At 35.8% G+C, this 121,896-nt stretch overlaps 1 protein-coding gene across 1 annotated transcript; it reads right to left on the bottom strand.

Annotated features, from left to right (window-relative positions):
- Positions 1-1,941: 1,941 nt before the first annotated feature.
- LOC129001754 (T-box transcription factor TBX20-like) lies at positions 1,942-67,099 on the bottom strand. Its single transcript, XM_054429188.1, has 6 exons — positions 66,797-67,099; positions 57,373-57,697; positions 20,407-20,680; positions 15,731-15,889; positions 13,590-13,666; positions 1,942-3,132 (listed from the first exon to the last, which is right to left on the bottom strand). The coding sequence occupies exons 1-6, from the start codon at positions 66,918-66,920 to the stop codon at positions 2,670-2,672; spliced, it is 1,422 nt and encodes a 473-aa protein (XP_054285163.1). The 5' UTR covers positions 66,921-67,099; the 3' UTR covers positions 1,942-2,669.
- Positions 67,100-121,896: the final 54,797 nt, after the last annotated feature.

Raw genomic sequence — 121,896 nt, 5'->3', positions numbered from 1 at the left:
ATCCTGAGAAAAGTCAGCAGCTTTTTGATGGTTCGAAACTGGAACCCAGCTGTTCCTGATCATTGGGCTTTAAATAAATGATCATGACTGATGAAACAGCTGATCTTAGTCAGTGACAAAGCTACACAGATCATCTCACAACATCGCACACTCATCCTTCACTCATATTTGGGTTAAAATACGCACCTAGGTGGCGTCCCCATCTCAAATAATTGATAATTGATATGATAGTTAATGTATGTAGAAGACGCTACAATGTACAGTTTTTGATAGAGATTGTCGTTTCAGGATGGTTCGGGTAAAATCTTTCTTACTCAACAAAAAGCAGCAAATAACGTCAGCACACTCTGTCGTTACCGGTTATTCATTTTAAAACTCTCGACAGTTTAAACATGACTATATGATGTATTATTCCATAATAATCAATGGTGAAACTACAGTAAAAATGGCCGACCAAAAATGATAGCTTTTGACACGTAAATACAGCTTATGACACATGACACACAACAGACGACTAGTGCCACTTTACACGTTGACCTGACAGTTAATTGTGCAATTATCGAAGTTGGTACGACTGAAACAGCTGTTGGTAACACCGACTACCGGAAACATAAACTAGGTTTATGGACTTCAAACTGCATGGACGTTACTTCCGGTGACACCTCGTCATAATGGGATCATAACCAACAACTATGACACAGGCAAAACTGTTGTCTCGCAAAATAGGAAAGCGTCTAATTCAGCCCCTTGACTAAAAACAATTAACTAAAATGACAGATTTTGAAAAAAAGTACTTATTTCACGTCTGTAAATTAATGGAAAGAACCAAAATGATAGTTACTAACTGATTAATAAGGCACAAATCTATATTTTACATTATATTATTATTTTCTTTTTCAGACACACTTGTGGATAGTCCATAATTCCATAGTTCATTAAGGATTCCTTAAGTTATTTTCTTAGTCCAATAATCACCTGTTATGTATTTGTAATCATTGTATGCTTAACCAATCCACTTTATTCTCTATTAAAATACAAAATATGTAGAGAAAAATATCTATTATGTCTATAAAGTTAGCTAGTTTAAACAAAACTGAAACGATTTCAGTTTACACATATGTAAGCTGCTTGTTGATTTGAGACTGACATATATTCTGTAGTATAAACTATATAACTCAATTACACCACAATTCTGAATAATGTATTGGTTTTAAAATATTTTAAATTTATATGAATTATAGACTTAAACTTTAGGGTGTGAAGTTTTAAGTTATTCATTTTTATATTAATATTTTAAATGTCATTATAAAAATGTCTGTTAACAAAAACTGTGTTTTTGTAATTTTTTTAAAGAATAATGGAAATTCTTAAACTTGGTTCATCATAATATTAATACCAACTTCCACAAATAAACCTTTTAATTACCAGGGTAAAAAATAACACCAGATACGTCTTACACAATTCGAATATATTTAATAAATACACCACGTACATCGTATTTACATTACAACATATATATACAGTATACAAATAACAAAAAGGTAAAAATGGTTAGCACTGTAGTGCTGCATTTAAAAGACTTCAACAAGAAACGCTTAGTTTTTATATTTTGGAGAAACAATTAAGTTTATAAAAATATTTTTGGTTGTCATAATTTGTTAAAAAAGTATCACAAATAACGTTTTACTAACCAAAAGACTAGTCTGGATAGAGTACGTCACAATGTGAAATAGAATTGTTTTATAAGGGCATTTTGGAAAAATCTTAACCTATAACTTATAGTGATTGATACAATTATAAACTTTTTGAACCAATGGAAATTTTTACTTCAATTCAACCTGATGTGTCCAAAAAAAGATATTTTAAACTAATAATTTCACACATTGTTCGTAGAATTATGACATATTTTCAATTTAAGAGATCGATACAATTTTTTATTGACAATTTCTAAATGTAATACAGATAGTCACTATAGTCAATAAATCTAACGAAGGAAACAACAAAAACAATATAGATACACTATGTACATACGAGTCTTTGGTTTGCTAGGGGTTACACAAGTTCACATATAGGACATTAACTATATACATGCACATTTAATACACATACAAAAATCCTAAATATTTACACCAGTTTACACAATCAGGAAGTACAAGGCCGTTTATAAATTATTATAAATTAAATTAAAATTATTTTACCTTGTTTAAAGCTTTTTTTTGCGAGAAACGTAGATTACATTCTTTTAAGTTTGGAATAAAAATTGAAACTCTTAATTTAAAATTAAGTTTGAAAGGAAATATCATTTTAGTTGATAATTTACTTGTAATTTATTTTAAATCATTTTCCAACACGTTAGGTTGAGTTTGAATTTAAATTTTATTCTGTTGAATGTTACTTTGTTCATATTTTTAATTTGATCTTTATTTTGCACGTTTGTATCAACAATTTCATGTGCAATTTACCCATTATCACTTAAACTCATAATATCACACATTGATTTACCAAATAATCAGGATGAAACTAAACATAAATTCCAATTTTGACAAAAGATCAATTTAAATGTTTCGAAATGAACATTCAATGAGAATATGATCACTCTATTACAAAGCTATTCATATTATTTCCTAAACAAAATTCCATTCAAAATCCTCTAAGGACGCAATAACGGATTAGTTCCTGGTAGGTACAGACTCCCGTCCCTTGGCCACCAGTTGGTAGGGGCTGAACCGATGTTGGGGAGTGGGAAACACGGCGGCCGGTCTGGGCAGCTTGTCCGAGGGGGACGGCTGGGGCGAGCCCGAGGAACTTGATGGAGTGGAGGCGGCGGACGTGGAGGGCGGAGGTGGTGTGATCTGCTGGGGAGGCGGCACAGGAGGCGGCAGTAGGAGTCCCGGGTACTGACTGCCCCAGAGTCCCGGCCCCATGGGCACCCTGGCTCCGGGGTAGGGCAGCATCACCTCGCCCCCTGGATAGCCGGGGCCTCGCCCCCACAGCTGCAGCTGGGCCCGGGCCTTCTCCATCATCGCCGCGGAGAAGAGTGTGTTGGAGTTGTTGTCGGAGTCCATGTCGGAGTAGAGCCTGAGGGGTGACCGTAGGAAGTGCTGCTCCATGAACATGACGTCCATCGGGTCTCTGGAACAAGAGGGAGTGGTTATTGCAACAGTTGCAAGACGGTGGACAGGAGTGATTATTGCAAGACAAAATACATGTATATACGAGCATAATGTCAGAGACAAGTTAATTTTTCCATAGTATTTTATTTTTCACTTGCAAACTGTTGCAAGAAAATTACTAAGGTCTCTTCGTTCATGGAATTTGTTGGACTAATAAAATAAAGCGTCATAACCCAGCGAAAAATAAGATAGAAAGTGTTTTTATAATTAGAAAATCTGTAGAACGAATCATTCCTGAGTATAACTGTCCAGGATAATTTACTATACAAGAGAGAAAGTGCAATAGTATTTTGGACAATGAAGGGATGAACAATACCTTTTCCAAACAAAAAATACTGTAGAATTATTACGCACAATTTTTCCTAAAAACCTAGTTATACTTTCTTTCATAAAAATATCATTGACATTATCTAAACAACAGCATCGTCACCAACAGCATGTTTAAAGAAAAACTAGTGCTTTCCTTTCAATGATTACCTAATTTCTTAAAACTCAAAACCTCCAAAATCACCTTACATAATCTGTTATTAATTATTGTACTATTACACATCAAGCGTGTAAATAAATGTCTAAAAATCTGCATGTACTTATATTGATACCAAAAGTCTAATTGTGATCAAGACTGGACTCTGGCCCGGAGTTGAATAGATAATCCCCCGGATAGGTTAAACTGGCCGAGAGATCCTAACCAATTAAGACAGAGCCCTGATACGGCTGGTTGTGTTGATTATCATTCTGCATATGGAACCGGAGCAGACGACGCCATCAAACCAATTAAAACTTGCTCTGCACCACTTGCATTGTTTTATCATAGATATTACAACTGTTCTTGATTAATTAGTTTTTTAGTAATAAATATCCTTGGGTTTTGTGTTAGTTTTAAACTGTGTATTTATCACACTTAAATATAACTTATGAGATACCAGTTAAAGGTTGTTTCTCTGATAATGCTATCAGTAAATTTAATTATGTGTAAAGTAGAAAGTAGTCACAGTCCAGTAACTTCTAAAGATTTACAGGCATGAAATTAAAATTGCTTTGTGATTATTAGAAATTACAGTTTTAAGTCATAAAATGGTTGTTAAAATAAAGTGAATGAGATTAAAGACTTAAAAACGATAGTCGAAAAACTAAAATTCTAGTCATGCTAATTTTCTTGTGTTTTAAGACAACATTTTGTAGATGCATGTGGTTTGGAAAATTCTCTATTCTTTATTCAATTGTTCCAATTTGCAAAATTTGTATTTAATAATTTTAGGATACCAACCTATTTACAAATATTAAAAAAAGTTTGATAATATTTTCACTCAAAATTGTTTATTAGAACTTAAGTCAAAGCACATAAGGTTACTGAATGTTCCTTTGAGAAATTCATTTATAGTTTTTTTTATGGTTTGATAATGACAAATATCTTTGAACTCGAGTTTTCCCACTTTTCAACTCATTCTTGGAGAAGCAAGTTTTATTTAAGTATCTGATGCTGTGTGACGAACTATTGATTTCTTGTGAACATTATTTAATTTTTAAATGAACCAAGGTTATTTGCTGTAGTAATAATAAAGATCGATGGGTTATTTTATTTAATTGTGTTTATAGCATGATAAGTTACGTTTTTGTAGTTTTGTATTATGCATTTACCAAAATGAAGTTTTTTTTATTTTCATAAATGTTGAATGTTAGTGAGATATTTAATTCTACCTAACTTAACCTATTTATTAAAGCATTTTACTCCCATAATTGCCAAAACTAAAAATGTATATAGGGTGAATTAGTCAAGACCCCTATCTAATATTTTTCAAAGTGGATATACATTTCCACTTTTGGGGGTCGTTCAATCTTAGCAGGAAGTTTCATTTTATGATTTTGAAAATTTTGAGTGTCCCCCCAAAATTGGGGAATTTTTGGGGCAACTCAACATTTTTTAAATGTAAACCCCCTTAAAGTGACCTCTCATTTTGAAGAGTTTACAAAAACTTAAAGAATGGTGAAACCTAGAGTTCACTATCCAAAATGGTAGCCTGTCAAATGTATTGAGTCTACACATTAAAAATATAAGAAAATCAATGTAATGGTAATATTGGCTATCATTTTGGATAGAGAAGATATAGCGAACTCTGGTTTTAACCATTCTTTAAGTTTATGTAAACAGTTCAAAATAAGGTGTCATTTGAAGCGGGCTTACATTTAAACATTTTAAGTTGTCCCCCAAATTCCACATTTTTGGGGGATACTCAAAATTTCCAAAATAAAAAAAGACTTCCAGCTAAGATTGAACTACCAAAAGGATATCTGTGTATTATCCACTTAGAAAAATATTAGATGGGGACGAGGATCTTGACTTTTGATTTACCCTGTATAAATCTCAAACAAATTAACAAAATTTGCTAAACCAATCGCAATCAATGGGACATTTGCAGTCCGTAGAGACGAGCTGTCGTCAACGCGTTCCGTAGAGACTAGAGACAACAGAGCAGAGACTGAGACAGAACGGTAATCTCTGAGTCAGAGAACTGCTAATTTGCAATCCGTCGCCAATCCCCGGACCTAATCCTTCAATTTGGCTGCAGGATTACAAGTCCTGACAGGTACGCCAACTCGCAAATTGTGCAACTTCACATCCACACTGTCACTTTATGGGGCTTAACTCTGTGTCCTGCTAATTTACCTTTATACACATTTGCAACTTCCTTTGCCTCGATTGTTTGTGCATTTGTGCTGTTACTGTTGATGTGCGGTTGGGGGAAATTGTAATGTTTATTTTTGTATTATATTATGTATGATTGTTGAACCTGTTGACTGTTAAGACATTGATGTAAAGAAGTCTTGTATTTTTTTGTCAACGATGTACAGTATAAGAGTAATAATCTAGTTAAATTAAGGATTTATTTATAATGTGTGCTGCTGTTGAGAGTTAATTGAGAATTAATTCTTTCTTTTACAACTTTATTAGACGCTCTACAAAAGACTCGTTCAACGTTCACTTATAAAAACTGGATTTAATTGGTTCATCTAGATGATATAGTCAATTCAGAATCAAAAGTCAATAGTGACATAATTGTTTAAAAAACAAATTGAATTGGGGGACCCCAAAATATATTTGAAATATGCATACAGATATTAGTTAAAATAATTGATTAAGACTGTCCCAAGACCATCTAGACTACGTCTTATTTATTATTTTCACTTAATATTTGTATGCCTATTTAAAATATATATGTCGAATCCCCCAATTCAATTTGTTTTTAAACACTCATTTCACTATTGACTTTGGATCCTGAATTATATATCCCAACTAAATCCAGTTTTTACAAGTGAACGTTGAACGAGTCTTCCGTAGAGTGCTCATGAAGTTTTAAAAGAAAGAATTCATTCTCCATCAACTTTCAACAGCCGAACACACTATAAGGCTATGCAAGTTATGTTTATTTATTGGAGTTATACACAAATGAAACACTGCAAAACCTGTTGCAAAACAAGGCAACTAGGTCTGTCCTATTACATTATGGCGAAAAATCTGTTTCACACGACTCATTAATCAGTCACCTAATTTTAACTGGAAGCATGAATAACATAGATAATAAATGAAACAACATTGAATTTACGGATTACAGAGCAATAATTTTGCCTTACTTAGTTCTTCCTTTGCCGCAAAACTTATCAACACATTTTAAACGTAGCCTACATAGTCAAGTAAGCTGCCAGCTACCAGCCGCAAATTAAAAAAATTCCTGTGTAGACGCTCAAATAGGTACGTCAGTTCCAAGTTCGGTTATTAGTTATTACCCTAGTTATACCAGCATAAGCGGTGTCAGTGAAGCGAAAGTAAGATGGCAATCTCTCACTACGCTCTGCTTCGCGTTTTGTTTGCGGAAAATAGCAATTAATTAAGTAAATTATTTTTACTCTCAATCCATGACCTAATTTAGATAACAAATATAGTGTTAAACTAATAACAAATATGCTAAAATATGTTTTCAAATATGGTTTCAATTATAATTTTTTTTCTTTTTAAGAATTGTTGTCTACGAATAATGCCGTTGTAATTTAATAGTTTAAACTATTATTATTGACCACGCCAAAATCCATGATTGAAAAAAAATTAAATATGTAATAAACAGTATTATTGTATTTTACAATATTTGTTTTAGGTGATTTACGGTTGAAACGTTTGAACGAACAAAATCATTTATTTCACTATTCCATACGGTAAATATTTTGTTAAACAACACATTCACATTGGTTGTTGCACGTTGCTTTCTTGATAATTAATCAAAACGTAAATGATATTTTTTGATAGATTGACCCTTTATTTTCTAATTTTCATATTTGTTTTTCAAAATGAAAAGTAACAATAAAACTAGTAATAGGTCAAAAGCTAGTTTTCAAATTTCTCTCAGCTATTCACTTACTTTACAATAATTTACGCAAAGAAAATCTGAAACACGCTCATTGAAGTGACAAGTTTTAGTTTGGGAGAAACAGATTTCCCAATAAAGATGTAAGGCAGGACTGTCGGCAAGGTGGGTTTATTGCAACAAATTTACACCTTAGAACTCCCGCCAATTCACCTGCGCAACTCCCGCCAACGAACACGTCTTCACTTATTCTCAGGTTGTTTTACTGTGCTTGTTTTTATGCCAAGACATTCTGTCCTTCAGCAATGCAAGGGTTTGGCCAACTGAAAAATTAATATTTCCAAGATGGTGGCAATTTAATACTTCAGAGACACAGCCATAATTACGAAGAAGTACTAACTTCATTCACGTTCATTTTACTGTGGAAAATTTTTAGTGTCGTGAAGAAATATAGAAAGAGAATTATGTATTAGAAAATTACAGTCCCGGTTGTGTAATTCAACTTAACTCCTATACGCATGTAATTAAATAAAATCATAACAATGTGTAGCAATCACTTGATTATATTCACCGTAATTAAGTTTATTTCTTGATTAAATTTAGCTTGGTGAAAAAAAAAACTATGAGAAAACATAGGCTAAAAACTAGTTTCTAAAATGTTTCACATGCAATATTTTTGCCATTATATTAATTCAACATGAAAATGTTCTCACTGAACTTTTTCAATGGTTTTGATAATTGACACTGTATTTCCACTATGACAATACAGTAATAACGTATTATTAGTGACAATTGACATCACTAGCAACTATCGCAACTGATCAGATGTTTCGATTTCAGCGATACAACACAACCTATGTTCAACATAATAATTTCAGTCCACAATTCCCATTCCCACACTTTTGAGTTCCATTTCCGATGTTCCGCCGGCGTTTACCGCGTGGAGCGCTGCCATCGCCGCGAACGGTTCATTACCGTTTTACCGCTCACTTTTAGTAGCCGAACAGTAAATAAATGTCAATAGGAATTAGTTTTGCTTAACAATTAGTCTGCGGGCGGATTTTTTGTGGCAAATAAAATGTTTCGGCGCCGTGGCCTTTCATTATCTCCGCGCCGCTCTCTTCTCCGTACTTTAGTCGCCATTATCCTGTGTTAATCATTTCTTGAAAGGGGGGGAGAGAGAATGAGGGGGGAGTGATGGATGCAGTCGGGTTTGGTAGATTTATGATAATCTTCCGCGGCTTTTACACTAGCTTTTGTGTTAAGTCTGTATGTTTTAGGTATTTTGCGAAATGCGAAACGAAAGAACGGCACGGTTAATATTTGATTGGTTATCGCATTGTGATTGTAAATGATACATTCTTAGTGAGTAGGTTGTAATTCATACGACCCTGAAATTCCACTCATTATTTACTGGCTTTTAATAGCTTTCTAGGGGAACCGTGCCGATTTCGCACGTAAATGCATGGAGATAAATATGAATCGATATAGTATACAACTCTCATTTTGTTAAATAGTGTACGTTAAAGCCATATTTGTGTACATTTCGGTGCTTGATTTTGCGTTAGTACACAATTTCTCCTCATAACAAAAGTCTATTGATCATTTGGTTTACAAACATTGATAATGAGTTGAGTTGGATTTTGAAATTATTTTTATTTGTTGTATTGTGTAAAGACCGATATTCTTTCGTTACGTAATAATGAACCACAATGCACAAGATAGGCTAAACCAAACAAAAAATCCTTTCGTAATTTTTATTTTAAAAATTACTTCAATTATGAAAATTTTTACCCACATGTTGATGTTCGAAGAGAGAATAATTAACAGACCCTAGTGTGTATCGATACAGGCGGTATTGGCGGCAATATGAATTCAATATCCCGCGGTCCAGTGTGGCCCCCTGCCCCCCCCCCTGGCCCCCTCACATGAGCCAGGTGCCAGCGCTACTAGCGGCGTGCCCTGTAATCATCGCACCGCCACACATCCAGCTACGTCATTACCGATCCAAATTGCAGCTAACACGGGATCATAACATTATGAAAAGCGGCCCACAATAACCTGGCTGGATTTGTCAGCCTCTGTCTTACTCTTCTTCTTCTCTCTTACTCGCCCATTCTTCTTCTTCTTTACCGTCTATTTCTGTTTCACCTTCTATTTCTGCTTTACCTTCTATTTATGCTTTACCTTCTATTTCTGCTTCCTCTTCTATTTCTCCCTTTCCTTCTATTTTTACTGCTTTACCTTCTATTTCTCCTTTACCTTCTATTTCTGCTTTACTTTCTATTTCTCTTTTACCTTCTATTTCTCCTTTACCTTCTATTTATCCTTTACCTTCTATTTCTCCTTTACCTCCTTTCTCCTTTTTAGGTTTCTGCTAAACCTTCTATTTCTGCTTTACCTTTTTTACGCAGCATTCGAATGTTTCGAGATTTTGGGAGGGAACGGTCCAAATCCAGTCTTTTTTGCAACAACATTATGTAACTTGTCAAAGTGGACAACAATTTGATAAATAACTTCTTGATCAGCATTGTACGTGTTATTAAATTTACGGAAAGACAATAAAAGAAACGTCTTATAACACTTAAAACATATATTTACGCTTATACTGTTACTCACAAGATGGTAAATATAAAAAAAAGATGGTAAGTGGTGATCGATTTCGATCACCAACAATTTGATGTAACTGAATATTGGCGTTTGGAGTCATCCTTTCTGTATATTGCATTCATTTCCAGCGTTTATCAACCAAAGTATGTCATATGAACCTGATGTTTCCCACTCTTTAGTTTTACAATGTATAATCCCTACTTGTTAACTTTGAATATAAAACCTACATACAAATAAATTTAAAAGATTCACAGTTGACTATGAATTATGTATTTGCATGCAACATACATTTTTATGCGTCGACTCTATGTATATGACTTTACATGTTTCTACACATTGCTCATGTAAAACTTTTGTTATATCGACGGAAATAAATTAATTGAAGTGTGAGAAAATAAATAGAGAATATTTCAGAGGAAATATTGAGTCGATACCTTAATTATTCCTTAAATTGTATGAATACTAATTATTAAAATAGGTGTTACAGAATTTAATTGACAATTTAGTTACAACAACGCATTATTTGGAATTACAACGATCACATAAAACACCCTCCCCCTCATAGACTATTGCCATACTACAGTGCATTTAGGGATCCGATCCCTCAAGAATTATGTTTATTGACGTCTACCCCTTCGACTCAACATTTGCAGCACGTGGCACTCTAATTTGCTGCGATCGCTGCGATACACTCGTAGTGAACGATTAACTCAGTTGACTGTTAAAAAATCCATTGGATCGATCACAGTTGGAAAGCGACCGTGTAGGAGGGTCGTCCCCTTCTAATTGAATACAGATATCGATACCGTGCCTAGCTCGGTCAGCTGCAAGGCTGCCGAAAAATGAAAGTGCGCGCGTAAATTCGTGTTATTAAACCAGATTGGGCGTCCGATAGGGAATTGAGTCGAGCGTGAAGAAATTTCGGGGCACCTCGGTGATCGTGGAAACTGTAGAGTAATGTTTTTTGGGTTGAAAATGTATATATTTTTGTCAAAAATGGATTTGGGTGTACCGTGTAGAACTTCTATTTTCCTTTGAAGTTTACACATTATAACGAATGAATAATGAAAAAGTAAAATTATTAGAATCAACCATAAGTTTGTATTATGTTACACTTTTGCACTGGCTACTACCAAAACGTAAAATAATTTAGAGTTGTAATTTGCAATCAGAAATTATTTTTATCATAGTCCTCCTATAAACAGCTGAAAATAAACATGTCCATAATTAAAGGACATTTTAGAAGGTAACCTATAAAGAACTTTTAATTTAAATTACGAAAGAAACTCGAAAGAGAAAATGATTATACAATAAAAAAAGTATATGTGTTGAGGCTATTGCCATTACGGCACAAATGTAGTTACATAAAATATACATTTTTTTATCTAAAAAGTTCATGATTTTATGACATTAGTGTTTTGTACATTATAATGAATAATATCAACCCCTCCAATTAAATGTAGAATGTTACAGGGTGTGTGGTTTGAGGTTGAGGCAGTAAGACAATGCATAATAAATATGATCTATTCTATATGAGTATGTAATCTAAAGATACAAACACATGAATGTATTACTTATTTATGTATTTCACCAAATTTTCATGACGTTTAGCTTATATTTCTACCAAACCCTGGTGCTCACCGCATTCTAACCCCTAAACAAACATGAAACATGTCCAAAATCGTGTTTTTCCTAACCATATGGCGCTGTAATGACATTTTCACTTCTAAGCTATAATCTCGGCCTAAACGTACCGCCACCTACCGATAATTTACCAAATTGAAGCGAGCCAAATTTATTCCGTCCCGAAAAAGAATTTCGGTAATTACCTAGACTATCATTAGACCGGCTATTATTATTTATTAGGAGTGAACACGATTTCCATAATAAAGCCGAGACAATATTAAACATAATTAAACGCTGTACACGCGACCCGACTACAGGGTGTCCCGCAATTTGGTCGCATTAGTCGGCGCCTTTAGCCAGACCGTTTTTTCGGCCCATTAAAAGAACGTTATTCTAAGTTATGTCGGGTTTCGACACCTCTATAAATATCAAAATGGACGTTTTCAACGGCTATTAGTGGCTGGAATCTGTTATTTAACCAAGTGGACCAGACGTTTCGCTTCAAAGTAGTCCGCACTTCGTACAGCATTTCGGGGAGTTAAAATCAAACGTGTTGTGAGAAAGCAAATAGTTGAATTGTTATATTTGTATCAATATAAACATTAATTGGTAAAACAAAAATATTAAATGGACAGAATAAGCCTAAGGAATGTTCTTTGTTATTTTTTTACTTAGTTGGGATAAACGGCTATACATATATTAAATCTTGGGGTAACGAAATTACTTTATGATCTTAATAACCGCGAAGAAAAATTGATGGTATCACAGTTTGATAAGGAAAACACTAATAAAATATACTGAGTGCTTAGTAAATTGTGGAAGGATTATAATAAGTTTGTCCAAAAATTGGGTTCTTTCCGTTAATTCATTACCGCAACGTTTTAAATCTACCCGATTTAAATTCTCACCAAGACACATGATCACATGACTCATAACAATCAATCAAAACCTAAAAATCAATTCGAACAATTGAATACCATCACAGACAATCGCACATCCAAACAAACGTTGATAAAATTAGTGAACAATGAAGGCATATTGTCGAAGGAACATTAGGGCCACATGGAGATAAATTCAGCCCGACGAGGACACTCGCCCACTAACATACAATGGCTACTACTGAATTGGCCCATCAATAAAAAGATAACAGCCGGAGATGTCAATAGAGGTAATGTATGCTGGATCTCCACACGACTCCATTTTGAGCGCCACACACGCTGCGTGTGGGCGTATACATGGTACAAGGTACACGCAGTCAGATATACGCTAACTCGGCATTTAAATTTACTGTATACTAAAGCATTGTTGCAGTCAACTATTTTTTCTATTATATTATGCCACAATTTAGCGAAAATGGAATAAGGTTGTATTCTTAAATTTGGGGATTAATTTAAACTTCTATGTATTTTTTTAAACAAGAATATGATCCTAGTCGTAGTTTCCATAAATTTGTATTAAAAGTATAAGATGTCCGTAAAAATGTAGGTATTTTATTTAAAAAAAATTGCACATTAAAAAGTTGCATTATAAAATAGTATAGTAACTTTATTGTTTAGGAATGAACTAATGTTGCTTAAATTTGTTAACGTTTACGTATAATTAATTAATTACTATTTTATTTTATCGTGAATGTGTATTCGTTTAAATAAAAACTAACAAAAACATTTGTTTCACTAGAATGATTATTTAAGCTAATTCAACGGCGAGAGTTAATATTTAATGTAAATAATCCAGTTCTGTCAGCGTATTTAAACCATTAGCATCTAAATTCGTAAAAAGTAAATCTATAAATGTAGAGTAAGTAAGAAGTAAAAGAAAATCTCACCTGTCAAAGTCCGTGAGTCTGGAGGAATCTCGGAAGCCCTTGGCGAAAGGATTACTGTCGATTTTCAGCTTCGTAATCTGAAATAAAAAGATTATATGAACTATTTTACTTGGTGATTGAATAAAAAAATATCTGCGACGTTGTAACATCTGTTTTCTTTCTGGTAAGACCTTTTTCGTTCAATCTACGAATATTTGTCATACATCTCATAATTTACCTAGCCAATAAAAAAAATAATATCGTTGAGATTAAGCAAACAAGAAAACATGAACAAGTTATAAATTATCAATAGATAAAACCATTGATTAATAAACATTGAAGTTTGAACGGGTAGACTACAGATTCTGCACTATATTTGCGAATTTACTAGACCTTTTTTAGTTATAGTTTTTTCACCACACTACGATGTTTTTGTCCGTTTTACAAACTTATTGGAGGATGAAAATTACGTATTGCTGTCTATACCAGCTGTCATCGTCATTTGGGGACCAGGTTTTTACATCCCTAGGGCCGCAAATCAGCTGTGCGCTTACATGATACAGTAATGCATATTAAATAAACAATCGGTATCCATAGCATTGCAATAGAATAATTTTATTCCCACCGCTGCCTAGCAACTATTTATTATTATTTTTGCTGTTTCTTCAATTTACTTCTTCACATAACCTTAAAGATGTTATGTTGTCTGTTAGTGTGCGTTATTATTGTGGTGAATAGGGTATAGTGTGGTGAAAAATAGCGTTCGTACCACGGAAATGGTTTGCCAGCTCTCGATCGTTTCAAGTTCTCGAGTTCGTCTCGAACTTATCTGGAGCCTGCAAAACCACATTTTCGGCTCTAGGTACGAAATGACGAAATAGAAATAGAAAAAGATGTTTTTAATTTAAACTACATCAGCCAGAGTTAGAAATTAAAGAAGAATATTTAAGACAAAAGCTAAACCAACAGTTTAAACTCTTCCCCTGGAGGCAGGTAGGCGAAAGTATGCTGAAGATTAAAGTAATTTTTCACCGCTCGCCCTCCACTGCACGTTTGCTCAGATCTTTAGCGCTGTTAAAACCATATTTCACCACTATCTGAACAGAAGGCAAGGTTTTAGAATAAACCGCATAACTCACTGGTAAACATGGGCCTGGACCTTTCGTTATCTTACCAGGCTTAATTTGGAGACATTATTACGGACCCTGTAGAAGCTTTTTTGCCATTTCAGATTAGATGTTTACACTAATTTGAAACTGTGTATACACTTTAATAAGTTTTGTCATTGAGTATACAGTAAATTTACAGCATATGCTTTCCTATAAGTTGTTATTCTTAAAAAAAAAAAAAAAAAAAAAAAAAAAAAAAAAAACATCTGTTGCCACTATTGTCATCCAATTATATTTAATTCTCCATTCCTTTTGCCTGTTATACTCTACTATAGTTGTATTTATTTCCTATTTATATGGTCGTTTTATATTTATTTATATGTTGTTACATTCCTTGTTATATTTTTATATTAATGTATATTTGCATTTCTAGTTGGCTTATATGCATAATGTTTTCTTAAGCTGTTCTTTTTCTAAGCTGATGTAACGTTTTTTTCATATATGTATGTATTGGTTGTTTGATTGTTGGGATAAAAAAATAAATATTAAATTTTATTCATATTCCAGATTATAGTTAACCATATTATGTCAAACAGGGTTTTACATTACCTTAATATGCAACACCCCAATAACATAACAATAATTTTCACCCTTGCTATTTTCCTAATAACTAACTTATTTAACTGTCCCACAACTGTGGTGTCTACTATTGTACGTTTTTTGTGTGTGATGGAAGTTTAGTCTTAAGATACGATAACAATACCACCAAACAGATTGGTTTTGTTTGAATTTTAGTAACCATAAAATTTAACACATCTTCAATTTTGAGCTAGGCAGTGATTTTTTAAAGATTAAAATTTTCAAAGAACCACTACAATTGTTTTAAATCTATAAGAATATACAATTGCATCAATCACTCATCTCCATTCATACTTGGCTTAAAATACCTACTTTGTATGGTCGCCATTTCAAATAAAAGTATAAAAGTAAAAGTAAAGTATAAAGTATAATCAATTTTACGTTATTAGTTCAGAACACGAATGAAATACCAACCAGCTGATTCTGGTAGGCGGTGACAGCTGTGAAGACAGACTCAGGGAACACGTACGTCCTGAACTGCTCCTGGTCCAGGTCTAGGATTGGTCCACCGTGCTCTCTCCACTTCACCAGATGTATTCGTGGTTGGTAGCGGTGCATCGAGTTGAGGACGATCTACAACAAAAGGTGGTGGTAAGTACTGAAGTTAAGTTAAACACTATCATGGCAAAGGTCGTGAATAATTACGCCAAGGTCCCAAAAATGTTCCAGTTGCGCCAAGCCCAAGGTAGGAGTGAGTTGCCGGCAGAAGGAAAGTCCTTGTTTACGTGTCAACCTAACCAATCCGCACCTAACCTAACCTACTCAATTATACAGTCAAAGACGCCCTTGTCGCAGTTGACGTATCGAATGGCTCCCTGGAGTAGTTGGCGCAATTCAGGAATACCCTATGGGCATTAATGTTAATGTTAATGTTAATGTTATGGGTATTAATGTGGGTATTAATGCATGTGGGTAATTAATAATGTGATGGGTATTACATTCAGGACTCAGGTCAGTTGGCGCAATTGCCCGCACATTGCAAACTCTGGCAGTAATGCTGTCTTGGAAAACTGAAACGGCCATGAAAGTTCTGGAAGGTAAAGTTTTTTGCCTTGAAAATACCCATTACACACCCAAATTCCAAAACTCAATCCATTCCCATTCCCGGAGCGTAGACGGATGTGCTGTAAACAAACCCTCGCGTACATCATCAGCCTTGCTTGTCGTTAGCCAGGTGTCGCCGAACCAACCACCTGCCTCTCAACAAATTGTTCTAAATTATTACACATTATTCAATTTTACAAACCTGTTGGGTCGCTCGGTGGCAGCGCAGAATTGGAAGTGTTTGTCGCATTGTGGGGCATTAGCATATGTGGGCGCTGCTACCTACAGCAGGCTATACCGTACGTCGGGTCTGTAGTTGTAGCAACACTGTGAGGTATTCAGGGGTGCTACCTACAGCACTGCTGCCATACCCTAATGTCGAATATGTGTTCGTACATAGTAAAAAAAAAAAAAACTGTATCAGCAATCTGACACATACATTCTCCTATTAGCTTGTCAACAACCTTTATCATAAGCGGTGGGAGTAACTATGATATTTTATAGAAAAAATTACAAAAATTGCAATAACTTTTTAGATGTAATTTTTACAGCAATGAAGGATTTCACTATTTTGATTAGAACTATAAGGGAAAAAGTTTTGACGAAAACTATACTTTCTCCATATACTATGTACAGGGGGAGAAAATAAATAATGAGGGAGAAGTCTGCACTTGCGTCTGAGGAATAAGATTTTCCTCCACTTTGAAGCAAACCCGGTAAACATTCACTTCATACTTTACCTACGTTGAAGCACCAACCCAGCCCGTTACGTAGTGAGTTTCAAAAATAGTCTAGGCTCTAGGTTAATACAGAAAACCGATTAAATAGTCGATATTTCATCTTAAATCACCGCTCGCGACACTCCAGACCTCACCGCGTGTCGAATGATATTTACCGCGGTATTTTCTAGCGCCCACCATTCAACAGCCATAAAGCACCTTGTAATAATTGTTTTACGGTATAATGGTAGGTCGGACAAAGAACCGCCGCCGAGAATTAAAACACGGCTGACATAAAGTCGGCTATTTATCATGTGACGCCTCCCAGCGTTTTGCACACAACGCTGTTGAGCTAAAACGTCATGAGTCACTCTGGGAGAGGATGACGGCGGCTGACTTTGGCGGCGATGTGTGTAAATATGCAACTGGTGTCTATTTGACGCTAGAAAGGTAAGTAAAGTGGTGCAAAAGGTCACATTCTCCCAGAACCGTTGTTTTAGCCATAAAGGTATTTTGAATTATTTTGGTTGGAGTTGGAAACGTTGAAGGTAATTTACTGTTCATAGTGAATCTAGTCCTTGGTAATGCTAATAATGTTAAAGCGTTATTTAATTACACCCGTTTAATTATCAATTTTTTGAGGTTACTTAGCGTTAAAATATTTATTGACAGCCACCATTTTGCTAATTTAAAATAAATTTAGAGGTTACTGGTGAATAAATTAACGTGAATCCATAACAATAAGTTTAAGTAAATATAAATGTACCTTCTAATGAGAATCATTACCATATACTAGTTTCATTGCTAAAACGGTTTCCCCAAGGCAAAATTAAGGTAAAATCTTTATTTTAAGTTAATGATGTGAATTGAAAGTTTTTAATACAAAGAAATTAAGTTGCCTTTGTAACAAGTTAAATTTTCTTGCAAAAACTGTTTGGATCTCATTTCCATCTATGTTGCGCTCACATTTCCCCTAAACCAATGATGTTACAATATTTTCCAAAGTAGTAATACCAACTTACATCTCACAAAATGATTCTACTCTCGAAATGTTTATTGAAAGTGACAAATCCGAATTCGTCGAGTGGGCGAGGTGTCGCCGTGTCGTGGTGGTAGCCCATTGTGCCGAGCTCCAACACATAAAGTACTGTTTCTAGTGTTGATACCGGGCGTGCAGGTGACAGTAAATATCAGCATGTCAGCCACCAGCTGAGAGACCCCGGGGGGTCGTCCCCCCCTCAGAAACGGCCCCCCATCACCTAACATTTCATTCGAATTCCAAGAGCATTCTCACCCCACGGCCGTAAATTAGAGATTTAAATATTTAATAAAACCCGTTAAAGGAACACGTAAGTGTTTCGATGAAGTGTGTGATCTATCGAGTTTGAATCGGTTGAAGTTAATGTGAGGTTAAAGTTCAACGATGGTAGTAAGTCAAGACAAGGAGTAAAATTGTGGAGAATTTTATCTAAATCTTACAGAGTTAAATTAGGTGTGTAAGTCATACGTAAACGTTGATATATTGAATGTTTTTGACCATTCCAGTAGTATTTGAGGTCATGGAATCACAAACGCTCGGGAAATTGTCCAAACCCATCAAATTTTTATTTACTGTACAGTGTACATCAACTCCACTAGAATATTCATTGAACATTCGAAAATCAGTACCAGATAGGTCTCAAATAGTAGTGTTCAATATTGTCAGATAAAAGTCCTAACCCCCTAAAAACAAAATTTCCCCAATTTTAGATATTTTTGATAAGAGTGACAATAAATAAAAGTTAATGGCGAAACAATGTGTGGAATCAAACCCCCTCTACAATGACTACACCGCAATGCACTCTGCAGTGAAGAAGTTGCAGCCTATAATCACGTGTTTCCCGCGGTGGTGTGAGACTCCGAGCAGAAGAAAGACGTTGATAGAAGTGTGAATTTGGTCCCAGAGGCGAGGTAATTGGAAGGGCAATCAGCAAAGATGGTATCAGCAGAGCAGCAGGTGCATCTGGTAATTAATTACAAGTGGAGGTGTCAGGGCGGGGCGCGAGGGATGTTTACCTTAGGTTGCCATGGCAACGTCGTCACGCCCAGACAGTTAGGGTACGTCTTCAGTCGATACACGGCTGATTGCCCTGCTGGAGGGTAGTTTACCCTGTTGCCGGGCAACGCCATCTCATCTCATCCCCTACAGTAATGTAATGTAGTCACCGACGCTCTGTTCTCTCCACATTGCCGTCCCTTGCATGCGGATTACAATCTAAAGTGGACTGGTGTAGTTTTATAAATATTCAAGCGTTGGGAGATAATTGAAAACAGTGTAGGCCTAGAATAGTTTAACATATTACTTCGTGTAGTGAAACTAAGTATTAAATTAGCAGATTTCAATAAGGATTCTTATAAGATAGGTTCCCATGCAGACTCTCAAAATACCCGACCATTCTAGGAGAATATGTTGAAACTGAATTCAATCTATTATTGCCAGTTTGAAAAACGGAAAGTCTGGATTATTGTAAGTATTATGACAATTTTAATTTTGCACACTCAAGGCAAATGCGTATCAGCTGCAAAGGTAGATTTTTAGAGACATTACAGGAAACCCTAGTGTTTTAACGCTGCAAACGACTCATTATGTCCTATATTCAACGTTTTACACCATCAATCCTCAACTAATACCAGTCAACAATACAAGTCCCTGTGGACAGTAGTGACAAGACTTCTCAACAAGACAAGAATAATCCGGTTGTCAACGTGTGAAAATGTGAGTCATTAAGTGAACCAGCTGTAGGACATGTGATCCTTGGTGAGTGACGATTACATATTTAGCGCCGTGAGGACGACGACAGATCCACGGAGAAGTGGTGCCAGTTGGAGTGACTCCTGGCGGAGGAGTGCCAGAAGCTCAGGTGGCAATGCCAGCGGATGTGTCAATGGCGATGGAATCATTCACCGTCAACTGATACCGGAGAGACCAGAATTGTCTTCCAACATTCTTCGTCAAGTCATCGCTCTGTTGTTGTTCTTCACAGATAATTTACTCGAAAGAATTTGCAGATTTGGCAAGGAGAATGGAAGTGTCTTCGTAGCGAGGTCAAAATGTATGTACGATTATTTAAGTTCATCCAGGATTTCTACCCAAGCCCCAAGTTGTATTTAAATTGATTGAAATGAGTTTCACTAAAGTAGTTTGTAGAGATAACTGAGAAATCTTCACGCAAATACAAGCTGGAAAGACTGATTGTAATTACATGCTGTCATTTATAATTTGGAATTTGCAGGTTTGATTTGAACTTTCAAGCTTTTTCAAAAGATGGTTTATCAATACAAACTGACCTGGCCGTTCTTGTCCATCTCGTTGTTGGTGAGTTTGACCTTCTCGAAGGACACGACCTGCTTCCTCAGCTGTTCCCCGGTGAAGGGAGAGTCAGGATGCATGTAAAGGCGGGAAGGCGCCGGAGGATCAGCTTTGCCTGCTACCAACCACGAGGACCGATGGTAGGCGTAGCGGTACCTCTTGTTGTCCACGGGGACGATGTCCATCAGCACGGCGTACCTTTGGTCCGGCCTCAGACCTGTGAAGGATACTCTCAGCGTGGGGAACATCCGTCTGCAAAAGAAAATCGAGAGTGAGTTAATGTTATTTGAGCAAGAAGAAATTCAGAATAACTTTTGTCTGTAGGTCAAGAGCATAGAGAATAAGTCCTCCCTTCGCTGTAAAATATCTGCATTACAACATATTTCATATTTTGCTAGCATTCGTAAATAAAATACGTTCTAAAAGATCACTTTAGTTCTTCAAGTACACATTGTTACCCCGAAAGAGACAATTTGAAACTATGAAGCTTCATGATCGTTATGTAGACCCGCCCCTACTACCCCAGATAGAGACATGAGGGGTGAGTGATGCCACCCTATCACGAAGGGACGTATCAACATGGTGGTCGGCCACATTGTCACTGTGAGAAATGCGCGTTTTCCGTGCACGAGATAACAGTCATTTACACGACTCGTGGTGAAAGACCGTACTACATTACACCCCCTCCCCTCTCCGTGGCAATAACTGTATTGAAATACTCCCCTCCGCCCGTGTTCGCTGATAATGTTTTGTCGGTAAACAGTTTTCACCCTGCGCTTGTGTTAAATAGCATGGAGCAACGCAAACTGGAAGAAATGCTACACTCGAGGTTTAACTTTTTTTATCATACAGCATACATTTGTATGAAAAGATTTGGTTTGTATTATAGATTCATGAATAGATATTATATCACGGATAAAAATGTAAAAGGCTAGGTTAGGAAGAGCCTAGTGCTATAAATGTTGAAAGACTAGGAAACAACACCTGAAATAGCCAAGAATAGAGAAAAATGAAGGGACATTGTATCAGACCAAAAACCTCTCTAGTGGCTGAAGTAAGAATCACAATATCCTGTCTCCATCCATCCACTTGGCAGAATTATGACAAATAAAATTAATGAAAATACCTCATCCTGGACTACCTAATAAAAACTCCAAATTACTCCACAGCTTTCGGACACGCTACGCATCATACTCGGGATTCTCAAGGAGATAAATTCCCCGCAATCAGCTAGTTGACACAGGGCCGCCCAATCCATTCGGGAGTTTACTGTCGGCTCTCGTCGTCTCGTAATTAAATTACAATCTACGAGCGAAACTGTGGTGGCACGAGGCAGCGTGTTTACACGTGTCCGGTCCTGCCAGGACTTTACGACGGGCCTACACCTGTCTGTCCATGCGGGCTGCTAACTCATATCTGCTTAACGTTCTTAGGAAATGACATGACAATTAATAAATTACGAGTGAGAACTATTCCTCATAGGTTATTAGCGAGGTCGAATGATGATTATTAATATGAGATAATCATCGTTTCCTCGGCCACCACCTGCCTACAGGTGTAATGGGTAATCGGCAGACTGCTTGTAATTGATTTGTTCTTACTTGGTGCCTCAAGGGTAGCGGTAGCACTAATGTTTGGCTTAGATAATGTAACTGTTAAATTAAATAATATATATAGATAGATTTCTATTTGTAGGTTAATCTATTTCATTCTATTCCTTGCTGTCTTAGCTCTTGATATTCATATAGTGCAATAGTTTACAGCTATACGACTTGAAGCTGTGAGAAACCTATATCCGACGAAGTCGAATATTTGGCAGAAACCATCCAAAAATTCAACATCGCATTTCTTAATCCACAAAACCCTCAACTGAGCCTCAGCCTTTCTTGGCCTTTGTGTTTTGTTTGAAAATCGGATTTTGAAATCAAACTGTGGAACTCCAATGTATATGCGATATACAATGGATCGAATATGACAAGGTATGAAACAACTACCTCTGTCGTAAAACTAATTTCTGCTCACTCTATGCACGCAATTACGTCACGATAATCTTGCAGGAAATCTTGACCAATCACATTGATCTGTAACCTTTTCATTTCCCAAGCCTCATCACCTATGTACAGCTGATACATTGTAAACCGTATCTAAGCTTCTTCAATCCCCGCCCCACTGCCTGGGTGAGATCTTCGTCGGATAACCTTTAAATCTCACCTCGCACCCTACGTCGACGCTCAATTCCCCAGGATTTACATTTATGTGCGAGGTCCAGGTTTAACGCGCACAGCGGGGTTCCGGCTACCAACACGACTGGTTTGGCTCCACAAAACCAAAACTTTACTCTTCTCATTGTCAAGGCGATGTGATGGCCGCGTTAAATTTACTCAGTTTTCGACAATTGTTCCCGGCTTCTTTACGAGCCCCGTAATAGGTGGTGAATCCGAGGGTTTTGTTGCTGGAGGCAGTGACAACACTCCGCGGGGGTCGGGTCCGGTGTGGAACGTTTTTGAATTTCAAGCAAAAAACTTTTATATTCGTTAATGCAAGCCTTGATCTTGTCACCCTTAGTAAATTTTTAGTATCTTATAACGTGTTTGGACTAAAACAGACAGTGAATATCCCAAAGCTGTCGACAATCACTACAGAATATGGATGCATTGCACGACGTCCAAGTACCACAACGTCCAATTTAATAAGTAGCCTTGCACCACCTCCAAAGCCGCTGTCATTTGCACGACTACCAATCCACGAATCCCAAAGCTTGTAGAAAGACGATGTTTCTTGCAGTTACTTTACTTTTTGACATGATGAGATTTGGACGTCATGCAACAGTCAAATGTTTTATATTGGATGTCATGAGACAACTCAAAAATTATATTTTGGACGTGGTGACATTTGGACGTCGTGCATCACTCCCCAGAATATTAACCATTCAAATTTGCTTTGTGCGACTTTATGTTTTGAAAATGACCTACTCCTACTATGTCCCTCTTTTTTCCGACACTATAACAAACCACTATGGTATTCGTTCAAAATAAAAGAAGAAACATATTCTAACATTTATGCATAGACTATACCCACGTTTATTTCTTTCAACAACTGTATTTGACGAAAGTTCTATACGCATAGTTCAGCACTGACCGAAGCTTTCATATCAAATTATGCTCATTCAATGAGATATAAGTGGAGGCCAGCTGGTAAAGCCCAGATCACAATAAATTAGCAGCATGATGACAAATGATAATGAAGTGTTAACAGTGGCAGCGCGTCATACGGTTGTTTCTACGCGACTTGCATACTGAAAACGTCACAAAATACACTGCATTAACATTAACATTCGCCTGTTTACATTAGAGTGGGTATTCGTTGATTTAGTTGTTGTTGCGATTTGCTTATGATTGATGGGCTATCTTGTTTTACTGCAGTAAATAATATTGTAGATGTTATCTGTGCACAAGAAATCAATGATTATGAATTATTATATACAAGGTAACTTACGTAGGCCCTACTATACCGGACACACCGACAAATCGCCTTCCAAATAAGATTTTAATTAGTTTAAATAACAAAATCTTCCTAACCTAACCTAACCTAACCTAGCCTAACCTAATCTAACCACCCTTAGGTTAGGTAATAATAATTATGTGTTGTCGGTATAATCCGTAAGTACCATGACTCCTATTCAACGTTGGATATTGCATTATTAATATGATATTTGTAGATTTTAAAATGCTGTTATCTAATTTGTTTTGCAATATGGTAACCCACTAAACTGTAGAAATAAATATGCTTTACTAAAATGTCTTTATCCTTGGTCTACGCTATAAATACAATTCAATTTATGATTACCTTTATATTCCTCTGTCTATGGTTTTATTTAAATTGGACAAAGGGTTTTAGCCAAACATTAGTGTTATTTTAATTATTGCATTTCAATACGAACACCAGATTTGTCAAAACTGTTGATACTATAACCAAACCTTCTGAATCCTTCCTAATTACCATCTTAATTAGCATCCAGCAATTTTCAATTCAATTTCGACATTATAAAACACTTAAAACCCGCTTCGTTTGTAAATATCGCATGATAGGAAATTGTAACCGTAAATTATCACAGTGATAGTCGACAAGATGATGTTTATCTGGGAACAAAGAAACATTAATAGTTGGGTCAGAACACGGTTTTGGCGGCGAGATGCAGATGACTAATGGCCTGTCTTGGCAGTTGGCACACCTGTTGTGACGTGGCATCAGCTGAAACCTACAGTAGTCAGGGCTACCAACTGTCATGTTGAAAAACTAAATAAACCAGGTGAAAATGTACTATATGACTTGTCGTGGAGATTGATCAACAGTATATAAAAGGTTCTCCCAAACAGGAAATTCCATAGTTATTCCACCTTGAATGGTGGAAATTCAGTTTAAGTGGAACCTACACCACCAGATGAGGATAATTTCTTGAGAACGAAAAACAGGTGATTGGCCAGATTTAAACCCGGGTGTCTAAATGGATACTCTTACAAATTATTGGTGTAATGCTCTATTTGGGGATGAGACTGCTTGAGGTGTTATGTTTTAGCTAAGATGGATTATAAATAACCATACGGCAATGTAAACTGTAAGAACAGTATAAAACTTAGTTACGATGCAGAACCTCAGGATAAAGATTATCTTCATTCTGTGGTGTAGAATAAAGCAAATAAATCATTCGGAAATATTTGTTTGGGGAAGATGTATTTGAGCGAAAAGTCTGTTGAGAATGATACTCATATAATAGTACAGTATAGTACACGTGTCATGGAGGAAGCTAAACACACTCAAAATACGAGTAGAAATCAATCACACTACCACTAGCAATATTAAGCAAGCAATAGCACTGCTTAATAATATTACCACTAAAACGTTACTATTTTTACAAAGACCGGCAACACTGTTTAATATTACTGACATAGCGGTTATTCGATAATTCGATGACCCGATAAGTCGATAGTAAACAACCGATTGCGCCAATTACAAAGACCGCTGTGTGACGAGTGTGCGCATTCATTAGCAATAGCGGATGCTAATAAAAACAATTACTGTTATTATTTATGCGGCGGGAGGAAGCCATACATAACCCTTGGCATGTCCAACGACTCTAGCCTTCATGTTCGATGTTCGATATGGGTCCGATAATCGGATCGACAGTACTTTGAAGTATTCGGTGTGTTTAAACGATTCTACTTTACTTATTAATACAGGTTTAAGTTTGCAAAGTAGTTACTGGAAAAAGATGAAAATCAAATCCGTATTGGAAGTTCATTGTAAAACTATGTCATTTTTATGGTTTCCACACAACAAATGTTAAGGAAATTTTTTTTCTATATACACAAAGTGCAATGAGTACTTTCTTTCGAAAATGTTTTAAGAGTTTTCACATGAGTGCGTTAATTATTTATTGTGTTAATCAACGACATTGTGATTTTTTTCATGTTTGCAAGGAAAACTGTGTAAACCCTTGTTAAATTATAACCTTTTATTAGATAGTATTTTTTATTGATAGCAAAATGACGAATTCAATCTAGGTCCAAAAACGACTATGCATGGAATTGAACTAGCAGCCCTCAGATTTGAAGGCAACTTTAACGACATTGCTGAAGAAACAGACTGTAGTACTGTACTTCCCATTTTTAAAGAAAAAAATCTTAAACAGGTAATTAATATTTATGTATAACCTATTCTAACCTAACCTAACTTAACCTAACCTAACCTTAACCTACTCAATTATACAGTCAACGAGAGCCACCACTTGCAACGTACCGGGTGGCTCCCTGGAGTGGTTGGCGCAATTCAGGAATAGCCGACTCAGGTCAGTTGGCGGAATTAACGCCCTAAAATACCTTTACAAATTTGGAGATGAAATATCAAAAATATTAAAATACACTAACCCATTTATATCCCAACCATCCCTTGGACAACAGATAAGCGTGTCCCACACATCACCCCACATACAAAACACCCCACAACAATCCAATACCAACACCGTCACGCTGGTATTCCCCGAAATGGACCAAAGCGTTTTTACTTTCCCTACTCGAGTATTTTGATTAATGTCGTCTTTTGTGCAGTAGACACGGGCCGGGTCCACCATTACGGTTTATTTGATTGCCTTTTGTCCGGTTGTTTACATTTTTTATCCCCACACCTGGAGATGTGACGAATGGGACGATTCTCCGATAAACTGACCCACGGGATAACAAAGTATGTGATTGGAATAAATCTATCTCACAATGATTGGTCTATAGTTGGATCTATGAATTTGTTTGGATTGGGACATTCTGGATGGGAATAGAATGAATATTAGTTGAGTATGAATAACTTAAGCTTAATTAATTTTATGTGTGAATGAATGTGAAAATAATATAGAACATTGTGGATTTCAATTGTTTAAACGTTAGGCATCAATAAATTAAACATTTCCATATAATCCATAGTAGTTTTAACAATTTTATTAATCTCACAAAGTCTTAAAGCAAGTTAGTTTTATATCATATTCAATAGTAAAATCAACTGAATAAAATTAGTTAACATATGGAAAACACCTGGAAATATTTTTATTCAACAATTTCTTTCTGATTCCTTCCTCAATGTTTTTCTCTGTTGTTTCCCATTTTTAAAATGCAATATAGCCTGAACTATATTAAAATTTACCCATTAGTAATTCGAGTTGTGCTAACTTATAGTAGTGCAAGAAAATCAATGCTATCTCCAATTTTTAGTTTGATTTTCTTGATTTACAAATTTATTTACTACACTGGTCGACCTACGAGTGTCCTACTGTATCCTTCAGTTTTTGTTGGCGCTCAAAGCCCATGTGCCAGTTCTTATCCTATACGTTTTACCTTCTTATCTACCGACAATTAGCACAATTAGCAGATAATCACTTGTAAATTAGCGCCAGCAAGTTGGCAATTCACTTCCGCCTGTTGGCGTCAACTTCCGCTGGACATTGTGACAAGACTACTTGCAATGCTAAGTTGATCTTCAGGTTTTTATATTATGCATCGAGTTGAATTAAATTGTAAAAACCCTGCGTTCTTTATAATGTCAGCAATTTGTAAGTAAAATATATAAGCCAAGATATAAATTGTAGGTCTTTGACTTTGAATTTAAATACTGTGTTTTTGAATATAGTGTTTAAAAGATACTTTTTTACGTCCCGCTAGGTTCTATCCCGGAACTATACATTACTTGAGACTAGTCCTAGAGGGTTCCGGCGTTATCACATGGATCAAATCCATTGGTGATTGGCGGAATTTGAACCCGGAACCTATGGCTCTGAAGCCCCGCGCTTTACCACTCAGGCTAGTATTCAAACGTATATAAAATTACACTTGGAACAACGGGAGCCAAGTATTACACTCGAATGGAACTATTAATGTTTAAGAAGAAAAATACTAAATGATGAAATTGAATAGTATTTATGTTAAAAACGTTGTTGACAATAATTGAACCAGGTTCATCAAGTTGATCGGTGTCATTAATATTTTTGTCGATGTTGCTTCAACTAAACCTGTAACACGATCAAAAACTCCCTTTCATGTACAACAAGATACTATAATTATATCACATTCGTAGTTCAAAATTACCATAACCATTATTCCCAATTACACTAATATAGTTCAATATATTCCATATCACTATAGTTCCAAAGCCCAAAATCATTAACCGATGTATGATTACGACTATCGCATTATCACCGCTAATGTTAAACACGGGTGTAGTGTTGAGCGTAGCGGGGGAGGGGGTTACAACCCCCCCCTACCCCCTACAATAGAGCGACGATAGCTGCTAGATTATAACGGAGAAGTTAATGTTAAGGGTTACAATGTCACCAATTTACGAGGGCGAATGTGTCAACAATGGAGCATGTGGTCGATAGTGTGCCACCCCCCGCGCAAGCGCCACCGCTCCCGCCATTTCCACCGCCCCCGCCGGAACCCCGATAAGGAGGTGTTGATAATACATAATTATCGGGTACCTGTCCGCTACCCTGTCTACTTGCTGGCAAAACAGCCGAGTTTGGTGAATTGCGATATTGGAAACAATGATGGGAATTATTGGAGACTTTCTTCTTCACTTTATAGGTTAGGTTTTACAATAATTTTTGGATCTTGTTCAGAAACATTTTTTTACTACTATGGTAAATTAAATATTGTAATTCACTAAACTGTCCTCATCTTAGTTCGTATATTAGTAAACACGTCACGATATAAAAGGACAAATATTTTAGTATTTATATTTTATCGAGTGTGTTGTTTGTTAGGATGATAAGTGACTATGTAAGGTTTAATGTCATTTTCCCCGAGTTAATAGTATTACTGAAAGTGAGTATATACTAAAACGTATAATATAGATAATTTTATACTGTGTACCAATTACAAATAATCAATAATCAATGTGCAACTAATTAATCTAACCAATGTAAATTATTCCCCTGGGCATTAATTGTGCCAACTGATCTGAGTCACATAGTCGAGTATTTCTGAACTGCGCCAACTACTCCAGTGAGTTACCCGATACGTTCCTTAACTGCGCAAGTGGTGGCCCTCTTTGACTTTATAATTCAGCAGGTTATGTTAGGTTAGGTTAGGCTAGGTAGGATAGGATAGGTTAGGTAGGATGACACGTGAACAAGAACATTCCTTCTGCTGGCAACTCACCTCTAACTGGCTAGGGCTTGACGCAACTAAGGAACATTTTTTGGGACCCTCTGAGGGCTTGGCGCAATTAAGGATATATTTGGCGCAATTAACGTACGACCTATTTTAATTAGAAACAATACGCCGCAAAACTGAAATAGACCCGTGTCACAGCTCACCCCCATCAACTTACCTAACCGTTCGTTCTATCAATTACACTCTGGTCGGGAGCGCCGGTTTGAATCTGGCGGGAAATCGGCGAAAGAAACAATTTGGGGCAGGTTGTCGGCGTATCAAAGCGTGCATTACCATATACATGGCGGTGTTCAGAGTGTTCAGCGTTCAGTGTTCACACCCAGAGCTATTATAGGTAATGATGGCCTATTATCGCCCACCGCTACCGATACCAGCGCTCGCCTGTAATTTAGAGCCCAACATCCTCAATTACGAGGCATTAATATTGTTTAAGCCGCACTCGCCTTAATTCATTTTACTCGACAAAAAGTGTTCTTGAAAATAGGCGTATTGGGCCTCCCACCCACGAGTGGGGTTTCGGGTATGGTGGAGTTGCGGAGTATGAGTTTTGGTTTCAATATTAAACCTAGGAGAGCGAGCTGGTCTAGTGGTTAGAGTCCGGAACTCCGGTTCCTGAGGTCCTAGGTTCAAATCCCGCCAAACAACCAATGGATTTTATCACAGCAACCTCTAATACAAGGTGGCTGTGATAAGATGTCCTGTATTAGAGGTGGCTGTGATTTTATCCAAGTGATAGTGCCGAAACCCCTAGGTCTAGCCTGAAGTAATGTGAAAAACAATTCTGGGCTCGTGCCTAGCGTCATAGGAAAAATATGCATATTAAGCCTAGATATAGGGCAATTTGTAATTCTATTTAAACTATTTCTACAGTACTAATAATAATAACCACGAGAAGACTAAAGTATACATTTTGGGTACCTTTGGCTTTGGATTTAATAGACATTACATTCCGTGCTCTACGTATCAAGTTTGAAGTTGGTACCTCAAGTGGTTTTGAAGTTATGGGAAGTTATGTAAAAAATGCATACACACTGACAGACGGAAAACGGAGCGATGTTTGTACGGCATGAGATTTATTTTGTTTGTATTGACCTAAGGAACATGACCACGGAGTTTTGGGTGAGAGTTGCAAAACACCCTTTATTTAGAATTTAAACATAAATTTAAAAAAATTATAAAGCTTTAAAATTCAAGGTTACTTTACATATTCTCTAAAGCAATGGACAAACCTATGTATACAACCAGTCTGTATAAAATGCAATATCTCCTTTAAATAGACATAATATGCTAAAATTTGATAGGAAAAAATTAATTTAATAAAATTTACTTAGTAAAAGGTTAGTGATGAACAATGACTGTGCCATTTTAGGAAAATTAAAAACCTATTTATTTGTTAAGTTTTAAAACTACAATTGTTTATTAGACTTTGTGTGATAAAACAATATGTAATAGTGTATAATTATTTTAAATCATATAGTTTTTCACTACATTATCTACTATGATAAGAAAAAATAACACACTATTACCATTTTACATCAAAATGTCAAGCAATAGTCTCTTGAACCTCAATCTTCAAATTCACATCCCTAATGAACATTCAAGGATGGTTTTGAGTCGGAGTTGAACCATCAAGCCCAAAGTGATAAGAACCCAAGTGTAGGAAGATCAATACTTTAACACCACTGTCTGCAGGGGACACAAGGTATATTTCTACGTGAAAGGTTGAACGCTAAACGACTCTGGGGTGGTTCCGTCGACAGGGGGGACGTAACAATCGATCCTCACACCTTGACAGACAAGATGGAGGAGAGGCTGTGTGTGCGTGTAGTGTGCGTGTAGTGTGCGTGCGTGCGCGATCGATCCCGGCGTCCCGACGCTCCGCGGCGCACAATGGCGGTTCGCACCCTTACAGTTTATTTATTCTCGACTATTGGTCGCCACGCCATCAGCCTCGGGATGCCTCTAGGGTTGGAATAATTCCACATTTTTTTGGTAGGATTCCGATAAATTACTTATATTTTTTTAACTTCTTTAAATATTTGGTAGGTTTTCTAAAATAGCTGCTTGTTTTATTGGACTCTTTAAGGTTTTTCTAAAAGAGTTTACTAACATTGTTGAACCCTACTTGTGGATATTCTTGCAAAACTCATCGTAAACTATTTCATTAATTTCACAAATGCAGTATTGGTGTTAAAACATAACTGAACCACAAAAAAGTAGACCACACAGTTGTTCAGAAGTATAGTTTAACGCACTAAATAAGTATAACCAAAATATCTTAGCCTCAAAAACTAGTCCTGAAAAGTGGTTTAAAGTTAACCGAACCACTAAAAAGTTATTATCAAATTAATATAAAATCTGTGTTCAGAGAAATTTATTTACAAAAAAATAAATATGACGCCAATGGTATTACTAGTATTCGTATTACTAGTACGAAAAATGATTAAGTTTTATCTCTTGAACTATATACACTGTCCAGAATATGTGTGGTAATTTTCTTTACAATAAAACTCTTCTAATTCGCCATCACATCGGCTACACCTGCGGGTATCCCAAATGCGTTGAATTATTGTTTGCCCACAACCTCCCCCCTTGTTTGTTGTTGGGGTGACGGGCGGGGGGGGGGGTTACAATACGAGGTAACGAGCAGACACGAGTCTAATATGTTATTTGAGATTAGGATTAGAAACACGCTGTTGACAGCACGGCCACGGCCACCAAGGCGGTTAAGGCGATTTGATAAATTAACGTCCCAAACATATTTTGACGATAACAAGCGGTTTATATTGTAATGCTGCTAATCAGAAATTTACGTGGGAAACTTGGTAGAAATATTCACAGATACGCCCTGTGAATTTGTAAAGGGAATTTGAAATTTACTCCACGGAATAACTAGGTACCAGATAGCTCTTAGGTTAGCAAATGTGACGTACTTTGTGTATTTTAGCTGAACAAAAAGGGGAAGTATAGAAAGGAATTAGATGACCTGTGTAGATTTGTTAATTTATAAGACTGCCATTTTGTTTGCTCGGCTCTTTTATTATAGTCTAAGCCCAACAATCAAGAATCATTCGAGGATCAGAAATATGTTTTTTGGTTCCAACAATCACAATTACTTAAACATTCTGTAATTTGAGTAGCATGATTAAACTAGGTGTACTATATAGTTAAAATTCACCTAAAGACTAGTAATATAAAAAAAAAATAGTAAATAGTAAATAGTAGACAAAATAGTAAATTATAAATAAATTTAAGGGGAGAATACCTTTATAATTCTCCACAAACGCCAAAAATGATGTTTTGAATGGTTTAAAACCGTAAATAGAAATATAATCAGATTTAAGTACACTTTTCACTTGAGAAAATGCCATATTGCTTATTACATTGCTTTCCTGCGTGTGTCGCTTTTGTTCCGTGGTATCTTGCATCACTTTTTTCCGGGGGTCAGCAGGTACATTTCGGGGCCGGCCGAGACATCACTTTTGTTCTGCGGATATCTCTCTTGTTCCGTCAGAGAGGGGGCTGCACTCCCTCCCCCAAATCCTCTCTTTCGCTCTTCTCCTAATTCTTTCTTTCACAGGTTAGTTTAGGTTAGGTTTGATTAAATTAAATTATTTATATTTTTGTTAAGGAGAAAATGATCATTTAACGAGTTTTAAAGCATGCATTAAGGAAAGAATTCGGAGGAGGAGGAAAGAGAGGATTTGGGGGAGAGAGAGTACAGCCCAACTCTCGCGGAACAAGAGAGATGTCCACGGAACAAAAGTGATGTTTCGGCCGGTCTCGAAATCTACCTGCTGACCCAGGAACAAAAGTGATGTGAAGAAATTAGCCTTCCGTGGAACAAAAGGGATACAGCTGATTTCTTCGTTTCAAAACAAGATAGCGAATCCCATCCGATGGAGATTGAACGGATCGACAACGGCGATAAAAAGTTAAGAAGGAAGTAAAATCAGGAGCCTCATTCCCTTCATATGTATTTCTGCTTGGAATCCTTTCAGGGTCTCTCAGGTTGATATCATGTTGACAAGACGTCTGTTTTATCTGATCTTCCCTCAACGTCCGTCTGTCTGTCAGTCTGTCAGAGGCTTAGCGGATATGTTATGTAATTGTTGGATCGTTGGAGCCAAGCTACTGCTATCTTCTAGTTTGGAAATCCTCTACTGAGGTGTCCAATAAAAATTTTTAAACTACTGCAAATTTCTTTCTTGAAAAAATTTGTCATGTTTTGGACAATTACTTAGTTTGATATAAGGAAAATTACTTCAGACTCTAATGTACTGGCATAGTACTGTAGTAAGAAAACACTAAGGATATATTTTATTTCGGTGCAGTACTCTCATTTTTGTAAAATTGACTTTATTTTTTTATATTATAAAACAATTTAAATTGGTCCATCAAGGTGTTTGGTTATAAATATTGTCATGGATGGTTTCCATTGAAAAAATTACCGTTACTAACATCAAAGGAAATAAGTGAACGTCGTAGCCTCTAAGACAATAGTTACAAAAACGTTGACTTGATGAAAACTTAGAAAAAGTCTAAAATTAGCGAAGATTACTGAAAGGCTGCAAGAACTGGGCTGGTAGACCATAACAGTTAAGAGTTGAAAATCACCCGGTCTGAAAACCCCCTTATCCCTAATCCCGGGACAAAGTGTTCCGTTATGTTGGTACACCTGCGATGTCCTGCTAACTTTACAGGATCCACCTGCCAGTAAATGGGATTATCCTGTGTAGTTTACTGGGGTAAAACAGTCCTTCCGATTCCCTCTACAATGTTCATCCACCTTGTAGTTAGCCCAACGAGCAAATGTTAAGTACACAGTATACACAACAATGCAATATTACATACAATAATTTTATACAAGAGTAATGAGAATATTGAATCAAAAATCAAAATTGTATCAACTAACCTGGTTCGGTACCTAAAAAGCAAAATGCCTAGACTTTTCTGGTAAACTATCCACAAATCGGTTCCGTTTAAAATGTCACGGCGCTATAGTAGGCAATCGAGGTACAGGGAGTTTGTATGTAGATTGCCTAATTGCGCCTTACTGTCTCGCGGGCTATAGGCTACATTTTATGTAAAAACATTGATAAAATACTTTTAAATAACGTAGCCTTAACCTGCAAAAAAATACAGAACTTACTTTGATAACAGAAGACACACGGTCTATACAATTGGTGTTTTGAACCATAAACACTAACGTTAAAATGTTTGTCTTCAACAACTGTTCAGAAGGTTTTTTCTATTCTGCACTAGTGAAATTTACGTTTCCAATTATTCTTGTAAAATGTTCACATACAAACAAAAAATTTAAATCTATCTTGATCAGTGCAATTCTTAATTTGAATGGTTCAATTGTTTTTCATAAATTTCATAACTTTCATAAAATGTCTCGATCTTTACGTCTTATTCTAATGAAACTCTAAAGGAAACAAAAATCCTGGATTAAATTGAACTGTCTAATAGCGTCCGACGTACATTGGTCGATATAAGTGACTCCTTAGGCTGTGAACGTAATCAAACCATCAAAACTGGTCGATGCAGTTAAGGTTGTTGCGAAGGAGGCAATGTCCCCACAAATTGCACCTCGTAGATTTTCTCTTACTCAAATTATAAAAGTAAATTGATCATGACACAATCATCCTAACGAGACACGACACTTTCACAATCGGCGACGAATCTAGTAATTAAACCTACATCAAGGCCGCAGCTAATGTAGGGAGTCACCTCAAATGAATATCTCGCCGTCTTGTCAAATTACACCCAACTAGGAGTCGGTGTCGTCGCGATACCATTATGTCCTAGGGAGAGATGACACCCGATACGACGATTTGCTACCCCATAACTCGGCGGCCCCGAATTAACTCATTTGAATGGGATTATGAACACCAGTAGCTTATCGCAGGCGGCGCCGCGGCCTGTAATCGGCCGCGGGTATTTATGGTATAATTGGCTTCAAATTGTGCTAATTCGACCAATTACGACCGAGGTTGACTTATGTAGACGGTATCGCCTTGAAGGGAGATATATGTGACAAAGAAACGTACAAGTATGTCTCTACCGAGGAGTATAGCAGCTGTTGTATAGAAAATATGCAAAGTCAGACATGCATTTTGGAAGTTTGGCAATTTTGGTTATGTTGGCAACCTTAACTAACCACGGTAAAAGTTTCAACCCATTTCGTAAAAGATGTTCAACCAGAAAATGTAAGAAATTAAAAATATGTTGTTATTAATGTGGTCCCATTATGTTACGTTTTATTGAAAAAAAAGAAACTTTGAGAATCTACTTTGCTATAGGATTTTTACAAAAAAATCGTACTCTACTAAAACATAACCGGAACAAAAAACAAAGCATAAAAAGCAAATCTGGAACTGCGAAATACAATAATTCTTATAACTTGATGAAACTTGATGAAATTTTTACAATAAAATGCATATATTTGGTTCGAAAATCCTTAAATGTAATGTGGGGGGAAACACCAAAAACATACAATAATTATTCTTCCATCTACTAACATTTTCACTTTCCCTAATAGTGAACTGGGCTTAGTGAATATTTCAAATTGATTAAAACGTTCCGCCCGCACCATGTGGCGAGTCAATCAAAAAGCCACTAGGTCTCAGGCAATTAGGCTCGGTAGCCATCAAAGCTAAGTTTTCAATCTTGAGTGTCGTACACGTTACATCGGCAGCGGCAGATAAATTGTGCCGATAGTGGAGAGAATCAGTTAGACGTTCGCGTGTCGGGAACGTAGGCTATCATTACACTGACCACACGTTTGGGGCCTCTAATACGCTCTAACATCACGCTTATTGTGGTCGTGATAATAGCGGGCCTCCTTCATCCGTCTCTACTGTGTGAGGACCACGAGGATGGCTACGTTGAGGCCTCTAATATGCTCTATCACGCTTATTGTGTACGTGATAATAGCGGGCCTCCTTCATATGTCTCTACTGTGTGAGGACCACGAGGAGGGCTACGTTGAGGCCTCTAATACGCTGTAACATCACGCTTATTGTGGTCGTAATAATAGCGGGCCTCCTTCATCTGGCTCTACTGTGCGAGGACCACATGGATGGCTACGTTGAGGCCTCTAATACGCTCTAACATCACGCTTATTGTGGTCGTGATAATAGCGGGCCTCCTTCATCTGTCTCTACTGTGTGAGGACCACGAGGAGGGCTACGTTGAGGCCTCTAATACGCTGTAACATCACGCTTATTGTGGTCGTAATAATAGCGGGCCTCCTTCATCTGGCTCTACTGTGTGAGGACCACATGGATGGCTACGTTGAGGCCTCTAATACGCTCTAACATCACGCTTATTGTGGTCGTGATAATAGCGGGCCTCCTTCATATGTCTCTACTGTGTGAGGACCACGAGGAGGGCTACGTTGAGGCCTCTAATACGCTGTAACATCACGCTTATTGTGGTCGTGATAATAGCAGGCCTCCTTCATCCGTCTCTACTGTGTGAGGACCACGAGGATGGCTACGTTGAGGCCTCTAATACGCTCTTACATCACGCTTATTGTGGTCGTGATAATAGCGGGCCTCCTTCATCTGTCTCTACTGTGTGAGGACCACGAGGATGGCTACGTTGAGGCCTCTAATACGCTCTTACATCACGCTTATTGTGGTCGTGATAATAGCGGGCCTCCTTTATCTGTCTCTACTGTGTGAGGACCACGAGGATGGCTACGTTGAGGCCTCTAATACGCTCTTACATCACGCTTATTGTGGTCGTGATAATAGCGGGCCTCCTTTATCTGTCTCTACTGTGTGAGGACCACGAGGATGGCTACGTTGAGGCCTCTAATACGCTCTTACATCACGCTTATTGTGGTCGTGATAATAGCGGGCCTCCTTTATCTGTCTCTACTGTGTGAGGACCACGAGGATGGCTACGTTGAGTCCTCTAATACACTATATCACGCTAATTGTGGTCGTGATAATAGCGGGCCTCCTTCATCTGTCTCTACTGTGTGAGGACCACGAGGATGGCTACGTTGAGGTTATAATAAGACTTTTTATAGCTACGTATATTTTGTCAATAAGTTGAGGTGTGATGAACCTGCCATTCCTTGTTAAATTGTACAACAAGATAATTATTCATTCTTTAAAATGAAGCAATAAACTCTTAGTAAATTGAAATGTTTTCAGATTTTAAAATTGAATGTGTGACCTTACATTTGTCAGAGGTAAAAGATAACAGATGCATTACAAAGAAGCCAATTTCAAGGAGGTTTCTTGAGAACGAGTCTCAATCACGCAAGGCTGGTTCACAGGCGGACAAAGCAACATTATGGTTATAGTTAGTGTAGGAGTAATCACCAGCTCTGCATGTTACTGGCCTTCTGCACAGATTACTTGCAACATTGCCATGCACATCGTACAGGACTTTTCCTGGCGTTTACACAATTTACCTTAGAAGACATTCATGTAAAAAAACTGTCTAGTTGTAATACTCCTATTGCACCTTCTACGTAATTTCTGTGAGCTTAGAAGCAAGTTTCTTCAAGTTTATTTCCTACACTCATGATAATGTACTTTGGCCTAACCAAGTATTTTATTTATATTTTTTATGGAGTAAGACCATCTCTTTCGTATCAGTAACATCTAGTTGATGCTAACGCAACAAGGCTGGCGAAAGTAATTACGGATGTAACCTTTAAAAGCAGTCCAGGATTGAATAAAATCACCTACCAGATTTACCGCCGAATCTACAAAGGTTACCGCCAAAACGCTCGCCAATGAAAGGTGAAGTATGGCTCACGACCGCGATAGGGACCACAAAGAAAGGATTCGCATTGATATTCAGCGCGATAATTGTCGTAATGGTTCGATTAATAACAATAAAAACACCCAAGCGCTCATTAAACATAGTTAGAAACAATGGACTGTGGGTCTATTATGTAAAGGAGCCATAAACCACGAGGACTTACCCGAAGAAAGGCCGGGCGCGACTAATCGCGCTCAAAGCACTGTTTACAAAATATTGAACCCGACAAGATATACGGCCCAGACCAAAACTAACCGGGTTATCGATGGTAACAGTTACAATGGCACAAGCCACGAGAGCACGTGGGAACCACGCGACTATATAGACGTTCTGTGAAACTTGGGACGGTAAAAACAACCGAGAAACTACGTTATAGTGGCGAGGATGTGAAACCAGACAACGATACAACTAGAGAGCAAGAAATGACGATACGACTGGGGATGGAAGACAGTAAGGGATCTTTACGTGGTCGTAGCTTGTGAACCACCTCGATATACAGCTTCAAGAATTGACCAACAATGTCACTTAAGAAAGGCAATGATTTAGTAAACACATATTGAATTGAAACACGATTTCAAGACAAGGAATACACGAGTTGAGAATAATATGAATGTTTCTATCATTGATCTTCTGCAGTTTATACTGAAATTAAAATGTCACGTTACTATGGAATGCGCTAGAGGAGCAAGCTGGCCTGGTAATTAGAGCGCGGGACTTCGGTCCCTGAGGTCCCGGGTTCAAATCCCACCTCCCACCTAATCACCAATTGATTTTATCTAAATGATAATGCCGTAATCCCTAGGTTTAGCCTGAAGTAATGTGAAAAACAGCGTCCTAGGACAAAAAAATTAAACGTACCACAGCACATTGTAAAAGTATATCTTGTCACAAGCTGTGTGGTAGAATGTTATTGTTTACGACAGTCAGCAATAGCACCCATCAACACAACTCCCGCCAGATCGTCTCCCGCGGTATATTGTGTAGCATAGAGGCGGGCAGACATGTGTTGAACACGACGTTTTGGCAGCGACCACACACGTCGTCCGTTACCGACCTAATTAACGTCATGGTGACATATTCATGAATGTGTGAAACTGCACGACCGAGGCCATTAAGCGAGCAGGAGGAAGAATGATGAACTGCTGGCCAGACAAATCCAGCGAGTCCACCTGCCACCATCCAACACTCTGAAATCTAAATCAAAGGACCATTTTCTCTGGCAACAAGCCTCGATTTGATTTATCCCCGGTGTTTCTTCGCTCTTTTGACTGCTGCCTTTATCAATTCCGGAGACGTTTTCATCTTGATCGCCCAATGAGTAGAAAGTGTTGGACGAGTTTATTGAATCTACCAATGATTTCAACGACGTAGTGACTAAAATTTGTGTAGAAGGAACTCTAAATAGCCAACTCTACGATTTTTATCGAACAATCACAACCTTTCCTCATTAGATCATTGTGATTATTATTTTGACTCTGTTAACTCTTTGACGAGTTGTTTCTTAACCATCAGTAAGCAGTGGACAAATCAAAACATAATTACAATTTGGTTACGTGCATACTACCTCATAATCGTAAATTAGACTTATAACTTTCAATTAGCAATAATTTCTTATGTAAAGTAAAGTTCTCATTACGTTTTCTGGGATAAAAACTGATTTATAACTAAGACAAGCTAATACAAACTGTTTTGTGAAATGTACATTGTGTGAATTAGACAAACACGTGAGTAAAGTTTATGGCACACAAAACAATAATTTCAGCATTTTCCGATTAAATGTTTATAAAGTCATGCCCATCGTGTTAATTTATTCCTAGGTATACTCAGAATAACGACTCCTAAATTTAGTTTTTGTATTTATGATTATAATGGAAAGAAAAGCTAAGAAAATTTCGTTCTGTCAAACTAATATATACAAAAATGAAGAGGAATACAAAAATAAAATCCTCTCGTGTACAACCTCCTCAAAATAAATAGCCACCAAATAGCTTAACGCACATACTTTAACATTCTGATTACTGAAGAATCCACTTGAAACTGATCGGCCAAATATATTTGAATTTGCAACTCCCTCAATCCAATCATTTCATTAATGCTGCATAGGAATTCTCATTCGTAACAATAAGAAATAGACAAAACTGAATTGACTAAACAAAACCCACCCAAGAGAACTATTAGCTGAAGGAGAGAAAGAGGAGGCCAGTGTGTGGGGTGGACACATGTTGCCAGCTGATAATTTGTCCGGGAACCTCCCAAGTCGAAGAGATTTATGGCGTGGTTTCACCTCATTGTTGGGTCCAACTTTCAGACCCGCTTTACAAACATTTGTTGACTACGACCTCCTCCGCGGGGCGTGGTCCTGCGACACGTCCTTAGTCCCGAACATTCCACGCGAGCTGAGGGTGGCAGAGTGATAGAAGAGGAGGGTTTGATCATCTCTGGGAGATTTATATTAGGGTTCTTCTTACCTCGGTTTTGAACATTCCAAAAGAGCGAACAAGAGATGAGCGGATCTGATCACTCTCTCTGTAAATATTTGCATCAGGGGTGTTTACCTGGTTGAACATTTCACATTTCACCAGAGCTGAGGGTGGCAGTGATAGAAGAGGAGGTTTTGATCATCTCTGGGAGATTTATGTAAGGGTTCTTCTAACCTCGGTCTTGAACATTCCACAAGAACGAATGGGAGAGCGGACTTGATATCTGTAGACTATTGCCTCAGGGGTGTTTGTTTAGTCTTGAACATTCTCCGTGAAATGACAATGGAAGAGTGAAAAGATGTGTTAAGACAACACTCCTCAGGAAATTTAGAGAAGTAACTTAAACAATATCTCAACAGAAATAGTGGACAACACTTTTCATATCTTTCCATTCTAATTTTATAGAATGTTATGCTGGAGATGTTGACAAATCTATCCTTATCTTGGATGGTTTGGGATTTCTGTTGTGACGAAAAAAAATAAACTAATTGTTGCTATAATGTTTTAGCCCTGAAGAAGACCTTTTCCTAGGCATATAATGTGTTGAGCCCAAGACTATTTGGAGTTATTTAGAAGAATGATAGAAATGAAAATTCTCTTGCTCAACGGAGTGAGATGAAGCGTGTAGGAGAAATACTTTGAGGTTTATCAACTTATTCGGTGATTTCATGGAATTCTTACACGAAAATGTTGAATGTCTATGTCATTAATATTACTTCTTGTCATAAAGTTATACACTAACAAGATTATTTTGGTCCAAGTTAAAATTATTTACCAATAGTTTCTCAAGTGCCATTCAGCATGTTTGAATGAAACATTTAAAACTATTTTATAGATGATAACCCCCTTTAAATACCTCCAATATGAAAATTCCCAACAACTAAACCCCGCACCAAACAAGAATGCCACTGAATTCCCCCATCTCACGGTAAGGATCGCCTCCGCTCATCCATCATTCGTTTCGAGTGTGGTTGTCAAAATTAATTTACTCACGCCGTTCATCAGAGACGCAGTTCAACATCAAACGATTACTGCGGGCCAGTAAATCACAGCTACGTCGGAACCGCTTCGAATAAACGGCTCCGGAAAAGTATCGGGCGAATAAATCCAAGAGCATATATCCTTTCTGAGAAGCGATCCCGCAGCCAGTTATTTATCGATATTGCAGTCCGAATAGGTTCGACCGAACGTCAAATAAAGTTTAAATATTATGATAACCCAGTCAACATACCTGCATCGCGTGAGGTGCAACTGTGATTTGTATCGTGTCAGGAACGGTTCTCGGAACCGCTACCGATGTGTCACAGGTATAGTAATAGGTTTCAGACAAGGTATGTCTGTATTCGTGCTATGGCAGGCGTGTGAAAAGTGTAATGCTGTTTTATGATCTCCATCAGGCTTCATAGTGCGGTTGTAAAATACTCGATTATCATTATTCACTGTGTCCATAACTATCATTCAATATCATCAGAAATTGTGGTGGTATAATGTACATACTCTTAGCGACTTTGCCAGATTGAATTGGTTGCTTCTTATGAAAGTATGTTTCTTGAAGTATAAAAGTATTCTACTTTGAACCAAGCTGGTACTATCCACTTAATTGACCTAATGGATCCTCATGAACCATTTTCAGTTTTTACCCCACAAGTCTCCAATATCATTTTAACAAAATCACACAAACAGGCAATAAATCAAGCAAATGAAAAATGATTGCCGCAATCGCTAAATATCTTGCAACATTAGCAACATCGGGATTGTGCACGCTAATATCCAACGCTGTGCAATCTTGGCAAGATTTATAACGGCTCACGATGACTTATAGAGGATGAGATAAGGATAACTCGTGATTATGGAAGAATGGCTCCGTAGTCACGAGTACCGAATAGTCGTTGCAGAAGAAACTTGTCCATTGTGTGTCTAAAATTATGACAGTTCATTCGTTGATTGGGAATGTTTAAAAGAGAAATTTATAGAACGTGTGTTTATGGTGACAATGACAGCTGAAGCCTTAGCAACCAATTTGGATTATTCGTGTTATTGGGTATTTTTAGAGGAAGGTACACAAATTGTAACTCTTCTTATAAATGATTTCTCTCTTACCAAGCTAATCTATCAAACCCCTATATGGTCCTATATTCTCGCAGATGAGAATCGTAGTCCTGAATTTACGAAACTTCGGTGCCACCTGAACTTAAAGAGGAGGATACTACCTAACCCACCACCTTGTCGTTTTGTCAAGATTTACCTATAAAACTCTCTTCTTTCTTTTCTCCTTGGGGGGCTGGTGTAGCGAAAACGACAGCTGATGTTGTCTTAGCAACCAGTTTTGATTATTGTTATTAAGTTTTTTTGTTTTTAGCGAATTTCCCATATAGGGAATAAGCTATTACCGTAGTACTCATGGTAAGACCTGGACGCGGGACCGATTTTTTTTCGATTTGAGGTCCCTAGAGGCCAAAAACACCATCCGTTCAAATTCATATATATATATATATATATATATATATATATATATGTGTCCGTCAGCACGATAACTCGAGCAAAAATGATCCGATTTTGATGAAATTTGGTACAAACGTGTAAAAGTATGTTTATTCGAACGAGTTCGCGATCCAGCATGATCGGACCATGGGAACGGGGGTTTACGGGGGGTTTTATGGGGTAAAAATAGGTTTTTCCCATTTTTGACCCAAAAAACATAAAATTTAGAAATTTCTTTCTAAACCATTTTGTAGAGCTTAAAAAAACAAATAATTTAGTATATTGAAGCGTTACTATGCGCCTAATGGTTACGGAGAAAATTCAAAAAAATTGTAAATTTAAAATTCCCATGTTATTCTTATGGAGAATAAGTAAACTGTTGTAGTTTGCTTGTTTGTGAACATATTTTGATCAAATTTTGAAAATGTTTTTATTTCTTACTAACTATTCACATTTTACAAAAAAAAAAAACAAAAAAAAACCGTTTAACCCTCCCTGATGCAGCAAACCTAAGTGCTTGTTAAACTAATTCTATTTAAATCAAGAATAAATGTTATATTTTTAAGTAGACATTTCAGTGTAAATCCAATCAGTCAAATGGAAATTCGCTTAGTCTGCAGGTTTGCTGCGGCGGGGGTATTTTTTTTTGTAGAGGAAGGTAAAGAAATTGTAACTTCTAATAAATGATTTCTCTCTTACTTAATTGGTCTACGTTTATTTGAAATGTCACAAACCACGACTACCAAATGTCTGTGAAAAATACCTCACCAAAGATCAAATTACTGCCAAACAAAAATAATAACCACCCTCCTTTTCAATCTCTTTTTTACAAAGAGCTCAACTTGTTAATCAAATAATCTTTTCCCGGACAATTTGTAAACCTGACCATACACAGATATAGTTGCGTGGCGTAGGAATATCTACAAGCGTGTTTTACTTAGTTTCCCCACGCACTGCGACTTTGAAACATAACACCGACGTTGTCACGAACACTCCGATCAGATTGAACTTCTCATAAGTAGGATATATGGCAAAAATAAATGACTTGCCGTAAAGTCGACATAAGATACGCCTCGTGGGCACGAACTGGAGTACTGACCAGTGTGGGATTTTAGTTGTTGGTGTACAATTGTCAAGGCTGAAAAGTTTATTATTTGCCTATATATGGTTACGATATTTCAGTCATACAGTATGACTTCAGATATCTCCTGAGACAAAGAGTTACTATACTGTAGCTGAATACATCATAAGTCTAAATGACAACTATTTTATGGTGCAATGAATAGATTCCGCTGATCTATTTAGTGATGTACCTAAATCAAAGTAGTAGAGCTAATTCTATTTTAAAAATTCTTGTTCAGGAGATTAAAATAGACAAAAGGTTACCTCAGAGCTCTTTACTCAATAAAAACTTAAATAACCTTTCTCCCAAAAATTGAACGTCGTATACTCAATAATTTCTTTCGCAAACTTGTCTTGTATCTGTTTGAATATTTTACCTAGATAATATTTAAAATAATATTTTTTGTACATATTTGTCTACATGTCATATCTCCTCTACTTACGACAATAAAATATAAAAAAAGTTAAAAATAGAATGTTGATCTCACGTTTTCGATTATAATGTCAAAACAGTCGTCATCTATCGAACCACATTTAACTGTTGAGCTCTCAATATACATGACCAATAGTAATATTCACTGTATATTTCCAATAATCAATGCGTATAATGCTTTACACAAATGATGAGGCCGGCTCACGTCGGATCATATGATTGCTATGAAGCGTTGATTGATTTACCAGAGTCTGCTAAAGCTTTATTGTCCATTCATCACTAATCGCGTTGAGATTACATGTTTCCATCATTTATTTGTATTTTGTCAGATTTATAATAAATTATAATAAAAGTGAAAGTATTGAACAGTTTGGGATTGAATGATGAGAAATATTATTCTTCAATAACTGTATCTGCTATAAATTATATTTGTTCGTACATTTTATTATTGTTTTCACATTAGAAAAGGGTGTACTTTTCATGTTTAAAATAAACTTAAAACATGAGAACGTAAGTTAAATAAGTTATGTATAAGTAGATTTTTACTTATAGAAAATCCCTACTCTATAAAACAAATTCAGTAAAAGTTACAAAAAATAATCTTTGGCCAAATTGTTAAAACGTAAATTGAGCATAAAATTTTAAAATTAGGTTTTTTTAAATTGTTGCACATTAAATTAGGTGATTTAAAAAAACCGTAATTATTTTTAACTCAAAACCACAATTTAATCAAAAATATGTATTTTGTATATATTTTTAAAACGTTTTAGAACAGTTTAGTCAAACATTTATGAAGGGAATAAGCCCCAGGACAGCGTACACGTTGTTGTGCAGGGTTACCAACTGCCAACCTGCAACTTATCGACCTGGCTGTGGCTCTATACAGTTGGTAAACCTGAGTATCACCCCTTCTACAACCACCGTGCGTATACAACCCCACAATGTTGAATGCACCATCTACAATGTACGCTGGTCATACAATGTACATAATGACAACCATCAACTAAATGGCTAGATTATACCTAGGGGGTGTGTGAATGATAATTTGGCTTCATGCGTTGAAAATGCAAGTAAAACACTGATAAATTAACGAAGTTAGTTATAACACGTTTTGTTGTCAATGCTGATAGATGTTTCAAACAATCTCCTTCAAAATGTAATGTAGCATTTCGTAGTTTTAAATGTATGCCTCAAACTACTATAAAAATAGATCTTGCAATATTTCAATGCGGAGTGTCTAAAATTGTATCTTTAGGTCTCTTGTCTCTTATGGAGGGATTTCTCTCAAATTCAGAGATAGTTCTCTTGTACTAAGTAACATATCTTATTTAACTTGATACGTGGACCTAAAACTTAACATATGCTACGATTCACCGGAAATTTTCACATACATAAGTATTAGTAATTGGTGGGATTTGGACTTGGGTTTTCCAAATACAGAAGACCATCACTCTAATTACTAAACCAACGTTGTCCCTGTATATCATATAATCGCAATACACTCGTGCTACTCTGACATGACAGATTACACCGGGTCGAATTAGCGGTGTCAGGGTGTTTACGGAGCTGTCAGCCCTCGTTGAGATTGGAGTGGAGTGACTGGCGACTTTGAGACAACTAACAAACTAATCATGGCATCCCTACAGATACAAAACAACTCGTGTAAGATTATCCTCCAATAATCATCATAAACTTATTTAGTAACGAACGTTTATGAAGAGTTTTATAGATACGACAGTGTATGAACGAATGGGCATCAATTGAACCAACTGACCTGAGTCTTCTAGTCGGGTATTCCAATTGCGCCAACTACTCCAGAGAGCAACCCGATACGTTTCTTAAACTAAGCCCTCTGCCCTCTTTGACTGTAAAATTGAGTAGGTTAGGATAGGTTAGGTTATGTTAGGTTAGGTTAGGATGACACGTAAACAAGGACATACCTTGTGCTGGCAACTCACCCCTACATGGTTTAGGCTCAGCGCAACTAACTAACATTTTTTGGACCATTTGAGGGCTTGGCGCAATTAACGCACGACCGTCTGAACAGACATCTCACAACAGAGCGACAGGTGTCGCAAAACACCCTGTAAAACTAACCCTGTCATTATTCTCACGTCAGCCGATCGCCTACCACTTACACGGCTAATTCCGACGCTTTTTTGCCCCTAGTGACGCCAGACTAGATTTATGACGTCACTTCCGGTTCGGTAAATGACAGGAAGTGTCGTATACGACAACGGTCGAGGCGGTAATCACCTTATCAACATAACCCGAGTAAATTAATATAATAAACTGAGCTTATCACTCATCTGACACTTGGGCGTGGAAGGTTGATGAAAAGTAACGGCTCTGGACTGTGTGGATGAAGTTTTACCTCATATTTCATACCTAGCACTTTTACATGTAAAAAATTAATAGTAGAGTAATGTTTAAGCCAGTTAAGTGTTGGTTGTTGCCCATAACAAAATGAAATAACCAGTACATTTTACACCAATTAGTAACATCAATGTCCTTCTAGAAAACAAATCTTTAAAATGTACTTAAATATTATTAAAAAGTAAATATTTGTAATTAAATGCAGTAAATCTTTACAGTGAGAGTAAGTCCAATAGAGTTCGCAATTCCGTTTATGTGATTCTCATAAGAATAGATGCTGTTCTAGTGAATAAAATTGCTATTGTGTTTGTAATGCTATTATTATACTGCAGACAGTACCAAGCCTCAGTCACCTACCATCCCCTGCATCACTCAATATGTGCGAGTGAAATCAACCGCGCCATAAACAGAATGCCGGGAATGTATCACTCGGTAGATCCGTACATCACCGCATCGCTAGCGAGTCTGAAATAACACGGAAGGAACGTACTTCAGGAGCGGTTCGGTCAGCAAGCCGCAACAAATCTTACGGCGTTTCGGGTGAGATGTAAATCTGGCCCGTACCTGCCGCCCGTGAACTTTATGCCTCTGGAATTCATAATATCAGCCATCAAATCCCCCCACGCTACGTCGAGTATCGGAGTATCGTAAATACGGCTTAGTTGTTTATCACGTGCAGTTGCATCCTCTCGCTAAGTGAGATATGGATGTAGCTTAAGAGAGTACGCAGAGAATAAATACTGTGTACATCAATGTTTAACGTTGTGCTTGTAATTGAGACGTATAACATAAGAATTGTTCAAATGTATGGTTTAAATTAGTATTTCAGTAAAAAACAAAAATAATCAAAACAAATAATACCCCCGCCGCAGCAAACCTGCCGTCTAAGCGAATTTCCATTTGGCCGAATTGATTTTCAATTGATCTATTTAAATAACATTAGGTTTAACGAGGACCTAGGTTTGCTGCTACAAGGAAACTAATAAAGTAGTGTGTTTTTAGTAAAATATTGATAGCTTACTATAAAATAAATAAATTTGCCAAGTTTGATCAAAATATATCCATAAACAAGCAAACTACAACATTTTACAATATTCTCCATAAGAATAACATGGGAATTTTAAATTTACCATTTTTTTTAGTTTTCTCCGTAACCAATATCCGTACAAAAACACTTTGATATACTGAATTGTTTGTTTTTTTAAGCTCTTTAAGAAGGTTTAGAGAAACATTGGGAAATTTTGTGTTTTGAGGGTAAGAAGTGAGAAAAACCAATTTTCACCCATAAAACCCCCCATAAAACCCTGTTCCCATGGTCCGATCATGCTGGATCGCGAACTCATTCAAGTTTATCCCGCCTTACACCTTCAAACCAAATTTCATCAAAATCGGATAAAAATTACTCAAGTTATCGTGTTCACGGACACATATATATATATATATAAATCTATATATATATATACCTATATATATATACATATATAAAAATTTGAACGAATGGTGTTTTTGGCCTCTGGGGACATTAAAATGAAAAAGTAAATCGGTCCCGGGCCTAAGTCTTACCATGAGACCTACGGTAATAGCTACTTCCCTATAGGGAAATTCGCTAAAAAACAGAAAAAACTCACTGTTGATGTTGGGAGAGGTTTTGCTAAGTTTAAAACATATCCACGAAAAAAAGTAGAAGAAGAAAATTTGAAAGTGTTTGGCAAAGTTGAAAGCAAGTCACTAAACAAATCGACGAAGAAAAGACTCGCCTACCCGCAGACCAGTTGTATTACTCAAGATTATACGATATAATGACAGAGTGCGCTCTCCCCTGCCAGTTGGAGGGACAAAGTAGGCGATGCAAGAAGGAATAAGGTGATGAAGAACAATGGGTAGGCAGGAAATGTGATAAGAGTCACGGCCGGGTCGGGAACAACCGAATTATTAATTATTCGCGCCGTCGAGGGGGGAGGGGGCGGGGCGATGCAAGCATGGCGGGAGAGCTACCGGTCTATTGTGTGTGGAGTGCCGCAGGGGTGCAGCTTGCACTCGCTGTTCTTTATGGGGCGACGTATGCAACTGGTGAGAAAATACGTATTTAACAATCATCACCATCGTCCATCGGGTTTCCTGTATCGCTAAAGAAGAAGATGGACATGTGTTGGTCTTGCAACTATTTAATCGCCAGCAACATGATTAATGTTGAGGATGAGAAAAGGTGTATTCTAGATCAATTTAGAATGCACCACTATGGCAAGATAAATAATATGAAAGGTAATACTGTGGACTATCCTATTAGCTGAGTAAAAATCGTAATAATCATAAATTAAACAAGATCATCGAGATTAATTGGTTTACCCACCACAATACATCCCAGAAATAAAAGTTGAAGCAGCCATTGAATGTAGGTACTCTTTAAGCTTCAAATGAAAAGTAATAGACACGCCGTGTAAATCTAATACACATTATAACGTGTAAGTGCTCCCGTTTGAGTGTGGAGTGTGGTGTGTGATGATGACTGTTGACTGATGTATGTGTGGTACGATGCAGACGACGCCGCTTATATCATTACAGGATCTGTCAAGTGACATCTGGCCGTGATGACTTTATAATTGTGTCGCTGCCACGCTCTCTTCTCTCTTCCCTCCTCTCCAACTCTCTATCAACCATCACTGGTTAATTGCTGGGGATCTCACTCGAGTTTCAGCTTAATGTGTTTGGAATGTACTTTAATTTTCCTATTTACTCAGATTTTTGAAATTCAAAGCCAATAGCTGTCATCTTTATGTGAAATGTCAGCAGCATAGTATATTTGTACCTCCCGTAATCACATAAATGGTTGTGACAGAACTCAGTCAGTTTTTAAAAATATATCTTAATTATTCTTATGTTCATTGCACAACCTTCCTCATTTTGCTCGCCAACTACAAACAGTTTTACGATGACCTTTCTTGACTTGCAGAGTATTCTTCACCCAGCATGGTGCAGACTGGGAGGGGCCGCAGCGCCCTTATCTGCACCAACGATTGTCATTGCCTCCTGTATCTAAACGACGAGGGAGTTGTCAGTGCCACCTAGATCTAACGACAGCCGGAAGTGGAGGAAGCACGCGATTCAGTGATCATGGCCGCCGCTAACAAGCCAGTGTACGCCCACCGCGATGATTTATATAGAACACCTCCATCGCCATCGCCGGAAATTGAGACGCAGATCGCACCTTGATAAACTGCTCATTAGTACATTGGTCATTTGTAGGCGAACAAATGGAAAGAGTTTTTTTGTACCTGGGTGGACGTGGAAATTAAAATCGTCACCTCGTCCACACGAACCTTCAACCTAGTGTTGCGTGTGAACTCCGTAAACTCCCTGCTCCAACCGAGCCTCTGGGGTGTATAACGATGTGTCATTGTTATTGCAAATGCTATTGACATAATTTAGAAGTCCATAATAAAGATTTTATTATTCTACGTATAATATATCCTCATATCGCACTTGGTTGAAGATAATCTTAGGCGTCAAACAAATTTGTAAAATGAGACTTGACTTTGTGTATGTGAAGAATGAGATAAAATTGACACGGCCAATTCAAAGCAATTTAAAAAAGAACTATTACCATAAAAGGTACGTTAAACGGCTGAACTGTGTGAAAACAATCTTAGCAAGGAACGTAGCGCTGACAAGGGTGGGAATGTGTTAGCAGGTGCGATTGTCCAAGTCAACTTGACTGACACTTGCTAGCGAGGGACAAAGCTGGATATATCGGGTTACAAACGACGGAGGTAACTTTAGCCTCCGGACCACACACAATATAGCGATAATCGGCTTATTGTGAGCCACTTCAGCACGGTGGGATCAAGTGACTAGGCATGCGCCTAGCAGCGGCGCTGGGACAACACACAACACATGCGCTTTGCAGCAGTGCTGTTAGCTAGATGCGCCTTGCAGTAGCGCTATACAGTGAATGCTATCCTGCCGAACATTCAGTTTTGTTAAAATGTCTAAGGGTAAGATGGTACATTGGTTTTATTTAAAACTTCTCATTAGTATATGGTATAGCTTGGATAACTTTGATGTGCTAAGGAAAACTTAGAAAGTCTTTCGGCATAATTAACAAAATAGTCTAAAGTTAAACTAGTTCATAGTAATTACCCGATAAAATAATGTTTTTCTCTTCTTTTTAACCTCATGCCTGTCCCAGACTACAGGTCTGTACGAATAAAATTATGAAACAAACTAAACATATATATATTTACCGCAACGGTGTATACAATCAAATTCAATTTCGTTTACTGTGCTATTTATTTTACCAACTGATAGCTTACATTGTTTAGTGCTATCTGATAACAAGAATGCCTAAAGGACACTTGTTGACAAATTGAACATAATTAAATCTAATAAAACTCAATTACAGTAGAACATTGATAACAAGACTATAGTATAATCTGTCGGAGTTGCAAAATAACACTGTTGACACCAGAAGTACAATGCCACCCCCAGAAACAACTTGTGCCAACTGTGTTCGCTGAAGTGAGAAAATTAACAGGGAACTGATGATCCATTAAGGAGTAATTTCAGTTAGGCAAACAACCATTAGAATGGGGCTCTACAGTCGACGCTGAGAGATGGCTGACGATTATGAACTGTGACAAAAACGCAGTCTGTGCGGTGATCGTCTTAACGATCCGAACAAGAGAGTCTAAAATAGTACAAGAACACCTTCAACGCAGCTATAATATGACTAAAATAAAGTAAGATCGAATTAATTTCATACAATACACGGACGTGATAGAAATTATAATTACTTCGGTATTTTACTAGACTCCAGACGTATTGATGAATGGACTCAAGTCGAGAAGGATAAATATACTATCGGCCTGGATGGTTTAGCACGCCAGGAATCCAAGATGGCGGTGAATGCCAAGTATTTGACGCGTCTATCAAGAGGAGCAAACGAAGTGTTTAGTGTACGAAGGAAGTTACTTAAGTGCTAGAGATTGTTTGGTACAATTATTTGTCTTAAACTAAATAAAAATGTCAGCAGGGTGTCTTAAATTTCAAACAAACCATGATAAAAATGGAATTCGTGTCATACTTTATGTATCCTAAACCTTTAGTAGGTTCTAGAGAAAGCATTTTAAAGACGAATAATTATAATCTGTCAAAACAGTTTTAAAACTTAACTATAGGGCATGTATACGTTTAAATAACAAATCCTTTACTAATTTATGTCAAACCCCTGTTCTACAAGAAAATAGTTAACTTTATAACCAGATACATCTTCACTATTATGCAACTCTTTCCACACAGTCAGAAAACATGCAACGACGCACAGCCAATGTACAAAGCCTTTAAAATAGAAACAAGCCGCCATTCCAAAATGGACCCAATGTTCCACTGACAATGCAGACGATAAATCTAACGCCGCCATTGTTTAATCTGTTTACACGAAATTAGGCATATTTATCTGTTCAAACTGAAATTTACATTTCAAAGCGGCCGTGAATTGCGGGCCCTCCGCAGTAAGGCCGGCAGTTCGCACCTCGAATACAAATGTGAATCTAACGCCCAAATCATTACTCGGTTTCCATAATAACAGAGTTGAGAGCTGCGCGGCGAGGTGTGGAGTCGGGAATTGTAATTTTACGGTTCTAGTTCTCATCGCCAAACTGCTTTGGTTAGTTGGAACTGTTAGATAACTTGGAGAGCTATCTGGTTTGTTTCTTCAGGTTTCTATATGCTATATTTAATACTAGGGGTCTACGATGATGTTTCGCACAAAAAGAAACACTGAAGACATCGCGTTCAAATAAATACGAGAGTAATTTAAAAATAATTAAATAATGTACATTTGTAATTATTATTTCATCAAATGTGGAATGGATTATTTCGTAAACAGTTTTTACCATACGATACTTTTTTGACACCAACAAACTGATTTTGTTATTTGTTATTGGTAATAATTTAGACAGTAGGGGATATTTTCTGTTTCTCCGGTACTTCATAGAATGATATTATAATAAAACCTCTTAGAATGGGAAGCCAACAAAGGAACAAGTCTGAAGGTTTACAACAAATCTATGATTATAAAGGATTTTGAAATACTGAGACGTATTCATCAAAAATAAAATTGAGGATGTAAAAGAAGGAAAAACAAATTATAGTTTGATCGAAATGTTTTAATAGTTAATTGTACATAAAAACGTGAACTCCTTTGGATAGGACAGTATAGGACGAAATGTGACTCAAAATGATTATTCGTGTAAGAAATCTTCTGCGGTAAAATCTGGCTATTAGAGTACGCAGAAAAAATCTAAATATAACCTTATAATAGCTGCAAACCATGAATAGACAGTGGGTATTGACCAATAACCTTTAATTCTAGGCTAGCACAGTTATTGGCGAGTATTCACGACAAAGTCGCGCTAATTTGATAACTTCATAGAAAGCACATCACTTAACATTCCACAAACCGAGTGCTGAGAGTGACGATTGCTCAATGATAGCCGCTATCTCAGCACTTATTATAGTATCGCGGTGATTCTCAGTAATTATAATGGTCAATGTTGGCAGCCCTGTGATTTATCGCCGCCTTGACTCTCCCGCGTTTTCCGCCAACTCGCATCAGCTGTCCACACATCAACAGCTTTGATTATTACCATAGTTTTATGTTATAGTTGATATTCGATATTGTATTAAACCCTAAACCATATGAAAGTGATCTAGCGAATTACAAAATTAATTTAAAATCTGTTGTGTGAATTAGTTATTTAAAACATCTAACCTATGAATTAACTAAAAAAACTATAGGTTATCTAAGGGACCAACGCTATGGGAGCAAAGACATTCTCTTCCTAACGAACCGAAAACCAGGCCTAACCATAACCTTATTATTCTTTGAATCTCTGTTTTAGCCAATTTCGATCAGGATTCAAATGTTATGACGTGAGTGTTTTTAGAACTAGTTCACATCACCTATAATGCTCGTTACTGTTAGTTACTTTTGCAAAATATTAGGTTAAAACGCATTCAAATTCATACCACACACAACCAGAATAGACATAGTAGGGGGCGAAACCTCAAACTTAAGCAGAGTAAATGTTTGCCTCTAATATTTGGTAGGACTACCTATACTCAGTACGAACACCCATTTCAATTTGTCGAAACTCAACTCGATTGTTTGATTCTCTGATACTCGAATTCTCTTCAACATCCGGTGGAAGGTCAACATGACTCATGACGTCACAGTTGATGACGGCTGTCGTCAGAGAACGTCAGACAGGTTTTGACAGACAACCTACTTATCAGCTGTCCGGCATCCAGCTACTTCACCTTCCATCATCCTTTAAATATTCATCGATCAGCTGCTAACATGTGCCTGACGGCTGCAGGAAATTCTTCACACGAAGGCTAAAAATCCATCCCAAAGAGGGTAGCGTGGTTGTAACGTCAACTTGAGTAAAGTAGGCCTAGTTTGAAATTGCAAACGTTTAAGAGTCTAAATAGTTCATTTTGAGCTTGTATGATGAATTGTGCAAAATAAAAACAGTAGATTTCAATAAATATCATAGACATACAAAATTAATTCAACATGTTAAAAGAATTGTTTCGAAATAAGTTGCTGTTTCTGCTCACTTGGTTTTACTTGGTGTAGGTAATTTAATTGAAAGTGTTCTCGTAGCTATGTTCATTTGATCCAAATCTTTCACCTAACCCGCACACTTAGCAGTAAAACTTGATGATTTGGGTTTAAATAAGGCATAAATATGTTCCCAACTCAAAAACGTGATCAATTAGTTAAACATCAATTCTACTAGAAATCATAAAGACTGAAACAGAAGGAGAAATAGCCAACGATATTATTTAAAGCAATGCAATCATTTTAAACATTTGCATTTTGTAACTATTTTTGTAAGTTACTAACTTATAGCAATTTCTTGAGTACAAACCATCCATTTTGAATAGTATTAAAACACAATCAAAATCATATTAGAAACCACAACCGGAATCGGTGCAGTAGGAGGTGAAACCTCATCCATATGTATTGTAGAAAAACAACTGTGAAAGGGTGGCGGTGTAGGTGGTAAATTAGCGTTATCTGATTGGTGGACCGGGTCTGTGGCCATCCAGGAGCTCGTTGGAAGAATGTTCACGGATAGAGACATCAGGCTGTAGACGGGCTTATCAATCAGTCTTCATCTGTAATCAGCTGTGGACAGTCATCCAGATGGATCGTAATCGTTGATAGTGGCTTGATCGAGTCTGCTTCTTCAGCTGCTCGCCGTGATTCGGCGATTAATGGATTTTGAACCTCGTTTGCTGCTGAAGTAATGTTGGAATAGGCCTACTCGTCCGTAAATTATTGTCACGTCTTCGTCTTACTTTGGCGTCTTGAAAGGTAATACGCAGTAGGATCACGAGTCAAGAAATGTTATTCACTAGATTGAAAAGTGTTATTTTTGCCAAACTTTATTAACACGATTTGACTCTCACTGAATGAGACTACTGTGAGTATTAAGATTGGTCTTCAATTCCACGTTACGTGGAGTATGTGAACTCATATGTGTACATGCTGTAGAATAGGCTGGATCAACAATCTTTTGGCTCTGAATTTTGGTTGAATAATCTACGCATTGATTCTTCAGTGTCAACCGCCACAACAATCAACTACTACCCTTCCAACCTACATCCAAAAAGATCAACAAAGCTAAAACGTCCCAACAAGATAATAGTCAGCCCTCTAGAACCGGTGTTCAAAGACGTTTTTCTGCCTTTGTTTGTTTGGTTGGATTAGGTTTAAAAGGCGTATCAACGGTGTCCAAGCAGGTAGCTGTTCATCGACACCATAGCTTCAGCTAAGTGGATAATGTCAGCATCAGCATCTGCACGGCCATTCCCAGAAGATAGTCCCAGGGGTTGACAAGCGGACAATGAGGACCACACGTGAGGCACACGAGTCTTCTAATTGCATTAGCCAGTGTTGTGCCTAGCCTAACAAGATTTTACGCGGTCCCGTACCTCAACAATGGGCTACTCGGAAGAGCGACCCTGACGACAGGGGTTGCGGTTCATGCTGAATAAGCTTTTGTTTTCCAGCTTTGGAAAAAACTAGAAACTTAAAGACCTACTTTGGTCTCTTGTGTAGTATAGGTGTCAATGGCGATTGTAAGACCTTGGGTTGTTTGGGCACTGTGCAAAAGTGAATTTCATCCTCGAATAATGTTCATATTTTTTCAGGGAAATTGAGCTTCATGTTTTTCGAGGTCCACTCATTTTAAAACCACAAAGGAAACATTTATAAGTTGTAATAAAGAATCTCAACATGAAATCGTTGTTTTTATTGTAGTTATCAAAAGGGTAAGGGAAGAGTTTGAGGCTTTAAACTCCAAAAACCAAACTCCATCAAATTTGTTGCAGATAAAACAACTTGACAAAACGGCCCATGTCCATTATTACATCCATTAATAACGCCATGTTGTGGTTACTCTTTAAGTAGGAATGAGCTTGATCATTGTTACTATACCATTATGGGTTTAAACACTTTTCAATCTTCAATTTATAACATAAATAACAATTCCCTCACTAGCATGACCCCAAGTAGCTCCGTAAACTGGCCAACCGACTTACGCTGTCCCCAACAAGGTTGTGGGTAGAAACCACAACCTCAGACCTCTATTGTACCTAATGAAATACAAATAAATTACGAAGCCGGCGTATTTTGAAAAGCGTCGCGGTCGCGGTGGCTTGTTGGTTCTAGCTATAAATTGTGCGTTTCTTTGCCTCGGCTGTTGGCGAAGCGAATAATTCAAACGGCAATAATTTTCCAGCAGTCCCAGATCTCGTGGTGGCCATCGTAAATAAATCCTCGCCGTAACCGGTTGATTAATGTCTTGCTTAATCAACTCGGCTTATACACTTTCAATATCTGTTGTGACCTCATTAAAACCTTGTTTGTTATAATATACCGCCGCGGTATTCAATTTCCGATTTGATTTATGCCTCACACATTCTTCGAGGTCGGAGCCTAAGTGGATTTGTATGTTGGTCATACCGTCGAGGCAAAAGTTATTTTTGTAGTTGTACATAAACTTTTCTATTTTCGTTCTGAATCAAAACTATGTATATGAAAGAATGTCGGTCACAGAATACAATTTTTGGATCCTTGGGTAATATGGTATCAGTGTTTTAGGCAAACTTTATCTTATGTATTATACTATAAGATATTACACTTTAAAGAGAAATAACCGAATTCAAAAAGGTTCTCTAACTTAGAGAACAATAAATAATACTCTATGTTTTAGTATAAACTGGGTCTATCTCGAACAAAATAATCTAACGACTCTTAATGACTCTTAGGTAAATTTTGAAAGTCTCTAGTTGTAATCCCTCTTTGCACCACTTCAATTACCTATAGGAAACGCTTATCAAGAGTTTTTGGCTTTGCCGAGGGAACAAACGTTCAAGAACTTGGTGCTCATGAACAGTTTTATCAACAACCGGAAGCCTTTTTGGTACAGAATTGAGTGGATGGACCTTGGTGGTTTATTTCTAGCTCCTCACCTGCCAGTCTTGGTGATGATCATCTCCGTGCCTAGGTCGTGGAACTTGTCCCACAACTCCTTCGTCTCCAGGTGACATTCTGCAGTCAGCAGCTCCTGGCAGTTGCAACGTCTCTTCACCTTCAGCCTCACTCCGGGCGATTCTCTCTCTCTTTCTCTGTCCTCCTCCTCACTCACACACTCAGAGACTCTCCGCTTCCGTGTCCTCGCCTCTCCCTCACTCTCCGAACACTCTTCCACGTCTACCTCCACGTCTTCCTCCTCCTCGTCGTAGTCGCTGCCGCTCCTGTCTCCAGGCACCACCCGGCGAGCAATGGAGAGTCGGCCTGGAAAGAGACATTCTGTGATGAAATATGTAAAACATAATGATGAGCTTACATATTAACGTTATTAACGTTGTGTATTGTTTTTTACTTTCGTGATGGAAAATGTCCGCAATGAACCTTTGAACAACATAATGATGAGTGTAGACTAGCAGCCGGCGTCACTTCGTAACTTCAAAATCCGTGATGTATTTGAATTAGTTTCCAATTTGCTATTGCAAATCCTATCGAAACACAAAATCTAACGTAAGTAGTTTTCTTCTTTATATTTTATACCAAATACTTTAATTCACTAAAACATCACCAACTAACTGTAAAGATAACCCCATTTTCTCATGGATGTAAACAAAATTGCATCACGGCCATCTGTGTTTATGTAAACAAAAATGTAAACTTGAAAAAGTTCAGATGATTGACAACAGAATTTTCACAAACTCGAGTGATGAGAATTTTTTTTTTTTTTTAACAAGTATTTATTTACAATCTTTTCTATACTAGAATAATAAGTAAATTTTATAACCATTTTAACAGGGGTTAGTTACACTCCATCAAGTGCATTAACATACAAAACTTTTAAAAAGTTTAACTAAAAGCGATTTGGAAGGTCTATTGGATTAACTCTTTTGAGCCTATATGTAGTAGCTTCACTATTGTCAAGGAGGTTGACTGCCAGGAAATTTGGATGGGTTTCTAATTTTCTTTGGTATTTTTCACTTCGTTTCTTTATTTCTTCTTTAACATAGGGTAATTTTGTATCTTGATGAATTACTTTATTTGTGACAAACCAAGGTGCTTGTAAAATTTGTAGAATTTGAACTATTTCTATGTTTGAGTTGGAAGTGGTTCCCCAGAGTTGGATACCGTAGGTCCAAATAGGTTTCAATATAATTTTGTATAAAAGTAATTTATTTTCAACAGATAATTTTGAATTTCGACCAATGAGCCAATTTAGTTTGTTTGTTTTTAAATTTAAATGAAGTCGTTTGTTCCAAATGTGTGAATGCCATGTAAGCCGTCTGTCGAGATGCATACCAAGGTACTTAACTTCGTTGGATTGTGGAAGCATGACATTATTCAATGTTACTGGGGGACAAGTTCTTGTAGACATAGTAAATGTAACTTGAACGGATTTTGTTTCATTTACTTTAATTTTCCAATTCTGTAGCCACTGAGACAAATCGTCTAATGCAGCCTGAAGGTTTGATGATGCCAGAATAGGATCCTGATTTGATGATAAAAAAGCAGTGATGAGAAATTGATTTCAAATTCACTTATATCCAATATTAAAATATTTTTGTCAAAACCCTTTCCGTTTTGAGAACCAACACTCTCGTCTCTCACAAAGATTGCTTTGGAAGTTTGCATTTGGAAGAGGAGAAGGTCATCGATGTATAAAACTAACTAATTTTAGTTTTATATACATCGATGGAGAAGGTTCGGATGACTTGAGATACCGGTACAGTATCTGACCTATCCGAACTCATGATTGAGCTCAAGCGATGCGCATAGATCGTTTTCGTATATAATTCTGTAAGAACAGGTGGCGCATTATGTAAACTGTTATGGCAGGTGATGCCCACATGAGACAAGAGTTTAGAATTAAAAGGTTATAAATCTTGCATGCAGAAGTGGAAATATGTGGTGGAGGTTAGTAATTGTATGTTAAGCGCGCTGTAGGTAGGCACAAGGCAGGTGTGTGAGTGCGCGTGTGTATGCTAGAATATGATTATAGTTTAATTGTTGTAACATTGTGTCTGAACTGACTGAGGATGAATCCTATGCAAGTCTACTCTAGGTTGCCTACAGAAGTTAAGGTGGTAATTTGGACGAAAATTAAAAAGAAATTTATACGAAAATGCTAGTGTCTTAATTTCTTGTTCATCGCGCATGTTGTGGAGCTCAAAAGGGTTAGAACGCAGTAGTATTGTAGCTATGAGTATTACAATTATAACTACAATTCGATTAAATACTAGTATTTGTAGTTACTAGACCAATTTATTCATGAGTATGTAGGCTTGAGAGCCCCTAAAATTGTACAAAGAGTTTTCAAAATAAGGTAAAATTAAGTAGTTCGTTTTTTCAGTGATTGATAAAGCGATTTTTACATAAGGATAAAAGAAATATTATCTACGTGAAGAAGTTTTATTTTTGAAAATAATAAAATTACAATCGTTATTAGGGTTAGAAAATTTCTAACAATAAATTACGGTTTATTCGAAGTTTGCTTCAGATTATACCGACGAATCATGTAAAAACAAGCAGATATAAATAAGATTGAGTGATAGTTCAAAATAACCCTACTCCAATTCACGATTTTAATATTGCACTAAGTGTATAAGACCATTGTTTCTTTAAAAAGTGTTAGTGTATTTGTTCTTCCAAAGCGAGAGAGCCTTCTTACTTACTAAGGAACCCTTGACGAAGCCACTATGTATGAAACACCGATTCCTGACTGATTGTTTTCTGTGCTGATACACAAGACACAAATTTGCTCTTCAGATAAGGAGGTGCATATTAAAATGTTACTAGACTCTCGAAGGAAACATTGCTTTTCCAGAGAGACTACTGTACCTTGTTTGGTTTACAAAGAAAACAACTTATTTTGTGACTCATTATTGGTTGAAGTAAAACACTCGCATTGTTGCGACAGTACACAGTTGTGCCAAATCGCCAAACACTAAATCTCAAACGCGTTTAAATGTTTCAAAACTACGTCGTTTCAATGATGATTTATTAACAGTGGTAACAAGAAGACAAAATACTAGTCTACAGCTGTTATAAATGTGAGTCAACTCGGCCCGCCCGCGCTCAGGGACAGTGGCGTAAATAATAGAACCTGAGACTTACAGTAAATAATGTTTAGTGCCACTATCTGGACGATCTGGTGGTTATGATACACGTCTGTGAGTGCGAGAGAGGGAGAGAGAGAAAGAGAGAAGTGAGAGGGTTGGGTTACTCACTGCTTTGTGACAATATGAGATCGCTCTTGCAATGTATGGATTAGGTTCGTAGGGAAGAATTGTACAGTAAAATATGTACTGTATATTTCGTACCTAGGGCCGAAAATGAGGTTTCGCCGGCTCGAGATAGTTTTTAAGTACGAGACGAACTCGAGAACTTAAAACGATCGAGAGCTGCAATAATTTTGGTCCGTGGTACAAACGCTATTTTACACCACACTATACCCTTTTACCACTATTCGTCACAATACTGGAACAATGCACACTGACAGTCAACACAACTACAACTTTAAGGTTATGTGATGAAATAGTTTGAGGAATCAGCAAAAATAATAATCGTAAATAGTCGCTAGGCAGCGGATTCGTTAAAACAATAATTCTATTGCAATGTTATGGATACTGATTGTGTATTTAATGCATTCATGTTTTAAGAAAGTAAGCGGGCAGCTGATTTTGCGGCCCTAGGGATTTAAAAATATGCTCGGTCCTCAAATGACGATGGCCAGCAAAAAGGAACTTTCAGCCACCAATTAACGTATGTAAAACAGCTAAAAACATCATAGTGTGGTGAAAAATATTTTTATGAAACAAAACAAAAATCGTTAGGGGCTCGATAAAAAACACCTAACGAAAATAATATTCAATTTGAACGTAGTTTTTCAGTACAATTTTCCAAATAAGATCAAATCAATTTATTGAGCTATATTTGACAATAAATTGCATTAGCTAAGTCATAAAATATATTACAGTTTTACTTCTTGTTCTTAGGCTAAAGGATACATAGAAAAGTTTACAACAATTGCTGCTTCATACTATTTACATGTCAGGGTTTACAATAGCCCAGTTGTAAGAACCCTTGGTCCAAGAACTCTTGGATGCTAAAACAGGAGATGCTATTTAGGATATGCATATTTTAAATGTTGAGTGATCTGATTCCAATTCGAAAGAAAGGGGAAAGCTATTATAAAGTTAGATGACGTTAAAGATGATGGTTTTTTTTTAGAAAGGTGTATAACATGTTTGGGATTGGCATATTATAGGAATTTCGAAATGAGTATGGGCAAAAGCGGAGGTTTTATTTATCATTGAATGGAGATAGATTTTGTCTGACTAAGATATTGGTTTCAAGAATCTAGTTATATGGAGAGAGTTAGAATTTTGGATTGTCAGAATATATCCCACACGATTGGCGTTAGGGTAGAGAAAAAAATGTTCTTTACCCAAAACAAAAATTCCATAACTAAATTTCGATTCCACTCCAAATTATCTGCGTTGTAAAATAGTCTGGTTTCAATAAAAACACCCGCGTGTCCTATAGCGATTGATGCGTTTTTACTCAGTTTAAGAAAATTTAAATTGTGATATAAAATATTGCAGAAACTGTTACTAGTTGGAACTATATTCTTTAAAACTGAAAATCCAACTGTTGACTCAAAATCGAGTAAAATTTCTCTTTGTATAAGCCTAACAAGTTTTTTAGTTCACCAATTCAACTTAAACGTTTTTTTAGTGCCCGCATGTGATAACTATCGAGAATTTCTAGACCAAAATATACCATAAGCTTTGTATACAATCGTATACCTTTGTACAGTTTTAAAGTCACACAACGGTTTTGAAAATTCAATAATAACATGCAATAACTGTTTTATATATACCAAAACATACATTTTCTATGCTAGAACGTAAAAACAACCGTGGTTTAAAATCCACCCACATTGTGTATTGAAAAACTACGTACAATTTTTCAGGTGGCTTTCATTGCTGTGTTTAGCGATAACTGCACATAATCAATTAAGCACACTGTTTCATTTTAACTGATGAAACAGGACTTGACGAGGAAATGATTGTTGCTTTGCGTGTGAATAATTGCAACATTGGCCTATGTGTTATTGACTGCGAATTGCAGACCTATGTTGCGCGACACGGGTTTACTCGTAGACACTTCTGCAACGTTGCAGATATATGTAGGCCTAACTAGCTGTACCCGCGGGCTTTGCCCCGTTCAATTTCTTAATTTTCAAGATGAGCTCGTTCGCATGACTCAATCACGTCCTGGTTGAAGTTCGTTCGCTACGCTCACTCACCTTTTGGGTTGGAGCTCGTTCGCTGCGCTCACTTGCCTTCAGGTTAGCTCGTTCGCTACGCTAACTCGCCTCCAGGTAGAAGTTCGTTCGCTACGCTCACTCACCTTTTGGTTGCAAATTAGCTGTTGTCATAAATTTAAAAAAATAATAGTGCTGCACCCTGTTGGTATGCTTTATATGCACCCTTGTAACTTTAATGCTATTGAACATCATAGAACAGAACCAACTTGCTTAATTGAAACAGCTGTTAAGATTCATTAATTCCTTTTAAATATGAAAAATCATAAGGTTAACATGGGAAACTCCAGAGCCACTGGGGCGGAGCCCGAAAGCCCGATCAGAATAAAAACTACTTAGTTTTCCTATTTAATGCCCAAAGAATCTGTGTACCGAATTTTAGCCTCCTAGGTAAATGGGAAGTGGGAGAATTAGTGATGAGTGAGTGAGTGTGTCAGTGAGTCAGTGAGTCAGTGAGGGCTTTGCCTTTTATAAGTATAGATAATATGCAACAAAACTTCTCCAAACGTTTGTGAGTAACAACTCCAAACCCTTTTTAATATAAAAGAGTAATTTTTTTATCTTTGCTGTTACATTATGACTGCTCTAAACGTATTTTGTTCATGTTGTTTCAGCTATTGCGTTCATCGACAAAGCCCGGTATGTATCATGTTATTCAGTTCCTCTTTGCAACCTAGAAACGGGATTGGATGCACAATGCCAAAGCAGCGAAAATTGTCTATTTACCAAACAAATAAATAAAATATTTTAAAGAAAGTAAAATATATTATTCTATTGGTTTTATTTTCAACGAAGTTAAATTTATAATTGAATTTTTATTCGTATTCCTCTTTAATTCATTTAAATTTATTAAGTGAAAATGTTGTTTACAAACTTTCCTCAGCGTACTCTATAAAAACTAGTCCCGTGTAATGGAAATTGCAAGTCTACCTAATACAGCTTATGAATGCGACAAAACCACTCTTTGAAAATTGTTCCGTGCGGCGCTTTGTTGCAAGCCTTCTTTAATTCCCGTATGTTGTTCGGGCAACGCCATTTGGTAGTAACAATTATCGCATAAGTGCAGAAAATAGCGAGATGCACTAGCAGGGCAGCTGCTTTATGCGGGCCTACAACCTGCAATTACCATCGGCCTCCTTTGTGGGAGCGGCCACGAACTGTCAGTTAATGGCAGGAAACTTCTTCTTTGGATGCAGCCATTTAAATGCCCATAGGGTAAAGTATATTTTGTAGTTTCTGGGGCAGCAGACTGACTAGAACCCTGAGTATAGCTGGGTGTATGGAGTTGCTTGTAAATGTTTCAAGTGCTGGTCGAAATGTTCATCGCAAACGCCAATACCTGAAAGAATGGTTATGCGACTCCAATTCTGTGGTAGGAAATTTTTACATGAAGTATTTACTCGTACAGTATACTTTAGAAGCAAATTACTTCATTTGCCATTCATACCTTTCATTTGCCTTCAACAGCCGTCATATAAATTACATTACACAATATTTTACTTTAAATAGAAAAGGTTTTATGTCAAAATTATCTAACTTTAAATTCTAATCCGTAGATTATGTATTTACATCCGTGGTTTATTTAAAGAGATAATAATTATTTTTATAATCGAGGTTGTGTATTTGAAAGTCACAATTCAAAAAACTTACAGTATGGTTTTTGTTCAGAAAGTCACGCAGTTGTTAACAGCGATTTAGTTATTAACAATTCTATTATTTTTGTTAATTTCTAGCAATAAAGGGAAAAGAAAGAATGACAAGTGAGTTATGCTTATTCGTATGTATTTTATTTTCATACATGAATATAATATATAATTTAAAAAGCATTAACATGTTTTTCATTACAATCTATTACATATTGGGCGTGTTGTCTTCTCTAAAATATGAAGCATAAAGTGTATCTATAAAAAGAGTCATCTATATTGGCAAATAAAAAATTATACTAAAATAAGTTTGCTGTTTCAATTAATCGTGCATATGTGTCGCTTGAGGTAATTATTTGTTCGACAAGTGTGAAAATTAATACAATTTAGTGGTTTACTTTAAACATATTATCGCTTCAATTTGGAAACTATTTTAAGAACTGTAATTGATGTAATTTAAGTGTAATTTAACTGTAATTGAAAAGTGCCGCAAGTTACGCGGCCGTAAAATAAAAATCTACCTAAATAACATCTATCTAAGTTTGTCAACCAAATTTATATTATTAAAACTTCTTATTTCGAACAGTAGATAAATATTGTAGTTGTTGTTTTACTAAAAGTATCCTGTAGTAAAATTCGTATTATTATCGTTTAGAAGTTAGAGTTTCCATGTTTCGTTGTGCCCAATCGCTTCCAATGAAGACACGAGAATCGGATACAATAAACTTACTTATGCACAGTTATGTTAATACTATACAATAAATGTCCATGCTATAAAAATACAATAAAGGTAATGACTACCTACTTAACTACTATAATTACTATACTACTTGTAAAAAATACAAAAGATATATTTTTAATTACTATTGGTCTCATAAACAGATTAAATTATTTGTTTGTATTATGAGTTCCCGAAAATAATAATAGATTCCTTTGATCAACGGTTTTATTACACTATGCACTATCCCTGTGTAAAGGTATACAGTTCTTAATGTATGTATTTTCTAGTTTACGCACAAACTAATATGAGTGAAACAACCCTTATATTATCTTACATAAATTGTTTTTTATCAACCCGTTTTAATAGTACTTTTTAATAACCTGTAATTAAAAGTACCGTACTGTAGTTTTGATTATTTACTATGGATAATTTCAATTTAAAGTAATTCACAGTGTAACAACCCTTAGTTCATAAAACTTGTTCATTTCACGAAAACTCAGGTCAGAAAAGTTCTTAATTTGATCCAGAAAAATATTATAAGTAAATTAGTAAAATATTCATCATATGCCATTAGGTTTTAAAACAAATTTACAAATATGTTTTAAAATGCAAAACAATTGGATTTAATGCAGTGTTATAATGCGGTTATAATTTTTAACCAACTGCTTCATATATTCTATTATTTAGTATTACAAATTGAAAAAAAACACCCCAATTGGTCAAAATAATCCCATAAACGTTTCTAAGAAAAATAAATTACCAATAATTATACACAACATCAACCAAAGAATGTTTAACCCAAAAGGAATATCGGACTTTGTTAATATTGTTACCTATTTGTTTATAAACTATTTCTATTAAATGGTACACCATAAATTAACACATTTACAAAATTAACTCTTGGCGTACGGTATTATAATAATTTATCCGTTAGGAACTAACACTTAAACACTACAAGTATCTAATCTGAGTGTGTTTTAATAAAATGTAAACGAATTTTGTAATTCAATTGTTTTATCTGTTTACTAAATACCTACTTACAATTTACTGATTAAAAAAAATGAAATAGTTTATTCGCCGTTGATCGCTTACATTACATGGACATGTTAGTTAAAGACTGGTTATCAAATTATACTAAAGGGTACGTTATGGTATAGTTTTTTTTTTTTCATTTTAAGTCATTTAACTGTTTAAATTAATATATTAGGTATTAAGTATTAGGTATAACGAATTGATATCAAGGTATAAATTATGTAAAAAGGGGCTATACACATTGTATTTACACATTAACCTATTTGTTTATCTGTTATACAAAATTGTTTTCTAGTTTTTCTTAGTTTTAAATGTATTATTGTTAACAATTGTACCACTAACACGACGTACCATATTTTAACATCTAAACAGAATTTTTTCAATCGCTAACCTAAATAAATAGAAAATAATTACTTCATAGGGATATCGTTACTATGTAATAATATTGTACTTAATACGTTTATATTTACACATTTTATCGCCCCCCGATGAACCCAGGTTGTGCTTATGAACAAAATTGTTTACGTGTCCTCTTTAATTGCCTTTTTGTACTTTTATACAGTTAATACTTATAAATTACACTTATAACAACATTTAACACCAACCTAATTACTTCTACTCAAAGTAAATACAACCGGACTTACCGATGAGCGGCTGAGAGCGCACCACAGGCCTGGGAGGTTCCCTGGCCATGATCGCGGCGATGGAGAAGTCAGTGGCTCTTGGTTTGGGAGCGAGCCCGTCTTCCTGCATGGTACCCAGTAGCATCGCGACCGGCAATCAACACATTTTACCAAATACCTACGAAAATGATATATCGGATGTCTACAGTCCTGGACACACGCACCGACTGGCAGCGGGAGGGAGTTGCGCGCGGCGGCCGCTAGAGTCCTCTGTTCGCCCCGCCCATCGGTGGGCGTGGCCGCGGTGGTGGGGGTAACCACGCCCCCTGTCGCACATAACCTCGAACCTCTTTGTGTGGTCCGTGTCGCCAGCTTCTCCCTTTTGTTCCGCAGCCGATCGCCGGGTGTTGAGCGTTTCTCGCTCTATTTAATTATACATTAGCGGTTTATAGAGTATATTCGGTAATCGACGGCGACACCGGAACCTCACGGCCGCGTTTGTTTTCGGAAAGTGATTTCCTTTGCACGTGCAAGACGAGACTAATGCGAGTTATGCCCGGTGCTGCGGTTCAGACTGTTTACTTTTCAAATTGCTAACGCACTGTAGATAATACCTTGTCAATTTGCCCGGCACACCGCTACCCCTTGTACGACTGGCGGTGACTTTGTTTCTCGTCGGAAACGATTAAGGTCTACTTACGCTTTGTTTGCAGCCGTTCGCCGCAAATAGAACCCCTCTCCTAGAACAATGCAAAATAAATGTATTATAAAGAAAGTCATGAGTTTACTTAGCCTTTTAATGTACAATTATTATTACCATTTATTTTATCACGGTCCTAAACCAATACTGTAAATAATAATATAATTTGTAATTCAAATCATAATTGAATACCCGTAAATGCAGAAGAACGGGAGGAAACATCCTTTTAAATTTTTAGACTATTAAATTTCCATAATACATTTAACAAGCAATGACAACAATATAAAATAGTATATTCTTCATGTATGTTTATTCTTAACGTTTAAACTTTATTTTAATTAATTATTAATTATTAATTAATTATTAACGTTATTCTTTATTTTAATAAACACTTTAAGAATAATCATTACATCATAACGACGATGAAAAAAAAAACGGAAAAGTGGTTTGCTCAATTTTATTGAACAAATATTTCATACATATGACACCCATTTTCTTATTTATGTTATCTTTTACAATTAAAAAGTAAAAGATTAGGACTTTCAACCTTTTATACCTAAGCTGACCTTTATTTCATATTGTTACAGAATAAAGAGACGGATACAAAGAATGAGATATACTAAATATGCAAATAACGAATCTATTCAGAAAAACAAAAATAACAGATTTTTAAACAAATCTAATTGATTTAAATAAGTGACTGAATAATCTGCTTATAATACAATGTATATTACAGGAACTGCTGATGCCAGGGGTTATCAATTATAGCATTCTTGTTTCGGCTTCATGGAATGCTTTCTGCTGGGTGCAAATTCGGTTACGTATTTGCCGCGAGCTCTCTGTACTTTAAAATTTAACGAGGGCGGGACAATTTTCTGTGCTCCCTACACCAGGGTCTGACTACTAGTAGCTTTCTAATCTAATCATTGCTAACTACAGTTATCTGTTGTAAGGCCGGGCTCTACTTGCGGGCTGCGAGACAATCTCTCCTCGAAATACTTGTAAATGGTTGCTATTTTAACTCAAAATAATATCAAGTCAGTGACCATTAATTTAATTTGAGCTAAACCACGATGGGAGTACATGGAGAAAAGCCTTACCTACAATTGAACAAACCGTCCATCCAACAAAACAGTTGATTAGTATTTGCTAAATAATGCAAATGGCATGCATTTAGACGAACATGTAAAAAGGATCTTTTATTAATATGTTATAAGCAAGCCGTCACATTGGGCTCAATACATAGATAAAATAAAAAAAATCTTAATAAAATATACTCCCTATGTTTGACAACTGTTAACGTCGAGTTTTTATAAAACACTGTAAATACTATGATATAGTATCATCATACGAGTATGGCATTCAGGCTTTTCAAATTTAATTAGTTATTGAACTCTCAAAAATTATAATAGCTCTGGATAGCCACGATCACGATTTTACTACACTTAAGAGTAAAATAGCTTGTCTATTGCAGATTTAAAATATAATTTAAGAAAAGCCCAAAGTAAAAACGAGTTATAGCCAGAAAGATTCGAGCTATCACAGACCAACTATTTTTTCTAATTCTCTTTTTTTTTCATTGTGATACATTTCTTGAAAATAAAAGCTGTGTTACAATTAAACGGAATGAATATGTTTTGTAGAAGATTCATATTTTTATATGAACATCAACTAATTGCAAAAAGTGGTTATCAAATAGTTTACTTAGAAAAGGTTGGGTTGAAATTTTAATTATTATTTTATTAAAACTGTTTACTATGTTTGAAACTAATAGTAAGTTAGATTCTCTATAAACACAACATTTAATTTTTACTTTATTTATTTATAATTTATTTTTTATGAATATCAAATACAGAATAATAATATTATATTGAAGTATGTTTACTATCAATACTTTTAGTTTACCCATAGCTATTCTACCTCCAAATAATATTTCAGTATATTATTATATATTATTATTATTATATATTATTATTATATATTATTATTATTATTATTATATTATTATATATTATATATTATTATATATTATATATTATTATATATTATATATTATTAAGTATATTATTATAGGTTTTTACATCCATCTTCAGCTTTATAATATTTACAGGACTTGAAATTTGATAAATATAAACTTCCATCATCAAGTCTCATTACAAAAAGGATTTTTTTTTATTTTCAAGACAGTGAAAATTACATGTCACCATAGATTATACATTATAGTTTTATAATCAATGGTGTTACAAAGGACAAGAGACCAGTTATCGAAACTTAAATTTACAAATCTCAACAATTCATAGATATTTAATGCTGGAGACATGGATTAGACTACTTATCTTAATATTCTTAAATCTTTCAAAAATATTTAACTTTATATTCAATATAAATAATTTTAATCAATCACAAATAGTTTTCTCAAGAGAGAAGACAGAAGTGTTGTCGCTAGAACTTTATACTCTGTGTAAAACACTTGGGAGTAAGCAGAGACTTCTTACTCTATGTCAGGCGCACATATTGTGCTACGGAGGGAGCGCAGCTACTGGAAAGGTGTCTTTATTTCCCTCGAGAGCAGCAGCCTTTTCGATATTGCTCGCGTACAGTCAAGTCAAAACAACACCCGCCAACTGCCAATCTGCATATGCTAAACAGCTGACGATTGCGAAGTAAAATTGTAATATAGGGTTACTTTTGGTGTTTATTTAGGTTTTTACTGTTTTTGAGAACCAAACAAAAACAAAGAATGTGCTTCTACATTTATACGTGTCTATGGTATAATGTATGACAATTTCAATAAAGTAAATGTTTTCAATCGGAACTTACTTAGAGACATCCAATTGTATCTGCATTTAAGTCCCTATACACAAGAAAACCTAATCGAACAGTAAGCATTTATCGATACGGAAAATTATTTACTTAATCGTACGACGCTTGTTAATTTTACGAGAATATTAGTAAATTCTGTATAGACGAATCCTAACTTCATTGTGATGTTTATGGGATGGTATTATCACTCTTAAAAACCATACAAATCACCGAAAATATGACCTACCAGGTTTAGATGTTTACTGGCAAACTGGTATAGATGCTTGGTATACATTCTTTAGGTATAAACATGTTGAGACCTGTGAACCTGCACAGTTTATTCGCATTTTAACTAAAAACCGTAGTAAATTTAGTACTAGATTTATTTTAGGAATATTTCGAAACAAACTAATTTGTAATATCAAATGTTATTTGATTCCACTATACACTGGAGGTCCCTTAGCTGCCATTAGTTGTTTGGGCTATTAATTAACAGCAGCTGTGTCTAAGGAATATGTCACCTTATTCACTAACAGGACTACAAGATCTCATCCTACACTCATTCGTCACTCATATTAGGGTTGAAATACGCACATAGTGGCGTCCCCATCTTAAATAATTGATATAATGGTTATACGTATATAATGCACATATTGTGTTTATTTTGTCGGGAAAATTAACTACTAAACGTTTATATCGTTATATGGGAATTTTGAGAGACTTGTTCAAGCGGGCGAAATCTGGTAGTGCGAATCTCGTCCAACCATTTACAAAATCACAACAATTACAAAGGTTCGGATTCAATTATCTTTTATACGGGGAAACATGGGAATGATTATAAATATTTGTTGGAAAATTCGATTTCATTACCTTTTAAAAAATAAAATAATTTGAAACTGAAATTTATTTAACATCCTCGATAATCGTAACAACGAATGTGTTTGTTTAATTGTCCACCGACAACCAACCCTTTTCACACCATTTTGTTACCATCCCTTCAAAACTTTCACCACTAAGGCGACGACAGTTTTGGCAGCAAGTGTACCGCCTTGCGACTTAAGGGGGATGTTCAAGGGAGTGTATGAGGGGAGGTGAAGAAGCGAGAAATTCAATGCTATCAGTAAGACTCCATCTTCATATTATTTCCCGAGGTGGCGCCGGCTTTTCCAATTTTGAGTTTCGACCCACCTGAGCCGGAGCCCGGGTACGTTTATGAAGCCCCTGGGGAATTGTCTGATGATTCTGGCCAATCTTGCAATATTACTTTTGTCAACATTCACAAAATAGCATAATCTTCAGGTGTCACTGAGTAAAATAGCACAATATATAAGCTCGCGAATGAAATAGTAGTTTACGCAACGATTGCGTTAAGTGAGTCTTTACGACACGAGTAGAAAATTTAAGGCACGAGCCTTGGCGAGTGCCTTAAAAACTTCTACGAGTGTCGTAAAGACTATTAACGCGAGTTGCGTACACTACTTTACCTACGACCGTTTTTTAATTACTATCAATCTGGATTTAATTACTAACAATCACTACTGATAACTTTTTAGAGAGGTTATGTTTTCGTGTATTGTCATTGCCACTGAAAGTGATGCAACGACTTGTTGTATAATCAGCTGATTTCCTGTAATTACGTGTTTGTTAAACTTCGTTAAATATTACATTGCTAGCAGCATTCTTACCATAAATAATATTGTATCAGGTACAATTCGGCAAATATTCCATTTATTTTTGGACTTCCACCAACTTAATTAAGAATACGCGAGTATCAACATGAACAAGTCGGATCAACAATTAAATAGGTCAACTGATCAGCTGATCAGCTGATTAGTTGACGTTCGAAGCATTACAATTTTAATTCTTTTCTCTCAATACTTGAACCTCATTGGTCCGTTACCTGTGTGGATATGAGTAAAACTATGCTGATATGAAATGAAACTATGCTGATATGAAAGTAAACAGCTGTAAAGTGAAACTTTTCAATTCTAAGAACTGGACTGAAATGGCTACTTTAAAAAACGGTCGTAGGTAAAGATATATTTATTGTTTTATTTGTAAAAGGTTAATATTTTTAAATAAATTTAAAACGTGTTTACGACCATGTTTGCGTTGAAAGAAAAACTTTTTTTAGTAAATTGGTCTACTAACTGACTTATAATATTCATATACTAAACAATTTTCACAAGTTTGAACAACTCTTCAAATTTTCTGTTATACAAAATAATAGGCCTATAAAAATATATACTAACATATGCACATTTATCCGATCCCACTTCCCACTCAGACTATACACATTAAATAAGTCCCTTCGAGAACTAATCCGAACACCAACTTTGGATAATCCGAACTGTTATTTACGTCATAATTTCCCACCACGATCTGGCGGATTAGGCGTCTGGGGCTCTGAGGTGTTTTGAATCACAACGGCCTACTACGTATGCAAACAGGCTTCTTGTGGGGTCGAAATGAATGAACGGGCCCCATTCAGGAGTCCGTGTCAAAATCCCAGTTTTATGAGGCCCGCTTCGCGCTGTCATAACACCCTGACTTTACGGTTCCCCAGCGTTTGTCATTTGGTTGGGGAATTGGTCCCGTCCTCACCGTCGTATATAACGCGTAACACCTCTCATTGTACTGGAATGTCGCCTTCTCGCCTTGTCGCCTACGCTAATCCTGTTTTCCGTTTCGGATTTGGGTTCTTGACACCAAGGTGTTCAGCTTATGTGTTTTGCTTGAGGTGCGGGTGCTAACTAGACGTTTCGGATTTGGGTTCTTGACGCCAAGATGTTCAGCTCATGTGTTTTGCAGTGAGGTGCGGGTGCTAACTAGACGTTTCGGATGTGAATATTCCTCGTTAGGTTTGCGTGGTTCTGGTTTGTTTTCTTTCGTCAATAAAGACAAACAATGTGACAGAGTTTGTGAATTCGGTTACGAAGATCGACAGATATGAAAGGGACAGATATGTCTTTATAACCATCAATAATCTAAAGTACTTTCACCCCCTTTTAAACTCATTTGCAATTCGACAATGTAGTGGGACCTTAACAAAGTTTACCTTCTTATACATTTAAAAACCTTTGCAAAACTTATGACAGCTAGCCTGACCATACTACTCGACCGAATTACACGTGGGTTGTACCAAAAGAAAGGTTATCGGTCCTATATGTGCAGGTTTCATTTGCATTTTTAGAATATTTATGTTAATTGGGTCAAAAATGGAAATTAAATTCTTCTTATAGAGATCTAACATTGGGCTAATTCTATATAGGCCTATTAATTGACGAGCATGTTTATTGAAAACCTTTTTTCTCAGCTCCTGTGCATCACAGGTAAAATCTGCGAATACTGTTAGAAAGATAGTTGCCTGTAGATGTGCGGAATCCCTTTATAAATTAAAATAGGCTAAAAAAAAAGCACACAAATTGAACTTAAAATTAAAAAAAAAATTAACATGGACTGGACTTTATGGGTTGCCATGTTAATGAAGAAATAACAACAACAACATATAAACAGAAAATCAAAACAAATAGAAGAAATTCCAATCGCATGTTTTATTTACAGCGTGGGGTGAAAATAGAGAAGTTTGCACAATACCACCGAGCGACCACGGGGCGAGCTCTAGTTAAATTCTATATTCAGGTGCTAATGGATTTTATGCTTTCTTCACTTACACGAAACATGTTTTTCAAATCACGTGTTATCGTAAATTATAGTGTCCCATAAAAGTAACATTTAAATTTATAACAAAGACCCATTCATATACAAAACATTAAGTTCACACATATAATTCAATCGCATATGCTACTTCTAACTATCCAAAAATAGTTTTTTTTTACTTTGGTTTGATTTTACTTCTGATTGCGTGTCATGATTTTGTCCGCCTTGATTACATATTTTATTCAGATATGGAGTATTTCTTAACTGTAAGTGGCAAATTTAAAATTCTCAAATAACTTTTTTTTATAGTATAGGCCAACCTATTTCCAAGCGTAGCCTACACGGATTACGCGCCTAATAAAAACACGCTGTTTTGTGTTGTTTGGTTAGAATACTGGAATGCGGAAAAAAAGAGTGCGACAAAAGCTAGGAGGATTAAAAAATTTAAAATAATGTTAATCCTCCTAGGACAAAAGTAAGTAAATGCAGAATATTAGCAGCTTTCTTTACAATTAGTGCAAGGAAGCTCTCTTTGGCAGGTGACTGTAGGAATATTAAATTGACTTTTTTCATCTAATAGAGAGTGTGTCAAAATACTATAAGTTCAACTAAGAGCGTAGCTTTTACTGTTTGGTTGGTTGTAAGATTGAACTAGAAAAGGGACAAAAGTTAGTAGGTTGAGTGACCACAAACCCGCACATTTCGAAGTTACACCCGACGACAAAGTGTTACATATTTACAGACAGTCGTCAACCAGGGAAGTCAAAGTAACAGTTTCTTTGTTACACCCACATTCAGCCCTCAACGACAACATTCTCTAGTTTATTTTTCATAAAACCGAAGTTTAGTGTCCGAGCGTTAAATCTGTAGCACCTCTATATTCTCTTGGTTCATCAGGTTGAAATTGTACCACCACTGTTCTACAACCAAATAGATGGTCCATGTAAAAGGATATCGCCTTTTATTTTGATTGTTCAGGTGTTTTAAACGTATTAAACTGAAACATAACCTAAATCTGTCAAACGGCCAAATAAAGTGTAAAAAATTATTTTTATAAAGATAATTCGGAAATGTTTAAAACATAAAATTCCGTTTAATGAAATGTACTTCGTTAATTGTTTGCATGAATCTTGGTACTATACAATTAGTTCTTGCCACAAACCACCTTAGAACTAATATCATAGTTTTTTGGTTATTAGAAAAAAATAAAACGAAAAATACTGTAAACTTTGTTTTTAATCCATTGGTCCTCGCCGACAACGTCTGTAAACTTGGTGAGGCCATGCATGACTTGAATAATTATATTTGAATTTGCATTGTATTAGAATAAAATAGATAAAAATACATGTTTATGAAAATTTTTAATAATTTCTTTAACAAACATTTGTGTTCAATTACTAACAGCATACAAAGTGTTTTAATAAAATGCTTACTTATGGCTCTTCTAAATTTTCTTGTGAAGAACAAATATTTCAGGAAGTATGATTAACAAGGTGAGTTTTATATTACTAAGGGTGCCTGCGCATGATTTGCAAATTCAATTCAAAAAGAAAATTTGCTTACAAAAGTATACTTGACGAATTCATGTTTACTCAAGTTGCTACTACTGTAAACATTTACTAACAAATTGGACAAATAACATACTGTATTCCAAAAAGGATCTCAGTTTGTACAAAAACCCAACATTATGTTCAAATCCGTTTTACAAAAGCCAACTTTTTAAATAACTTCACAAAAAAAGTCAAACAATTATAATAATATATTTACACTTAAACGGTTAACTCACAAGAGAGTAAATACATATAAAAGAGGGTAAGTGGTGATAGATTTCGATTGGACACTCGAATCAAAATCAGACCCAACATCATCATTCGCTTATTGGGTCTGATGATGATTGGAGTGTCCAATTGAAATCGAACACCACTTACCATCTTTTGTCATTTACCGTCTTTTGAGTAAACCATTTAAGTGTAAATATATCATCGTAAGTGTTATTGACGTATTGTTTTGTGCTTTCAAATAACCTTTTACACAATCCGGCCAAACATTACATACATACCTTATTTTTTTGATTGGTTTTAGGTAAAATTATTTCGTCCACAAACGATTAGAACTGCCCGGTTTAGCATGCAAGTTAAATGAAGACTGGAAATACCCGTTTGTGTGACGAACAAACATTTATCTTTTTGATGGTAGATACACAGAGGTGAAAGCTCATTTTAATGTTTCCAAACAGTGTGTCCTACACGCAACAGTAACAGTCGCGTATGATTTATTTACACGTCGGAAACGGAAAACGAGACCGCGCTCAGGGATACCAACTGACAGAATTTGAAAACGTTTTTGTTTTATGGTAAAAAATGTATAGAACTTTTTGTTCAGCTTTGGTAAGAAAACTGGTTGAATATTAATTTTTATACAATTTGAAATTTATTTATTTCTCTTGACGCTATATTTCTTCCTTTAGTCTGCTCGAATGTGGCATAACTTGAGAAGGAATCACAAAAATCTTGTGTAGGTTACCGCTGCCAATTTCATTTTAAAAACTCAACATTTTGTGAATGCTGTAGATTGGACCTGTCTCTCCAGAACCACATACCAAGGGTATAATTACACTACGACTTCTTTTAATTACAGTATTAGGTTACATGAATGGTGTTAAGAGTAAGATGTTTCAGTTTAATTGGTTTTGATTGATTCTTACCATGAGCTACTATTCATCCAACGTTTTCTCCGTCTCTGTTGATGGGTTGGACCAAATTTTTAGTGATTGTTTGAGCTTAACAAATACTATCGTAGGGTAAAGTATAAAATATAAAGAAATTTACAGAGATTTTACAATATTGGCTGGTATGTCCTAGGCCTGTTTTACGCTTGCATTGCTGTCTGGGTTCATAGGTTACTTTGTACGTTTTATTTCTTTTAATATAATAGTATAAATACTATTTTTGTAACACATGTATGTTAAGTGTAAAGATCCATGTGGTCATCGGTTCGATCCTGAGAAAACTCGATAGCTTTTTGATTAAAAACTGGACCCAGCTGTTCCTGATCATAAAATGATACTGGCTAATGAAACAACTGATCTTAGTCAGTACCAAAGCTACACACCATTCTAGACTCATATTCGGATTTAAATACGTACCTCGGTGGCGTACCCTTCTCACAATAACTAAATAACTTTGCGTTTTGAACTAAATGATTTTAATTTCATAATCCGGTTTCAAGTTATTCTAGCTACTATACTCGATGGTAATATTGTTTCAATTGGGTATCTCACCATTCAATAAAGAGCCCTAGATCATCGTCCAATTCGGTTCCAATCATCACTTTCCACCATTACGAACACTCCCTGATGTCCCGTCAGACTGTAGACCAGGACCGTCCTCAAGCTATAAGTTACCTCCAGTTTATCCCGCTATGGGAGGAATGCGCGATGACAATGGCCCTAACTAGAGACGGGCGCCCCGCAGCGCGCGTGCGAGTGTGTGCGTCCTCGGTATATCCTCGGTTATTACTGCTAGGTGTCGACCCGTCGGGCTCCTGGGGTGCTGCCAGACTGCCCATGGTCCATCCCTAACTACCGGACACGCAATTGAATACTACCGGATGTTGGGAGATCAGCGGATAAGAGGATGAAATATGCGTCAAGACTGGAGAGCTTGGAAGTGTAAATAATATTGTTTTATGGTTGTGGAAATAATGAATTTACATACTTTTGTAGCTAGTGTTTCAGATTTAGAGTGTACTCTTATATTATTTTCCATTTACCAGCAATCTGTGGAGGTGTGTTGCTAGCCTTAGCGTATCGGACTTGCGTGGGCACATCCTCAAAACTATGGGCTTGTGCAGCTTTTCCATAAAAGCGATCAGCTTAACTAACATTGTCTAAAACTAAAATGCCTCTGGCGTGGAAAAAAGGTGATGCTGTATCTAATGAGAAGAATTTAAGCAATATTGAATTGCGGATTTTATCATAGTTGACTAATTATCCTATATTTTACGACTTGATGCATAATGGTGCTAATACATGTACTGGAGCAAAAATAACATTTCATACGGATCAATAAGTTTTGAAAAGTTTTTGAGCTATTGCTTTCGAGTGAGGAATTTTGATGAATCATCAGTATTGCAAAAACGTTCATAATATCTAACCACTGAACAATTATAGGATTTTATTAATGGACAACCTACTTAATGTTTGATCAAGAGAATTAGTTGTAAGGCCGTGCAAAATGTCTGACTGTGTATTTGAGTCTTAAAAATTGCCTTTTACCATAAAATACTTAAACATGTACATGTACATGTGGGCTTGGTGTCTTAGATTCGGTGCAATAGGAACGAGATCAAACCTTCATCGCCAAACATTTTGAGGTGTTTGGACAGCTTTTCCCGAGAAACTGTTGAAGAAATGGAAGAAAATGTTCCCGAGAAGGTTTTCTTCATTCGCCACTGACATTGACAAAAAAACAACGTTGTAGAAAGGTAGTTGAAGAAATGCTTGCAAATTCAATTATTGATAGCTTTGCGTTGGTAAACCCCAAAGCCAGGAAACATGTGAACTACATAATTTTTGTCAAACAAGGTTCCTTTTTACATGAGAGTTTTTTGTTTGGTTTCAAGGCATCGTTAATTTGTATGTTGAATTTCATACATTTTATTTACATAATCTGCATCGCACAGTCGGATCAAGTCTGAAGGGTTGTAGGTTGTGAGTCGCTGCCTCGCGGAGGGCTTAGAAGCGCCTGTCACAACAAAAGGGCGCATTTCACGACATCCGCGGCCAATTTATGTGGTAGCCCATTATAAGCCCACCTGGCCCAACACAAACAGGGCTACGCTTGTTTGGCGCCCCTCAACCCAAGACTTGACTTTAGCCCCTCGTCCTCGTCAGTCGGCTTTTAAAAACAAACTTGTTTCACATTTATGTGTCTTTTGATAGCCTCAAATAGTGGAATTTTCGTAAAAGACTTTTTTGTGATATGCGTCACTGGGAGAAATGTGAAACTTTTGATTTGCACTTTTAAAAGAATAGTAGTAGGTGATAATATAATTAATGGTAATGGTACACCCAAGTGTATTTTTATGCTTGTTTCGCACAATCATCCTACTAATATTATAAATGAGAAAGTTTGGATGTATGGATGTATGGATGTATGTTTGTGACAAGTAAACGCATTAACCACTGGACGGATTTTGCTGAAATTTGGCATGATGATAGCTCACATTCCCGATTAACATATAGGCATATTCTTATCTCAAAAATCCTTTCGGGCTCCGCCCCAGTGGCTCTATAGTTCCCCATGTTAACCTTATGAGTATTCATATTAAAAGGGAATTAAAGAATTTAGTCAGCTGTTTCAACTAAAAAGTTGGTTCTATGATATGCAAAAGCATTAAAAACTTACAAGGATTACCAACAGGGTGCAGCACTATTATTTTTTTGAATTTATGACAACAGCTAATTTGCAACCAAAAGGTGAGTGAGCCTAGCGAACGAACTTCAACCTGGAGGCGAGTTACCGTAGCGAATGAGCTAACCTGAAGGCAAGTGAGCGCAGCGAACGAGCTCCAACCTAAAGGTGAGTGAGCGTAGCGAACGAACTTCAACCAGGACGTGATTGAGCCATGCGAACGAGCTCACTTAATGAAGTAAAACGGGGCAATGCCCGCGGGTACAGCTGAGTGATCGTAGCGAACGAACTTCAACCTGGAGGCGAGTTAGCGTAGCGAACGAGCTAACCTGAAGGCAAGTGAGCGCAGCGAACGAGCTCCAGAGTGAGCGTAGCGAACGAACTTCAACCAGGACGTGATTGAGCCATGCGAACGAGTTCACTTATGAAGTAAAACGGGGCAAAGCCCGCGGGTACAGCTAGTACTAAATAAATCTGTTACAAATTTATTTCCTAAAGCATATCCTTGGTTTCAAATTGACCTTTGATATCAGGAGTAAACAAATCCCAGGTTTATACGAAGTAGTTATTCGTCGGATGATTATATTAATCTTTCTCTCCAGTGTAATTTGAAAATTCACACGTTTTTCCCGTTGCCATTATATTTCCCCTTTGGTTCTATGATGGTTGAATTGGTTAGCTACGTATACTATGGATTTCGAGGTGGCAAAACTTGCGTTCTTCATTTTTATAGAAACTGACCAGGACTTAAACAAAGTGATAGCAAATAGTTTGCTCTAACGTACTTGTCCTCAATCATTGAATCTTCATCCCTATTTAGTCAGTATCCATCTTTCATTCATGGCAAAAAATCACTTGGCAAAGCCACCGTTTCCTCCTAGGTACATAACTAATTGTTCAAGAATATAAATATTATATCACAAAACATTTCTAGCTTTGACGACAAGTCAAAAATCGCGTTTACACCAAAGTTGACAAATAAAAGTTGAAAGCCAAAACTTTACAACCAAAACTTTACAACTAAATGTTTGCTCTTAACAAATTTGAGTAGATAGTGAAAGATTTTGGTGGGAACCCAAAAAATGCTCCTCTATAATTTAGGGAAACTAGTGGAAAACTTGTGGCAAAGAATTAACGCAAAATAGTCAGTAGTGTCAAGGATATATGTTGGAACTCTGTCTGAGAATGACCAGTTGTGATTTTGAATATTTGATTTCAATGATCGGACATAAAGTCAAGAAACGTGACACAAACTACAGGAAAGTTACCTGTCCAAGAAAAGCTACAGTAGCTTGTTACACTACGTGTTTTGGCTGCTGGTGATTCGTATACAAGTCTCGGTTATTTGTTTAAAATTATGCGTTGGGGTTGAGGGGGGATAGTTCACCACCAGTTTTCTACAAGTTACTTGCGCAATGAGCGTAGCAACTAGTCTTCCACTTTATGTTGTCAACTTTCTTTGATCTTTGTTGACACTGTGCGAAAAACTTGTCTCTCCACCAGTGGAAGACAGAGAGTCGTTGTATTTTGTAGGAATAGCAACTAATTGCCGCAACCAGTGGATACTTTGGTTTAAACGCGGCTAAACAGTATGTACGGTACGCTCAGACTTTGCAGTATGATGTTGTATCCATAGTTGACTCTGAAGGTACTGTAAGACAACTCCGGAGTGTCACTGGTCGTGGTCGTGTCTAGTGTCTACACGGGCGGTCTTACTCACGTGTGGTCGCCATTGTGTCTCCTTCTCTCTCACACTCACACACCTTCTGTTTGTTACCAAACAAGTAGCAGTGACAGTGTCGTGCCGCCATTCCCCATATCGTAGTCTGTAGGCGCGTTAACTCCCTGTGTCCTGTTATCCTCCGCCTACTGCGCTTCTAGACATCCTGGAGGTCCTGGGGGTCTCACTAGAATATACTGACGTGTTGATACATATGGCGAATGATGTACTGTTGAACATTTTGGAACGTTATTTAATTTTGTATTCGTATTTCAATGAGTCATGAAATTCGGTTCGACGTTCAGGAGGTACTTTGTTATTATATTGCCCACACCGATAAATCGTCTTCCAAATAAGATTTCCAATCAATCAATTATTTAAGATGGGGACGCCACTATGTACCGTACGTATTTTAACCCAAATATGAGTGAAGGATGAGTGGCGTGATCTTGTTAGTGACTAAGGGTGACATCTTCCTTAGACACAGCTGTTAATTGATAGCCCATACAGCTAATGGCAACTAGGGGACCTACAGTTTATAGTGGAATCCGAATCACATATTTTTCCTTGTAATTAACGAATTGGTCTAATTATCAGAATAGTATTGCGGATAGTCGTAGTACTCACTATTGTTGACGTTAATCCCCACCAGGGAGCATCGTATCCACAGTGCATGCCTAAAAAACCACAATTCGTGACCTCCTAGTAGCTGGATTACAGGACGACGCCACCCGTCCAAGTCTAATTGTTATTTTAACTAGTTTAAAAGACAAAAACTTTCTAACCTAAACTAACCGAAAACCATTGACTATGTGTGTAGTAAATGCCAAACATAAGTCCACCCTTAGGTTAGGTTAGGTTATCATTAGGTGTGGTTGGTACAATATCAAAATATGTGATGATATACGGTAGAATATCTTTAAAGCAATATCTATCTATATATTAATAGGCAAGCATGTTTCTTTAAAACCTTTTTTCTCAGCTCGTGTGCATCGCAGGAAAAATCTATGCATACTGTTGGAAAGATATTTACCTGTAGATGAGCAGAATCCCTTTATAAATTAAAATAGGCTCAAAAATAAGCACAAAAAATGAATTTAAATTTTGAAAAAATTAACATGGATCAAATGGGTTGCCATGCTGGTTACGAAATAACAACGAAATATAAACAGAAAATCAAAACAAATGGAAGAAACTCCAATCATATGTTTTATTCACAGTGTGGGATGAAAATAAAGAAGACTGTACATTAAATATTTTTGGTCGAGTTTCGACCACTGGACGACCTCTCGTTCATTTAAATGTGTGAAACGATGTAGAAGTATCCATTTCAAAACTTTAGGATTCGTTGATGCGTTGATTATTGTTAATCCATTGCTAATTGAACTTGGTGTTACACGTGAAGGTTTCTATTTAAGGATTTCTTAAGTATAACCAGCCCTTGGTTCAATATGATTTTAATATATAAAAAATGGGTGTGTATTACCCATACATTTTTATCAACGATATTTTCTATTACCAAACAGTTAAGAAGAAAGTCCTGGGTAAAGTGATCTTTTAAGTCGTAATAATAAATTTGTGTCATGACTATTCAAGAATTGTGTCTGAAAATGAGTGGTTTACGCCACTCAACGTCAACAACTCTTATATAATCATGTCGTTAACCACAGTTTCGGTAATTCTGGTAATTCATATATTTCCAATTGATTTTAAATTACTTACGTTGAGATGGAAAGACATTCCACACTTCCAACACGCTGGGTAACATTAGCCAGCCTACCTACTTCTAAGTGTGTTTCCTTATGTTCGCTTTTCGTACTGAAGAACGTACGAAGAACGTTTGATGGTGTAACCATGAAACTTACATGTTAAGTCCATGGTAACCAATATAAGGATCTTTGACATAAGGTACATCCAAACATCCACGAATCTTCACATTCCGATCTTTTATGCCTGAGTACGCATTCTCTCAATTGTCACATTCATCACGAAAGCCCAAATCACCAAGTCTTTCAGCCTAATCGATCCCCGATGATCCGGTTGAAACAGAATCAGAATCGAGAGTAACGATTAATAATGACGGTTATTAATTATGTTGAGTGAAAGAGTGGCACAATACGCTAACTAATGCGGTTAGGCCAACTCGGAGGTCCGTCGCGCCTTTCAACGCAAGATTAATCTGCTCCAAGTGTAAACAAGGTATTTATCACGCCAGATGCTGGCCCACCTTCATTTTTCACCTGGATCCATTCATGGACCATAATGCCCTCCATTATCCCGGTTGTATCCTGAAATCCATACTGTGCTGAATAGACTGGCTCGCTGGGAGGTCTGGCCGCGATGTGCCAGTCGAGAGGGGATTAGGGGTGGCTTACACCAGGTAACTCAATGGGGGCTTAGAGTGTTGGCTTTTGTAGTGGATTAGGTGTGGTTAGTTGTATGAAGTTAGTGACTTGTTTTTATCAAGGTTGGTTGAAAGAAAGTGAACGTGTAACTACACCCGGTAATTTCTCATCATGTCTGGAATATTTTTGGATAGTGTTCCTTTAACGCAGAAATATGAAATTTAAATAATTTTTGAAGATTAGGATAATCCCTAGGCAGAATTTATTCTCTTAAATAACTGAACTGAATTAAAGTGTCAAATAACTGGAGATTGTGTCAAGATTTCCAGAATCTATGTATATATTAATTACGTAAGCCGATTCTTTGCGGCAAAATTGTGGGCAACTGGGATGTCGTAGAATGACGGGAGAGGGCTCAAATTAAAGGTCTCGACCCCGTGACCACGGGAAAAATAGTGAAATTCCCATAAAGTTACCAGAAAACGAGATACAACGTAAAATGTTCTCCATAAGAATAGCATTAGAAGCCATGTACTGCTGATTTTTGTTTACTACAATACAGCTGATCGTGATTTATCATTAAGAAACTAAGCAATATTACATTTGGATTACTCATTTGCCAGTCAATTCTGCAATGTAATGTATACTATATAAAACCAACTATATAAAGGGATTACTTTAGCCATAATAATCAAGACTTTTTAGTTATGTCAAAGTTGAAATAAATTGTTTTCAAGATTAATGAAACAATTCCAGATTAAATGAAGATCTTCTTTTTGTTTTGATTTTAAAACATATGTTAATGATTTATTCCACACTTTTTTGTAAATTTAGTAACATTTATATTTGAGATTTATTGTAGTGTTTAATCAATATTTTGTATGAAGTGGAATAACCTCAACGTTTACTGTTAGAAAACAATTTGGGAAGAGGATGAAGTACGTTCGTACAGGTATTTGTTCATTAAGTACTTAGTTGCTCCAAGCAAAAAAGGTTCAAATAATAAAGCATAGCATGCACGGTAGTAAAGGGAGAACCTATATATAACAGTAGAACATAGAGGTAATTTCCGTTTCTTAAAAGTAACAAAAAATATTTATGTCGTGATTAGTTTCGATAACTGGGTAATGGAACCATAACCAGTTGCAAAATAGTTAGTAATTAGACGTTGATTAGGCCCATTTTTTGGTAGAATATGTAAATCAATCGCACCTTTAGGAGGATTACCACCACATATACTTACACTAGGCTAATAGTGTTTTTTTTTTTTTTTTTTTTTTTTTTTTTTTTTAATGTTGATCAGAAACAAATTTAGGGTTAAAAGGTCTGTCAAAGGGATGCCTTTTCTTAAGACTAATTTTGTTTAACTTTTACAAAATGAGCATAGACTTAGGAATAATAACTGGGTAGGGTAGGAATGCTAATTTAGCGGTTTTGACCAAGAACTAAGTTTATTTCAACACACAATTTTTTGCCTTTTCCTATTTGACGAAAACAATTTCCAATACTGTAATTCAATCGGGGAAGCCTTTTTATCAACATTAACCAAAAAACCAAAGCTACCTTAATAAACTAATATTTATTCATAAACATGTTTGCTGCTTTTAGCAGTTTTTTTTACACAAAAGATATGTTGTACTGGGATATCTATCCTGTCACATAGATAATTTGATTCTTAGTTCGTTTAAATATTACAATAATTTCTTTTCCATTTGAGCTTTTTAGGGACTTAAGCCACTAGTATCGGTTATATTTCCTTTGGGCGGATAGGATTTGCCCCATTTTGCATACTAACTTACATGTATTTCTTATGGAAGGAGTATTTTAATAATTAAATTAGTAATAACTCGTAAATTGTTTAACCAAACAAAACACATTATATACTTTTCTTGTAGACAATTTTATCTTCTTCAATTTTATAATTGAGTATAGTATACACAAAATTTATAGTTTTCGAGATATAATCGAAAACCCCAAAATGCCCCTGGCTCACCACCTAGGAGTCAGGACTTTTGGTATGTTAACACCCTAAGTCCCCTGAACAAGTTTCTGAAGGAATCGCTTAGTTACCTGCTCACGCACTCGACACCCACTTTTGGATCATTCCTTGACTGGACTATTAGTATAATGTAATGAAATGAAAATGGTTATTTATACAGGCAAAGTTAGGGCCACATGGCTCTCTTTTAACAGAGATTTAAATTACCTGGTTACTGCCATGAATCTTCCCTGTGTGATATGATTTTATAGGTAACATTATAGATTAAAGAGTATACACTATTCATTAACCAATGGTAACATTTAAGAATCCATGGATTGAATGGCTGTGTTTACCATAGACAAAAATAATCAAATATAGACTGCCAGCTGCGCTGCGGTTACCAAAGGTTCTGGCGTCCACCACTAGGAGCACCGTGTAGTTACGTACCGCGTACGCCATAACTACATGGCGCTCCCAGCGGTGTGCGCCAGAACCTATGGTAACCATGGTAACCGCAGCACAGCTGACAGTCTATAGTTAATTATTTTTGTCTATGTAGACAAAACTGATGTAATACAATACATTTATCTGCTTAAGGAATCCTCTCAACTCACAAAGTTTCTGAAGTCGCCCTTCTGAATGCAAGCCGGGGAACGCCAGCATTAATGAGCTCAGCTAACGACTCCGGGCCAAATGGTGTGAAAAGAAATTAGCTCAAACTCATTAGCCCACCCCACCCCTCTTCGGCTGGATCTATGCAAATTTAATTTACTTTTCGACGTGCACTTGTCCAATTTAACTTTGCTCGTAACAGCTTGTCTGCTTCTGTTAGTCTTAACGAGTGCTTAATTCCGATGCGATCTTTCTTTAGAAAATTATCAAGCGAAATTCACGTTGTATTTGGTAATTGGACAAATTGTTATAGGGTTTCACGTTATAATTTGAAAAGTATAGATGTGAATTCAAGATTGAGAACACCTGACTAGGTATAGGATCTACACTCAGAGTATACAAAATACAAATTAGGGTCCACAAAATTTAAGAACGTTTGAATTTCAGTTATACTCTATTTTACTATTAGTGAGCAAAGTTTATGCGCTGTTTTACATACAGAGAAGCGTTTTTCGTAAAAATTCTTTCTGTTGAATAGTAAGTTTTGTATTAAATTTCAACATCATCTTGTCGAGTAAATCTATGATAAATTATCAAAACTTATAACTACGTACATATAAGGAGGTTGACATTGTTTATTAATTTTTTCAAACTTTCTAGTGGGTAAATAGTTATCCCTCCCTTTCGTGTAAACCTAAAATAACATACTATTCAACATTATTTTAAGGTCCATAAAGAGGCTAGGAAGACTAAAATAGTGGTTTATTAATTTTAATAATAGAGCGAGCTTTTCAAAAATAGGAAGGTCAACTTAAAAATTATATTTCCACAAATCACAAAGCCCACAAATAACCCAGACACCAGCAGAAGACACAAATCAAAATTTACAACTGGATTGAATTGCTCTCCGGAAACGCCAAATTGTCAAGCTTTTTGGAAACGGGCTAATGACATAATTTATTAAACAATTAAACAGCTATTTCGAGGACCGTAAACGTACTTAGAGCGGAAACGACGAAACGACCAAACGACTCGTGGACGAGGGAAAACCTCACTTCATCTGGAGGTCTTAAGATCGTTAAAACGAGGAAAAGTCTCAGCTATTGAAACGTAGGGTTATACGACTTCTCCCAGCCTACTTCTGCTTTAGTGTGTGAATCATTAAACGGAACATTCTGAAATTAAAAGTTTAATTCGATTAGCAGCTTGCCTTGTAATTGTGGTTTTCTGAAATTTTTTAAAAGGTTTATAGATTTAAGTCAGTTGTATGGTGAACATTCAAAATCTCAAAAAATATCCACTCATGACCCCTGGTTTACTAAAAACCTATAAAATAAATGGCATCAGCAATCTGACACATACTTTCTCCCATAAGCTTGTCAACAACCTTTATCATGGGTTAGCGGTGGGAGTAACTATTAAAAGTTGCAATAGCTTTTGAACCGTAATTATTAAAGAAATGGGGTTGCACTATTTCGTTTGGAACTATAAGGACCATAACACGTTAATTTTAATCAAAATCGGCTTTTTCCTAAAACCCGATTTTTGTTCTTTTATGGGTTTTTATGGGAAAATCAACATTAAAAATCAAAATTTCTAAAATAAAAAAACACCTGGATATGCCATGGATTAATACCTACGTACCAAATTTTATCGAAATCGGACTACAGGCGTGTTCTGTAGCTCTGTACACATCCACTCACACATACATCACTTCGATAACCAGTTCGGGGGACCCAAAACGGATACAACCAATCAAAAATCAAACTCAATTTAGACTAAAACAACACTTTCTCAATATACTATGTATAGGGAAGAAAGTAAAAATAGACCGCTTTTGAGTGAGAGGCCCTGCATTCAGCTGAATATCTTGATTTATCCTAAGAAGAAAACAATCTATGAACTTAAAGAGTCTCTGTAAAACACCCCTTTTCATCCCGTACTACTTGACCTATTTATACGGCTGAGGTGTTATTTTTTCAGTTTTTATTCAGTGTGGGAAGTGAATGGTAATTAAATAGGCAATTGTCTTTAGGCCGCCAACCTAGCCTTTTATTCCTGGAGAATGCATTCAAAGGTTTTAAAGGCTGATAAACTTTCTTTAGCAACTTTAAAATTTAAAATAATTGTATTTTAACAGCTGGTTACAATATGATTTCTAACAATCAGATTGAAAACAAGAGAAAATCCCGTATATGAAAATCAATGTTATATACTATTTTAAAGGCAATTTTTACTGACAAGTCAAATTGAAAACAAGAGATAAACAGGTCATGAAAATAAATGTTATTTTGCTTATTTAAGATTCACAATATGAACACGGGCCCACTCGTGTAAATTAAACCTATGGTAACATTTGGCTGTCGTCAAGGCCTCACGAATCTTACAAAGTGTTGGTGTCATCAGGAGGCCTGTTTTTAGTACCTAGCCTAGTTTTTATATCTTCATTTAAAATGTGATATTTTAGAAGTGTACCAGACTCTGACCTCAGCATGTTTGCCGGTGGCAAAGTCATCTTGACACATTCTACAACGTAGTTTCTTGCTTCAAGGTTGACTAAAAATACTCTGTCTGTAAATAATAATCAAACTTTATTGACCTCATGGTCAGAAATAACAATGAAATGTCAAACACTACTCTTTAGTTGGGGGAATTGAGTCATATAACCAAACTAAAATTTTTAGTTAAATCGTTGATTATTCGAAACAAAGTGATAAAAAAAGTGATTACCTATGGAGACCCAATATGGGTACCAAATAAAAACAGTGTATATTTTTTGGAAATAAACTATATATTTGTACAGATTTTACATAAAACACCTATCATTCAACATAAAATTGCCCGTCTTACATCACTTCCAGGAATAGCTGCTAAGTTATAATGTAGTGTCGACTACAAGATGGCGGAAGGGGCGTGGCCCCCAACAATCGACTATGATTGGCACCACTGCCACCTGTATTTCTCGCATCATCGCCCAACATACAACAGCACTACTTGTGAGGCCCACTGCCTCCACAATCAACATCGTTACCAGCACTCATCGTCTTCCGTGGCATTGTCTGGCCACTTTCGTCGGTCGATCATGGAGGCAGTTGTTGTCGAGTGACAAAACAATTGTGTGGATTTCCTACCGTGGTGGGAAAGGTTCCATGAATTTGAGGTAGGAAATTATGGTTGGATGCAATGGGTGTCGCTGTACAGAGCTTACTTGTATGGCTAGGGTGGAAAACAGATAAACCCTTTTTTCGAAATACTGAATAAAACCATAATTTTACGTGTCAAAATATTTGAAGCTAGACATTATCATGGCTAAGAGCCTACTTAAGTTTTCTTGCAGTTATTTATAATGGGTTTTTATGAGGTTATTAAGTAATAGCTTTCAGAGGCAGGTAGCGTGTTCGTTCCTAGCAACTGAATTATGTTTCTCATAACGTAACAACAACAAAAAGATGAGCCAACAAATGAAAGAAAATTGCTAGTTGGAAACAAATTACAAACTATTTTATTTATTTAATAACATAACACCATATAACTGTACAGAGAAAACTATTGTCTTTTTTTTGCTAGAAAATATAATCTAGAATATACATCTAGAATATGTACGGTATAGTAAACCTTTTTATAAAAAAATGAATAAATTACAATACGTAGCAAAATAAACTCAATCCTCGGCATTTTTAAAGATTAAATAAATTTAGTATACTTACAGGTAATCACGTTTCATACAGTTTTAGCGGAATGCAAATCAATGTATATTTTACATGTTTACATTAGGCCTATATGTTTTGTAAGCATAACCAATGTATGTAAATGTCACTTCTGGCCAAATAAATTACTTGTAATGATAGAAAACTATGTAAACTACATGTTTAAATTTTAAAAATATATAGAAACCACTAAAATAAAAAAATTCAACCTCATAGCTTCTTCTCCCTAATAACAACTTGTACTGTAAAATAATTTATTAAAATCATCTTTATTTGTCATATACACTAGTTAGGTATCGTGCAGTTTCAGTGTTCTCTCACCCAATAAAACTACTCTAGAGCACTCAATACATTTATTTGACTGAGGTAACAACTTCATGCATTGGTCACGGCCAAGAGAATAAAAACTTTCAACAGATTAACAGTAATAAAACAGTGACGAAAACACTTTGCAAAACTCTTTCCATTTTTCCTGGGAAGATTTAAATGCCGTCAATCTGGAAGTCATGGATAAACAAATTGAAATTATTTTAAACTACAAATTAAATAATTTGACTCAAGCCCTCCTCGGCCTATGTCTCTAGGCTAGATGCAATTTAGGTACAGCCGCGCTCTGCAGGTTGCCTATCGCGCCGTTGTACTTTTCGCCAATGTCTTCCTCCACCCTTTCGAAAACGCCATAACATAGGGATTCCAATTTACAGTGTGTAAAATTTTAAATATTTTGTAATATTCGTTTTAATACCTCTTTTACCTAAAAGTAAATGGATGTTTGTTTACTTCTTGCAAATTTGGACCGGTGTAAGTCAACTGCAATGTAAATATAAATAATTGTAACATTTACTCATGCGGTAGCAACTCTTTTCAGACTTTGTTGTTGTCATGTATTTATTTTAATTCGTTATTGGTGTTGTAGATATTAAAATAATTGCCAATGTTTTTTTAAGATTTTCATTGATATTTATTCGCTATTGTCATCTATTGTATTGTTGTGAGTGTTTACACTAATAATTATAGTTTCTTCAGCAAGAAAAAACTTTTACCAAATTTATTATTTATCATGAATGTCAAGAATTTGTTGCGATAATATTAATGCTACAATGTAACTCGGTTTATCCTGTTTTGCAGCATTGAAATAAAATATATGTTAATAATTGCAATTGTATCAACTTAGTTCTAAAACATAAAGTGTTACACGTGTAAAAAACTAAATAAGTATTCCGAAGACCACTATAATGTCAAAAAATATGTTAAGTTTTAACACCTAAGATTGTATGTATAGCCTATACCATTGACCATATAAAATCCAACCCCTCTTTAGAGGGGTATTTTCAATTTGATAATGAATGAAGTTATCTGCTTTATTTTGTCCTAACGAATATTATTATGTTTATTGTTTAGAATAATTTTTAAGTTTGTTTTATCCGAAAATTCTATGTTGTATAGATTAATCAAAACTATCGAGCAATTAATTATTTATCTTACAGAATTGTCATGTTCTGTTAAAATTATACGAATGATTGAACAATCAAATATTTAATACTCGTTTTTATCCGTAAATAGCAGTTTGATATAATATTATTTTGATCTATTACTTTACTTATGGCAAGGTAAAAACGCGGGGAAAAAGTACGAAATTGCCAAGAATAATTTTAAATTAGGTTTAGATATTACATTTAATGTGAAATAGTTATGTCTTTTAACATTTAAAAGCGACCAGCTTGGATGGTTAATGCAATTTAACGTCTCTTTATATCACAATTGTAACGGATTAGTAACTAGTTAGTTCTACGCTTCTCCGTTGGTAGCAGCACTCGCTGGCTCTACCATATTATCTGTTATTGTGAATAACTTGATTGAACTATTTAAATTTATTTGAGGTACCAAATTGACCTGAGGAAAAAACACATTATAAATATAATATTTTGTTGTTCATTTTTTGCCAAATTAGCTTATGTTTTAGTGATTGTACGACTTGACATACTTCTCAAAAAAAATTATTAAATACAGTAATTGATAAGAAACAAACTTGTAATGTCCTGTAAAAGCCTCTATTGTACATTTAAATTTTTAATTGGAGGAAATAAACTAATTTGGAGAAATACCTACCTAATCTTTGTAGTCAAATATATCACGTTGTAAGAATGGTTAATGTTATTTATCTTAGATTTATAGATTGTAATTATTGGTCAACTGACCAAAAAATACCCTAAATAGGAAAAACATTGAAAAAGTCTAAGCAATTGAATTCTGTAAATGGTGTAAAATGTTATTAAAATAACTCTTTTTCGAACAAATGTTTTCGAGTTTGTTTTCTATTTGACGTAAATTACTTTGGCATTCAATGAGTGAAGAAAATGACATATATAGTACAGGCCTTTTCAAAATTAACTATATTATATTTTTCACTAAACGGTTTCAGAATTTATGTAAAATATTTTGGTAGAAGTTAAATAAGGTTTACAATATTATTATAATCCTTTCGCAAAAAATGTTCTGTCGAAAGACTCAAAATTACAATAAATAATAACTCTAATCAAAGCATCCGTAGTAAATCCATCTTGTAAATCAATCATACAAGATCGCCAAAACATTAGGTAAACTCTCCAAACGTAAGGCTCCTAAGGGATCACCGATCTGAGCGAAATAATTTTAATCCAAAACCAATCATTCAAAAAAACAAATCAGTATTCCAACGACCACGGAGGCATTACTGATCATTAGCCGTCTCAAAACCGGGCACGGCAAATATAAATCCGGATGTCATTTCGGACGTGAAGGGAGCGTACAGATCCGCTCACGTCCCTCGCGAGAAAAATGTAAAAAACGGACATTTAGACAGGTGGGTCTCAGACCTCGGATGCTTTGTATGCATAAACTGCGTCACCCCGGGATTACGTAGTCAATATGCTCCGCCCGGGCAATTTGTGAGCAAGCTGCGCCCTTCGCGACACTCATAATTGTCCGGACGCGGGGTTGAATAAAAATAAATCATCTCCGATCCGCCCTTATTGAAAATACCGCAGGGCAATCTTATTGCTCCCCAGCGAGTCTTGGCCAATAAAGTCGGATAAGGCTTTGGTGAGTTATCGTGTTTTTGCGGAATGTTTTCTTCTGAGGTTTGAGGGGATGAATGTAGAAGTGAAAGGGTTTAAGGGCTGTCACCGATTTTGGTACAATGTACTGATATCGAAATAATAGTTTTCGATTACATGTATGGAATATGAAAAAATATTAAATTACTTTATGTCTTACTGATGCAAAACCCGTTTTTGTTTCTAATGCGTTGCAGGTCCAAAGTAGTTATTTGACTTCACAGGGAGTAGAAAACCTTTTTGTCCCTAGGGAGTCAAAGTCAGCTGTTCTAAACCGTTGTAAATTTCGTTTGTGGCAATCGTATCGATCTCCACAATTATGTACTCGAAATTATGTACCGATTGATTTATTAGGTAAGGTTTAGCCTATTGTTGTCGGTTGCTCGACATATCGATGGCATATTGTAGTGCAACACAATTATAATAGACGAAATTATCGAATCACTTACTAAACGGCTGCTTCTTTGTATTAGCAGAATTGAAAACAAGCTGGAAGTTGTTTTGAAAGGTTATCTTTACATTTAAATTATTTCGTTTTCTAGCTTAGTTTGTTAATAATGATGCAATATTACGTAAAATATAGTTCACCACACGGGCAAAAAGTGACTTTTTACCCTCGCTTATTTCTTTACCTCGGCTAAAACAATCACTTTAGGCCCTAGTGATGAAATATACTATTTTAATGCGTTGCGGGTCTGTAGTTCTATTACTTCACAGGGAGTATGAAGCCTTTTTAGTCCCTATAGAGGAAAAGTCAGCTGTTGTAAAATTGCAAACTTTGACTGTAAGCAATTGAATGTATCGAAATTATGTGATTGATTACATATGCTGTAGCGTATTGTTGCATTCTTGTGGTTGGACACATCGGTAAAATGTCCACCAACACAATCGTAATAGACAAAATAAATTGAAAACAAGGGAAATTTGATTTGAGTTGTTATCTTTTAATGAAAATTCATGGAAACTTCACATGAAAAGTTTGTTTTCGTTGTCTAGCTTAATTTATTTAATGATGTTGCAATTTAACGAAAAGTATTGTCTATCACACGGGTAAAATGTCTCTTTTCGACCGAGTTTAAGTTTCACATCTGATGCGCGCCGAGGTAATGGCATAAACTATTCAATACCTATAAACATTTACTTTTCGTTTTGAAATATGAATAACAATAAGTAAACACAAACGATAAAATATAACCACGCTTACCTCCCTAATCGTGAGGAGTGACCAGTTTTCCCTCAAATAAAATATGTTAACCCTAGGTACAAAAAGCCGAATATATTTTTATTTCACTTTGATGTGCAATCGAAACCTTGACTTGAATCATTTGGTAACAGATAACTAATTATCAAAGGTAATGCTGATTAAGCACACCAAACAAAATTTCAAATCTGCAATGTGTATTAGTAGTGTAGCCTTGTAATTCTACACATGAAAATAGTGTGAAATTGATAAATTATTTGTTTGCATTTCTAACATAGTTTCTCTTTTGTTCATTGTTGCTAAAAGAACCAATTATTTATTTAGGAACTAAAATTTGGAAAACTTTATTTTCTGAGGTTTAACTCAGTTTTTTATGAGCTTTGTACTTCTCTTAAAGACTCGCATTCTCCTAATTTAGCTTGCTTTTATAGCAGAGGCCTATTCCCTGTTTGAATGTGTAATAGCGATTGTAATTTAAAATAATAATATATAGTTTTGCAACATCCACTATATAATCATAAACAAAAAAAATATTCCCAAGAGATCAAGATTCCGGAAGTGGTACTGGCCGGAAGTAACTCGCATCAGCTGATAGCCAATCTGAAACAACGGCCATCGCAAAACAACTGATACACTGACCAGCTGATAGCAACTGTTTTGCCAATTATCCGCCAGGGGCGCTGCGACGTGGCGGGAATATAATGGCGGGAATCGTCTCGGTTGTCCCATATGTTTGCAATGGCCGGGCGTCTCGTGCGCTCCTTGCCGCTAGAATGCCAATGAAGCCAAACTCTAAACTGTTTGTGATGATCTTTTCCCCTTGTTCTTTTCGAGTTTTGAAAACTGCTGGAAATATTAATGTTCGGTTCGGTGTAATCCTCATAAGTAACTTTATTTCGCTGAGAGATGCTAGAAAAATGTGTGAAAGGATTGTAGGAAAAGGTATAGTCTGTTTCATTGGTAAATGTTAATAAAATATCAGTAAGGTAGGATAAGTATTTCAACAAGGAAAAAGTTTTTTTATATTTGGAATTGGTAGTCACATTTACCTTCTTGCTAAGAAGGATTAAAATCTGATATGGTTTTAGGCACATATACATCGAGTATGTATTTTCGGTTTTGTAATGTATGATTACCTATGACAGTTTTTTTTTTAAGTAGCCGTTTCAGTTCAGTTCTTAGAATAGAAAAGTTTCTCATAATAACATTGTTTACTCTCATAACAGCATAGTTTTACTCATAACAACATGAGTAACTGACCAATGAGGTTCAAGGATTGAAAGAGAAGAAGTAAAATTGTAATGATTCGAACTTCAACTAATCAGCTGTTCAGACCAATTTAATTGTTGAGTGGTGCAATTAGTGTTTGGTAAAATGTATCGTTGCATCACTGTCAGTGACAATGAGAGGTTATAAACGAAAACATAACCTCTCTTTGAAGTTATGAGTAGTGATTTTTAGTAATTAAAACACCGTCGTAGGTAAAGTAGTGTACGCAACACGCGTAAAATGGTAGCGTAAACTACTTTAACTATCTGCTACAGATATTCAGCAATGCGGCAAGAAGGAATATGCAGTAATGTATTGCATACGTAACTTAAATTTACCACGGTGTCCGTATACAATCATAGAGTGCGACTGAGGTAGTGACGTAAGACAATTATTGATCCCTAAGCAAAATACATTCAATCTTTTCATGGTAAACTTGTAATAGTACAGTGTTAAAACATAGGAGTTTTGTACATGAAACCAGGGTTAAATCTCTCCAAAGAACAATGGCAATTTATCATTTTTTTTATGTAATAACCCTTTTAGGTCGGTCCCTGGTTCCAACTGTATTGGAAAGTATTATATTATAAATATATTACGCAAGCGACGATATATCTAAAAAGGATAACTGTTAATTTATATGATAGTTTAATTTACAACCATAGTACTGAGCTGACGTTTTTACATAGATAATTGGAAACAATTACAAAATAAGTTACGTATCCCTAATTTATGCTCTTAGGGGTGTCATTTTGTAAGAGATTTTATGTACTTGCACTCGATTACGAAATAACTAGACAAATTCATTTGTAACCTATTACGTTTTGTTTATATAATTTCTACAACTATACATGCAATTTCCGAATTATATTTTATTACTCGTCGATATACATTGCATAACGATCCCTATACCACAAAAATGCGCAAAAACCAATTCCTTTTACGACAACCAAATATTACCATCCAAATCGGTGTCATAAAGTAGCCAAATATTGTAATACAGTGCGGTGCTGATTCAACATCATGATGTTGTACATCTGTGCCTCAGCATCCTGCAGCATATTGCGGACCACTGCTGACCCAAGCTTATCTCCCCAGCCTTATCTCAGCTCCTGTAATTGCTGCCCCTTGTGTCCAAGTTCTTGCAACTTGCAGATCCCACTGGTCATTTCTGACTTGATTTGTCGCCATTTTGTCTTGCAGTTAATGTAGATTACAACGTCTTGCGCCGGACGTGGTTGTATTATCTTGCAAGATAATTGTAACGGGTTATTTAGATGTCTTCTTGTATCAGGGGAGTGAGTTGTGGGGGGAATTGTTTAAATTGATTCTCTGAAAAGGAATTTGTGTGTTTGAAAATGTAAAACATTAGTTTAATATCTGCACATAGAGTCAATCATCGTAAAAAATATTTTATTTCATACTATAATTGAGTTTTATATAAATTTCATAACTTATAACTGCTTAGTGAAAATACCATTTTAAAATCAGTTTTGTCCATTCAAGCTGATGAAACATTTGACTCGTGCTAAATTGAATCTATGAATTGTCTTGAGTTAATAGAACAATAATTTACAAGTTTTTGAAGAATGTAATAATTTACGATAAGTACACCTCCAAATTTGTGAGTAAAAAGTAAGAATATAACGAAAGGCATTGGACAAACTGTTGACTATTTTACTATTTATGTTATAATGTAAATATCTGTATTGTTCGATTGATAATATTTTTAAACAATACAAATAATAAAATACTTCTTACAACTATGTATTAACCACCAGGTATGGATCATAAACATAAACAAATGACGTTGTTGGCCCGAATTCTGTACTAATAGCATTAACATACGTTTTGGCAGTACCATTTAAGCAATGTTAAATTATGTCTATTTTCGGGCCAAAAACGTATATGTTTATGATAAATACCGGTTTTTTTCAAGTATTTGTGGTATTAACTGTCATGTGTGATAGCTTTTGACAGTAGGACATAAAATATGTTATAGCATAAAGAGTTTTCAGGGATTTAATATTTCTCTAACGCTAGTATAACTATTCTTACTTTTAATCCAAACCAAAAACCATATGAGTATACAAATTTAATTATTTCTACATGTATTGCATAACCATAGGTAAAACATACTCCCTAATACTGGATACGCAGTTTAGTTATTAGTCTCCTTGTGTTGGTTAGTCTATGGTATAACGTTATACCATACTGCCCGATACCATAGTACTCTCCGATTAGCCATTTAATGAAAAGTTAGAAAACCAAGTGCTTATAGCGCTTGTTATAAATCCAAACTGACTAGCTGTTATTGTATACAAATTTACAACAAAAGGTCAACTATAGTACGAAAGGTTGACCGTTCCCTTGTGAAAAAACGTATAAAATTGGTGCATACGTTGAAAAATCAAAAAAATAAAATAATATTCACCATTGTTACTTAAAAACGTTCTCTTTACACCTTGCACTCTCCACATACGTTCAAACTTCACGTCCACATTTCCCATACCCTGACTTTTCCCACCCTCTGGAAAATATCTGCCCTCCCTACCTACATCACGAACATATATTGTAGGCAATCAACCCAGCGCTGGACCGTGCAACGCCAATAAAATATAATTTACACCGCGGCCATTCATTAGGAAGTAATTATTTTTTCGCTACCTCACGCTCATGTGGCCATTTTAAATGTCAGCTGATTGGCTTAACAGCTGTTATTGTTTTCCCGGTTATAGGACATGTCGTTAACCAGGCAGTTCTGCGGGTATTGCACGTTGGGAAGTTTCAGTAGATTTATGCACTTTTGTCGATGTTCCATTGAGTTTCATTTTTTCGATTAACGTTCCTGAATATCCACGTTGATATGAATTTACTAGTAGATGAATAAAAAATATATGTAAATGAATTAGGGGGAATAAATAAATAAGCATTTTATTAGGCAAAAAATAAATAATTGAGACGAAATGAAAGTTTTGTGCCAACTTTCCTTTTGAGTTTGTCGTTCTTTATATAGTAATGTAAATAGTGGTAACAGTTACTTTTAAATTAAACATAACTCAGTATTATACACTTTTCTTTGTATTGCATTTAGAAAAGTACATAGCAGTCTTAAGAAGCGTGTGTATGTTCAAAGTCGTTTAGGGCTTGTACATCTTAAAAGGGATATCGATATAGAAACATAACATATTGTGTTAAAAGGTATACTGATATGTAAAGATGTTGAAAATGCTACTGCTACTATTTAAATTGCTTCAGTAGTGTGATTTCGACTTGTGAAAACTTCACAAAATACACAACTACATATGTACATACAACAACATTGCACATTATCAGTTTAATTAGTTGAAACAGTATTTATGTTTATATGTAAGTAATTGTAATTACGTCCTTTGATATAAATTTATATTGAAAGCCTTCGGTGTATAATAATAAATCCACATTCGATCCCTTGACAATTAAAAGCTAACAAATCAAGTGTTGCACCAATCCCAAAAAACACTATCCAACCTTTCAACTTCATCATAACTACCTCCAAAAACAGGGTGAAATAAGTCTTTGAAATCCCTATAACAATAAATCACGTTTTAAGTCCCCCGAGCAATTCTTTAAGCAACAATAAGTCCTAACAGTTCCAAGAAGTCGTCTACAATTTGTCTTCAAGTGTTGGAATATTTGTTGTAAACATGACAAAGTAAAAAGTTCCATCAATATGAGTTTGCCATGGACCTAGTTAGCTCAGGGGATTGCGTCCCTTGAGACGACAGCCGTAGTAGGACGGTGCTCCAAATTGTGTTATGGTTTTGCAGGTCATCAGAAAAATGAGAAAACCGACACAAACACTTGTGACAGTGATGAAAATAAATGTTCTTTTGTTGCCAAGACAACCTGTGGCGTCGATGAAGTGGATTGGTTAAGTTTTAGACTTTCCAATGTAAACATTTGAAGCCAGGAAAATAGTTGAAGTTCAGGACCATCTCGCCAGAGGGTACTAGTGTACTGAGTTAAATCAGCTGATTGGTTTATTACTTGACACAGAATATTATCACTAGTTGGTAGACCTACTCAACAGATTGTACCACGTTTTTTGGCTTCACATTTTTACATTGGATGGAAGTCTACTCTGTGCAACTCTTTACCATTAGTATCAATATTCAAAAGCTTGACCAAGAGTATGCTGAGTAGTTTTATCTTTAGCGATAAACCATTGAGAACTAGCTATCCTACATTATTTTAACATTTTGATACCTTTAAAACAACGAATGTTATTATTGTTGTTTCTTTACTTGAGTGGCATGATTGAAAACCATTTCAAATACACTTAAAATCAGTTGTTTAAATACAAAAGATCTTCTTTAATCAACATGGAAAATTGAAAACCAAAGGGCTAATCTCAATAGAGAATATATTGTAAGTATAAAAAGAACGTTTGGGAAATCAGAGTTTTTGTGCTATAGACTAGACACAAAAACCATTATTTTAGTACACAAGATAATACAAACTAACAGCAATTGTATTTACTTTTGGAGCTTTTAACAATCATTCTAGGCTGAATATTAATACTTTAATATTTTGCGCCGAAATAAGTTATTTAGCTGGCAATTGTTACCAAGAAGGTACCAATAAAAACGACTATAGCGCTGTGTTAACACTAATCTAAAATTTAAAAATTATAACCACTGTGTATGTTTGCACTTAAAATTTTAGGTATAAATCTACTTTGTACAAATAAATGTCCACATTTTAAATGTGTAACAGTATTATTACAGTTAGTTTAGAAACAATCTATTCTATCGGTTAAAACATTAGTCTGATAGTCAATAACATATTAAAACAAAAATGCAAATACAATTTAACATTTTTCCAATTAAACTCCCAACGATAAACATGAACACTGGTGCAAACGCACTTAGCGTCAACCTATAAAATTTTTAATCTCAATGATTACTTTTTCCTCCCAGCTGGGGGAAAGAAATCTGCCTAAAAGCGTTGTTACCCCACAAGACAGAACGACCGGGCGAAATTACTAGCTACAAATTGTTGGGGAAGAATCATCAAGAGGGGCTAACACGGTTGATAAGACATTCGGAGGGTTTAGGTAATTATCGTGAAGACTCCGCGGCAAAGATTCTTTCAATTTTATTCCCTCGTTTTAGCGCCCCTGCGCGGGAATAAAAACCCTATGTGTCGCGCCATCGTCCACCCCTGCACAATACAAATATCAATGTTTTAGGCGCGGGGTTATTGCGTGTATTAAATCGGGATTACCTCCCTCGATGTATTCCTTCGCAAGGCTAAGTACATCCAAACGACCCTTAGAACCGATGAAGGGACTTCTTAACCACCCTCCAAATACCCCTCTGTGAAAAGAATGGCAGCCATTACGGTGGCAATAATTTAGTAGGCGTTATCTCCAGACATAAACGTCCTATAAGGTGTCCGTCGGGGAAGGCATTAGGTTTATTCCTTCTTTTAGAGTTTGCAGGGAGGGGTCGAATGAGTGATTTATCTAATGAAGTAATATACGTGAACTTGTACGATACTGTACGTTAGTTGCGGAATTGTACTCTATAAGTGTTTTCGTCACACTACACTGTTTTAACAAACCTTTCAAGCAAGTAGTCAGGAAAACAGTTGTTTGTCATCTGCCTAATCAAATAAGGTTTCATTACGTACTAACACTGTATGGTAATGAGTTTTTACCGGACACCAGCTGCTTATATTTGGCAATGAGTGGTTATAAACAAAAACATAACCTCTCCAAGTGGTTATGAGAAATGAGAAGTGATTGTCAAGTCCTAAGGTCTGTGGGAATATTAGATTAGTTTAGAGTAAAAATATTGTACGTCACTCGTCCAAAATGTGTTTACTGGACTCGTAATGTAATATACTATTACTGAAGATATATGTTTTGTTTTTTTGCTCTAATAAGAAAAGTTACGTGCGAAAATAAGTCTGATGCCTTTCAAACTTGTCTAGTTCTTGGTTGTGTAAAGTAAAGGAAGATGAATCTCTTAACGGTAGTATAGGAGTTTCCCTTGGAGTGTAGCCATATTTTACCTTCAGTTATAATTTAATGTTTTCAGTCATAAATTATGTGGTTGGTATTTATTTTAAACTCTGTTGCAGGAATCTTTCTATAGTGTGACGAGAAAAAATGTGGATTTTCAACTCATCTTGGTTTCTTGCACATCTAAAACTGTATTACCTATCTTCAAATACAAAATTAATTCATCCTTGAAAAACATATGTATCTGTTCTCTATGTATCTTACCACACACTCTACCGGCGAGTCAAATGATCTAAATACAAAAATCTTCAGCAAACTTACAATGGTAAGCCACATAGCTTGCAGTTTTAAACTCAGGTAAAAGACTCTGTGGTGACATTAATTTCCCACAGACAAGTTTCATCTTCAATTTGCCGCTCCGAGAAAACTCCTAAGCCTGTAATCCCTCCATCAGCCGGCCGTCTTATCCGCCGAGCGCCCAGGTGGCGCCACCGAGGCGGACTTTTCGCAAAATTGGATCTACTTTGTTGCGACACTTTAAGAAGTTAATTGTTACACAGGATCAAACCCGGCTTTGCTGGCTCGACTCGACACCCTGGCTTACCTTACACTTGTTACTGGGAGGGGAGGGACTGGTTAACCTCCTCTTGGTGAGTTATAGCCAGATTTAGGATTTTCCTATGTATTTTATAAGGAGAGTGATTGAAATAGTTGGAGTGGTAGAGGTGTAAATGTTTATTTTAAAATATATCTAAACATGTGTTGGTAAGTACTAAGACTTATGGATAGTTGGCTATGAAGTTTTTTACAAACAGGTAGGCTAATGGAAAAGAGTTAAGGTGTAAGGAAATGATGAAAGTTTTTATTTCCAATTTCGTTAGGCCTGTAAGCCTTACATTTTATATTTCACGATTTGTTTTTGAGAAATGTATTTTTTTACATTAGTTTAGAAAAATTAGGCACGCAATGTATAGGCTAAACACGACGAAATATAACAAAATCCTCCAACATACTTATTAATACAAAACATAGCTCAAACATTCATTGTTTGAAGACAATTTTGAAACAAAATAATCAGGAACTGAGAAGTGTCTTGAAAACTATTTAAATTTAACTCATTTTAATCAACCATCTCCAAATTTTAAAATTTTTTTCCTAGGACGCTAGGCACGAACCAGGAATTGTTTTACACATTACTTCAGGCTAGGCCTAAGGGTTGCCGCTTTATCACATGGATAAAATCCATTGGTGGTTTGGCGGGATTTGAACCCGGGACCTCTGGAACCGAAGTCCCGCGCTCTAACCACTACACCAGCTAGATCCCCAAAAGTATACCATTGATGCAAACCCACAGTTCCATTTACCTAACAAAACCCAATACACGTTCTCTTACTTCCAAGCGTTTATGTTTTCTTTATAAACCCTCTCGACCACCTCCTACCTTATTTTACCCTTGCGAAATCAGAGAATAAGACATAAATAATTCATTGCGAAAGAAATTCATTAACAATCATTTACCGCATGAATAAAACCGGAGTATGAATTTATAAAGCCGACGCGAGGACCAGTTGACAATATGATTATGGTTGAGACGAGTGAAAAACTGGAATGGTGAGCAAAAAGTGCACGAACGAGCAACGCCGCAACACTCACTGCAACACCGCATCGCCGGAGGCTGGTTGACAGCCAGAGATTAATTAGTTAATGAACACAGACGGGGATAATTTCTCAACGATTCCAGAACACATAAATCTGTAAGAGTCATTTCCATAATGTAAAGTGTGGACGATTACGGTAGACCAGGTAAGTCTGTAATTATACTTGCCGCTCAGTGTTGAGTGTGTGCGTGTGTGAACACTAGTGTGTGTGTCAACCGCAATTTGACCAATTAGGCAGCTCGGGAAATTTGTTTAGCAGCCGATGTGTATAAATCACTAGATGTAAATTCACTTCAATGTTAAGGGAAATGTTAAAGATATGATAATGGGCGCGGCCATACCTGATCAAAGTATTGAAGTTTTGGATTACGTTTTACATGTAACACTTGTGAAAGTTAAACCTCTGAACCCTTGGCAAGAGCAATTTTAAAATCCTCTTGAATACATAAGTTTTTTTTTCTATAGCTCAACTTTGGTTGGCTAGTAAATTAAGCTCGATCAATTGAAAGTTTCACTTTTTCACATGAAATTCAATTACGATGATTCTTTTGCTAAGAAACATACAATCAACTCACAATTCGGATTAACAAGAAACATACAATCAACTCACAATTCTTTTGCTAAGAAACATACAACCAACTCACAATTCTTTTGCTAAGAAACATACAATCAACAAACAATTCTTTTGCTAAGAAACATACAAACAACTCACAATTCGGATTAACAAGAAACATGCAATCAACTCACAATTCTTTTGTAAGAAACATACAATCAACTCATAATTCTGATTAACAAGAAACATAGAATCTACCTTCATTTCTGATAACTATGAAACATACAATCAACTCACATTTCTGAATACTAAGAAACATACAATCAACCCACAATTCTGATTACTAAGAAACATACAATCAACCCACAATTCTGATTACTAAGAAACATACTATCAAATCGCAAACTATGATTATAATTCTGATAACTAAGAAACACACAGTCAACTCACAATTCTTTTGCTAAGAAACATACAATCAACACACAATTCTTATTAACAAGAAACATACAATCAACTCACATTTCTGATAATTATGAAACATACAATCAACTCACATTTCTGAATACCAAGAAACGTACAATCAATTCACAATTCTGATTACTAAGAAACATACAATCAACTCACAATTCTGATTACAAAGAAACATACTATCCAATCGCAAACTATGATTATAATTCTGATAACTAAGAAACATACAGTCAACTCACAATTCTGATTACCAAGAAACATACAATCAACTCATAATTCTGATTACGAGAAACATACAATCAACTCATAATTCTGATTACTAAGAAACATACAATCAACTCACAATTCTGATTACTAAGAAACATACAATCAACCCACAATTCTGATTACTAAGAAACATACAATCAACCCACAATTCTGATTACTCAGAAACATACTATCAAATCTCAAACTATGATTATAATTCTGATAACTAAGAAACACACAGTCAACTGACAATTCTTTTGCTAAGAAACATACAATCAACACACAATTCTGATTAACAAGAAACATGCAATCAACTCACATTTCTGATTACTAATAAACATACAATCAACTCACAATTATGATTACCAGAAACATACAATCAACTCACAATTCTGATTACCAGAAACATACAATCAACTCACAATCCTGATTACTAAAAAACATACAATCAACTCACAATTCCTATTACGAACGTCACAAAACACGTCACGAAACAGCCGTCCTGTTGCGTAACGGAGTAACATAACAATTATCTCAAACTACAAACAGAGTTTAACATAACGGAAATCTTAAGTTTATCCTCGAATCGAATCTTGTTACAATATAGTTCCGCATTTTAGACTTCTCCAGAACAGCTGACTAGTGGCCATCAAGCATCACTGTATGACTGTTAATTCCAGATGTAATCAACCTTTTATTCTTTCTGCGGAAGGCGAGAGTTAAGCAATGACAAGTTTAGCCTTACTTGCCATCTGGGTACAATAGCACTGGTAGTTCACCGATGCTGATGACTTAATACCTGACTATGGCCTCTAATCACAGGTTGGCCTTCCGCAAAACTCCTTTACCGGTCTTAAAAATCCTCGTAAAAACTCCCAGAAGGCAATAAAACAAGCTGCTGCACTTTTATTAAATTATTTAATAGTTCATTGTTTTATTGGTATTCGCTTTAGAGTAAACGGGACCTTGCCGGACTTGTGTAACGAAAGTGTTGAAAAGTTTGATGTTTACTTGTCTACGTTTAATTATTCTCTATTGTGGACATGTTTACCTGTATTATTATTACAGTTTTAACTTAAAAAAATAAAATATTTTCCCTACTGATTTCAATTAAAAATACTGAAGCTGTTGGTTTACTTTATAAAGTTATACCTAAAAAAACAAATAACAAATTTCAAGTGAAACCACTTTTGAATATGTTTAGAAAAAAATTAGTTGATTTTACACCTCAAGAATATACACCACTGTATTATGTAGATTTCTCTCCACCATTGTACATGTTTTCAATTTGTCACGGTCTACGAGTAAAATCGATACTAGGAAATAAACATTGCCCATTCAACTGTAAAGTTTTACTAAACCATACAATATAAATAACACATTTCCAACGGACTGCATGAATGAAACTCATACTTAAAGTAACATTATAAGTTGCACTTAGATAACCAATGGAGCTGTTTGCATTCGTCAAGAATCTGACGAGGAATGCACCTTCATCAGCCCTACGATGCGTTTCTGATGTCGAGTGACGAATTAGTTTTTTGCCGTTTAGGGATGAACACCTGTTCTAGATCTTATCTCGGCTTTTAGGGTTGTCAGAGCTGTTGACATCCCAAACCTGGTCGTAAAAACACCTGAGAACCCATTCGTGGAGATCGGAATTCCACATTACCAGTGGTTCTGACCCCACATTTAACACCAAGGCGATTGTTGTTTTTAACTTAGTTTTGGTGATAGTGAGTTAATATTATCCTAGGGGATATTGCGGACATTTTACATCAGTAATTGTAAAAAAACACAATTATAAAAAAAAACACAAAAAAACACAAGGTGATTGTTTCTTGCATATAACAGATATTTGTGTAAAAGTAAAAAGGACATAATGTAGCACTCAGCTACATTTTCACATCTGAAGCTTCGTGCTACAGTTCTCGATCGGCAATGACCGTTTTAGTCTGGTTGCCGGTCAAAAAACCTGGAAGTAAGGTCCACCCGAAGTTTTATGGTGTTTTCTGTTTCTTCAAGACCTACATAACTAAAATCTGCAAGGTGCCACTTTGTCACCCTTGAGCAAATTGAAATATTCAAGATGGCGGCCAAGATGGCTTAAAAACTGTATATTTGCTGTATCTTTCCCTATAGAAGAGACAGGATAATAATTTTTGTGTCTAATTTTATGTTTTAAGGGTCAGAGAATACCAATAATTGATTATCTTAGTAATAAAAAGACCCCCGCCACAGCAAACCTGCCGACTAAGCGAATTTCCAGTTGCCTGAATTGATTTTCAATTAAATGTATTTAATTAACATTAATTTTTATGAGTACTTAGGCTTGCTGCTACAGGGAGGGTAAAAAAGTGTTTTTTTTTTGTGAAATATTAATAACTTAGTATAAAATAAATAAATTTACCAAGTTTGATCAAAATATATCCATAAACAAGCAGACTACAACATTTTACAATATTCCCCATAAGAATAACATAGGAATTTTAAAATAACAATTATTTAAATTTTCTCCGTATCTAATAATGGTACAAAAACACTTTGATATACTAAATTATTTGCTTTTTTAAGCTCTTTAAGAAGGTTTGAAGAGAAATTGGAAAATTTTGCGTTTAGAGGGTCAAAAATTAGAAAAAACAATTTTTACTCCATAAAACCCCGCGTAAAACCCCGTTCCCATGGTCCGATCATGCTAGTTTGGTTTACTAATCCTGTATATCTGCTGTATCTTTCCCTATAGAAGAGACAGGATAATCATTTTGTGCCTAGTTTGATGTTTTAATTAGAAAATTACCCAAAATAATAAATCAATATAAGTTTTTAATAAATTTCCACATTAATTTGTTGCCAAGTTACCTTGTCAACAATGTTTTCAAGTATTTACTTGACTTAAAACATTATATCTATGGTTTCTGAGGATAAGTGCTACATTCAAACAGAACACAGTCATCAAATCAGTTAACTTACAAGCAGTTCTCCTAATTGATGCTTGTGCTGTACTGGGGACAGTGCATTATCCTTCTTCAGGAACAATGAATGACTTTATCAACTGCTTTTTAAATTATAGTTTTCTTGAATTAAGAAAAAAACACTGTTCTTTAGGCTAGTCAAAATACGGTCCAACATCAAACTTAAGGTAAAAGAAATAAAATATATTTCTTCCCCACATATTCCAAAATATATGGGTTTTTGTCAAAAAAGGTGTCAAGAATATTATACTAAAAATCAAGAAAATCCAAGTGGTGGAAAGCCGCCATTTTTGAAAAAACTTCCGCCATATTGGATTTATGTAAGCTTTTAGTAAAACATCAATAATTATTTGACAACTAATCGTCTTAACGATTTGCGGTTTGTCTTAATAGATTCCTCTTCAAGTTTACTTTAAGATAATAATAACCTTATACCATTTCATTATTGATTTATTTAGCTTTAAATTGAAACAATAGCAAATTTCGAAGATTTTTTTTGTAAAACCTTTAAATGTTTGCAAATACAAACTCAGGTGATAAGAACATTCATATTTTGTGGCTCTTAAGAGAATCTGAATACAATTTTCAACAATTATCAACCTCATATCAGTTTGTATATTGCTTTGAAGATATATTATGGGATATATTGTTATTAGTCTTCAACTTGGAACGCTAGTCGTGACGCGGGCTGCACCACTACATCTAGTTCGATTAAAATACACTTTGAGAAGGGAAAAATTGCTTTGAGAACATTTAAAACATATTTTGGAATCATACATTCATACATATAGGGCAATGTATAAAAAGATATGACAAAATCCTAGCATGAGAACACTGAACACTGTTTTTCATAATATGTTGGTGCAGACAAGCCTTGTATGGTTTTTGCACCTATTGTATAATATGCATGTATTCATTATAGTTCAATAAATAAATTGATTGATTGATTGAAAAAGTTGGGGTTTTGAAACATACCAAAATTCAATTTTTCATAATTCCTTCATAATAGACAATTACATATATGTGTCCGTGAACACGATAACTTGAGTAATTTTTATACAATTTTGATGAAAAATTTGGTTTGAAGGTGTAAGGCAGGATCAACTTGAATGAGTTCGAGAACCAGCATGATCGGACCATGGGAACGGGGTTTTACGCGGGGTTTTATGGAGTAAAAATTGTTTTTTCTAATTTTTGACCCTCTAAACGCAAAATTTTCCAATTTCTCTTCAAACCTTCTTAAAGAGCTTAAAAAAGCAAATAATTTAGTATATCAAAGTGTTTTTGTACCATTATTAGATACGGAGAAAATTTAAATAATTGTTATTTTAAAATTCCTATGTTATTCTTATGGGGAATATTGTAAAATGTTGTAGTCTGCTTGTTTATGGATATATTTTGATCAAACTTGGTAAATTTATTTATTTTATACTAAGTTATTAATATTTCACAAAAAAAAAACACTTTTTTACCCTCCCTGTAGCAGCAAGCCTAAGTACTCATAAAAATTAATGTTAATTAAATACATTTAATTGAAAATCAATTCAGGCAACTGGAAATTCGCTTAGTCGGCAGGTTTGCTGTGGCGGGGGTCTTTTTATTACTAAGATAATCAATTATTGGTATTCTCTGACCCTTAAAACATAAAATTAGACACAAAAATTATTATCCTGTCTCTTCTATAGGGAAAGATACAGCAAATATACAGTTTTTAAGCCATCTTGGCCGCCATCTTGAATATTTCAATTTGCTCAAGGGTGACAAAGTGGCACCTTGCAGATTTTAGTTATGTAGGTCTTGAAGAAACAGAAAACACCATAAAACTTCGGGTGGACCTTACTTTCAGGTTTGGGTGAAAAATGCCTTTTGGCAACTAGACTATTTGTGATCTTAATACACATAAGATTTTACTACCACCAACACACAGATTAACTTTTTAGGTTATGTTTCCTTTTTGATCCCACTCTAGATCGGCAATGAGGTATTTTGCGGACTGTCTGCAGATGTTGCAATGTGGTCATTTCCATGCAGTGGTAGGAAAACTAATTTACAAATAAATGCGTAGTTTTGGGGTATGCTATAACATTGCATCGCAATGTATGTTGATCACTTAACTGCTGTTACTTGTCTGTTGATGTCTTATTGCAGTTAATCAGTTGAATTTGTAAACATGATTATTGTTGATTTTGTATTACTTACGCGTACGTGTAATACTCTACCAAACGGAAAGCTTCTTGTAAAATAATATAATACTCAGGAGGTTTATTACAAGGCAGTACTTAGGAAGTTTTTGGGATCGTTTAATTTATTAAGCTCCGTATGCATTTTTAATGCTGAACCCGATTCTGAGTTTTGCAATCGGAATGTTACTATCAATACACAAAATAACCTCCAACAATGTTGTGCAAAATTTATCTAAAAATAATGTTTATATGCATTAAAGGTGTTGAACAATTAAAATAAAATAATTTTCACTCATTGTATAAAAAAAAGTTACTTATAAACATTTATATTTTGCCATTATCTTGATCCAGAGGCCATAATATCATTGTATTTGTAATTTGTTTCAACGCCATTGGCTCTTTTAAGATTTTTCCAAAGGAACTGCCAAACTCTCCCTTTAACTCTACTCGTACTACCTTTCGTCTACCTTCCGTTAAATAGCACTATTAATTGATAGCCCTATTACAAATGGGCCATCTTCAATATAACTGGGTAAGTTAACGGCCCAGAATATGAACAACACAACATGAACACTGTATCTGTAGCTACGGCGCCAAGATCGCCCACTGCAGATCGACAACGAGCAGAATATTAATTCGCCATCCGTCGCTGGTAATGACCAACGACTGTGGCCGCCACGAAACACACAATAAACCATAAATTGTAACGCCAACAACGTGAAAGTCGCGGTGATACATCTACAATGATGGACCCAAGTGATAGCCAGATAGGGGCGCTAGGGGGCCATTGTGAAGCGGTCCAGCCCCCCTGGCAATGGTAATCCGGGAAATCCCCAAATGGGAGGTAATTATTATAACCAATTTAATAATAGTGGTTTTAAGTTACTTTATCTAAATTTCTATTTTTAGATATTATATTTAATAATTCACGCATTTCAGTACGGTGCACGCTTCTTTCACTACGGAAAAATGAACGAATAACATTTCCAACCTTCCAGGACGTTTGTACCACAAAAGTCAGTTTCGTTTAATTTGTTTGTTAAACGTTTACCTTTTTTACATAACCTATTTAGTGTATTGGTAATACATATTCGTTACAGAAATACATTGAGAGTTCTAAATACCAGCCATCACATATCTATGCAAATTGGAAATAATCCAGAAATTTCATTGTGGGCTTGAAAAGTTTTACTAAATACTTTTTTTAATGTTTGTGTTTTTCGCAGCAGCAATCGTATGTATGTACCTACTGAATAGGCTAGAGTTACTTAAATGGGGTGTAGTTCAAGAATAAATTTCATTCCATAGTGGTTTCTTTTCTTCTGTAAACCCTTAGGCGATAAAATTATGCTCGTTGAGCTCACTCTTGTTAGACAGCTAATCAATAAAACTTTGGTTGCATCTTTGATGAATATTGCATCATTTAGGAGATGTGTTGATGCCTATCTAGGACAGTATTTAGTTAATTTCCATCTTGTAGGCATCATCCCTTACATCATGTGGTCTGCCACCCTTACAAACCTACGTCAGATACTATCTTGACTGATACTTGGGTCGGCTACAACTGACGACATAGATATTTCTGGTCTTTCAATTCAATCATAGTTAATGTGAACCGGGTTAAGGTAGATAAGAAATTAAATTACATTGAAATGCCTACTAGTTTTCACAGTTATTTGATTTAAAACCCTAAATGTTGGTTTAATAGATATTGTAACAAATGTAATTTTCCCATAAAAAACATTAAATAAAAATAATGGTTCGGTTTATTCTAAACAGAATGATACAAACCCCTTTGCTGTAAAGATTAGGTATGTATATAAAGATATTTCTCTTTAAGAAGAGTTTTTGCAGCTTTTGATTTTAAATAATACCATACTTTCTCCCACCTCTTAAATTTAAATTTTATAAGTGGTTAGCATGTGATGGGGAGCTGGTTAGTGGTAGAGCACGGGGCTTCAGAGCCAGAGGCCCCGGGTTTAAATCCCGCCAATCACCAATGGATGTTATCTATGTGGTAATGCTGCGACCCTTTAGGAATAGCCTGAAGTAATGTGTAAAACAGTTCCTGGCTAGCACCTAGTGCCCTAGGATTTAAAAGTAGGACTTAAAAAAAAAACAAAAAAATTTTGATAAGCAAGATTTCAACCCAGGTACGCGCCCCAACCACTCTCACCCTCTTAGTGCTTGTTTAATGAGTATCGTTATAGTTTATTCATTATTCAACTTTCTCTGTAGATTTAGATTAAGCTAGTCGATTCATATGATAAACTGATAATCTCTTGCTAAACATTACTTTCCAGAGAAGGTGCAGTAGTCTAATTGGTACATAAACATGTACTTTGCATGTCTGCAGAGTTTAGAGAGCTTGTAGATGTACTGGCATGCCAAGGAGTACTTCGCGCATATACAAGCTACAGCATTAGACGTTTTGATGCGTTATAAGTTATAATGATAAGATGATACTAAAACACAGGAGAAATTAAAAATCTTTGTTCAAACAAGATCAAGTATGATTTTATGTTCAAAGTAAAGAAACTGTGCCAAGGGTGACGAAAAATAAAAGTATTGTTTTTGAGTCGTAGGTTAAATTGAGGAAAATTATTAATCTTAAGTCTCTTTAAGTCTGTATTGGATACTGATGGTTCTAGTTATCCCAATCATTGGTATTAATTATACAAAATTAATGTCAACAAGCTAGGGTGCGTTTAGGCGTATGTGTGTAAATTAAGTATTGAAACAAATCTGTATTTTTTAAACCTAAATAGATAGAAATATTCTGTTTGTAGCATTGATTGTTAACGAAGGATCCACAACTTTTTACGTGAAAAAATTTTAAATAAAAATAACCCCCATAACAGGGTACTCCTACCCTAAAAATGAGTGGGGTTACTATATTTTTTTCAACAACCCCTATTGAGTGACCCCTAATTTTGAAAGGGTTTGTCAAGACATAAGCAATGGTGCAAACCTGATGTCGATATGTCACCTCTAGCCAAGATGGCAGGTATTTAAAAATTGAATTGGTAAAATAGGTACTTTTTCACATAAATCAAATTTCGGAATACCTGCCACTTTGGCTAGGGGTGAGATATCCACGCCGGGTTTGACCACGTTTGACTCGTTGTGTTTTATTTGACAACCCCTTTGAAATGAGGGGTCACTCAATAGGAGTTCATATATGAAAAAAATAAGTTAACCCCACTCCCGCCCTGTTAGTGGGGTTAACAAATATGTTTGATGTAAAAAACTGCAGAACCTTTGTTTACAATCAATGCCAAAAACAGAATATTTCTATCTATTTCGGTTTAAAAAATACAGATTTTTTCAATACTTAATTTACACAATGTATAAGCAGAGGATCAATACTGATCTATTGTATACCGTGGTAGAAAAGTGGTAGTCGCTAAGATCAGCTGATTTCTCAAGCCAGTACCTTTTATCCAGGGATCTCAGGGGGGCTGGACTACAAAGGAATCGAGTTTTCAACCTTTATATCATAGGTGACCATAATCACTCCGGGACCCAAACTTTCCTACAATATCACAAGAAAATCTTAATTTGTCGAATTTATTTCCTAACAGATAGTTTTGTCTCGTTGTCTTTTATCTGCACAAACATTTCCCATCTGAAAAATGTAAGTTTGAACAAGATGTTAACGAGTGTCAAAACGGTGTGATACTTTAACTATGATTACAATAACTTAACAAACCAACCAAAGGGACATCAAATTATCACGTGAAAGGGTTTTACTGCACGTAAAAGTTATCAATGACAACTATAAATTACCACAAAATAATGTCAAGATAAAACTGTAAAAGTGAGTAGTAAAATTCATCTGCCGTAAAAGTTTGGTCGTTGTTTAGTCTCTAGGAGATACGCCGATGGTCACAGGTTAGACCTTAGGCCATCTGCCGATAATCAGCTCATAAACTGTAAAGATAACCAGCCGTAACCTTCTTTAAATTTGGGACCATAAAAACACAACGGTTTATGGGATTTTGATATGCCTAAAATTGGTCTTATCGTGCAAGGACCTTTTTAATTGTTGGAGTTATTTCTTGGTCGCTTTGATGTATGACTCATTCTTGGAAGTGTTGTTAAGTTCTTCATTATTAAAAGAAGTTTATTGGGATTAGCAAAGTTTAAAACTAGTGTGCTGAGTTGTTCCTTTATGGTATAAATAAATTGAAATACTTTACCCTTCATCCTAAAAACTACTCGCTAAGTCTGGCCACTGTATACATTTGTTAGTTATCAATTACCCAATATTTTTATCCAAATGAAAATAACTTTAGCAGTGGTTTAAATACATATATTTTTTGTAATACCACGTTTGGATTTTAAAAAAATACAGGTATTTAAACTAATTATATTGTGCATTGGCAATCCGCAGGCAATCCATATTGAAAAATGAAAATAACTTGTTTTGACTTAACCGTTATATATTTTTTTATTTTCTACATTTAACACCTTCCCTAAACGATCAACTTTTTTTCCTATTTAAAGCATTAATTCTTGGATCTAATTTATAATTATCTAACTTTTGTATTAGTACCACCAGAAACTCGTTGAAAAAAAACAATACCAGAACATTAACCAAAATCCATGGATTGTAGATAGCTGAAATACAGTCTTTACAGAGTTAAACACTTAAAGTCTTTCCTTGTACGCTGATTTTAGTTTTCAACTCCAAAATATTAGTTTGTTTGAAACTCTTTGTCACATACCTGATAGCATGAGATGTACACATAATGGTAACAATGCCGATTTACCTTCAAACAATAAGAAATTTACTTATTTAAATGGAGCCAAAAACCCATTAGGGAAAGCCAAAAACTACTGAACTTGCAGCTTAGCAGAGGCACTACTGGTCAGGTGGTTAGAGTCCAGACCTTCTTTCTTGGAGGTCAGGGTTCGAATCAAGCTAATCAGCAATGAGAATTTGATTAGTGATAATACCATGGTGGTATGGGACCTGCTTGTAAGTCTTCAAGAAACGAAAGATCTATTGGATACGTTTAGGAGCCTTTGAAATCTTTTTAACAAAAATGCAGAAGATATCAAAGTGGTACAACAGTTGTATACCGATATCAGCGATCACAACGGTCCATACAACCGACACCGCGACGGATTATGAGTGACGACCACGTTCGTGTGACTGATGTCCACTATAAGCCCGGCAGCCACTGCCATTTGTCCACCTATCGTCCCAGGCATCACCAGCGCCAGTGGGGCAGAGCCCCCGTCTCGCCCACACTCAGGGCTCGCCGGGAGAGTGATGAAGGCAGTGGCTAGATTAATAAACGTTATGGAGGAAGAATAATATCACCGGTTGACAATGTTGAGGTCATTTAAAAATGTGTATGCTTGATATGATCGACTTTAAGTTTTAAGTGTTATGATGAATTCAAGATGTTAAGTATAGTATATTTATTTACAGGGTTTGATTTATTGTTATTTTACGCTACAAGAAATGTTTATCAATTTGAGAGGTAGGCTAACTATTAGACTTTTGTTTTTTATCCATACAGTTTTTCACAAGGACCAACATTTGAAGTAAAGGAAGATTTTAGATTTTATATAAGGTGATATCCACAGTACTTTAGAAACAACTTATTACTTTCTCCCCCTATACCATAGTATATGGAGAAAGTATTGTTTTCGTCAAAATTTTCGAGTTTGAGTTTTGAGTGGATATATTCGTTTTGGGTCCCCCTGGACCCAAAAAAGTGGTTTTCGAAGTGATGTCTGTGTGTGTGTGTGTGTGTGTGTGTCTGTGTGTCTGTGTGTCTGTGTGTCTGGATGTGTACAGAGCTAGAGACTGCACCTGAGTACCGATTTCGATGAAATTTGGTATGTAGGTTCTAATCTATGGTATCTCCAGGCGTTTTTTTCATTTTTTTGAAATTTTGATTTTTAATGGGGATTTTCCCATAAAAACCCATAAAAAACCAGAAAAATCGGATATTCTCAAAAATGGCCCGAACGATTTTGATAAAAATTTAGTATGTTGTAGCCCTTTAAATTCTGAACAAAATGGTACAAATCCCATTTCTGTAAAAATTACGGATCAAAAGTTATGGTAAATTATGTTATTTTCCCATAAAAATCCCATAAAATAACGAAAAATAGGATTTTAGACAAAAAAATCCGTTTTTATTTAACATAGTATGTTATGATCCTTACAATTTTGATAGTTTTTCTCATTTCCTAGAAATTTTTATTTTTAATTGGTATTTTCCCATAAAACCCAATAAAATGACGAAAAAAAAAGATTTTCCCAAAAATGGCCTGAACGATTTCGATAAAAATTTAGTATGTTATAGTCCTTTATATTCTGAACAAAATGGTACAAATCCCATCTCTGTAAACATTACGGTTCAAAAGTTATTGTAAATTATGTTATTTCCCCATAAAAACCCCATAAAATAACGGAAAATCATATTTTCCCAATATTGGCTCGAACGATTTTGATAAAAATTTAGCATGTTATAGTCCTTTAAATTCTGAAGAAAATCTTACAAATCCCATTTCCGTATATTTACTGTCACCGCTTACACATGATAAAGGTTGTTGACAAACTTATGGGAGAAAGTATGTGTCAGAATGCTGATACCGTTTATATATTTTGTGATGGGAAGAAGAAATTTTGATTGTTAAGTCAGCTGATATCACGTATGCCTCTTCTTACCACAAATTTGAGATTCAGTTCCCCTATTGGATACCACGGACACAATATACTTTGAATAGCACACCAAAATAACTATGATTTAAGTAATCAAAGCTGCCAATAAAATCAATAGCTTTATAAAACCATGTGATGAGAACAAAAGTATCCTACTAAATCAACACTTAAAAAATGGTTATTCCTTAACAAATTAAGTAAGCTATGCGACCATGAAAACTGTTTTGACAATTCATTATTAGTAATAACCAAACTTCTTCCAACACATAATTCCCACGCATCCACAACCACAGTGACAGCATGAAGGGAAACAATGATTCCCAGCAGATGATTTCCCTATTCCCTGCAGACGTGGGGTCGCGTCACCTGTCACTCGCGTCACTGACGTCACTAACGCGTCACGACGCTGAGACTGTCAGCGATCATCACGTTCACACGCTATATTCCTTAGTGACTAGATACGTCAGTCAGACACGCCTGTCAAATCTGTCTGATTAGTGATTAGTAATCGATAGCGCGCAAGTTATGCTACCGTTCTGTGCTCCTTCTCGTCAGCTGACCAGCTCATTGTTGCTCAGTAGCTACGCTCTACTACCAGGTGGACCTCACCTCATCAACTGAGCAGCTGACAGTCTCAGATTTTAGTTACCGTTTTATTACTCGGTGGTCTTCATAATATGATCAGCTCTTTGATTCTCAGCTGATAGATACCGTTCATCAATTCCTTGTCACTTGATTAGTTTGGTGCATCTCTGCAAATACCGTTCTTCAGCTCGCTATCACCACACCAGCTCTCTAATACCCAGCTACAAGATGCCGTTGCCGTTCTTCAAGTCCTTATTACCTGAATAACTTGTATGATTCTTAACTGATACCGTTCTTTAAATAATAATTACCTAACCAGTTCTTATGTATCTCAGGTGAAACCGTTCTTTAAGTCCTTATCACCTGACCAGCTCTTATCTCTCTCACCTGATATACTTCCTCAAGTTCTTATCATCTGACCTTATGTCTCTCAACTGAGTATGTTCTTCAAGTGCTTATGACTTAATCAATTCTTATTTCCCTCAACTGATACCGTTCTTCAAGTCACAATCACCTGTCCGGCTCTTATGTCTCTCAACTGATACCGTTCTTCAAATCACAATCATCTGTCCAGCTCTTATGTCTCTCAACTGATATCGTTCTTCAAGTACTTACCAACTGTCCAGCTCTTATGTCTCTCAACTGATACCGTTCTTCAAGTACTTACCACCTGTCCAGCTCTTATGTCTCTCAACTGATACCGTTCTTCAAGTACTTATCACCTGTCTAGCTCTTATGTCTTTCAGCTGATATTTTTCTTCAAGTCGCAATCACCTGGCCAGCTCTTATCTCTCTGAGCTGATATCGTCCTTCAAGTCACAATCACCTGTCCAGCTCTTATCTCTCTCAGCTGATATCGGTCTTCAAGTCCTTACCATCTGTCCAGCTCTTATGTCTTTCAGATGATATTTTTCTTCAAGTCGCAATCACCTGGCCAGCTCTTATCTCTCTGAGCTGATATCGTTCTTCAAGTCCTTTTCACCTGTCTAGCTCTTATCAATCTCTGCTGATATCGTCCTTCAAGTCACAATCACCTGTCCAGCTCTTATCTCTCTCAGTTGATATCGTTCTTCAAGTCCTTACCACATGCCCAGCTCTGATGGCTACCGTTCATCAGGTCCTTATCACCTGTTTCGCTACATATCTCAGCTACCGTTGTCCATCTACCCGGTGGTCCGTGGTCCTAATCAGCTGACCAGCTCTCTGTCTCTCAGCTGGTGGTGGAACGCGCGGGAATGTCCAAGATGGCGCCTCCCTCACGTCCGCGGATTAATCGGTGTCGGAGGCTAATAGTTCGGCGAGAGCGAAGATAGCGCCACCGATACGATAACTGGGGGCGGCAATGTATAACAATGCTATGTGAAAAGATACCGCGTGATTGTGAAGATAAGCTCGTGGAAGGTGAATATATGGGTTTGTAGATCGTGGTGCGCGACCGTTCCCAGAGCATTCGTTATGATGTTTTTCCATTTTCAACGTGTCATAATGAAATGTGTGTTTTTCTGTGACGTAGACATTTTTACGTTTTTAACCGCTCAGGAGAATTACGTTTAGGGATTAAATTTATTTGTTTACAACTCGGATGCTTTTTACTGTAACTTCCTTAAAACTTGGATATGTTTCAATACATCGGAGTTTTCCATTTCATCATTGTTGTTGAATAGCGTTTAACGTGGATTTTAAATATAAAATGAAAGAAGTTACACTGAATTTGCCAAAGTTGTTCTTGAGAGAACAACAATTTTCTTTTATGTAAGTGTATAGGTAATAGAGCAGCACAGTCTCAATTTTGGAGTTACTGTATTATAAATTGGTATTTACAATTGCATTAAAATTAATTAACAAATAATTCAGACTAAACGCTTAATTTTGGCAAGCTACCAACATTTGTTGAACTTTGTTTTTACTTTGGATTCATAAAATCCCGAAAGCCAAAAAACTACGCCATACTGTAACAAACTAAAAACTATTATGGCAACATAAGAGAGTGGGTTTGGATGCCAAAGCTGCTAGTCGTTTGTTCTACAAATTTAAAGTTTTTTAATGGATATTTAGGCTAACGTAGAGAGATTTTAGTGGCAGAAAATAGTAAAAAGGGCAAAAAAAAAACAAAAAAGCGGCAGCTTTACATTTTTGTACATTCGATTTGTATGTAGAAAAATGTATTTTTATATTATTCATTATATTTTAATTTATTCGTTTAGATTATACGATTATACAACTAACCATACAAACCTAAACGTATTATTCTTCTGTTAGTTAAAACACAATAAATAAACCTTCACCTGCTTTGTAAGCAACTGAAATCCAAAAACAGAGATAGAAGACTGGTGTTTTCCCAACATATTTGCGAGAATACGAAAACTAATAAAACCCAGCCCGAGCTTCCAAGCTGTGACATTATAATAATTCTGAGAGAAAAACACAGCGAACACGATCCAGCGGCCAGTGTTGGTGTTTACCAGTCCAACCCCATATGTAAATACCATTGTCTCTCCCTCGCCTATGGTAATTGCCTAGACAACACAACCCTTCGCTGCGATTCATATTGTAATCGATGATTGTGATTTGTTTATTTTGGGTTTTAATTTTCTAATCGTTTGTGGCGAGAAGTTTGACGTTTTAAGCCCTCAGATGTCATATCACAGTTGCGACTGTCGTATGTCAGTGTATTTGAATAATGCTAAGAATTAGCATAAAGTAGGGACGGGTTTGTATTGACAATATTTAAAACATTTAGGAAAAAAATTTTGAAAGTCATTTTAGCACATGCATTATTGCAATCGAATAAAATAATTCATTCATGATATGTAGTTGCACCTATAATAGTGTTAATGATTGTTTCTAATTGCCAAACAAATATATGTGCAGTACATTCTTGAAATGATAGTTGCGTTTGTTTGGTCAATAGATTAACAAGCAATGTCGATTATAAACACATTTAAGTTTCCCTAAATTCTATTTACGTTCATTTTATTTTATAAACCTTCTCGAAATATATTCAAAAATGCTGCCCCCTTATGTCATTTACTTTTACAATTGCAATTGGATATTTAAAATTAAAATAACTTTTGTGTCTAGTATCATAGATTAAATAGAGTAGATATACTCTTTAATCTGTGCTTGTGCCTAAAATGACTGTCGCCCAAAATTGGTATCAGTTATGTTTTGTTTTCATATACAAATAAATTAAACACTCACATACATATAAATTTAACATGAGCCTTTAGTGTTTCTCGTGAAGGTTTAGACGTTTGATATGATATTACATTTATGCACCGAAAATGTTTAAACTTAAAGAAAAAAAGAGTCTTGTTAGGTTTAGACATTAAATTCCTTCATATTGTAAACATAAACATAACCTTTAGTTTTTGTGACGTGTTGGATGATGCCAGCATAGCTGGCAAAAGGTCTCATAAAAAATTAAAAAATAATGGTAAAGTTTGTATTTTTATGTGGACTTGTTTACATAAGTTACATATTATATACAGTTGAACTATGGATCACTTTAGTTGTTAAATGTAAAATTATAACTCCTTTACATCAATATTAAAAGTTTGAAAGTCAACGGTGTATATCAATACAGTATCAATTATTTAAGATGGGGACGCAACTAGGTGCGTATTTTAACCCAAATATGAGTGAAGGATGAATGTAGTGGTGATCTTGTCTGTTATTATTATTATTTATTTATTATTAGAAGACCACGGAGTGGGTTTTAAAGTAAGTCATTAACGTAAGAGATTTCGTTTGTTGTCTCATAATATATGTATCGTAAATTAGAGTTTATGGCATTAATATACACTGGCTAATAAACACAAATCGAAACATAAATTTAATTACATGAACTAAATTACCCAATTAACAATAGTTTTTTAACTAGTCATTATTGTACTCCAGTATACTAATAATACTAAATATTTTATTTTAGCTATTCAATTATTTATATCAACTATAAAATATGTTATTTTTTCAATCATGACTAACACTATTGGACCACCGTTGTCGCTCTAAAATTAAAGCAACCTTTAATTCAGACTAGATCCTAAATTACTATCGATTCAAGTGTTTGTATCTTAACACGAATAAATTTTAAATTACATTCAAAAAATGTACCTAAATAATTTTCACTTTCACTCAAACCAAACAAAATTATAACCCGAAATTACGCAGGTAAATTCACTAACCTAATTTATACCTGATAATTACAACGCACAATTACCCTTACTATCTCATTAGCCCAACAACTAACGCCTATTACATTAACTACTTTCCGCAATACATTTTATGAATTATAATTATCAATTAAGTCCTCAGTGTCCGTGAGCGCAGTGTCCAGCGCCATTAAAATATACATGTTAATTTATCGACGGGTGATGCAAATTCGAGTATGTTAGGCATAAAATAATTGATAATTAGCTCGGACGATGGTGTTCCATGGTGTGGCCGAGTAATTACCATTAGTCTATGGTGCGATTAACGCACGGAAGTCGGACTCGTTACAGAGATCGCCTTTGATGGTCCTTCGAGGCGGATTTGTTATTTATGGCGGTGAATAATTTTACATAACATGACACTTTGGCGAGTTATGTTCCCATACATGTGTGAGACGCTGACACTGTTGGCTTCTTTGTGTCATAAATATGCGTGGAGTACATTTTGTATACATAAGGATTCAGGCTGTCCACATTTTAGGGAGAAATCGTGAACAGATCGTTTCCCATGTAGGGAATAAGCTATCACCGTAGGTCTCGAGGTAAGACCTGGACCCGGGAAACATTTACTTTTTCATTTTGATGTCCGCGGTGGCCAAAAACACCATCCGTTCAAACTCATATATATATTGTGTGTGTGTGTGTGTGGGTCCGTTAGCACAATAACTCAAGCAAAAATGAACAGATTTTGATGAAATTTAGTACACATATGTATATATACCTACGTTTACTCAAACGAGTTCCGAACCAGCGTGATCGGACCATGGAAACTGCTTTTTATTGGGGGATTTATAAGGCAAGAATTCGGTTCACTAATTTTTGACCCTCAAAACAAAAAATTCAAATTTCTCTCTTAACCATTTTGAAGAGCTTAAAAAACAAATAATTTGGTTTATTAAAGTGTTTTATACGGTTATTGGTTACAGAGAAAATTCCAAAAATTTAAAACTCCCATGTTATTTTTATGGAAACCAGGTAAACTGTGTTAGTTTGCTTGTTTATGGATATATTTTGATCAAACTTTGCAAATTTATTTAA

Source organism: Macrosteles quadrilineatus, unplaced genomic scaffold (genome assembly GCF_028750875.1).
Source record: "Macrosteles quadrilineatus isolate MER2022 unplaced genomic scaffold, UCM_ALF_1.0 Scaffold_8__2_contigs__length_117827958, whole genome shotgun sequence".
Taxonomy (NCBI): domain Eukaryota; kingdom Metazoa; phylum Arthropoda; class Insecta; order Hemiptera; family Cicadellidae; genus Macrosteles; species Macrosteles quadrilineatus.
This window is presented reverse-complemented; position numbering and strand designations above follow the sequence as displayed.

Bases quoted from the DNA above. Each gene is read 5' to 3' on its own strand.
- LOC129001754 (XM_054429188.1), bottom strand. From the start codon at position 66,920: ATGCTACTGGGTACCATGCAGGAAGACGGGCTCGCTCCCAAACCAAGA. The intron at 57,698-66,796 runs GTAAGTCCGGTT...GTCTCTTTCCAG, and splicing joins GCGCTCTCAGCCGCTCATCG to GCCGACTCTCCATTGCTCGC. The intron at 13,667-15,730 runs GTTGGTATTTCA...TTTTTATTTCAG, and splicing joins CCGCCTACCAGAATCAGCTG to ATTACGAAGCTGAAAATCGA.